Below are 137,384 nucleotides of genomic sequence, written 5' to 3' on the forward strand. Positions count from 1 at the left end.
GAATAAAAGTGAGGCTTTTATTGTTCAATCTAATTCATGCTTATAAAAAAAATCCAAGGCCTAATGGACAAACCCACACACTTTTGATAGACTTAAATCTGTAGTTGCGACATCCATATATCCATTGATTCTTGAAGTATATAAATGCCTCATGAGCTTAGTTCAACTGTCACACTCCATGAGACCCCAAAAGACAAGCTTGTTTTTCTCCAATGTTTGTAAACATTGTCAATGTAAACAAACACGGTATATCCTCTTAACATGGTTAAAACAATCATGGGCTGGGCTTTACAGAAGAGTGACCAGAAAAAAATAAGCAAACATGCATGGCGTTCGCCAAAAGGCATGTGAGAGACTCCCCAAACATATGGAAGAAAGTACTCTGGTCAGATGAGACTAAAATTAAGCTTTTTGGCCATCAAGGAAAACGCTACACCTCTCATCACCCTGAGAACACCATCCCCACAGTAAAGTATGGTGGTGGCAACATCATGCTGTGGGGATGTTTTTCATCGGCAGGGACTGGGAAACTGGTCAGAATTGAAGGAATGATGGATGCTGCTAAATACAGGGAAATTCTTGAGGGAAACCTGTTTCAGTCTTCCAGAGATTTGAGACTGGGACGGAGGTTCATCTTCCAGCAGGACAATAACCATAAGCATAATGCTAAAGCAACACTCAAGTGGTTTCAGGGGAAACATTTAAATGTCTTGGAATGGCCTAGTCAAAGCCCAGACCTCAATCCAATTGAGAATCTGTGGTATGACTTAAAGGTTGCTGTACACCAGAGGAATCCATCCAACTTGAAGGAGCTGGAGAAGTTTTGCCTTGAAGAATGGACAAAAATTAGAGTGTCTAGATGTACCAAGCTTATAGAGACATACCCCAAGAGACTTGCAGCTGTAATTGCAGCAAAGGGTGTCACTACAAAGTATTGACTTTTTTGGGGGGGGGGGGGGGGTGAATAGTTACACACACTCAAGTTTTCAGTTTTTTGTCTAATTTCTTGTTTGTTTCACAATAAAAAATATTTAGCATCTTCAAAGTGGTAGGCATGTTGTGTAAATCAAATGATACAAACCCCACCAAAAAATACTTTTAATTCCAGGTTGTAAGGCAATAAAATAGGAAAAATGCCAGGGGGGGTGAATACTTTCGCAAGCCATTGTAGCTTAAGGTCCAGGGCAGAACGCTGGGACAGGACCGCCCCCACTCCTACATCAGAAGCATCGGCCTCCACCACGAACTGACGGGAATGGTCAGGATGAACCAAGATGGGAGCAGTGGTGAAGCAATGTTTGAGGTCCCAGAACGTACGGTCAGCAGCAGGGGACCACGTGAACGGAACCTTGGGAGAGGTAAGTGCTGACAGGGGAGAAGCCAGGGTGCTGTAACCCCGGATAAAGTGGAGATAAAAGTTGGAGAACCCCAGGAAACATTGCAGCTGCACCCTGGACGTAGGCTGGGGCCAATCCACCACTGCTCCCACCTTCCTGGGATCCATTTGGCCACTCACAGCAGAGATGATGTAACCCAGAAAGGGGATGGTGGAGCGATGGAACTCGCACATCTCTGCTTTTACAAACAGCTGATTCTCCAGGAGGCGTTGAAGAACCTGTCGAAGGTGGAGCACGTGTTCTTGGGGGGAAAGGGAGAAGATGAGGATGTCATCAATGTAGACGAAGATGAACCGGTTCAACATGTCGCAGAGAACATCATTTTCCAGAGCCTGGAACACAACAGGGGCATTGGTAAGGCCAAATGGCATGACCAAATACTCGTAGTGGCCGCTGGTCATGTTGAAAGTGGTCTTCCACTCATCCCTCTCTCCTATCTGCAGCAGGTGTTAGGTGTTCCTTAGATCTAGCTTGGAAAACACGTTGGCCCCCTGGAGCGGCTCGAAGACCAAGGAGATGAGTGGTAGCAGGTAGGAGTTTTCACCGTTATGTCATTGAGTCCCCGGTAGTTGATGCACGGGCGCAGGGTCTTGTCCTTCTTCTCCACAAAAATAACCCTGCACTGGCAGAGAGGAAGAAGGACAGATAAATCCTGCAGCTAGGGAGTACCCAATGTAGGTCTCCATAGCCTTGGTCTCCGGTCCTGACAGAGAGTACAGTCGTCCCCGGGGCGGAGTAGTGCTGGGCAGAAGGTCAATCCCGCAGTCATATGTTCTGTGCGGTGGAAGCGAAGTGGCCCGGGCCTTGTTGAACACCTCCTGAAGGTCCTGGTACTCCACGGGAATGGCGGAGAGGTCCGGGGCAACTTCCAAGCCCCCAGGAAGACGTCCCGGGGTAGGTTTTGTTGACTTCAGGCAATGGGCGTGGCAGAACGGGTTCCAGCCTATGATGGCCCCAGTAGACGAGTTAATGAGAGGATTATGTCGCTGGAGCCAGGGGAATCCCAATACCACAGAAATCTGAGGAGACTTAATGAGCAGAAATTGAATAGTCTTGCTGTGGTTCCCTGACACCCGTAGGTTGATGGGAGTGGAATTGTGGGTGACCCGACCAATAGAGCACCCGTCCAGCGCTCTAACGTCCATGGGTATGGAGAGGGGCTGAGTGGGGATATCCAGCTTGGAAGCCAGGGTAGCGTCCAAAAAGCTCTCATCGGCCCCAGAGTCAATGAGGACCCGGAGAGATTTCGACTGATTTCCCCACAGCAGAATGGAATGAAACAGTGCGAGTAAGGGAAGCAGAAAAGTTCTCCATATGGCCCACCAGAGTACTCGCTCCTAAAGGTAAACCAGGTCTTTTAACCGACAAGAGGACACAAAATGACCACGAGTCCCGCAATACAGGCAACTCTTAGTGTTGAGCCTGTATAACCGTTCTACTGGAGACAACCCAGCTCTGCCTAGTTGCATAGGCTCGGGAAACGGAGACTTGGCCGTCTTTGGCGACTCTCGGGGAACCTCGGGTAGCCTCGGGTTCTCTCGGCAATGGGGCCGTCGGGGACTTCCGGGATGCCTCGGAGGCGAGGTGGAATCCTTGGACGGGTGAGCGAAATCTAATCTCCTCTCCCTCCGTTGTTCCCGTAGTCGCCCACCGATCCTGATGGTCAAGGTGATGAGGGAATTGATATCCATCGGTAATTCCCAGGCTGCAAGCTCGTCCTTGACCTCCTCCGAGACTCCGTGTAGGAACATGTCGAACAGCGCTTCCTGGTTCTAGGCACTATCAGCAGCCAACATACGGAAATCCACCGCATAGTCTGCCACACTGCGGGAGTCCTGCCGAAGCTGGAGTAGCTTCCGGGCAGCCTCTATCCCAGAAAATGGGGCATCAAACACCTTCTTAACCTCTCCCACGAACTCCTCCAGACTGATGCATATGGCCGGCTGTTGCTCCCATACAGCTGTAGCTCAGGCGAGCGTCCTCCCGGACATCAACGTGATAAGGTACGCTATCTTAGAGCGGTCCGAGGGGAAGAAGGAGGGCTGAAGCACGAAGATGAGGGCATTCTGAGTTAGAAATGCCCGACAGGTGCCCGGTTCTCCATTGAAGCATTCTGGGGGAGGTAAGCGGGGCTCTCAGGAAGGCGGAGGGACCGGTGAGGCGGCGCTGCTAACAGCCGTGTTACTGAGGGGCTGTGAGGTTACGTCATAGTAGGCTGCCTCCCAGCCAACCCGCAGAATTTCTCCAGCAAGATGTCCAACACCCGGTCATGGCGTTCAGCGAAGGTGTGGACCCCCTCCAAAAGGCCACGAAGCAATTCCTCATGCCTACCAATGGTGGCTCCTTTGGAGATGGCGTTGCGCAGCTGGTCTGAGTCCGCTGGGTCAGTCATGGCCTGTTCGTACTATCACGCCTCAGGTAAGACCCAGATGCAGACAACATCGAAGGAACAACAGTATATTAATCAAACAGGGGGAGGCAACAAACAGGTCAAGAGCAGGCAGAGGTCAGTAATCCAGATAGGTGGGGCAAAGGTACAGGACGGCAGGCAGGGTCAGGGCAGGCAGAATGGTCAACACCGGGAAAACTAGGAAACTGGAACAATCGAGAGACAGGAGCAGAGGGGAAAACGCTGGTAGGCTTGATGAAACAAAACGAACTGGCAACAGACAAACAGAGAACACAGGTATAAATACACTGGAGATAATGGGGAAGATGAGCGACACCTGGAGGGAGGTGGAGACAATCACAAAGATAGGTGAAAGATCAGGGTGTGACACTGAGAGACACATCGACTCAGCTTTTTACCAAAACAGAGTAACTGGAATTCTGATAGACTTTGGTTTTTAACGTAAATATATAATTTAATCGTATTATTATATGTAGTAGAAACCGATGGGTTAGAAGAAGCCTACATAACCAACCCATAAAGTAAAATGTTGTCACGACTTCCGCCGAAGTCGGTCCCTCTCCTTGTTCGGGCGGCGTTCGGCGGTCGACGTCACTGGCCTTCTAGCCATCACGATCCACTTTTCATTTTCCATTTGTTTTGTCCTTACACGCCTGGTTTCAATCCCCCAATTACTTGTTCATTATTTATCCCTCTGTTCCCCCATGTCCATCCACCATAAGGGACTCGTAGAGTCAGGCGCAGCTGGGAATTTTATTGACCGTTCATTTGCCCATAGTTTAGGGATCCCCCTTGTTCCTGTGGATATGCCCTTCCCTGTGCACGCCCTAGATAGTCGACCATTAGGGTCAGGGCTGAGTAGGGAGGCCACCGCTCCACTAGACATGGTTACGCAGGAGGGTCACAAGGAGAGAATCGGTCTCTTCCTTATCGATTCTCCTGTGTTTCCCATAGTGCTGGGCCTACCCTGGTTGGCCTGTCATGACCTCACTATTTCGTGGCAACAGAGGGCTCTCAAGGGGTGGTCACGAAAGTGCTCAGGGAGGTGTGTAGGGGTTTCCATCGGTGCGACTACGGTGGAAAGTCCAAACCAGGTCTCCACCGTGCGCATCCCCTCAGAATATGCCGATTTGGCTCTCACCTTCTGTAAGAAGAAGGCGGCTCAATTACCACCCCATCGACGGGGGGATTGTGCGATAAATCTCCTGGTAGACGCAGCACTTCCCAGGAGTCACGTGTATCCTCTGTCACAGGAGGAGACGGCGGCTATGGAAAAATATGTCTCCGAATCCCTGGGGCAGGGATACATTCGGCCCTCCACTTCACCTGCCTCCTCGAGTTTCATTTTTGTGAAGAAGAAGGATGGAGGTCTGCACCCATGTATTGACTATCGGGGTATCAATCAGATCATTGTGAGGTACAGCTACCCGCTGCCTCTCATCGCCAGTGCGATCGAGTCAATGCACGGGGCGCGCTTCTTCACAAAATTGGATCTCAGGAGCGCTTACAACCTGGTGCGTATCCGGGAGGGGGACGAGTGGAAGACGGAATTTAGTACCACCTCGGGGCACTATGAGTACGTCGTCATGCCGTACGGGTTGATGAATGCTCCATCAGTCTTCCAGGCCTTTGTTGACGAGATTTTCCGGGACCTGCACGGGCAGGGTGTAGTGGTGTATATCGACTACATTCTGATATACTCCGCTACACGTGCCGAGCATGTGTCCCTGGTGCGCAGGGTGCTTGGTCGACTGTTGGAGCATGACCTGTACGTCAAGGCTGAGAAATGTCTGTTCTTCCAACAGTCCATCTCCTTCCTAGGGTACCGCATTTCCACGTCAGGGGTAGAGATGGAGAGTGACCGCATTTCAGCCGTGCGTAATTGGCCGACTCCCACCACAGTAAAGGAAGTGCAACGGTTCCTAGGGTTTGCCAACTACTATCGGAGGTTTATCCGGGGCTTTGTTCAGGTAGCGGCTCCCATTAACTCACTGCTGAAGGGGGAACCGGTGTGACTGCAGTGGTCGGCTAAGGCGGACAGGGCTTTTGGTCACCTGAGGGCTCTGTTTACCTCGACTCCCGTGCTGGCTCATCCGGATCCCTCTTTGGCGTTCATAGTGGAGGTAGATGCGTCTGAGGCTGGGATAGGAGCCGTGCTCTCTCAGCGCTCGGGTATGCCACCAAAGCTCCGCCCCTGTGACTTATTTTCGAAGAAGCTCAGCCCGGCAGAGCAAAACTATGTGGGGGACCGGGAGCTGTTGGTTGTCGTCAAGGCTCTGAAGGCGTGGAGACATTGGCTTGAGGGGGCGAGACACCCTTTTCTCATCTGGACTGACCACCGCAATCTGGGGTACATCCAGGCGGCGAGGAGACTGAACCCTCGCCAGGCAAGGTGGGCCATGTTTTTTACCCGTTTTGTGTTCACCCTGTCCTACCGACCAGGTTCCCAGAACACTAAGGCAGACGCACTGTCCCGGATGTATGAAACAGAGGAGCGGTCCATGAATCACACTCCCATTCTCCCAGCCTCTTGCCTGGTGGCACCGGTAGTGTGGGAGCTGGACGCGGACATCGAGCGGGCGTTACGTACAGAGCCCACTCCTCTCCAGTGTCTGGCTGGGCGTCTGTATGTTCCGTCTGCTGTCCACGACCGGTTGATCTATTGGGCCCACACTTCACCCTCCTCTGGTCATCCTGTCATCGGTCGGACAGTGCGCTGTCTTAGTGGGAAGTACTGGTGGTCCACCTTGGCCAAGGATGTGAGGGTTTATGTTTCCTCCTGCTCGGTGTGCGCCCAGTGCAAGGCTCCCAGGCACCTGCCCAGAGGGAAGTTACAACCCCTGCCCGTTCCACAACGGCCGTGGTCGCACCTGTCGGTGGACTTCCTGACAGATCTTCCTCCCTCACAGGGCAACACCACGATCCTGGTCATTGTGGATCGGTTTTCGAAGTCCTGCCGTCTCCTCCCTTTGCCTAGTCTCCCTACGGCCCTACAGACTGCGGAGGACCTGTTCACTCACGTCTTCCAGCACTACGGGGTGCCTGAGGACATAGTCTCTGATCGGGGTTCCCAGTTCACGTCCAGGGTCTGGAGGGCGTTCATGGAATGTCTGGGGGTCTCGGTCAGCCTCACCTTAGGTTTTCACCCCGAGAGTAACGGGCAGGTGGAGAGAGTAAACCAGGATGTGGGTAGGTTTCTGCGGTCATATTGCCAGGACCGGCCGGGGGAGTGGGCGGCGTTCATCCCCTGGGCAGAGATGTCCCAAAACTCACTCCACCACTCCTTCACTAACCTCTCCCTCTTCCAGTGCGTACTGGGGTATCATCCGGTTCTGGCACCTTGGCATCAGAGCCAGATCAAGGCTCCTGCGGTGGACGAATGGTTTAAGCGCTCGGAGGAGACCTGGGACGCCGCCCATGTGCACCTGCAACGGGCCGTGAGGCGGCAGAAGGCGAGCGCCGACCGCCACTGCAGTGAGGCCCCAGTGTTTGCACCAGGCGACCGGGTCTGGCTCTCGACCCAAAACCTGCCCCTCCGCCTGCCCTGCCGGAAGCTGGGCCCGCGGTTTGTGGGGCCATTCAAAGTCCTGAGGAGACTGAACGAGGTATGCTACAGGTTACAGCTTCCCCCAGATTACCTTATTAATCCCTTGTTCCATGTGTCTCTCCTCAGGCCGGTGGTGGCTGGTCCACTCCAGGAGTCTGAGGTGCGGGAGGTTCCTTCGCCCCCTCTGCACATCGAGGGGGCCCCGGCGTATGCTGTTCGGGCCATCTTGGACTCGAGGCGTCGGGCGAGGGGCCTTCAGTACCTCATGGAGTGGGAGGGGTACAGTCCGGAGGAGAGATGCTGGGTGCCGGTGGAGGACGTCTTGGACCCTTCGTTGCTGTGGGAGTTCCACCGTCTCCATCCGGATCGCCCTGCGCCTCGTCCTCTGGGTCGTCCCCGAGGTCGGTGTCGGTGCGCTGCTGGAGCCGCGCGTCAAGGGGGGGTACTGTCACGACTTCCGCCAAAGTCGGTCCCTCTCCTTGTTCGGGCGGCGTTCGGCGGTTGACGTCACCGGCCTTCTAGCCATCGCCGATCCACTTTTCATTTTCTATTTGTTTTGTCCTTGTCTTACACACCTGGTTTCAATTCCCCAATTACTTGTTCATTATTTAACCCTCTGTTCCCCCATGTTTGTTTGTGAGTGATTGTTTATTGTATATCGGTCCATTATTGTGTCCTTGGATTTATTTGACGTGTATTGTGATTATTGTTGAGTAAAATTGCGTACATTACTCATATCTGCTGTCCTGCGCCTGACTCATCTACACCAGCTACACACAGACGCATTACAAATGTAATATCCATATATGGCCAGCTATGTAATCTTTAACATTGATTTATCCTGCAATAGATGTCGTTCAATTGGTAATACATTTTGGTCTTCTTCTAATGCTGGTTAAGGAGAAAGTAATCTAAAGTAACTGAATGCAATCAGATTACATTACTGAGTTTGGGTAATCCAAATGTTACATTACTGATAAAACATTTGGACAGGTAACTAGTAACTGTAACGGATTACATTTAGAAAGTAACCTACCCAACCCTGCTCCTGGATAAGGCATTGGTAATGTGCCCATTCATTAATAAATGGGTGGGGTGGGGCAGAGAAAAGGGGAGGCCCTACTTTTCTGTCGTGGGAGGGGTAAGTACTCAACCAAGAGGAGCGTCCTTAAAACCACTGGATATTCAGCCCAGGTATGTACAAGGTGACAATGGACAGTGCTATTCACACTATGTTAAGCCAGTTTTCTCACTCAGGGTTTGTTGTCATTTATTCTTATCTCAAGTGTCTGTGGCCGTTATCCAGATAACTAAATCTTCTTCAACAAGAGGAGGCTCTTTTGCCACATTTTCATCTAGCTTCTCAGAGAGAGGCATGCCACAGAACGTGTCAGGCGTGAGCAGTGGGCATACCAGGCGGCGAGAGGAGTTGAAGGTTGTGATAGTAGGTGATGGTGGATGTGGGAAAACCTCCCTCCTCATGGTTTACACAAAAAAATACTTTCCAGAGGTAAGACAATTGACAAAGCCAGCTCATCATCTGGCTGCTTCTCTTCTCTTTTTACACTTGCTTTGAGTGAAAAATGTCTATGTATTGTTATTCATTTTTCAGCACTATTCTTACTCTGCATGTAAGCAAATTATAGTGAGAAGTAATTGACTGTATGTGACAAAAATTATATTTATATATCCACAGAAAATGACGAAAAGAGCAAAGTTAATTTCAACCTTTTTAGCAATCATATCTGAAAAAAAATAGAGGACTTGAAATATAACTACATTTTTGTCTATACATTTCAGAAATATATTCCCTCTGTGTTTGAAAAATGTGTCGCCAAGGTGAGGTACAGAGGGGCTGAGTTTCGCCTGAACCTCTATGATACTGCAGGTAAGGTCTTGTATACCCATGCTTTTGAAAGCACCAGTGCACTTACACCTGGCTAAACAGGAATCCCAAGTCTTTGGTGGGCGTGTTGTGCTATTATTAAGTAGTCAAAGATATCTTAGAAATGCAATAACAAACACCCTCTGGTTGCTAAATAATCTTAATCATTTACAGGCCTAAGTGAAATTCAGGAGAGAGTTATACACATTTATATTTTAAAGAAAGATAGAGGTATAACAAATTTAGGAATGACAGATAAGGCTGCCATTGATTTAAGTAACCAACGTCTTAAGAGAGTGATTTTTTTCTATACGATTATTTTCATGGCAGACTAATAATGCACAGCCATCTGTTTCTGTGTATTTCTGTGTATTTCAGGTCAAGCGGACTATGACTGATTACGGCCTCTGTCCTATCCGAATGCCAACCTGGTGTTGATCTGCTATGATGTAATTTGCCCCTCAAGTTATGACAATGTCCTAATAAAGGTACTGCACTGTCTTCTCTTCATACTTTACTGCTTGTTTGTCTGTTTAAATCCCCAGAATGAGGAAGAAACCTTATTAACATACTTGCCATATAAAGTTATGACATTTACAACAGAATTAAAGTTGCTGAAGATGTCAGTGTCATATATGAATATGATATATATATATATATATATATATATATATATATATGATATGAAGATATGTCAGTATCAGAAATCTATTTGAATACTTGCTCAAGCAAGTATTTATCATGTTCATGGTGAATTATTTTTGCACAGTAGATGCAGTCACTCTCACAAGAATGCATGACGTAGAATGTTTATAATATCTAACTCTGTTTACATATATTTCAGTGGTATCCCGAGGTTCATCACTTCTGCCATGGCGTGCCTATTATCCTGGTAGGATGCAAAACAGATCTGCGGAAAGACAAGGCCTTGGCAAGGAAACTGTGGTCTTCAGGCCAGAACCCCATCACATACATCCAGGTAGATTTCATACATAGCCATACTGTATGTATGTATGTATGTATAACTTATATACATTGAATGTACATTTGCCATGCCACTTACATAATAATAAGTAATTAGTATTGGGTTTATTGAAAATGCAATACAAGTGGTTGAATTAGGGTTGTGTGATTGGAATGGGAGACTTTGATCAGAAGTGTTTGAATAAAAACATTTTCAAAAGATCAAGAGCGTTGATGATATTATGTTTATGACAGTAATTACAAGGCGAATCCCCACATTTGTGAGTGGTAATCCAATTTCTGAATAACCCTTTTACATGGACTCAATTTATTTATCTGCCATTTTCTTTTTGACAACAGAACTAGTTCATGTCAGAGAGGGAACTTTTGTCATACAATATTTGTCTAATAAACAGCATGAGCGGGCGCACACCCAGAGAAAAGTATTTAGTGTAGAGGTGCTGACTAACAGAGAATAAAATGTAAGCTATAAAAACAAAGAGAGTCACAGACTCCATATATATAACCTCCCAGTTATTTATTGGGTAAAAAAACACCAATGTTTCAGCATCACTGTGCCTTCAGGGTTTTTTCTAAAAACACCAAACAGGAAGAGTCACCTCAGAGTAGTAGGACAAGGTTTATGTTTTTTTGGCCTCTCAATTAGGAATATCACAACTTTTTTAATAATCTGAGCAGGGTGAAGAGACCAAAAGGAAGATCAATGCTGAGCTCTACTTGGAGTGTTCAGCCAAATACAAAGAGAATGTGGAGGACGTATTCAGAGAGGCTACCAAACGAGCCCTTGCAGCAACAAGGAAATCCAGAAAGGCAAAGAGGAGGAACGGATTCTGTGCCCTTCTGTGACCCAAGAGATAATGCTATCCACCACCGTGAGCTCCTGAAACAGACAATACTCTAGCCCTACTCAGGGAAAACACAGATGATGACAGACTACTTCTCCCTACGAGTCCTCTTATAATATTGTTGCTGCATTTTACCCTTCTGCTAACCGACTTCCTTTGTTGTTCCTTCCTGCTAATTCTTGACATATTGTCAAAATGTGTTTCTTTAATAGAAATCAACAACGAAATGAAGGATGCATGAGGAAGAAGTTGAAGGTACCATTGTATAATAATTGAAGGTTCCATTGTATTTTTCATTTTGATGCATCCAAATCTTTTAATTTATACAAAAGAGAAGGTTGACTCAAACAGTAATTTACATAGTACATCTCATAGATGTAAAAAAAAAAAAAAAAAAACATTAATATGATTAAATGAAGCAACATAAATCTGGATTAGCTTGTAGAATTCATTCTTCGGTAAGCCTAGGGTTGTTATGCATAATAACAATTGCACATTGACTCCAGTCCTTCCAATGACAATGAATGTAATCAGATATGACATACAAAATATGTATAATGTATTTCATAAATGTTAATGATTGTCTAATAAAGAGGTTTTCTCAATCCAATTCACTTACCTTTGGGGAGACTCACCACATTGTAACAGATTTACAGTATACGACTATAAAACTATTCAACCTCTTGGATTTGGCAACAGACACAAGGCAGTATAGTCAGAGTAAACATAATTGCGTGGGGCTTAATAAGCCCTCAAACAGAACATCTTAAAAACATCAAATGGCATTTAAAGGGGATGTTTTAAAAAAAGGTGTCAACCATCATCCAATATACTGATGTATAAATAATAAAAACCGCAAATAATCATATGCCATTATTTTATTAAAGTAATATGTGCACTGGATCACATTCAAAGGTTGACGATAAAGATCTGAAGTTTTGCCTCCATTGAAATTAATTTAGAAGTAGCTACTTGTGACTTCACATAAACGCAAAACAATCAGTGCTTTACAGTATTGTTAAAGGATGTACATTATGTTGAGGACAATATTTCAGCCTAATATTTTCGCAACTACAGTATAAGAGTTCATCTATCATGTAACAACAGTATGAGTAGTGTGCTTAAAATGCATTAACTTATCAAAAAACCATCAGAGCATATCTTTAATTATCAATAATGTTGAGTTTAAAAAGATAAAATATAAATATTCCAAACCTGAGGGACAGATTAAGGTCACCTGACTAAAAAATATCTGAATTCTGCACTTCGCTTGCACCATAACTATTACAGCAGTTAATACATGTTATACTCTCCTGAGGAGTTTTACTTTCATGGAAATTGGCCGGTTATCGTTTGTAAATGAACAATTCTAGCTACTTCACAAAATGTTCATCCCACATTTTTGGTGTTCCCCAGCCGCCACAGACAAAATGTAGTTTAGTCATGTGTATGTGATATAAATACAAATATCATCTATGTAATGAAGATATCCAAGAATATTCAACTACAAATTTCACACTCACATTCAGCTATTCAGATGTGTTTCTGAAGACATAAGGAAGACAATAGACATGCAGCAAAGTAAAAACAAAAAGTATCTTGAGTCCAATCGAATGAACAATACAAAGCAAATTCTCCTGACCTCTCCACAACTATTTAAGAAAATAGAAAAAAGCCTAGAGCAGAGTCCAAATCCCAATACAAAACATCTGTAGAAATGATATATTACTATAAAAGTATCCTTTCTCAGGGTGCTCATGCAAATAGATGAATAAAATGCTTCATTATAGATTTCTTACAGCTGTCTAATGCTCTATTCTCTCTACTCATGTGTATGTTCCCGTTAGGGGAAGTGGACAGAGGAGGGCTGCAGACTGGTCGTCTCTGCCCTGTGGTCCAGCTGGTTCTGCAGCCGGGTGATATTGGACAGCTCCTCCAGCTCCTGAAACTGACGGTCAGTTTTGTGACTGACCAGAGAGCGGTAGAAGTGCACAGCGAAGACGATGAACACCAATCCAAATGGCACCATGATGGAGGTGGAGGCAATGGCTGCCGCCTCACCAGAACTGATGGTGCCATTATCAGTGGGGCGCCTGAGGGGCAGGAACTTGACCCAGCACAGCAGAACCACCTCGGTTAGGAAGAGCAGGGTACCGATAACAGTGGAGAAGGCCCAGGCCAGTTCAATATGGCGGTGCATGCGCTCATGGGGTGACTCGTTGACCGAGTTTAAGTTGTGAACGTTGCTGACCGCCTCCAGATTTGGCAGGATACAGGTGCTGATCATCAGGGCGAAGAGGTGCACTGCCACTAGGACAGTGGTGCAGGCGCTGAAGGCTATCAGCAGCCCTGGGGGATACACATGATCTGGCTCCAGCTGCACCTCTACCATAGCCACCTGAAATACAGAGAGGCATTTTAACACGAAACACTGACCGAGAAAGCAACGACCAGGATTTCATTCAGAGACAATTATCTATTTTATAGCTCAACCACTTCAAGTGACAATTCCATGTTTTTCTCTGTTGGTTGCACAGAAAGATGTAGCCTAACCCTGTAACCAGGTAACAACTGTACTGGGTCTAACTGTCTGTTGGGTGAGTGACTGTCAGATTAAATGTTATTGGCTTGTATGGTATAGTAGGATATTCTGCAGTTAATTTGTGGTAGGTTAAGGTTTAGATATGACTGACTCACTAATGGCATCCTTACTTTGCATCTGGCCTTGCATAGAGGTTTAAACATGCAGAGACATTTCAATGCATTCAACTATGCCCCATCCGTGGCCGTGGGGATGCAAATCTATGCGTTACAAATTGCAATGTATCCGGTTTCATACAGATTTTTTTTTAATTGTATCGTTAAATCTGTCCACAGGTTATTTTCAATGAAAAGGTTGTGGTTTATCCAGCATTATAAACCAGGTAGTTTGGGTCCTGGATGATGAAACAACAACATTCCAGCCATGTGTAAATCAGAAAATATACCACAGGTATGAAGCAAAACTAGTTGTTTACTATTATATTTATGATGGTATCCTGTTTATAATAGCAATAGGCACCTCTGGGGTTTGTGGTTTACGGCCAATATGCCACTGTTAAGGGTTGTATCCAGGCACTCCGCTTCGCGGCGTACTTAAGAACAGCCCTTAACCGTGGTATATTGGCTATATACCACAACCCCTCGTGCCTTATTGCTTAAATATACCATGTCTCTTCTTAAGCGTAACGCAACGCTGAGTATCTGGAAACAACACTTAGCCGTGGTATATTGGCCATATATCACAAACCCCCGAGGTGCCTTATTGCTATTATAAACTGGTTACCAACATAATTAGAGCAGTAAAAATAAATGTTTCATCATACCTGTTGTATACGGTCTGATATACCACGGCTGTTAGCCAATCAGCATTCAGCGCTCGAACCACCCAGTTTATAATGGCCATTATAAATCGGGTGGTTCAAGCCCTGAATGCTAAAAACGAGATCAAGTCATTCAGGTATAGAAAGATCCCGGAGTTTCCGACTTGGAATTCCGAGTTGGATGATCCATCAAATTTATTTTTCTTGAATGCACTGTAGTCTGAGATTTCCAAGTTCCCAGTTGATTTGAATGAGACATCATCCCTGAGCTCCGACTTCTCCCACATGCTGACCTCTGACTTCTACTAAGGGAATGACCTCGATAACATTTTCGGCAGATACGTTTAACAAAATATTATTTATAAAAAGCAATCTATTAATTATGGTTTTTGAACACTATAATTTGTTTACAGACATGATAGTTGTGAGCCCACTTTCAGTTAATGGTTGACACGGCTTGTTGGCCATTACATTAGCCAATCGGCGTTTCTCAACGAGTTCAAAGCACTTGAATTGGTATTTACAACTGGTAATTACTACCTTCCCACTCGGTTACGAACGCTACATTTTTAGATAGTCAAATAGGCCGGTAGGTGTCATGTGTCAAGAAATTGTGCGTCATATAACTCAATTTTGGCAAAGTTGCCAGAATCCTCTCCAATCTCTGAGTCCAGTACTCACCATCGCGAAACCCGACAGGAGAGCTGAAGTTCTGCTCGTAGCCTTCAGCTTTGCTCGACTCAAGTAAAGTTTTCTCCATGACAGAGCTTGCAAAGAGTGTTCGTTCAAACTCATTGCTGGCTACCGTTATAACTTTTCAAGCAGTCAACCTGTAGTTCTACACAAGATGCGGCCTCATGCGAATTGACATACAATTGAAATTCTAAACTAAAGGAAAAAAACGTTATTTCTATAAACGTTAACCTTCTGTTACTGTTGCCATAACTAATTCAGGAAACACAAGATATTATTTTACCCACAATCCAATGCTGTTTCTGTGTGCGGCGCAGTTTACTGCTTGCGGTAGTTGTAGTGCGCCTATGAACATTCCTGTAGATTTCATCGGTGGGGTTGTATGTCTAGATCTGTGGGTGCACTTTTGAATAGGTCACATCAACTTCGCCTAAAGAATGCAAACAACGTGTTCAATACCGTGGGATGATTATATTTAAATGTGTGTGTCCATAGCCTATAGAATTGCATAAATGCTACCATTCTTTTTCACTTGCATTTCAGCCATAAAATATTGACAATATTCTAGTACCAGAATACCATCAGTAATAATTCGATGCATCTTTGACATTGGACGTGTTGGTAAACTATCTCTATATGTGCTGTTGGATGGTCGCATTCATTAAGGCAAACTAGCACGTTTTTATGGATTAATTATGCAATTAAAGGATTTGATGGAAAACATGCTATTGAGCAGCCATCTTTGACTGACACCTAGTGGATGCCATAGGCTATTATGACAACTCAATGAAGCCCTGAGAATAAAGGCCTAGAAATCATTTTGTTGGCGAGTGCTTTTTATCAATTATTTTCATGTGTTTAACTTCTTTATTGGTCTCCCTTTTTAGCTATTTGGTTAACATTTTCTACGAGTACAATATGTTTTGCCCTTTTTATTGCTCTGATTTTATGTGCACTGGATCTCAATACTTGTCTCTTCCCTCACTCACAGGTGCTGCTGGCTTTGAGTATCTGCACTGTGAAACTTGTCATTGTTTTTGAGAGCAGTTTACTGCACTGACCAGGTATTAAAGACAAGGTAGGTGAAGACACAATCATGTACTATGTCCCTGATGTTAGAGAACATTTCACTGCATTTCACTGTCTACACTTGTTGTATTTGGCGCATGTGACAAATAACATTTGATTTGATTTTTGATTTGAACAAGGCCCAGCTCGGCATGTAGAACAATCTAATCACAACTGTTAATGCCAGTTGTGACCAGATTATACTGCCCCAAGAAAATCCCGTAAATCTTTCTTACCTAAACACACTCTTCAGAGGTTTGTAGAATTGTTGTCCAGTATAATGCACATTATACAGAGTATACAAAATATTAAGAACATCTTTTCTTTTTATTACATAGACTGACCAGGTGAAACTAAGTATCCGTTATTGAGGTCACTTGTTAAATCCACTTCAATCAGTGTAGATGAAGGGGGAGACAGGTTAAAGAAGGATTTTTAAGCCTTGATACATGGATTGTGTATGTGTGCCATTCAGAGGGTGAATGGGCAGGAAAAAAATGTATGCGCTTTTTGAACTGGGTATGGTGGTAGGTGCCAGGCACACCGGTTTGTGTCAAAAACTGCAACGCTGCTGTGTTTTTCCACGCTCAACAGTTTCCCGTGTGTATCAAGAATGGTCCATCCAGCCAACTTGACACAACTGTGGGAAGCATTGGAGTCAACATGGGCCAGCTTGTAGAGTCCATGCCCCAACAAATTAAGGGTGGGGGTGCGTGCAACGCAGTTTGAGGAACGCAATAAATAGAAACTAGTCAGTGTATTTTCTATTTAGTGGGGTACTTAGTATGATGGGGGGATTTTGGGAAGGAGTGTGCAGCTGACTCTTTGTCCATCATATTTTAATCTAACAATTGTATTAGAATATCCTACTGTGTAATCTGTTCATATGCATAGATGCAAGAATTTCACAAAATGTCAACAAGAATAAATGGGGTTATGGACATAATTAGATCAGACTTAAACAGTATAATGATGGTCATAATGACACTCTTGTTAAATTGGTAATACTTGTGCAGAAATTAGATGTAATTCTGACAATGAAAGCACTCAATAATGTCCTACATGTGTACTTTAGTTACTGGCAATTCATTATTTCTGCTTTGAACTACCAAGAAATCATGAGATGGGTACTTTGTCCTCTATCTGTAGACATTAAGGGCAGAGCAATCAAATCCAGAGCAGCTGATGGCTTCCTGTGTCTGTCGCAGGTTAGCATTTTTCTACATGAATCTTGTTCTGGAGGCAGCTCTGCAGAGTGGTCACTAGCTGGCACAGCCACTGTCATAACATCTGATTTTAAACCTACTCTTAACCACACTGCTAACCCTAACGCCTAACCTTAAATTAAGACCAAAAAGCAAATGTTTTGTTTTCATGAATTCTTACAATAGAGACAATTTTGACTTTGCAGCAGGCCTATCTAAAGGGAAATCACTAAATTCTGCCTCCAGGACAAGACTCATGACAATAAACGTCAACCTGCGTGTCTGTCACTGTAGTAAAGTGAAACATGTCCTCAATCATTATGATTTTTTTTGTGTGTGATAACATGCCACTCCCTTTATTTTCAATGAGCCAGATGTGTTCCCATTGCCCATCTGTACTATTCCTGACCATTCCCTCTCTACCACCTTCCAGTCCCACTCTGACTCTGGGTGCCCTTTGTAAGCAACCCTGTAAGAAAATGCAATCTGCCTTTCCATTGGCTTTGCCTGCCCCCTGTCTCTCCTGACCTTTCCTGTGCATATTCATGAGGCTTCTTGTCGCCTTGTGTGTGCCTGTACAGCTGCTTGGTCCTGAGCTGTGTGGAGAGAGGGAGGGAGGGAGAGAGACGGAGAGAGGGGGACGAGTGAGCAGGGAACAGCAGCAGGGCTGGAGGCTTCAGCCATGTCAGTTTTCTCTACAACGCTGGACAGACGATGAGAAGAGAGGAACCATGGCCTTGTCACTGAGTGCAGACGAAGAGGATTATGATTCAGAATCTGAACAGGTCGGAGAACAGAACATTAGCCACGTTGGGTCTAATCTAATCTGCATGCTGTTTTGTCTTTCTCAAGGGGGGGGGCTTTAGACCAGTAATCCTGTGAGTAGAATGTATTTCCTCTCCCTGCCTTCTCTCTTTCTTTTCTCTATCCCCACTCACTCAGCAACATAAGCAGGAATAGGGTAATAATTTGACTAGGCAATGGATGGAAAAGGGAAACATGGTTTGTTGTTTTGGTAAGAGAACTAATCCACTGGGCAAGAGATAGCTATTTAAGAGGTCATACAGACAGACACCTTCTCCTGTCCCTGGCTCATGTTGTTGTATCCAGATGACCTATCTCAGACCCTAGCAAGAAAAGAATGAGCTGCTCACCAAAGTAGTTAGTTGATCCCAATAATTGCTTGGCTTTAAATGTGATCCAGAATCCTCTCACCTTTGGAACAAACCTTTCTCAACAAAAACCCTGAAGAGGACACAATGAATATACATTGTTGTCTACCAGCTATTTGTCACACACTGACCTGTCAGATTGTGTTCTTGGTCAAGTTACTGTGATCATGGAAAAGGATCGGTCATTGTGACTGGTATTTTTGTGTGAACAGTCAGGGTGTGGGAGAGTAGTGTAGGAGGCAGCATGACTATACATGTGAGGCCTTTCACTACACTTCACCTGAGGCTCAGTGTTGACTTTAAAAAAAAAACGAAAGTAAATAGATTACGCTAAATCAGACCATGCCTGATGTAGCACCATTGTCACATTCAGGTCTAGCTCTCTTGACAGACATACTTATTCCTTCCATGTCTAACTGCTCATACTCACGCCTAACCATGCTCTGTGCCTTTAAGAGGGCTGGAAGCAATGTTATTTCGCAGGAACCGAACTAGGGAGGGGGATGGGGAGAGGGAACAATGAGCTGCTCTTACAGCGGTTGACCGCTCTTGCCTGTTTGGAGACTTTTAGTTGTACGTTACGCTACAATAGTGCTGAACGATTAACCAATATGTCGTTTTTTTCGGTTATTAAACAACAAATTGAGGGACATTGGTTCAGTTACTTGAATTCCATTTAGTTATGTTTATTGTGAGCCCATGGTGTCTTTTCTCAAGGGAAATAAAATAATTTACGAGAGAATTCAAGTCAAGAACTATGCGGGACGCTTGGTTGAAGGGAGTTGTAGTTTTCATGAAGCAAATAATCAATAGTTCAGCGCAGAAACATGGTATTTAACTTCACACAGTAGCTAGGTTTCAATCCAATTTGCGACAGATTTTAATGCGAATATTCTAATATTCAGTATGCACATTTTCCCACCAGAGATGTTTAAATCAAACGAACTTTTTGCGGATAAGAGGCTGGGCGTCATGACGTAGCGCACATACAAATAATTTACCATCAGTCCTATGTACCGAATTAAAAAGTTAAATCGGTTTCCATCGCATTTTCAACTCTGAGGGCTTTTTCACAACTGTTATTATATAGCAAATGTGACCACTCTCGTCTTGGCATATGCGCTCAAGCTAACAGCTCGCAGATACAGTGCGTGTAGGCTACCTACATTGAGATTATTATGGATGAGCGCTATTATTTGTATTTGTCAAACGGCAGCCAAGCATCGATCATCATGTCACCAGAATAAGACCCTCGATATTTATTGTAAAGAAGCATCAAGCTCATCACCTTGCACATTCACACATTGCACATTCACAACAGTAGCTATCACTACCCTGTGAAGTTCATAATGTATTTGCCGTTTGTGGCAGAACAAGGGAGAGTTCTAGAACACCGGCAAAAAAAGCCTTTATTTACATGTTGTTCATGAGTGCATTTCATAATACAATCAAGAACCAAAACTTAATTGGAAGGGTATGAGAAACCAAAAAAAGTTATTTTGTTTAGACGTAATAACGTAAATGAAGGCTATGTTGAATGGGTGCAGATGGCGATGGTTTCTTACTGCCGCCAAGAGTCGCGCGCATCCGTGTACTGGAAACGTGTATATTATTCCAGCTGTAGCCTAATAAACTGCATCCTTTCCCGAGTCGCAATGGGAGGACCACACAACATATCATCGCGTGACTCCAAGTTTATTTCCATGTGATGGTTGTAATATCAATATTTGCGCATAAAGGCGTTTCCACCGACATTTCTCCGTGTCAGATAACTTTAACGCCGGCTACAGGTTAGATACACACAGTCCGCATAGACTTTGAGAGAGGAAAGTACACAATACGATGATGAGAGGGACAGACATTTCGTGAAAGTATGCCTCATCTATTTGATGAACTAGTCAAATGATTTTACTGGAGAGAGCTGGTCCCTCCCCTTGTACTGTAACCCCCCCCCTCAGAATGAACTCAAAATAATATTTATGACCACAAATAACAATATCGACACAGTGTTTATAAACGTGGATATAGACTATGCCACTTCAGCATGCTCTTGTGGCACAGTTGATGCCACACAGGGTTATGGGCCAATGCACCAAACAACCAATACACTAAGTATACTGACTTTGTGTGCTTCAATATCATGGTTTGTGTTGTCAACACCAAAATAAATTATTGATCATAGTCTGCTGATGGAAAAACGTATGTATGGCTTTACACCCCCTGCTGTATGGTGGATAAAGAGTTACCTGTTTAACAGAACACAGAGGGTGTTCTTTAATGGAAGCGCCTCTAACATAATCCAGGTAGAATCAGGTATTCCCCATGGCAGCTGTTTAGGCCCCTTTACTTTTTCAATCTTTACTAACAACATGCAAGTGTGTCTATGTATGCGGATGACTCAACACTATATACGTCAGCTACTACATTGAGTGATATGACTGCAACACTTAACAAAGAGCTGCAGTTTGTTTCAGAATGGATGGCAAGGAATAAGTTAGTCCTAAATATTTAAAAAAAAATAAAATCAATTGTATTTGGGACAAATCATTCACTAAACCTGAACTAAATCTTGTAATGAATAATGTGGAAAATGAGAAAGTTGAGGTGAATAAACTGCTTGGAGTAACCCTGGATTGTAAACCTGCATGGTCAAATCCTATTGATACAACAGTAGCTAAAATGGGGAGAAGTCTGTCCATAATAAAGCACAGCTCTGCCTTCTTAACACTATCAACAAGGCAGGTCCTAAAGGCCTTAGTTTTGTCACACCTGATTATTATTCAGTAGTGTGGTCAGGTGCCGCAAAGAGGGAATTAGGAAATGTACAATTGGCTCAGAACAGGGCAGCACGGCTTGCCCTTAAATGTACACGGGGCGCTAATATCAATGATATGCATATCAGTCTCATGGCTCGAAGTGGAGGAGAGATTGACTTCATCACTACTTGTTTTGTAAGAGGTGTTGACAAGCTGAATGTACCGAGCTGTCTGTTTAAACTACTAGCACACAATTCGGACACCCATGCATATCCCACAAGACATGCCACCAGAGGTCTTTTCACAATCCCCAAGTCCAGAACCGACTATTGGAGGCGCACAGTACTACATAGAGCCATGATTACATTGAACTCTTTTCCACATCAGGTAACTGATGCAAGCAGTATAATCAGATGTAAAAAAAAAAAATACAGGGAAAAATACACCATATGGAACAGCGGGGACTGTGAATGGAGAAAGGTACAGACACGCATACACACACAAGCGCTAGGACACGCCCTCTACACACACGTACATTGTAATGTTGTTGTATGGTGGTATTATACATTTTGTATTGTAGATATGTAGTGGTGTTATAATGTAGTGGTGTTATAATGTACAGTTTATCTTATGTTTTATATGTAATGTAAGTGCCTAAATGTGTTTGGACCCCAGGAAGAATAGGCAGCAGCTAATGGGGATCCCTAATTAATACGAATAAAAAGACTGTCAATCTGGACAAACAGAAAATTCATCCCTCCCTACCTTGAAGGCCTACCCAGTATCGAAGGTTTGGCTTGACAGTCTCTGAATATCATTAAACATTTTGGTGTTTATTAACAGATGTCTATTTCCATTCTTCAAATGACCGTGCTGAACAGTTTGGATTGATTAGATTTTTATTTGCCAGTAAAAATAAAAATACATACATATAGAGTAGATTAGACTATTTTTAAAAGTGACTGGGATTACACCATAAAGTTGGGGCTTATTTCCATTGTGGTCCCTATTTTTCTTGACATAGATACAGACACATTACAGAGATTCTACTGTTCAGACATAAGCCAGCTTTTGACATTCTTTTAAAAAGTGGTTATGGTTGGTATGACTTTGAGTTCCTGTGGTAGTTTGTTCCACTCAACAGTGCCAGTATATACAAATGTGTTCTTACCAGTTAGACTCTTAAATTTAAAACAGTGAATATTAGTGTCTCTGGCTCTGGTATTATGCTGACGGACATCTCTGACAAATTCTGTGGACCAGACCAAGTTGAATTAATACTACTATTTCTTTCTACAGATAGCCAGCCTAGCTGCTTAAAATGCTCGACCTCCAGATGGGGGGAGGGGGAGTTTAAGTACAATTGTTACATGCTTGTTTTGGCTGGTCTGTATCTTATTCTTTAGATGTTTGGGGCTGCTGGTGAAGCATGATGTGCAGGCATAATCAAAGCGACACTGGACAAGCGCACTTGGCAGAGTCTTTAGGGTGTCTATAGCTAGGGTTCCATCCAATTGGCAGCAGATTTTGTTGTTTCCATCAAATTGTTGTTTCCGTCAAATTGACTTGTTGCAGATAAAAGTCTGTGCGTAAATACATAGTGCACATGAAAATTACTTTTGCGGTTACATTCCCATGTACGGTTAAAGTTAAATAGGTTTCCATCGCATTTGTCACAAAAAAATGTGTCGGTATAGCAAATGTGCCCACCATGGTATTGGCACTTTGTATTTGTCAAACAGCAGCCAACCATCGATCATCATGTCACCAGAATAAGACCCTAGATATTTATTGAGCATCAAGCTCATCCCGTGCACTTTCACCACCCTGTGAAGTTCATCATTTATTTAATCTGTAGCCTAATAAATTACAAGCTTTCCCAAGTCTTAGTGGGAGGACCACACAACATACCATCACGTGACTCCAAGTTTACTTGTATAATATGATATAATAATCATGTCTAATCCTGATGGCTGATTGGTTAAAACGTATTACCACCGGCTAAATCTATGACGCTAAAATGCCTGTTTACTCTGTTCCATCTGACTGCGCAATCCACTGTCTCATCAGCCCAGCCAAGCAATTTATAAACTTGATCACTATTAAAATGTATCTAGACATTCTCACATTTCTTTTAGACTATCATTTCGTTTTCAACAGCAGAGATTTGTCTAAACCTTGCTGTCTGTCTCTCCAACATTTTGTAACATTGTTTCAATATTCAAATTCGATCTCCAGCTGTCCAATAGTAATGAACTCAGGAGTCAGGACAAGACAAGGCAGGCAGGTAGCGTTTCTCAGCTAGTCAAATCAAATCAAATGTATTTATATAGCCCTTCTTACATCAGCTGATATATCAAAGTGCTGTACAGAAACCCAGCCTAAAACCCCAAACAGCAAGCAATGCAGGTGTAGAAGCACGGTGGCTAGGAAAAACTCCCTAGAAAGGCCAAAACCTAGGAAGAAACCTAGAGGAACCAGGCTATGAGGGGTGGCCAGTCCTCTTCTGGCTGTGCCGGGTGGAGATTATAACAGAACATGGGCAAGATGTTCGAATGTTCATAAATGACCAGCATGGTCAAATAATAGTAATCACAGTGAACAGGTCAGGGTTCCATAGCCGCAGGCAGAACAGTTGAAACTGGAGCAGCAGCACGGCCAGGTGGACTGGGGACAACAAGGAGTCATCATGCCAGGTAGTCCTGAGGCATGGTCCTAGGGCTCAGGTCCTCCGAGAGAGAGAGAAAGAAAGAGAGAATTAGAGAGAGCATACTTAAATTCACACAGGGCACCGGATAAGACAGGGGAAATACTCCAGATATAACAGACTGACCCTAGCCCCCCCGACACATAAACTACTGCAGCATAAATACTGGAGGCTGAGACAGGAGGGGTCAGGAGACACTGTGGCCCCATCCGATGATATCCCCGGACAGGGCCAAACAGGTAGGATATAACCCCACTCACTTTGCCAATGCACAGCCCCCACACCACTAGAGGGATATCTTCAACCACCAACCTACCATCCTGAGACAAGGCCGAGTATAGCCCACAAAGATCTCCGCCACGGCACAACCCAAGGGGGGGCGCCAACCCAGACAGGAAGACCATGTCAGTGACTCAACCCACTCAAGTGACGCACGCCTCCTAGGGACGGCATGGAAGAGCACCAGTAAGCCAGTGACTCAGCCCCTGTAATAAGGTTAGAGGCAGAGAATCCCAGTGGAGAGAGGGGAACCGGCTAGGCAGAGACAGCAAGGGTGGTTCGTTGCTCCAGTGCCTTTCCGTTCACCTTCACACTCCTGGGCCAGACTACACTCAATCATAGGACCTACTGAAGAAATGAGTCTTCAATAAAGACTTAAAGGTTGAGACCGAGTCTGCGTCTCTCACATGGGTAGGCAGACCATTCCATAAAAATGGAGCTCTATAGGTGAAAGCCCTGCCTCCAGCTGTTTGCTTAGAAATTCTAGGGACAATTAGGAGGCCTGCGTCTTGTGACCGTAGCGTACGTGTAGGTATGTACGGCAGGACCAAATCGGAAAGATAGGAGCAAGCCCATGTAATGCTTTGTAGGTTAGCAGTAAAACCTTGAAATCAGCCCTTGCCTTAACAGGAAGCCAGTGTAGGGAGGCTAGCACTGGAGTAATATGATCAAGTTTTTGGGTTCTAGTCAGGATTCTAGCAGCCGTATTTAGCACTAACTGAAATTTTAGTGCTTTATCCGGGTAGCCGGAAAGGAGAACATTGCAGTAGTCTAACCTAGAAGTAACAAAAGCATGGATACATTTTTCTGCATCAATTTTGGACAGAAAATGTCAGATTTTTGCATTGTTACGTAGATAGAAAAAAGCTGTCCTTGAAACAATCTTGATATGTTCGTCAAAAGAGAGATCAGGGTCCAGAGTAACGCCGAGGTCCTTCAGTTTTATTTGAGACGACTGTACAACCATCAAGATTAATTGTCAGATTCAACAGATCTCTTTGTTTCTTGGGACCTAGAACAAGCATCTCTGTTTTGTCTGAGTTTAAATGTAGAAAGTTTGCAGCCATCCACTTCCTTATGTCTGAAACACAGGCTTCCAGCAAGGGCAATTTTGTGGCTTCACCACTATTCATTGAAATGTACAGCTGTGTGTCATCCGCATAGCAGTGAAAGTTAACATTATGTTTCCGAATGACATCCCCAAGAGGTAAAATATATAGTGAAAACAATAGTGGTCCCAAAACGGAACCTTGAGGAACACCGAAATTTACAATTGATTTGTCAGAGGACAAACCATTCGCAGAGACAAACTGATATCTTTCCGACAGATAAGATCTAAACCAGGCCAGAACTTGTCCATGTAGACCAATTTGGGTTTCCAAATTAGTCGAAATCATGACTCAGCTGGCATAATTTTTATGGATATATACAAATAAATGTAAATTGTAAAAAAGTCAAACGAAATGAAGTGCAGCTAGTTTGCAGTCTTTACAGCTTCCGTTTGGAGTGATTTTGTTGTCTGTGTTGTTGGTTAGCTGTTGTTGGCTAGCTCCTCTGAACAACAGTGTCCTGACGAGCGAGCACATTTTCTTTGCAAGGCAAAATTGTGCCTCATTAGCTCATTGTTATGGATGTATCCATATAAATATTGGCACGGTTAGCAAAATGGCTTGACAAAATGTAATTCTAGCATCCTCAAAATGGCTTCAGATTAACCAGGTTTCCATCCAATCTTTTTATGCGAGTCAAGTAAATGCCGGATAGAAAATGACACAACAGTCCTGATGGAAGCAGCAAATGTCAGTATTTTGTTGACAAAACAAAATACGCTAGACAAGGTGAGATCTGTTTTTGTTGGTAAAATGTGTTATGTGCGAAATAGCGGTTATTTAAGTGATAATGCCCAAGAAGACATGTTTGGAGGATATATTGGCACGGGTGTTGCAAACCGCATGACTACAGGAGACTTTTGAAGTAGCCTAATCAGATTAAAACATTGACTGGTTGTGTGTTTATGCCACACACACACACAAGGTAATACATTTGAAAAGGTAAATGACAAATATTTAGCTTATTTTGAAGCATTAGGTTCTAGGTGTGCTAGGAATAGGTACTCTGATTGGAGGAGGTAGAGTGCACATTATGCTTCCGGCAGGCCCAGTTATTCAGGTAACATGCTGACCACACCGCGTGCGTTGCAAAATAAATGTACACATACATGTTAATCAATCACTGCACCCACACTGCTCGCACATTTCAATAAGCGTCTGCGTAGCCAGGCACTTAAATAGAACTTGGTTCTATTTGTGATGCTTGACGCGCTGCAAGTCCCACCTTTCCCATCTCCTCATTGGTTTTTAGGACCATATACCCACGTGGGTGATTGAAAGATGAACTGAGGTTTACACTCCAGTCCAGTTGGTGGTGGTAATGCACCTTGCCAACCGCCATATAAAGTCAGAAGAAGAAGAAGCCCGGCTGTGTCAGTTGATTGTAAGTTAAACTTAGGCATCACACTACCCATGAAGGAATACCTAAGACACATTTTTACTGTCAGTCATTAGCGGCCGTTTAGAATCTATGTTCCTTTTTCCTTCTTCCTTTTTTGTATATATATTAGTTGAAGTGCACCAGTCCCTCCTGCAGCAAAGCACCCCCACAACATTATGCTGCCACCCCCGTGCTTCACGGTTGGGATGGTGTTCTTTGGCTTGCAAGCCTCCCCCTTTTTCCTCCAAACATAACGATGGTCATTATGGCCAATGAGTTCTATTTTTGTTTCATCAGACCAGAGGACATTTCTCCAAAAAGTACGATCTTTGTCCCCATGTGCAGTTGCAAACCGTAGTCTGTCTTTTTTTATGGCGGTTTTGGAGCAGTGGCTTCTTCCTTGCTGAGTGGCCTTTCAGGTTATGTCGATATAGGACTCGTTTTACTGTGGATATAGATACCTTTGTATCTGTTTCCTCCAGCATCTTCACAAGGTCCTTTGCTGTTGTTCTGGGATTGATTTGCACTTTTCGCACCAGAGTATGTTCATCTGTAGGAGACAGAACGCGTCTCCTTCCTGAGCGGTATGACGGCTGCGTGGTCCATGGTATTTATACTTGCGTACTATTGTTTGTACAGATGAATGTGGTACCTTCAGGTGTTTGGAAATTGCGCCAAAGGATGAACCAGACTTATGGAGGACTGCAATTTTTTTCTGAGGTCTTGGCTGATTTCTTTTGATTTTCACATGATGTCAAGCAAAGAGGCACTGAGTTTGAAGGTAGGCCTTGAAATACATCCACAGGTACACCTCCAATTGACTAAAATGATGTTGATTAGCCTGTCAGAACATTCTAAAGCCGTGACACCATTTTCTGGAATTTTTCAAGCTGTTTAAAGGCACAGTCAACTTAGTGTATGTAAACTTCTGACCCACTGGAGTTGTGATACAGTGAAATAATCTCTGTAAACAATTGTTGGAAAAATTACTTGTGCCATGCACAAAGTAGATGTCCTAACCAACTTGCCAAAACTATAGTTTGTTAACAAGAAATTTGTGAAATGGTTGAAAAACGAGTTTTAATGACTCCAACCTAAGTGTATGTAAACTTCCGACTTCAAGGTCCTAAACGATATCATAACCGCCATCGATTAGAGACATTACTGTGCAGCCGTATTCATCGACCTGGCCAAGGCTTTCGACTCTGTCAATCACCGCATTCTTATCGGCAGACTCAACAGCCTTGTTTTCTCAAATGACTGCCTCGCCAGGTTCACCAACTACTTCTCTGATAGAGTTCAGTGTGTCAAATCGGAGGGCCTGTTTTCCGGACCTCTGGCAGTCTCTATGGGGGTGCCACAGGTTTCAATTCTCGGGCAGACTCTCTTCTCTGTATACATCAATGATGTCGCTCTTGCTGCTGGTGATTCTCTGATCCACCTCTACGCAGACGACACCATTCTGTATACTTCTGGCCCTTCTTTGAACACTGTGTTAACTAACCTCAATACGAGCTTCAATGCCATACAACTCTCCTTCCGTGGCCTCCAACTGCTCTTAAATGCAAGTAAAACTAAATGCATGCTCTTCAACCGATCGCTGCCCGCACCTGCCCGCCCGTCCAGCATCACTACTCTGGACAGTTCTGACTTAGAATATGTGGACAACTACAAATACCTAGGTTTCTGGTTAGACTGTAAACTCTCCTTCCAGTCTCACATTAAGCATCTCCAATCCAAAATTAAATCTAGAATCGGCTTCCTATTTTGCAACAAAGCATCCTTCACTCATGCTGCCACACATACCCTCGTAAAACTGACTATCCTACCGATCCTCGACTTCGGCAATGTCATTTACAAAATAGCCTCCAACACTCTACTCAACAAATTGGATGCAGTCTATCACAGTGCCATCCGTTTTGTCACGAAAGCCCCATATACTACCCACCATTGCGGCCTGTATGCTTTCGTTGGCTGGCCCTCGCTTCATACTCATTGCCAAACGCACTGGCTCCAGGTCATCTACAAGTCTCTGCTAGGTAAAGCCCCGCCTTATCTCAGCTCACTGGTCACCATAGCAGCACCCACCCGTAGCACGCGCTCCAGCAGATATCTCACTATTCACCCCCAAAGCCAATTCCTCCTTTGACCGCCTTTCCTTCCAGTTCTCTGCTGCCAATGACTGGAACGAACTGCAAAAATCACTGAAGCTGGAGACTCATATCTCCCTCACTAGCTTTAAGCACCAGCTGTCAGAGCAGCTCAGAGATCACTGCACCTGTACATAGCTCATCTGTAATATAGCCCATCGAACTACCTCATCCCGATACAGTATTTATTTATTATTGATCTTGCTCCTTTGCACCCCAGTATCTCTACTTGCACATTCATCTTCTGCACATCAATCACTCCAGTGTTTAATTGGTATATTGTAATTACTTCGCCACCATGGACTATTTATTGCCTTACCTCCCTTATCTTACCTCATTTGCACACACTGTATATACATTTTTTTCTACTGTGTTATTGGCTGTATGTTTGTTTATTCCATGTGTAACTCTGTGTTGTTGTATGTGTCGAACTGCTTTACTTTATTCTTGGCCAGTTGTAAATGAGAACTTGTTCTCAACTAGCCTAGCTGGTTAAATAAAGGTGAAATAAAAAAATTAAACCCACACACCCACTCAGTCATTGTTTATGAAGTGGGTTATTTTGATCTTATTCTTTTGGCGCAGTTGTGGAGATGTCATGGACTTCCCTCCCTTTTGTGTGCATTGTTGTGGTGTGCTGTGGTCCACTGAAGCCAGGCAGATGGTGAACCCTGTGACTTCCCCCCACAGCACTGGGATCCACAGTGAAACTGATCAGATAAGGCCCCCATCTCGGCCTAGTGTTTTAGGGCCTCATCAAACAAACCTAACATTCCTAGCACATTAATCAGCCAAGTTACAGTAAGTGTTGGTATTCAGTCTGGAACTATTATAGGTCAAGATGCTTTTGTAAACAATCATCAAATTAGTGTTTCATAGGCCTACTTTTGACTCAGACGACTTTAGTTCTTTTTTTTTAAAGACGATACACGTCTTAAAGATTGGAGTTATGATTTCTTGGAAGAGAGGCATAGGAGGAGGATCACTCCTCATTTTAGCCACCATATTTAGTACTTTCTCCTGTAATTCAGAGGTTTCACATAACATCGCATAGATGGACCATACGCTTGTTGATTAAAACAAATAAAAGATAAACAAACTCATGCCCCCTTGGCAGAACAGATATTCGAAGAACATCACTCTTTTCATAACTCACATACACAGAACACTTTGTCAAGCAGTTTGTCATGCTGTTGCACAATTAACTTGGATATTTGTAACAAGAGGGTATCAGCTACTTTATTCAAGGACTCCTTCAGGGTAAAGAGGAGTTTGTTTGAGAGGAAAATAGGTCATGTAGCACACGTGGGTTTCTAATAGTCCTACGTTGATTGCTTTGGTGATCTGTTGTGTTGGATATAATGTTGTAGAGATTTCTGTTAAAAGGTCTCTAAAAAATCAGTTAGAGGAATTTCAATATTTTAAGACAATGCCAGGAATGTGCCAATCACACTTGAATGTTGTGCAATGCTGATAGTCATATCATTTGCAGCCTCTGCCCTCCTTCTGATGTCTTCCTTGTACATACACTCCTTGGTTGAACAGATTTATTAGGAAAACCATCAGATTGTAGTCTGTTTCCCATTTCCAGTTGGATGTTGCGTCAACAACAACCCCGTATGCTTGAGAATCTGTTTCGGATCTGGAATTATGCTTGAGGATGGCCAAAGATGAGATGAAGGTAAAAGGTTATTATAACAACTCTCTTTCCAAACCTGAAGAAAAGCTTCCCGGTGAAGAATCGTCTTGTGGTATGTATCCCCAGTGACATCTTATTCTAGTATTCATGAAGGAACACTTTGTTCTCATTGACCCTGGTCTAGCGTTTTTCTTCTCTCTCTTTAGCCCTCTGCAAGAATTCCATCTGCTTTTATAAGATGGCGGTTTGGTCCTTATTAGCTATATCTGTTCCAGGAGGATGATTATGTAAGGGCTGTGACGTGACAATGTTGCTCAGTATTTGTTTGGGAGTGGAAGGTTTTCACTGTTGTGTATTAATCCTTAACTGAGGAGCATTGCCAGGTGGTAAGATTTTTTGTGGACCTGTGTGTGTTGCTGTCTTGTGATTTAGTTTCTTTAATGGATGGACCTACTGGCTCATACAGTGGTAGATAATTTTCCAGAAATACACACGCGAACCTCCAGATTAAACCATATTTGACACCATGCAATTGGTTGTACCTTTTATTTAGGGGAGTAGGTTGTGTAAATAGCGTATCAGCTTTATAGATGTCCTTTGCAGGAGATCAGAGGCAGGACATAATGCTCGACTGGAACTGAGTGACAAGCAGCAGATTCTACACTACACTAATCGATCTCACCCCATAAACAGTGTTTTTAGTGCCAGTAAGAACAGCCTCCAGGGGAATGAATGACCCAATCTACAGGAGCACATTCAACTCTGTTTTTCCAGCGTGTCTCCTAGGGCCTGAAGCGATATGTGTACTTTACGAGAAAATAAAGTAACAGTTTTACTTCTGCCAGAGGAGCCATGAAAATGTTCAATTTCAAAACAATCCTAACCTCTCCACAGCCCTCCCATTTAAAGCTAAAGTACAGTATGTCTCTGCTAGTTCTCATCTCCTTTCATTATTCTATTCAAATGGTTAGGAAAAGCAGGGGAACTGTGTTGCCAAGGAAACACTCGCCTCTGCAGCAAAAAATACATTTCTCAGAAATGGCGTAGGGAATATCTAATTTTTATTGTTCTGGTGGCTCTAGGCTCGGGTAAAGAGCATTGAAATGAATTTTTACCTGTGAACCTCTATTTGTGGTGTCACAGGGTGGGAGAGAATCTTTTTATTTTCTTGGACAGAGGCTGATTTTTAGATTTGGCATTTAGAGAGGTTTAGAAAGGTACTGTATGTGGCTCGCAGCCGGTGGCTTCAGTGCAGTACTGTTTCACTAGCTTTATGACTGTCAGGAGTAGACCATACTAGATGTTTTGTGTTCCATAATGAAGCAGAATGTAGGTTACTCTCTTAGGCAATTGTGCCCATTTGAATTGCCTTTCTAAAGTAGTTTCCAAATACTCAAGATTGAATATTGGTTGGAGAGGACCAGGGAGCCAATGACCGGACTCAAAAAGTCTACTTCCAGGGACAAGAGGTAATGGACGTAATAACATAAATTGTATTATTTTTCTCTCTGCAGAAACGGGAAGCCAACCGGCCAAAGCCCAAGATGGGGACTTCAGCAGCGGTCAAGCTGCCGTCCAATCGCAGTGCGTCTGGCGCCAGACGCAGGAGAACACGCTGCCGAAAGTGTGAGGCGTGCCTCCGAACTGAGTGTGGAGAATGTCACTTCTGTAAAGACATGAAGAAGTTTGGAGGACCCGGGCGCATGAAGCAGTCCTGTATCATGAGGCAGTGCATTGCAGTGAGTAAAGCCATAGTAACCACACAGGCTTTTCATCATTCATACTATTTAGCAGATAGTTCAGTTAGCCTATATTGTCTTATCCAGTGCTACAGTGCTGTGCCACAAATACAAAAGACTGTGCATTTGACATGAAAATCATAAGACTCATTCATGTGACAAAGGTCTCTAGATTCTGTTGAGTCCATTCAGTGGATATTTGTCTACGGCTTGGCATAGTCGCCAATGTCTGTTAATGATTTTCCTAAAACAGGAAACAGAATGACCAGTAGCAGCTTATCAACACTATTTGCAAATATTATTGCACACCGGCATAATGGAGACACTGTGTGTGTTACTGTCAATGAGTTTGACAGTTGTCAGTGAATGTGTTTTTGTATTTGTCCTTTGCAGCCTGTCCTGCCCCACACAGCTGTGTGTGTGGTGTGCGGAGAAGCAGGGAAGGAGGACACATTGGAGGAGGAGGACAAGTTCAACGTCATGCTCATGGAGTGCTCCATCTGCAATGAGATTGTCCACCCCAACTGCTTAAAGGTGAGACAGGATGAGCATGTCGAGTCGTGATTGAACACAACCGTGACTGAACACGAGGCCAAGCCTCCACCTGATGAGTTTGATGATTCATTATTTGTGAGTGAGATTCACCTGAATATTTATGATACGGTTGAGTGATTTATATGCTTTGACACACACATGAAGGCAAAATCCTGGAATGTTTGCCTTTGTACTAACGGCAGATGATTCACTGTGTTTGACTGTCAAACAGTTTTACAAGGCAACTTGATGAGTCATTGGTGTGGTGGGGACTTCCTGTTGTTGTTTGACACTGAGTCACCTCATCACTTTCCCTCTTCCAGCCAGACTTGCAGTAGGCTGTGTCCAGTTGAAATCAAATGATGCTAGAATACGACTTTGCAGTGTTGTTGACATTGCTGGGTGGAGCCGGATGCAAATGAAATGCAAAGCTGCTCATGCACTCTTAGGAGCCATTCAGCCAAAGCATAACATGTCATAGCATGTCCTTGCTCGAACCTGTTCTAATGAAGTGAAGTTGTGAACTACATCAGATATTAGGAACACAGCCTTTGTGTTTGTTGTATTCCAGGCACATAACACACTTATGGTAAGGTATTTCTGAATAATATAGATTTTTCATTGTTAGAGGTTGTTGTTTGCTAGAGTTTGTCACTTTTTAAATGTGTCAGAAATAAAGTGTTAAACTGCCTCACACAAAGAGGTGACAACAGTCACTTTCAGTTCCCTGTTCATTCCTCTCTGTGCTGAACACATTGTACATTAGACTGACTCCCCTTCTGCCCTTTTCGTCTTAACTCTCTCTTTTACTTCATGCTTTTCAGGTAAAAGATGCCTCTGGCGTGGTGAACGATGAACTTCCTAACTGTTGGGAATGTCCCAAATGCAACTACGCTGGGAAAACCGGAAAAGTGAGTACCTACAAATGTAGGATCTTAATTTGAGCCAGTTTGCTCCAGCAGGAACTTAATCCTGCAGCAAAAGGATATGTGGATTATAGTTAATTGATATTTTGTAGCGGTTGATACATTTGAAATTATAAACTTCAGAAGACTTATTAAACCTCAAATTCACTTCAAGTTTTAAATGTCCTGCTTTGCAGGACAGTTCTCCTGCAACAGGGTGATCATACATCTGTATATGAATGCATCATTTTAAGTACTTACTGTAGGCAGCCCATCATAGAATACTATCTACTCTGAAGTTCATAAGCATTAATATGAAATTGATATTTTAGTTTCCCCTTTCTCCAAAGATAAAGCACACACCAATTTTGTCATCTGATGTTGGACTAGGAAACAGTGCTGTGAACCATCTTTGGAAAACACTCTCCAAATAATTATTCTTTAAAGTCAGAGGCATTTCATAATGTCTTTACTTTGTGGTTTCTTACTTCCTGTTCATCTACTTACTATATCACATGGTTCAATGCCCTGTGTCTGTTACACGGGAAGGAAACAAACATCTAATTCTCTAGAAGTGGCACAGTCACAGTCTAAGTAGTTTACAATGTCTGACTTGTTTCACCATTGAAACAAGTACAGTATCTCAGTTTGGTGACCCTGTCGTGATAGGCGAAATATATAAAGTTGTCTTCCCTGTTTTTCCACCTTCTGGTCTGCAAGCAAAAAAGGGGACCGGGGTTCAAGTATGCGTCTAACCTCCCTGGCTCCCTGCTGAAGGAGCAGAAGGCAGTCAAGGAGGAGGGTGAGTCCACATCTACGTCTACAGCCAAGAGGAAGCCAGAGGGGGATGATATCTCCAGACACAGACCTGAGGAACGGGAGCCCCTCTACAGACACCCCCCTGTCCTGACCCCCAGCACCCTGCCTCGGCCCAGACCTGAGGACAAACTGAGGAAGAAGAGGAAGCTCTTCGATGATGACGAGGAAGAGGACTTCAGTGTGAGGAAGAAGGTAGACTCCTATTTCATAATGCGGTTTCTGTTTCAGTGTCTGTTAGTATAATGTTACTCATTGACTATGCATGGCAATTTTCATGCTGTGCCAAGCAACTCCTTTTGTAAAATGTTTGGATGTTGATATGTGCTCTGGTATCCATAGTTGCACATGCTCTCTAACTAAACCTCCCTCTCCCCCACAGGGAAAGGCAGATGAATCTCTGTTCCCCAAACTCCTTCATCAGATCAAGACTGAGGAGGAAGACCAGGAGGAGGAAGTGGATAAGGAGGATACAGACTCTCTTTTCTGGCGAGGCCTGGAGAGGAGAGATCGTTTAGGAGATACCGAGGACTGGGCAGAGGACGGGGATGGCAAGGACACAAAGACAAACTTTCCAAGGCCTCCTCTCAAAACTCCTGTTCTAGACAGTGACCAGTCTCACTGCAGCTCTCCACAGGCTGGCCCCAGCAGCGAGGGTGGCAGTGAACCCCAGGAGAAGGGCCCACGCCCCAAAGCGCGCCGCAAACGCCGTTTACCTAATAAGGAGCTGAGCAAAGCACTGAACCAGGAGATCCAAAAGACTGAGGACTGCCTAGCCAATGAGAACCGCCAGCCCCTCAAGGTGGAGCCAGAGAGTGAGAATGAGGAGCCCAAGAGGGGCTTCCGCATCGGCAGTGACCTGGGAGGGGAGCGCCCCCACCTCCGGACCAAGGAAATGAACGGCACCCCCTGGGAGCTGCGCCACTTCTACCCCAGCCAGATCACCCCTCTGGGCTTCAACAGGAGCTCCCCTGGCACCCGGCCCCTGCCCCCACGCTCCCCACCCAAGTGTGTCCAAATGGAGCGCCACGTAATCCGGCCACCCCCCATCAGCCCTCCGCCGGACAGACTGCCCCTGGTGGACGGGAAGACTCATGCGGTGCAGCGAGAGGTCTGGATGAAGCTCTTTGGACACTTCACACACAAGGAGCTGTGTGTCTGCATGCGTGTCTGCAAGACATGGAATAGATGGTGAGAGCTCTTACTATTCCCACTCATATTTTTAGTTTACATTTAAGGGCCTATAAAACATAAAATAAAGATGCGTTATAAAAATTGGGTCCCTGAAAATTGTGCACCATTGTGTACGTCATCCATTTCGTATGATGTGTTACGTCCTGCATAAAAAATTGTTAGGAATTCCAATTCTTAAAATATGTTACTAATTTGTAAGTGCTTAAGATCCCGTTCAATCTCTTTAACACTCACATTCAAATATACTAATTATCTAGAACATTGTGAATTTTAGTCCAAGCCAGATTGTGAGTGTGTATTTCTATTGTCTATCTCTGACAGGTGCTGTGATAAAAGACTGTGGACCAACATCGATCTGAACCGCTGTAAATCTATCACTCCCCTTATGCTGAGTGGCATTATCCGCAGACAGCCTCTCTCACTGGACCTCAGCTGGACCAACATCTCCAAGAAGCAGCTGAGCTGGCTAATAAACCGCTTACCAGGTACATACCAGGACCATGTCAACCTCTGATCTATGGGAGAGGAAAATGTTTTGGCTAGACACCAGAGACTGTCCAAATGTGATTGTGTCTCAGCATTGAAACCCGTCTAACGCTACTCCGCTCTGTGTCCTGCAGGTCTGCGCGTGTTGCTGCTCTCAGGGTGCTCGTGGGTGGCTGTGTCTGCCCTCTGCACCTCTAGCTGCCCTCTGCTGCGCACCCTGGATGTGCAGTGGGTGGAAGGGCTCAAAGATGCCCAGATGAGGGACCTGCTCTCGCCCCCGACCGATAACAGACCAGGTAACCACCTGCAACAAGAGGGGAGAGTTAGGTGAAATTGACATGAGTGTATTATAGCAACCTCTGGTGGTTCTTCTGGGTGTGACAGGACTGGGAGGCTTTTCTTTCTAAAAACCCATTAGGAAGAAAAATGAGTGTATCTTAAGATAGTTCACGTTTAATTGAAGGATGTTAACGAAAATGTATCAGATTACTCGCCATGTTTGACTGCGAGATGAGAAATCACTCCTATTTTGTTCATGCTCTCCACCCTCAGGTCAGTTGGACAACCGCTGTAAACTGAGGAACATCCTGGACTTGCGTCTGGCCGGACTGGACATCACAGACGCCTCCCTGCGTCTGATTATCAGACATATGCCGTTACTTTCCCGACTGGACCTGAGCTACTGCAACCACATCAACGACCATTCGGTCAACCTGCTGACGGCCGCAGGGACCACAACCAGAGATTCCCTCACAGAGATCAACCTGTCAGGTAGGAACCCTGTCAGTCACACCACTCTCACAACCTCAGTATTAGCACCAGGGGCTAGAGTAATACAACAGCACAGAGGCGGTTTTTATTTACTCTGCTATGTCACTTGTTTATTTTTTTGGGGCTACCTTCGGAGGACAAAATGTAACTTTTTACAGCTTTTTCTTTTGTTGTTACATGCACATTCTAAACACATTTTAGAAACATACCACTTATTTTAACTTTTTTTTACAGTAGTTACATTATACAATTTTACATTATACATCGTGTTTTCAGTCATAACTATTATAGAATAAGCTATTTCACTTTTCTCTTAATGTTAAAGAATATCAAAGATGTATTTATTTTCTGTCTTATCTGATTTCACAGTTATTTTTTATTTTTATTATAGTTTGAAAGTCTATGTTGCATTTAGGCTTCATAATATTCAATCCGGTTCTCTACGGGTTTCCTCATGCCTGGCTGTGTTTTTGTCTCCACCTCAAGTTTGTAATAGGGTGACAGACCATTCCCTTACCTTCTTCAAGCGCTGTGGAAGCATCTGTCACATTGACCTGCGCTATTGCAAACAGGTGACCAAGACGGCCTGTGAACAGTTCATAGCAGAGATGTCTGTGAGTGTACAGTTTGGACTCAAAGAGGACAAATTACTGCAGAAACTCAGCTAGACACTGACATTAAGGCCAGAATATCCACAGCAAAAAATAACTACCCTTTGCACTTAATGGAGGAAGACAAGGTTCCCCATCAAGCCTGCACTGGTTGGTTTTCTATGTTTATTTCTTCTTCATTGGAGAATCTACTGTGTTTAGATTTGTGAACGAACAATGTCATATAAGTTGATGAGAGAAGCAGAAGTGTGTAAATTAACAAGGGGGGTGGTCAAAATGTTTGCATCAATGTCTTTCTGGATGTTACAAACCCATTATTGTACTGAAAGTCAAAGATGTACTGGACAGGAGATGGGGAGGGAAAACAAAGCATGCATTAGTTTATTTTTGTGTTAAGATTGTACCTTTTTCAAAGGCTTGTGTTTGTTGCATTTAATTTGTTGGGGGATTTGTTTTCTATTACTTATACATGTTAAATGTTTAACATTTTTTTATACAACAATAATTCACACATTGGGCTAACATTTGAGGTCATAGTGAAGCTTTATGTATGCAGTACCATACACACCCCAGATTTCAACTCTTAGAACTGAATATTTGCCTATAGTACTTTAAATCAGTTTGCCTTGACACCGATGGTAATATGTATTTTTGGATGCTGTTTTTTTTACCTGATATCATGTGCCAAATTCTGAAGGTGACATTACAAGTTAATGGTAGTTACTGACTTGGACTGGATTTAATTTAATACTTTACTTAAAAAAATGAACATAAGACTATTATTATAAAATAATACATGTTTTAAATGTTTAAATAAATAAGAATTAAATAAATGTTGCAAAGATGGTTAGGTTAATGAATATATCTTGAAATGAATCAGTCAATAAATATTGACATAAGGAATGTTAGTCAAATGTATTTTTTCAATCTCTCAGTACCTTCTGCATTTTCCTATGTTTCGTACATATGTCAATCTCATTGTGTTTCACATGTTTTAGCACTCAAGAGCCCATAATGTGAGATTCTGTCAAGTAATTGAGTCATCTGCTTTAAAGGGCCAATCCACATTTAAAACAATAACAAAGCATTCCCCCGCCTCTGTTTTGGTAAAAAGCTGAGGGCTGGGCCTGGAGAAATGTAATCCCTCTCAAATCGAAGACTTACAAGAATGCAAAGACTGACCATCCATGATATCATAATTATAGTTTTAACCATGTTTTGAGGCAATACAGTTTGTTTACATTTGTTTACAAACATTGGAGGAATACAAGCTTATATTTTGAGTTCTGATGGGATACGACAGTTTAACTAAGCTCATGAGGCATTTGTAAGGTATATTCAAGAATCAATGAGTATATATCATTCATTTCTAAGTCCAAAAATGGGTGTAGCAACTGCAGACTGCCCCTTTACTGTTTCCACAACTGCATACAGTAACAGTGGCCTCCACGGACTTGGCATGTAATGAGTTTCTTTGAAAGAGCATTTGATCATCCTATTATTAATTCAAGATTGACTATCTATTCATTTTGTATTTATTTATATTAGTTATCATCCATAATCGTGATGTAATTATAATTTGCCATTATCTGTGAATGATATTGGCCACCTTGAATACAGATGCACATGATGTAGTTGTTTATATTTGTAAATCTAAAATCTAGCGCTATGATTGTCATTAAAAGTATATTTCTATGTATAAAATGTATTTTCATATACTCTAACATTTTTTTTACCCTCAGTTGTGTGGCTTTTTGATAGGGCACAGCAGAGAATTTCCTAAATGCCAGGGTAACTGGTGACCTCGTGTGGCTTAGCTTCCAATGAGCAGGAAAGAACATTGGTATATGGACATTTCTGGAACCTTCTCACCCAACTCGGGTCATGTATTAACCATGTTTTTTTGTTTTACATTCAAGCGTTTGCCACATGGAAGCTGCTATCTGCAGCTGTCCTCTCCTAGACAAAGGCATAATCTGGCACTCTAAACACTAGTTCAACCTACAGCAGGTATTCCCAAACTGGGGCAGGTGCAATGCCGTCGGGGGTACTCCAAATAAAAATGTGATTCACATAACTTTTCATTTTTATTTAAAAAAAAATCTTCACATTTTCAAACAGTCCATTTATATATTCCAACGGGGCTATACATTTGGGTGAGTTTTTTTTCCTCAACTGAGTAGCCTCGTTTCACTGCCAAAAATAAAATTAAACCATCTAGTGTTCAGCGAAATAACAACACAATGTCAAATACAGGCAGCCTAGTCGAATAATTAACATCCAATCACATTAACCGTTACTCTATCGCGGGAATTCCACTAACGGTCCATATGTAGCCAAATGTAGCTGCTGTTCATTCAGTTTGCTCGAAAAATTTATAAATGGTTAAAAAAAGTAAGGCCCTCATCCATAGAGACACATACCAGCTCTACTAGTAGTACTGCTACTACCAGCAGCACTACACCGCACCTGTCAACGACACAAGTTGTTCTGCATCCACGAGCACATCCAATGCTAGCATCAGTAATTCTACATTTGTTGTTAGCCCAGCTAGCATGGACACTGACAGTTGTGAATCTGATGCAGCCGAAGAGCTACTGACCCCTTACCCGAGAAAGCACCGAACAACAGACAGGGATGTTGGACCATCGAAGAGGCTCAAAGATGATGAGAACTACATTGATTTGGGGTTCACTTGTATAGGGAGTAGGGCCTTTCCTCAGCCACTGTGTTATAGTACTTTTGCACATATCTCACAACTCAATGAAACCTTCACTCTTGCGCAGACATTTAGAAACAAAACATGCCAATTTGAGCAAGAATTAAGATGACTTTCGAGTAGTAAGACATGTATAAAACCAACAGATACCATTAATAAGAAGGGGCAAGAAGTGACTTATATGGTGAACTACTGAGTGGCTAGGACAGGCAAGCCCCATACGATTGTGGATTACTTAATTCTTCCTGCTTTCGCGGATATGGCTGGGACAATGCTGGGGGAAAAGGCCCAAAAAACTATACAGACAATGACTTCATCAAACAATACTGTTTCAGGACGCATCAGTGACATGGCAGGAGATGTTTTGAAACAATCACTGCTTCACATACAAGCCAGTGAATTCTGTGCGTTACAGCTGGATGAGTCAACAGACGTGGCGGGCCTGGCACAGCTCCTGGTATATGTCCGTTACATTTATAGGGGGTCAATTAAGGAAGACGCCTCTTCTGCAAACCACTGGAAACCAGGACAACAGGAGAGGATATTTTTTAAGTACTGGACAGCTTTGTGACATCAAATGGACTTTGGTGGTCAAGATGTGTTGGTGTCTGTACTGATGGCGCAAAAGCCATTACAGGGAGACATAGTGGAGTGGTAACGCGTGTGCAAGCAGTTGCTCCTGACACCACTTGGGTACACTGCAACATCCACCAAGAGGCTCTCACTGCCAAGGGAATGCCTGACAGCTTGAAAGATGTTTTGGACACTACAGTGAAAATGGTTAAATTTGTTAAAGCAAGGCCCCTGAACTCTCGTGTATTTTCTGCACTATGTAATGATATGGGCAGCGACCATGTAATGCTTTTACAACATACAGAAAGAAGTGCACTGCTTATCAAGGAGCAAAGTACTGACACGTTTTTTTGAATTGAGAGACGAGCTTAAAGGACAACACACAGGTCTTTCCATCATTGTATGATTTTTTTGTGTACAAATGAACTCAAGCTTACGGACAATGTCAAATGTGATGTAGCGAAGCACCTGAGTGAGTTGGGTGCGCAATTACGCAGGTACTTTCCTGAAACGGATGACCCAAACAACTGGATTCGTTATCTGTTTCATGCCCTACCTCCAGTTCACTTATATCTGAACAAGATAGCCTCATCGAAATTGCAACAAGCGGTTCTCTGAAAATTGAATTTAATCAGAAGCCACTGCCAGATTTCTGGATTGGGCTGCGCTCAGAGTATCCTGCCTTGGCAAATCACACTGTTAAGACACTGATGCCCTTTGCAACCACGTACCTATGTGAGAGTGGATTCTCGGCCCTCACTAGCATGAAAACTAAATACAGGCACAGACTGTGTGGAAAAAGACACACTCTCCAATACAGCCCAGAGTTATGTGCATCCTTTCAAGCACACCCTTCTCATTTACCTGTGGTGAGTTATTCACAAGTTTTGATGAACAAATAAGGTTGTAAGATGGCAAAGTAAAGAGCAAAATTGATTATTATTATATTTTGTACCCTGGTCCTATAAGAGCTCTTTGTCACAACCCGGCTAGGGAGAAGAGACAAACTCACACTCTTTCTTATGTTTAATAAATGTATCGTATAGTGTGTGTGTGTGGCAGGCTTACAATGATGGCAAAAACAACATTTGAGATTGTGCTGAGCGTACCGCAGCTGGAGGTTGAATGTTTGAAGGGGTACAGGACTATAAAATGTTTGGGAACCACTGCCCTACAGGATTTCTTTCATTTTCCTAAAGCATTTCCCCATGAATCAAATTATGTCAATTTAGTTTTTCAAAGGGGTGCCAAGAACAAGTGGTCTGGGCATCACAGCATACTAGACAAGTAAACAGTAATGTATTTTAATAAAAATCTTTAATTACCAAAATAAAAAGTTTAACATTCCCAAAGACCAGACCTTACACACTGTTTAGCATACCCTTCCAAAGTGAAGTGCAACCTGCTCAGCTACTCTATATGCTTGCATGTGACATTTTCTGAAATAGCAGCAACGTTGACTTTGTGTGATACAGTACAGTGCTTAGTATTTTAAAAGGGTAGAAAACAAACAGATCAGTATGCAAATAACATCTCTAACCCTATGTAAGAAATGGCACCCTATTCCCTGGCCTATATAGTGCACTACTTTTGACAAAAGCCCCATAGGTTCTTGTCGAAAGTAGTGCACTTGATCAGGAATAGGGTGCCATTTCAGACGCAACTGTGCATGTCTTTATACTCTGCTTCTCATTTGGGAACACAGCTCAAGCAAACCAATGCAGTAACAACACATTTCAATCCACCTGACAGTGAAACAACTCTTTAATTATAAACTAGCCTAATCTGAGGGACATCTTAAATAATTCAATATTACACGTTCAAATCAAATGGAAAAAAATAGATATGAACATCTCATAGTGACATGAAACATATGCAAATGTACAGCAAGTCACCTCTCTCTCACTCGCACTCTCAGTTTGGACACCTACTCATTCAAGGGTTTCTTTATTTTTACTATTTTCTACATTGTAGAATAAGTGAAGACATCAAAACTATGAAATAACACATATGGAATCATGTAGTAACCAAAAAAGTGTTAAATCAAAATATATTTGAGATTCTTCAAAACAGCCAACCTTTGCACAATCTTGGTATGTGTTATTTGATATATTTGATGTCTTCACTATTATTCTACAAATGTAGAAAATAGTAAAAAAGGTTCCAAGAGTGTGCAAGGCAAAGAGTGGCTACTTTGAAGAATATCACATAAAATATATTGATTTGTTAAATACTTTTTTGGTTACATGATTCCATATGTGTTATTTCGTAGTGTTGATGTCTTCCCTATTATTCTACAATGGTACTAATATTATATATATATATATGACACACTTTATATTCCAGTGTCAGTTAAGTTGCAGCTCTCTTCGATTAGTTAGCTCTGTGTTAACTACAATCATTTATCAATTAAAAACAAACTATTCCTTCCACTTTCAAAAGAAAATGGAAAATATTAATGAAAGAAAATCTAAAATGTTTAAGTTGGAAAAACATTTGAATGTATTTAGCACCTGTTTTTCTTTTCCATCTTAACACTCAGTGCTAAGACATGACAAAAGAGCAAATGACATTGGATATTGCTGTTTTGAATTAAAATCCAAATAGACCTCTAATTTGCTCATCCCCCATCCCGTTGCACAGTACAGTATTTTCTTCAGAATTACTAAGATATGCAGTTATTTGCAGCAAATGCTACAGTTCATAGCAGGCAGATTCGAAAGTGATATGTCATGTTAGACAACAATGCACATGTGATTGAATAGCTCACATTCTTGATAGGAACAAGTCAAGGATGTGTTTAGTAATGGAATGGATTAATACGAAGGTAGACTGCTGCCCTTTTTTTCCTTCAAACACTGATTAGTCTGACTAAATAATACAAGGTAAAAAGAGAACACTGCATTTTTAATATTCACGTTTAAGTGTGCAAAAAATGTAAGCGTTTCAGGAGATGATAACAGAACACCCACAACAAGAAGTACTGGTGGTTGAGAGCATGGAGGCAGTCTCCCTGTATGGACTGTGACGGAACAACAGATCTCCGTTTCTCTGGAGATGAATGTTTTGTTGAAGATGTTCTGAGACGGTGGTGATGGGTTGAGACATTAGGACTTGAAGACGTGCACAGCTCTCACAACGTACTGCCTGCAGATGGGACACTCGCTCATCCGCTTACCACACTTGGTGCAGGTGACCATGTGACCACACTCCAGAAGGACGCAGTCAATCGCAGCGTCCATGCAGATCCTACACAGGCTGTCATCCAGGTTGGTCAGCTGGGCCTTCTCCCCATCTGGAGGAAGACAGAGGGGAGGAATCAGAAAAAAGAAAAAGAACAACATGACATACATATCAGAGTGGAGGAGAGCAATGATGATGTCATGCCCCGAAGAGGTAGAAGAGAGTGACACTGCCTTGAAGAGAGATCACAATATCTCCTCTCTCTCTTATCTAGGGTGCCTTATCTTAGATAGGTAAAAAAAAAAAACAGACATGGAATATCCCTTTGAGCATGGTGAAGTTATTAATTGCACTTTGAATGGTGTATCAATACACCCAGTCACTACAAAGATACAGGCGTCCTTCCTAACTCAGTTACTACAGAGGAAGGAAACCGCTCAGAGATTTCACCATGAGGCCAATGGTGACTTTAAAACAGTTACAGAGTTTAATGGCTGTGATAGGAGAAAACTCAAGATGTATCAACAACATTGTAGTTACTCCAGAATACTAACCTAAATGACAGAGTGAAAAGAAGGAAGCCTGTACAAAATACAAATATAACAAAACATGCATCCTGTTGCAATAAGGCACTAAAGTAAAACTGCCAAAAATGTAGCAAACAAATAAACAAATAAACTGAATACAAAGAGTTATGTTTGGGGCAAATCCAACACAACACATCACTGAGTACCACTTTTCATATTTTGAAGCATGGTGGTGACTGCATCATGTTATGGGTATCATCGGCAAGGACTAAGGAGTTGTTGTTTTTTTAGCATAAACAGAAACAGAATAGAGCTAAGCACAGGCAAAATCCTAAAGGAAAACCTGGTTCAGTCTGCTTCCCAGCAGACATGGAGACAAATGCACCTTTCAGCAGAACAATACCCAAAAACACAAGGCCAAATATACACTGGAGTTGCTTACCAAGACGACATTAAATGTTCCTGAGTGAACTAGTTACAGTTTTGAATCTGCTTCAAAATACACTTAGCAAAAATATAAACGCAACATGTTAAGTCCCATGATCTAAAAAATAATAAATCTCTGTACAGATGAACATGCTCTGCATGGTACTTCACTGCCTCAAACCAGCTATTCCATCTGGAGCTCACTGCTTCAAGAGGAGCCTTGTCCTGCACAAACTCCTTCATAATGAGGAAGCTCACCCATCTTCTCTTTCTGGCAGGCTTCTCGAAGAAGACAGATCTCATCCATGTCACAAGTGATGCAACTTCAGAGAGGTATTTGTAGTGCTGCCAGGTCTCACCCACCAGATTGATGACATGGCAGAGACAGGTTATATGGACACTGTTGGGCATCACTCCTTTCAGAACCTCCTTGTATCTGTGACCACTGCCCAGGCATCATTCAGATGGTTGCTGTGGAGGTAGTCTAGTACAGCTTGGGAAAACGTTGGGTAGTTGGATTTGTCCATGAAAATGACATCCACCAGAAAGTACTGGTTTTCAACACCTGCAATTAAAGATAAGGAAAAACTTTGATTTAACCTAAAATAATATTGTGACAAAATAAAAGTCTTATTTAAATTCCAAGTGTAAACACAATATAGATACAGCGATAGTTAGCTAGATGGAGAGGCAGACAGCTGCTAACATTATGCATCACTATATTTCAACACGATAGCTCGTCGTTTGGAATATCACAATTTGCATGCGGACAATTCACATTGCAAAATGTAAATGTCGCCTATTACAACGGTATATTAATAGGCTGTTAAGTTAACTCACCAATGACGATGTTTAGAACGCTGCAATCCCTTGCATCTGTTGTCTCGTCAACAACCACCGCAAACTTCTTGCCACGGATCTTCTGTAGAACGGCAGTCATATGTTGGTCGAACACACGGGCAGGTGAGTTTGACAGAGGCTGCTCTCATTTTCGGACAACGGTCCTCCCTGTTTGCAATGCTTCACTAGAAAGGGCCGTAGCTTTCTTAGCTTTTCTAACATGCTGACCACACAGCTCGCGTAGCAAAATACATTTATACAAACTTAGCAAAGAAAGAACTGTCCCCTTTTCAGGACCCTGTCTTTCAAAGATAATTCATAAAAATCAAAATAACTTCACAGATCTTCATTGTAAAGGGTTTAAACACTGTTTCCCATTCATGTTCAATGAACCATAAACAATTAATGAACATGCACCTGTGGAATGGTCATTAAGACACTAACAGCTTACAGACAGTAAGCAATTAAGGTCACAGTTATGAAAACTTAGGACACTAAAGAGGCCTTTCTACTGACTCTGAAAAACACCAAAAGAAAAATGCTCAGGGTCCCTGCTCATCTGCGTGAACGTGCCTTAGGCATGCTGCAAGGAGGCATGAGGACTGCAGATGTGGCCAGGGCAATAAATTGCAATGTCCGTAATGTGAGACGCCAAAAACAGAGCTACAGGGAGACAGGACGGACAGCTGATCGTCCTCGCAGTGGCAGACCACGTGTAACAACACCTTCACAGGATCGGTACATCCGAACATCACACCTGCGGGACATATGTGAATTGATTGCCCCCATCTATCTTCAGAGTTCGTTCTGTTAGGTGACCTAAACTGAGATATGCTTAACACCCCGGCCGTCCTACAATCTAAGCTAGATGCCCTCAATCTCACACAAATCATCAAGGAACCCACCAGGATCAACCCTAAATCCATAAACATGGGCACCCTCATAGATATTATCCTGACCAACTTGCCCTCCAAATACAACTCTGCTGTTTTCAATCAGGATCTCAGCGATCACTGCCTCATTGCCTGCATCCGTAATGGGTCCGCGGTTAAACGACCACCCCTCATCACTGTCAAACGCTCCCTAAAACACTTCTGCAAGCAGGCCTTTCTAATCGACCTGGCCCGGGTATCGTGGAAGGATATTGACCTCATCCCGTCAGTAGAGGATACCTGGTTGTTCTTGAAAAGTAATTTCCTCACCATCTTAAATAAGCATGACCCTTTCAAAAAACATAGAACTAAGAACAGATATAGCCCTTGGTTCACTCCAGACCTGACTGCCCTCGACCAGCACAAAAACATCCTGTGGCGTACTGCACTAGCATCGAATAGTCCCCGCGATATGAAACTTTTCAGGGAAGTCAGGAACCAATACACACAGTCAGTTAGGAAAGCAAAGGCTAGCTTTTTCAAACAGAAATTTGCATCCTGTAGCTCTAACTCCAAAAAGTACAGGGACAGTAAAGTCCATGGAGAATAAGAGCACCTTCTCCCAGCTGCCCACTGCACTGAGGCTAGGAAACACTGTCACCACCGATAAATCCACAATAATCGAGAATTTCAATAAGCATTTCTCTACCCCGGCCAACAGCTCCGCACTCCCCGCAGCTACTTGCCCAAGCCTCCCCAGCTTCTCCTTCACCCAAATCCAGATAGCAGATGTTCTGAAAGAGCTGCAAAACCTGGACCCGTACAAATCAGCCGGGCTAGACAATCTGGACCCTCTCTCTCTAAAATTATCTGCAGCCATTGTTGCCACCCCTATTACCAGCCTGTTCAACCTCTCTTTCGTATCGTCAGAGATCCCTAAAGATTGGAACGCTGCCGCGGTCATCCCCCTCTTCAAAGGGGGTGACACTCTAGACCCAAACTGTTATAGACCTATATCCATCCTGCCCTGCCTTTCTAAAGTCTTCGAAAGCCAAGTTAACAAACAGATCACTGACCATTTCGAATCCCACCACACCTTCTCCGCTGTGCAATCCGGTTTCCGAGCTGGTCACTGGTGCACCTCAGCCACGCTCAAGGTACTAAACAATATCATAACCACCATCGATAAAAGACAGTACTGTGCAGCCGTCTTCATCAACCTGGCCAAGGCTTTCGACTCTGTCAATCACCGTATTCTTATCGGCAGACTAAACAGCCTTGGTTTCTCTAATGACTGCCTCGCCTGGCTCACCAACTACTTCTCAGATAGAGTTCAGCATGTCAAATTGGAGGGCCTGTTGTCCGGACCTCTGGCAGTCTCTATGGGGGTACCACAGGGTTCAATTCTTGGGCCAACTCTTTTCTCTGTATATATCAATGATGTCGCGCTTGCTGCGGGTGATTCCTTGATCCACCTCTACGCTCCTCTTCTGTATACATCTGGCCCTTCTTTGGACACTGTGTTAACAAACCTCCATACGAGCAATGCCATACAACACTCCTTCTGTGGCCTCCAACTGCTCTTAAACGAAATGCATGCTCTTCAACCGATCGCTGCTCACACCCGCCCGCCCGACTAGCATCACTACTCTGGACGGTTCTGACTTAGAATATGTGGACAACTATAAATACCTAGGTGTCTGGCTAGACTGTAAACTCTCCTTCTAGACTCATATTAAGCATCTCCAATCCAAAATTAAATCTAGAACTGGCTTCCTATTTCGCAACAAAGCCTCCTTCACTCACGCTGCCAAACATACCCTCGTAACACTGACTATCCTACCGATCCTTGACTTCGGCGATGTCATTTACAAAATAACATCTAACACTCTACTCAGCAAACTGGATGCAGTCTATCACAGTGCCATCCGTTTTCTCACCAAAGCCCCATATACCACCGACCACTGCGACCTGTATGCTCTCGTCGGCTGGCCCTTGCTACATATTCGTCACCAGACCCACTGGCTCCAGGTCATCTATAAGTCTTTGCTAGATAAAGCTCCATCTTATCTCAGCTCACTGGTCACCATAACAACACCCACCCGTAGCACACGCTCCAGCAGGTATATCTCACTGGTCATCCCCAAAGCCAACACTTCCTTTGGCCGCCTTTCCTTCCAGTTCTCTGCTGCCAATGACTGGAACGAATTGCAAAAATGGCTGAAGTTGGAGACTTCTATCTCCCTCACTAACTTTAAGCATCAGTTATCTGAGCAGCTTACTGATCACTGCAGCTGTACATAGCCCATCCGTAAATAGCCCATCCAACTACCTACCTCATCGCCATATTGTTTTTATTTACTTTTTTGCTCTTTTGCATACCAGTATTTTTACTTGCACATCATCATCTGCACATCTATCACTCCAGTGTTAATTGGCTTATTTGTAATTACTTTGCTACTATGGCCTATTTATTGCCTTACCTCCTTACTCCATTTTGCACACACTGTATATAGATTTTTCTATTGTGTCATTGACTGTACTTTTGTTTACCCATGTGTAACTCTGTGTTGTTGTTTTTTGTCGCACTGCTTTGCTTTATCTTGGCCAGGTCGCAGTTGTAAATGAGAACTTGTTCTCAACTGGCCTACCTGGTTAAATAAAGGTGAAATAAAATGTTTAAAGAAAGGTACAGGATGGCAACAACTGCCCGAGTTACATCAGGAATGCACAATCCCTCCACCAGTGCTCAGACTGTCCGCAATAGGCTGAGAGAGGCTGGACTGAGGGCTTGTAGGCCTGTCGTAAGGCAAGTCCTCACCAGATATCACCAGCAACAACGTCGCCTATGGGCACAAACCCACCGTCACTGGACCAGACAGGATTGGCAAAAAGTGCTCTTCTCTGACGAGTCGCGGTTTTGTCTCACCAATGGGTGATGGTCGGATTCGCGTTTATCATCGAAGGAACGAGTGTTACACCGAGGCCTGTACTCTGGAGCGGGATCGATTTGGAGGTGGAGGGTCCATTATGGTCTGGGGCGGTGTGTCACAGCATCATCGGACTGAGATTGTTGTCATTGCAGGCAATCTCAATGCTGTGCGTTACAGGGAAGACATCCTCCTCCCTCATGTGGTACCCTTCCTGCATGCTCATCTTGACATGACCCTCCAGCATGACAATGCCACCAGCAATACTGCTCGTTCTGTGCGTGATTTCCTGCAAGACAGGAATGTCAGTGTTCTGCCATGGCCAGCAAAGAGCCCGGATCTCAATCCCATTGAGCACATCTGGGACCTGTTGGATCGGAGGGTGAGGGCTAGGGCCATTCCCCCCAGAAATGTCCGGGAACTTACAGGTGCCTTGGTGGAAGAGTGGGGTAACATCTCACAGCAAGAACTGGCAAATCTGGTGCAGTCCATGAGTAGATGCACAGCAGTACTTAACGCAGCTGGTGGCCACACCAGATATTGACTGTTACTTTTGATTTTGACCCCCCTTTGTTCAGGGACACATTAGTCCATTTCTGTTAGTCACATGTCTGTGGAACTTGTTCAGTTTATGTATCAGTTGATGAATCTTGTTATGTTCATACAAATATTTACACATGTTAAGTTTGCGGAAAATAAACGCAATTGACAGTGAGAGGACGTTTCTTTTTTTGCTGAGTTTACATGTTATGCAATCATTGCACCCACACTGCTCGTGCAAGCCAACGCGCGTCTGGGTTGCCAAGTGCTAAAATAGAAGTCAGTTCTATTTGTGACGCTGAACACGGTGCAAGTCCTGCCTCTCCCATCTCCTCGTTGGTTTATAGAAGCATATACCCATGTGCCATCTCCTCATTGGTTATACCCAAGTGGGTGATTAAAAGATGAACTGAGGTCGGTCGGTCGTGGTAATACTATGAAAGTTTAGATGCCAATCGCCATATCAAGTCCAAAGAAGAAAAAGCCTGGAAGGAGGAGAGATGACTGGAAACGATTTGGTTGACCGTTTTATGTGTCGATTAATTGTCGGAGTAGAGGACCTTGTGCATTTCACGTAAAATAACAACTCAACATTTATATCCCAGGGCAAATTAGCTAGCAACAGCAAGCTAGCTAACTAAATTGCCATAAATGTTTAATGCTTTTCGACCTGTCCCCAAATTAATATAATTGGGTCAGAGTTTGTTTTAATATTTCAACCTGCGTGTCGTGATCGCGTTTGGTGTGCTGGGAAAATCAATTTGCGCACGATTTCACGCGCACGTCCAGTTTGGGTACGGTGTAAGGGGATGTCAGATTCGGCGCACACAGCCACAAAGTCCTGAATAAATTCTCGTCTTGAATCTGCTGATGCGCTTGCACAAGTAATGGTCGTTTGAAGAGGCATGCTCTGGCTAACACGGTGCTTTTCCTTGTTCTTCATATGAGCTTTACACTTTAAGTGGTCGTCACACATATTTTAACGGGTCCAATCAATAGCATGTTGACCTAATTTTCAAAATAGCTTATCACCTGACTCATAATAGTCCTTTGGGCATTGCTCTGCTCTGAATTTAGGGGTTAGGGTCAAATCTTTCAGTTTTCTTGACGACTTGGCCTCTTCGAAATGTTTCTCAAAGTGACAGCCAAGTTGTGAGGTGACGTAAGGGTCCCACGCACGACCGACCCCCCCCCCCCCCAAAACACCCTAATCGAAAACGGAATTATTTCTCCTGGCCTAATCACCTGTAATTTTACAATTATTAAATAATTTAGGTTACTACAATAATTAGGTCTACTTTATTTTATTTTTTAAAATACTTTTCAGGCAAATTATGGACAATTCTGAAATATTTCACATTTTACATTTGATTCCATTTTTATTAGCAAATTCCGCAATTCCATCCGCATTGTGGAAATCATAGGGCCCTAATACTTTCTGAACCCACTGTATGTGTGTGAAGTTATTAAATACCATCTTGGGCTTTCCAAGAGGTAATACACCTAAGGATTTCACTTGGGTGACCGGTTCTTATACACCAATGGAAAGGGGCAACAATGGCGTCCAATAGCTAGACATGCTCAGAATGCACCCTTGGTATGGATGAGATACAAAAACACCATGATTGATGTGCAGCAGTAGTAGTGGTGGTGGTGGTGGTAGAACCAGACGTAGTAAGTAAGGTGAAACTCCTGCATGCATCACTAAGGGCTGTATATGAGGATGGATGCCTGTGTTACATGCATGCTGAGGGGCCGGGCCATGAGATGGTAAGAGTGACCAGGTCAACAGTAGGAGTGACCAGGGGAACACTTGCCTTTTTCAGATACCTTACCTCCAATCCCTCCAATGCAGATGGGAGGAAGGGGCAAGGCCACCACTTGAAAGGAAGGAGTAAAGCAACTGTCATTAAATACTGATTCTGATTTTTTTAAAACACTACAGAAATCACCTCAGAATCAACCCCTGGTAGAAAGCATTGATGGTATACAGGAACTCTGAAGGTACAATATTAAAGGCAGCTACAGTAATGAACATACTGTACGTCCTGAGCTAGAATATCACTGACGAGACAGAGAATGAAGGGTTACATGTCAAGTAGCTGTACTTTCCATTCCTGTTCCAAACTTTACATATCATCATGTACCATCACAAAAGACAGACAGAGCAGTGATTTCTTACCTGAAGTTATAGCTGTGTTCACGTTTTCCACTAGAGGAAAGTAAGAACAATTTCAATCGGCAAACACGGCGCGGTAATGACCATACGAGTTGACGGGACAGCTTAAACAGATCTGGGACCAGGCTCACTGCTACTCACATGACTTCCTGTTCTTCTCTGTCTCTCTGTACAAGCGGCTGACGCGCTCTACCAGCTCCCACTTCTCGCAGCAGCCTGAATAGTTGACAAAATTCCTGGCCAGGATCTCCTTCAGTTGTCTGACGGACAGGCCCTCGATGTCCCTCAGGCAAGAGATGTCTGAGAGAGAGGCACGCGCTCGCTGCCACGTCTGAGGGATCACCTGCAGGAGGAGAGAGGGGAGCCATTAGCCATTACATACAGTTGAAGTCAGAAGTTTGCATACACCTTAGCCAAATACATTTAAACTCAGTTTTTCCACAATTCCTGACATTTAATCCAAGTAATAATTCCCTGTCTTAGGTCAGTTAGGATTACCACTTTATTTTAAGAATGTGAAATGTCAGAATAATAGCAGAGAGAATGAATTATTTCAGATCTTATTCATTTCATCACATTCCCCAGTGGGTCAGAAGTTTACATACACTCAATTAGTATTTGGTGGCATTGCCTTTAAATTGTTTAACTTGGGTCAAACGTTTCTTGTAGCCTTCCACAAGCTTCCCACCATAAATTGGGTGAATATCGGCCCATTCCTCCTGACAGAGCTGGTGTAAGGCCTCCTTGCTCGCACACGCTTTTTCAGTTCTGCCCACAAACGTTCTACAGGATTGAGGTCAGGGCTTTGTGATGGCCACTCCAATACCTTGACTTTGTTGTCCTTAAGCCATTTTGCCACAACTTTGGAAGTATGCTTGGGGTCATTGTCCATTTGGAAGACCCATTTGCGACCAAGCTTTAACTTCCTGACTGATGTCTTGAGATGTTGCCTCAATATATCCACATCATTTTCCTCCCTCATGATGCCATCTATTTTGTGAAGTGCACCAGTCCCTCCTGCAGCAAAGCACCCCCACAACATGATGCTGCCCCCACCGTGCTTCACAGTTGGGATGGTATTCTTCGGCTTGCAAGCCTCCCCCTTTTTCCTCCAAACATAACAATTTTCATTATGGCCAAACAGTTGTATTTTTGTTTAATCAGACCAGAGGACATTTCTCCAAAAAGTACGATCTTTGTCCCCATGTGCAGTTGCAAAGCATAGTCTGGCTTTTTTTATGGCGGTTTTGAAGCAGTGGCTTCTTCCTTGCTAAGCGGCCATTCAGGTTCTGTCGCTATAGGACTCATTTTACTGTGGCTATAGATACTTTTGTACCTGTTTCCTCCAGCATCTTCACAAGGTCCGTTGCTGTTGTTCTGGGATTGATTTGCACTTTTCGCACGAAAGTACTGTAATGACCCTGGGTTTATATGCACGGACATCGACTCTGCCGCTCGAGAATGCTTTTGGGGCACAGTCGATAGCGCGCTGGACTTTTGGCTAGAAGGGTTCGAGGGTTCGAGACCTGCTCCCTGCCTGTTTCATTACATTGGTGTCAGAAGTGGGATCGGACCTTGCATCCACAACAGTGCGTGTGCTTGGCCGGTGAGCACGTTCCTGTAAGACGTAGAGTCGCAAGCTAGCACGAGGACGCGCTCTTTGAAAGGAGGGAGTAGTGTAACGACCCTGGGTTGATAAGCGCGGATATCGACTCTGCCGCTCGAGCATGCTTTTGGGGCACAGTCGATAGCACGCTGGACTACGGGCTAGAAGGTCGAGGGTTCGAGACCTGCTCCTTGCCTGTTTCACTACAGTATGCTCATCTCTAGGAGACAGAACGTGTCTCCTTCCTGAGCGGTATGACGGCTACGTGGTCCCATGGTGTTTATACTTGCGTACTATTGTTTGTACAGATGAACTTCGTAACTTGAGGCGTTTGGAAATTGCTCCCAAGGATGAACCAGACTTATGGAGGTCTACAATTTCTTTTCTGAGGTCTTGGCTGATTTCTTTTGATTTTCCCATGATGTCAAGCAAAGAGGCACTGAGTTTGAAGGTAGGCCTTGATATAAATCCACAGGTACACCTCCAATTGACTTAAATTATGTCAATTAGCCTATCAGAAGCTTCTAAAGCCATGGCATCATATTCTGGAATTTTCCAAGCTGTTTAAAGGCACAGTCAACTTATGATCCACTGGAGTTGTGATACAATGAATTATAAGTGAAATAATCTGTCTGTAAACAATTGTTGGAAAAATTACTTGTGTCATGCACAAAGTAGATGTCCGAACCAACTTGCCAAAACTATAGTTTATTAACAAAAAAATGTGGGGAGTGGTTGAAAAACGAGTTTTAATGGCACCAACCTAAGTGTATGTAAACTGCCGACTTCAACTGTACATGACACATACTGCATTGGAGAGAAAGTTGCACCCCTCTGAATAAACTCCAGATGCTGTGAGAGGTAGAGCCTACTGGGTGATGTTTATTATTTACCTCTGGTGTGTGTTCACTGGGTTCCAGGTTCAGGATGGAGAGAGACGTGGCATCTCCTATATCCTGTACAGCCAAAACAAACACAAAACACATGACTCAAACGGAAACCTCCACAGAGAACTATAAATACTTACTGTACAGTCCAGGCAGGGATTAGGATTAGTCACCCGCTGCTTAGTCCATAGATACCTTGGGGACTACTATGTTTACCTTCCATTCATAGTAAAGCTTCTACTGCTGTCTGCACCAGCTGAGCTTTTTGTTTACAGGAATAGAAAAACAGGACAAGGCTACTTCCTACATCTTTGAGAGAGGAGGCTAGAGGAGAGTCCAACAGGAGGCCTCATCTCTCTATGGGTGTGGGGGGGGAGTCCAAGAGGAGGCCTCATCTCTCTATGGGGGGGAGGAGGAGTCCAACAGGATGCCTGATCTCTACAAAGGGGGAAACACTCTAGGCCCAAACTGTTACAGACCTATTACCATCCTGCCCTGCCTTTCTAAAGTCTTCGAAAGCCAAGTGAACAAACAGATCACCGACCATTTCGAATCCCACCGTACCTTCTCCGCTATGCAATCCGGTTTCCAAGGTCCTAAATGATATCATAACCACCATCGATAAAAGACAGTACTGTGCAGCCGTCTTCATCGACCTGGCCAAGGCTTTTGACTCTGTCAATCACCACATTCTTATCGGCAGACTCAACAGCCTTGGTTTCTCTAATGACTGCCTCGCCTGGTTCACTAACTACTTCTCAGATAGAGTCCGGACCTCTGGCAGTCTCTATGAGGGTGACACAGGGTTCAATTCTCTGGCCGACTCTTCTCTGTATACATCAATGATGTCGCTCTTGCTGCGGGTGATTCTTTGATCCACCTCTACGCAGACGACACCATTCTGTATACATCTGGCCCTTCTTTGGACACTTTGTTAACAAACCTCCAAACGAGCTTCATTGCCATACATCACTGGTTCCGTGGCCTCCAATGCTAGTAAAACGAAATGCACACTCTTCAACCGATCGCTGCCCGCACCCGCCCGCCCGACTAGCATCACTACTCTGGACGGTTCTGACTTATGTGGACAACTATAAATACCTAGGTGTCTGGCTAGACTGTAAACTCTCCTTCCAGACTCATATTAAGCATCTCCAATCCAAAATTAAATCAGTGTTCACCTGCTCCAAAATTAAATCAGTGTTCACCTGCTCTTTGCTAGTCTGAGTACCAGACATTCCGGATTAATCCATAAGAATCACAACCCTGAAATGTATACCTCAGTCACAGAGTTTGAGAAGTCAATGAGAAAAGTGAAAAGATCTTCCTTAGTTGTTAATTTTCTCGAAATCTAAAGGCACAATTCAATTCGAGCCAATGTCTTAAGTAGTTTAACATCTTATTACTCAAACCTCTTGAAAGTGTCAAACTGACCCGTTCTCATTTTTGTCAAAAAACTACTTTATATTGAAGGAATGCCTTTGATTTACCGGCCTGCACATGCGCAGTTCGGCGTGAGATGACCGTTAGACCCGATTACGTGTTTCTGTGCATAAGCTTTGAAAGCGGACGTCGCCATGACATCGCCTACAAGTGTGATCAGGATTTCTATTGGAGAAGCAGTTTCTGCCTATCTTCATACTGTACTGTCTTTGCCTCAGTCACTTCCAGAGCAGACCCAATACCTTTTACACACTCTCTACCTGCATGACGTGTACTGTACCTGGTTGGTAGTTGGGGAGGGTGTAGAAGAAGTATGTGTACCTGGTTGGTAGTCCCTGAGCTGTCGCTCCTGCTGAGCGCTTCCCCCTGAGAGACGGAGAGCGTAGACAACTCGGAGGCGGACCGTGTGGCGGAAGGGGGCGGGGTGGAGAGGGAGCGGGAGTTGAAGCTAGCCATGTCGGGGTCGCCCTCCCTTTCGGTCCCCTGGTGACACAGCACCAGTTCCACCAGGTCCTCCTTCTCCCTGCATGTGTCTGTGGGGACGTTGCGTAGCAGCAGGTACTGCCGCAGGTCTCTGACCCTCAGCCGCATCAGCTGTGGTCTCTGGAAGGCTGTCCCCTTCAGCAGGTGACATGTGGCACATATACGCAAGTTCTCCTGAAGCATGGAGCACAGCGTGCAGAAGCTCTTCTTACAGTCGCAGCAGATATACTGGGGGAGAGAGCGATAGAGACAGTGTAGGCATTAAGCAAGAGAAGATACAGGAGAAGTGACATTGACAGTAATGTAGGCTCCAGGGCACACTGTGCCTTAATAGGATCTGCAAAGCCTGCCAAATATTCAGCATTTAGAATGCATCTCCATTAAAACATTAGTGCGAAAGGAAGATTCAAAATGATTAAATCTCAGATAAGCAATCACCTCCCTCATCTGGCTCTATATACAGTACCTTGAACGGTCGTTTGTTCTTAACAAAGCTACACTCATGTTTAATCTTCAATAGAACCTTCACAGGCTGTGGTGGACAGATGAGAGGAATGTGGGGTATTGGAGCTCAAACAAGGCATGAGGAAGCAGAATATCAATGTCTTGATACTGTTACTGCATTTTTCAGTCTTGTGCATCTGTTCCACTCCCTCTCTAGACAGTCGGACGGGAGGCAGGCAGTTCATTTCTTTCATGTCACAAACATCAAACAGTAATAACAAGCCTCGGGATTAGACGCTGTATTGGCATGGTGACTCAGAGGGACCAAACATCAGAGGGACCAAACCAGACAAGTAATGGAATTCAACCCTGCAATATGGAGAGGATCTCTCCCTCTGTCAAAACAATAACAGACAGGTGTGTCTCACCAGTGGGAGGGGACCACCACACATTTAATTCAATTCTGGCTAGAAATTTGATGAGGCACAGTGGCACACTGCTTACCTGCCAATTCTTACTTTTTAATTTTATATTTTGTTCTAACAAACTTTATAAAACCATAGCATTAGGGTGTATCATCAACTAAACCCCAGACTGATCTACAGTGCATTCCAAAAGTATTCAGAGACATTTACGTTTTCCACATTTTTTTACTTTACGGCCCAATTCTAAAATGGATTTAAATCTTTTTTTCCTTATTGTAAGAATATTTCCAAGATAAATACACAATGCAGAGGACGAGCGGTCAATAGAGTACTAAAGGTCAAGAGGAATAAAAGTCAATAGAGTACTAACGATCCATGGAAATAGTGGTTTTTCTGTAATAGGGGATTAATGATCAATGGGTCAGAGACATGGGAGGAATTTCAGTCCGGGACACATAGCTACATGGCAAGTTCTCATTGGTCCAAATTGTTTATACATTGAACCTGAAATAGGATACTTGTTATTTGGCCATTGGCCCAGTTTTATTGCAAGGAATTCTAATTGGTCAACCACAGGCTAGGTTATAAAACTACATCCTGTCCCTTTGTTCTGAAGAGAGAATCACAGGAGAAAATGACTGAGGACAGGGGAGAATGAACATCTCCCTCCCCGCATGACTTGTCCTATTTGAATAAACCTATTTTCCTCCCCCTGATTTGCTTTGGGGTCTGTGTTATTGAAAAGTAACATCAATTGCTAACATCATCAATCTACACACAATACCCCATGATGACAATGCAAAAACAGGTTTTTAGACATTTTTGCAAATGTATTGAAAATAAATTACAGCCGCGAGTCTTCTTGGGTATGACGCTACAAGTTTGGCACAGCTGTATTTAGGGAGTTTCTCCCATTCTTCTCTTCAGATCCTCTCAAGCTCTGACAGGTTGGATGGGGAGCATCGCTGCACAGCTAATTTCAGGTCTCTCCAGAGATGTTAGATCGGGTTCAAGTCCGGGCTCTGGCTGGGCCACTCAAGGACATTCAGAGACTTGTCCCAAAGCCACTCCTGTGTTGTATTGGCTGTGTGCTTAGGGTCGTTGTCCTGTTGGAAGGTGAACCTTCACCCCAGTCTGAGGTCCTGAGCACTCTGGAACAGGTTATCATCAAGGATCCCTATGTACTTTGCTCCATTCATCTTTCCCTCGATCCTGACTAGTCTCCCATTCCCTGTGCCAGGTTTCCTCAAGTGACACATGGCATTTAGCCCAAAGAGTTCAATCTTGGTTTCATCAGTCTTTAGGTGCCTTTTGGCAAACTTCAAGCAGGCTGTCATGTGCCTTTTACTGAGGAGTGGTTTCCGTCTGGCCACTCTACCATAAAGGCCTGATTGGTGGAGTGCTGCAGAGATGGTTGTCCTTCTGGAAGGTTCTCCCATCTCCAGAAAGGAACTCTGGAGCTCTGTCAGAGTGACCATAGGGTTCTTGGTCACCTCCCTGACCAAGGCCCTTCTCCCCCGATTGCTGAGTTTGGCCGGGCGGCCAGCTCTAGGAAGAATCTTGGTGGTTCCAAATTTCTTGCATTTAAGAATGATAGAGGCCACTGTGCTCTTGGGGACCTTCAATACTGAAGAAATGTTTTGGTACCCTTCCCCAGATCTGTGCAAAAAAAAATTGAAAACGTTTTTTGCATTGTTATTATGGGGTAGTGCATGTAGAATGATGAGGGGGGAAAAACAATTTAATCAATTTTAGAATAAGGCTGTAACGTAACAAAATGTGGAAAAAGTCAAGGGTTCTGAATACTTTCCGAATGCACTGTAAATCTACACTAAATACATAGCCTAAGTCGTTGTCTATTTTTAGCCCACTTAATTAAAACGTGGTTTTCACAAAATACCTATGGTGGTGGAGAGTAGCATTTACAACTGATGTGCCCTAGGCCTGTAGTAAATGCAGTCTCATGACGTAACTGGCTGCTTTTGGCGTCTCTTATCTTCGCTCTCTGCAAGGACAGTTTATGTATTAGGACGTAACTAATCAATACTGGCCCTCACTTTACAACATGTACTGGAGTAAAGTGTGTCTGTTTGAGAATGAGTGGCAAAATAAACATGGGGGCTACTCAAAAGCCTACTCAAATAAAATATCAAATAATATTGGTGTATTAAATGTAATAGTCTCTCAGTCCATACCAACTATAAACTATTCCTTGGATCAAAAACCCTATCAGGTTCCTTCTTGATCACCCCAAGCCTATCAAACAACCCCTAACCATCACCCCAAAGCCCATCAAACACCCTCTAACCATCTGGGACTGGCCTACAATCATATAGGACATTCACAGTCAGTCTACTAGCTACCCCAATAGTCCCCAAACCAAACACCTACCTTCCTCCTGAAGACAGAGAATGCATGGCCACAGGCCTTACATACAAGGCTGGGGCTCCCTGAGGTTGTGGGCGGGTATGTGGAGTATCCTGCGCTGGGGGCAAACCGGAAGGGTCCAGCACTGGCTCCGAACCCGGGCTGCTGGCCTCTCACTGCCCCTGTGCCCATGACTTCATTCAGCAGACCACAGCATGAAGTCCACATGGACGAGGCCCCCGCCTGGAGAGCACAAAACACAGACAGCAGTTTTCAGACTGCAGAGCTCCACAGATGTGCGAAGGGGTCTCCCCCTCTTCTCCTTGAGCTGAGACCTATCTGTGCAACACCACACAGCCTATAGTCATTTTCACAGTGATACCTACAAACGGATTGGCTAGGTTCTGCAATGTATTGCACAGGTTATTGCAAGTCTGATAACATCTCCTAAAAATAGAGTGGTCATGGAAACACCGACTATTATACTATTATGCAGCCACATGAGAAACTGGGGGCATCACGTTGTTATGGCTGAGGAAATGAAAAGCATAAGTTGAGAATGGCACAATAGAATAGACATGCCCAGGGACCGCATGCAGACCAGCCCTAATAGACCAACATCTAGCACATCCTATCGTTCTTTCTCTAAATTGGATACTTTGTCTGGAGGGGAAAGTTTGTGAGAAAGCAACGGCATGTAGCGGAGATATGATTCATGTATCAGATAAACTAACCTTGATGAGTGGCTGCAAATTATAACTTCATATCTGTTCCCTGGAAATATAACACTAGAGAATGCATTCCCCTGTGTTATCATGGGAAGATAATTCCACATACTCAATTTCAGTTCAGCTCCTATCTCTATCAATGTTTCCGAACTAGGCTCTATCAAATGGCCATTGCATATTATAATGGTCTCTGTTACATGAACAATAGTACAGTCGTGGCCAAAAGTTTTGAGAATGACACAAATGTTCATTTTCAAAGTCTGCTGCCTCAGTTTGTATGATGGCAATCTGCATATACTTCAGAATGTTATGAAGAGTGATCAGACGAATTGCAAATATTTGCAAAGTCCCTCTTTGCCATGCAAATGAACTGAATACCCCCAAAACATTTCCACTGCATTTCAGCCCTGCCACAAAAGGACCAGCTGACATCATGTCAGTGATTCTCTCGTTAACACAGGTGTGAGTGTTGACAAGGACAAGGCTGGAGATCACTCTGTCATGCTGATTGAGTTTGAATAACAGACTGGAAGCTTCAAAAGGAGGGTGGTGCTTGGAATCATTGTTCTTCCTCTGTCAATTATGGTTACCTACAAGGAAACATGTGCCGTCATCATTGCTTTGCACAAAAAGGGCTTCACATGCAAGGATAATGCTGCCACTAAGATTGCACCTAAAGCAACCATTTATCGGATTATCAACAACTTCAAGGAGAGCGGTTCAATTGTTGTGAAGAAGGCTTCAGGGCGCCCAAGTCTAGCAAGCGCCCGGACCGTCTCCTAAAGTTGATTCAGCTGCGGGATCGGGGCACCACCAGTACAGAGCTTGCTCAGGAATGGCAGCAGGCAGGTGTGAGTGCATCTGCACGCACAGTGAGGCAAAGACTTTTGGAGGATGGCCTGGTGTCAAGAAGGGCAGCAAAGAAGCCACTTCTCTCCAGGAAAAACATCAGGGACAGACTGATATTCTGCAAAAGGTACAGGGATTGGACTGCTGAGGACTTGTGTAAAGTCATTTTCTCTGATGAATCCCCTTTCCGATTGTTTGGGGCATCCGGAAAAAAGCTTGTCCGGAGAAGACAAGGTGAGCGCTACCATCAGTCCTGTGTCATGCCAACAGTAAAGCATCGAGACCATTCATGTGTGGGGTTGCTTCTCAGCAAAGGGAGTGGGCTCACTCACAATTTTGCCTAAGAACACAACCATGAATGGTACCAACACATCCTCCGAGAGCAACTTCTCCCAACCATCCAGGAACAGTTTGGTGACGAACAATGCCTTTTCCAGCATGATGGAGCACCTTGCCATAAGGCAAAAGTGATAACTAAGTGGCTCGGGGAACAAAACATCGATATTTTGGGTCCATGGCCAGGAAACTCCCCAGACCTTAATCCCATTGAGAACTTGTGGTCAATCCTCAAGACGCAGGTGGACAAACAAAAACCCACAAATTCTGACAAACTCCAAGCATTGATTATGCAAGAATGGGCTGCCATCAGTCAGGATGTGGCCCAGAAGTTAATTGACAGCATGCCAGGGACGGATTGCAGAGGTCTTGAATAAGAAGGGTCAACACTGCAAATATTGACTCTTTGCATCAACTTCATGTAATTGTCAACAAAGGCTTTTGACACTTATGAAATGTAAATGTAATCTTGTAATTACACGACAGTATTCCATAGTAACATCTGACAAAAATATCTAAAGACACTGAAGCAGCAAACTTTGTGAAAATTAATATTTGTGTAATTCTCAAAACTTTTGGCCACGACTGTACTGTGCGGTAGTAAAAATAAATAAAATTTAAATAAAATAAGGAATATGACCAAAAGTGGACACCTACTCTCATTCCAAAATCATGGGCATGAATATGGAGTTCGTCCCCATTTGCTGCTATAACAGCCTCCACTCTTCTGGGAAGGCTTTCCACTAGATGTTGGAATATTGCTGCGGGGACTTGCCTCCATTCAGCCACAAGAGCATTAGTGAGGTCAGGCACTGATGTTGGGCGATTAGGCCTGGCTCGCAGTCGGCGTTCCAATTCATCCCAAAGGTGTTCGATGGGGTTGAGGTCAGGGCTTTGTGCAAGCCAGTCAAGTTCTTCCACACCGATTTCAACAAACCATTTCTCTATGGACTTCGCTTTGTGCACGGGAGCATTGTCATGCTGAAACAGGAAAGGGCCTTCTCAAACTGTTGCCACAAAGTTGGAAGCACAGAATCGTCTAGAATGTCGTTGTATGCAGTAGCTTGGTGACATCCTATGTCAGTGCCAAGTTGAAAGTTACAGAGCTCTTCAGTAAGGCCATTCTACTGCCAATATTTGTCTATGGAGATTGCATGGCTGTGTGCTTGATTTTATACACCTGTCAGCAATGGGTGTGGCTGAAATAACAGAATCCACTAATTTGAAGGGGTGTCCACATACTTTTGTATACATTAGTGTAGTTACTCAGGCAACAGGTCAATTGCTATATTACGATTGTTACTACTGTTGTAATACCTTTGCATTTTCTGCTCTCAAGTTGTTAGTCTAAATGGGAGTCTGTATTAACTTATTTTTTAATGGATGTGTTGCCGGGGTGTTTCTCTTGAAGATGCAGTTTCTCCTGGTAAACAAGCTTGTGTACATTGACCTGTATCTGCATTGAGTCCCCTGCTGATCTAGTTCTACCAATAATCATTCATTCATATCAGCAAAATGCCTCAGTTGTCTCTCAGTTTGAGATTGTATTATGATGAAATGAAATACAGTACTCGTTCAATAATCTTTACTAATACATATTGATTGAAGAGAGATAGTACAACAATTACAAAATGGCATTAGGTGGGCAACAATGCGATGATTGTCTTTGAACATTATAACTCCCGCTATAAACTTGGCTAAACATAATTTGATAGATGCGCACACACACACACACACACACACACACACACACACACACACACACACACACACACACACACACACACACACACACACACACGTTAATGTTTTTAAATGTATGTAAATTGTGAAGTCTTTTGTCTGTAATTATTTTCAGCATGTGTCGGACCCCAGTAAGACTAGCTGTCGCCATTGGCGTCAGCTAATGGGGATCCTAATAAATCAAATCAAAATTATGCCCAATGAATGAACTTCATGATTTCTACAGATGTGCAACCAAACAGCCTACAGACAACGGTAACATACATTAAAAAAATAGAATCATTCATTGACAGGAAGCGTGCTTCCTAGGGGGGAGGATTTGAACTATGCTATAAATATCCATTCAAATCACAAATATCCGTCACAAGCAAGGAAAGATTTCAATCAATCTGCTGTGCTTTTACAAAGCTGACTACAATTAGCAGTAGGTACAGATGCAAAACATCAAGCTACCCTTGGTCTTGGGGGCAATCTTCAATAGTACTGATATTGCAAATTAAAGCTGGTTAATGAGAATTTCCTGGATGAGTAGATAGTGTAATCTAGCTAGCTCTTACAGTTAGAAAATAAAATCTAGCTAATAGTAGCTAGCTAACCTTATTTCGGCATCATTGTAACTTAGCTAGCTACAGTGCCTTCTGAAAGTATTCATACCCCTTGACTTATTCCACATTTTGTTGTGTTGCAACTTGAATTCAAAATGAATAAAATATATATTTTTAAATCTCACCCATCCTCACACAATACCCATTAATGACAAAGTGAAAAAAAAATGTACACGTTTTTGCAAATGTAATACAGAAATATCTCATTAACATAAGTATTCACACCTCTGAGTCAATACTTTATAGAAACACCTTTGGCAGTGATTACAGCTGTGAGTCTTTCTGGGTAAGTCTCTAAGAGCTTTCCACATCTGGATTGTGCAACACTTGACCATTATTCTTTTCAAAATTCTTTAATCTCTGTTAAATTGGTTGTTGATCATTGCTAGAGAACTATTTTCATGTTTGTCATAGATTTTCAAGTACATATAAATAAAAACTGTAACTAGGACACTCAGAAACATTCAATGTCATCATGGTAAGTAAATGTCGTCATGGTAAGCAATATCTGGCCTTGTGTTTAGGTTATTGTCCTGCTGAAAGGTGCATTTGTCTCCCAGTGTCTGTTAGAAAGGAGATTGAACCAAGTTTTCATCTGGGATTTTGCCTGTGCTTAGCTCTACTCTACTTTTTTTTATCCCAAAAAACTCCCTAGTCCTTGCCGATGACAAGCATACCCATAACATGATGCAGTCACCATGTGGTACTCAGTGATGTGTTGGATTTGCCACAAACATAACACTCTGTATTCAGGACATAAAGTATATGTATTTGCCACATTTTTGCCTTATTGCAACAGGATGCATGTTTTGGAATATTTGTATTTTGTACAGGCTTCCTTCTTTTCACTCTGTCATTTAGGTTAGTATTCTGGAGTAACTACAATGTTGTTAATACATCCTCAGTTTTCTCCTATCACAGCCATTAAACTCTGTTTTAAATTCACCATTGGGCTCATTGTGAAATCCCTGAGCCGGCAACTGAGTTAGGAAGGACGCCTGTATATTTGTAGTGACTGGGTGTATTAATACACCATCTAAAGTGCAAATAATAACTTCAACATACTCAAAGGAATAGGTGCCCTACTTTGCGAGGCTTTGGAAAACTTCCCTGGTCTTTGTGGTTGAATCTGTGTTTGAAATTCACTGCTCGACCTAGGGACCTTTTACAGATAATTGTATGTGTGGGGTACAGAGATGAGGTAGTCATTCAAAAACCATGCTAAACACTATTATTGCACACAGAGTGAGTTCATGCAACTTATTATGTGACTTGTTTAACCTATTTTCACTCCTTAACTTATTTATGCTTACCATAACAAATAGGTTGAATACTTACTGACTTAAGACAGCTTTTAATTTTTGATTAAAAATAATCTAAAATCATAATTCCACTTCGACATTATTGGGTTTTGTGTGTTGGCCAGTGACACAAATTTCAATTTAATACATTTAAAATTCAGGCTGTAACATAAAATGTGTAAAAAGGACAAGTGATGTGATACTTTCTTTAGGCACTGTACATACTGACAGTACAGTAGCTGGCAATAACGTTAACTGCATTAGCTAGCGATGCCAAGCATCTATGCCAAGAGCTAGAGATGATTGAGCTCAGATCATTTAACACAGCTAGCTAGCTACATCTATCTGGGTAGATAGCTAGAGCTAGCTAGCTAGCTAACACATTTGCTGACAGTCAACTAGCTTGACAGCAATCACCTATTGATTATTGAGGAAAGTATAATTTCAACTATAAATAATTGGGAAATAATTGTACCTTCATAGCAACTCCGAGTTGTGGAATGTGTGGCAATAAATGGATAGTCTGACCATTGCAAAAACTCAGGAATCCTCACTTCATGTACATCTTCCTTCTTTCCACCAGCATTTTGAGCGTTAAACTAGACAGCGAGAGTAACATGATGGACATAAATTCCACCAATTGAATCGAAGTCTCGTGCAGCAGTACCCATAATGTCCAATCACAATTGTAAGGGCGTTAACTTTACTGCTGCTGTTCACTGCTATCCACCATTGTACGTTTTAATCATTTAGCAGACGACGTACATGGGCAATTAAGGTTAAGTGCCTTGCTCAAGGGCACATCGATAGCTTTTTAACCTAGTCGGCTCGGGGATTCGAACCATAACCGCTAGGCTACCTAATATTTGTGCTCGTTTAGTAGAGAGCCGTCTTAAGCTTAATTTGTGTCGGTATGTTTTCTTCACTAACTAGGTTTCCATCCAATTGTCGACAGATTTTTATGCGCATATTCTCAAATCCGCATGAAAACAATATGCAAATTATCTCACCAGCGATTGGTCCCATCAAATTTACTTTTGCTGTTACATTTTCATGTACCAAATCAAAATATTTCCACCGTCATTTCTTGCATAACTAATTGTACCACAACAAAAATATCCCGTCATGTCCAATAGTGTCCAACTGCAGCCCGCAATTAGGGGCGTTTCTGCATGTGGGCATCGAGCATGAACAGTGTCCTTCGCTCCCAACTGCCGAGCACCTGCCCTCACTTCGTTTCATCCAACCATACATTAATCCCTCCATCCATTAGGTGTTCCACCCCTGTATCCTTACTTTATTTATCTATCTTTCTTTATCTATCCAGTCATAACTTTGTTTTAACAGCTTTATCGTTTGATTAAGAAATTAATGTATGTTTGAAGTAAAGGATAACGTTTTTTTAACTTAAACTTGACTTAAATTTTATTTTTAGGGGGATGATCAGCTTTAATATTGCATATAAATTGTGGCTTCTATCAATGTAATGTCTGCATCATTTCCAAACGCGCATATATATATATTTTTGTAAATATATCTATATAAAATGTATACTTTTAAAATGTGTTTTCCTTTATTATTTTCCCCTAACTCGACCCTAATTGGAGTAAACTAATGGACAACGACACTTCTACTTCCAGCTTATACATACTATATACATTTTACAGACACAATATATTTTACAGTAGTTCTCTTTTGTTTGTTTTTAGTCCTAGCCTTCAGCTCCACTCAACCCCTCCCATGAATATATCTCTGAACAAATCAAATCAAATGTTATTGGTCACATACACGTGTTTAGCAGATGTTATTGCGTGTGTAGCGAAATGCTTGTGCTTCTAGTTCCTACAGTACAGCAATATCTAACAAGTAATATCGAACAATTTCACAACAAATACCTAATACACACAAATCTAAGTAAATGAATGGAATTAAGAATATGTACATATATGGATGAGCAATGTCAGAGCGGCATAGACTAAGATACAGTAGATAGTTTAGAATACAGTATTAGAGCATTGGACCAGTAACCAAAAGGTTGCTGAATCGAATCCCTGAGCCGACAAGGGAAAAATCTGTCGTTCTGCTCCTGAACAAGGCAGTTAACCCACTGTTCCCTGGTAGGCTGTAATTGTAAATAAGAATTTGTTTTTAGCTGACTTGCCTAGTTAAATAAAGGAAACAAATAAAATAAATAAATAATACAATGAGTAATGCAAGATATGTAAACATTATTAAAGTGACATTATTAAAGTGACATTAATAAAACACCATCCAGTTTTGATTTCTATTTGCCATATATTGTGATGTTTCACAAAAGTTCCGAACCTTTCTTTTCTCATAGTTTCTACAGATTGTAAATTAAAGATAAACATTTCTACTAAGAGTATTATTCGATTTTTGATCCAGGTAAATGTTGCAATTCTTCAGCCGTTGCTGAACCTGCGAACCTTCTAACGTTTTTGAATTTATTTTAAACTTCAACAATGCCTACTTATCTTCTGTACTCTATTATTACAGGTGCATATACTGCGGTATTCTAGTAGGATAGTTTATAAAAGTGTGGTAGGCTAGTCTGAGTGTAGTTATTTGTGATGTGATCTAAGTGCCCCACAATCCAAAGTAATAAGGTTGATAGTGTAGACTATCAAACGAATCAGACCAATTATTTTACTAAATGTAACTTTGACAATATTTAACTGCTTGGTTTAAGTAAAACATTTTAACCTACCACTACCAGAAAAGTACTTAAAATACTTATTACTTTTCTATTATTTCTCTATTTTCTCTCTCTCTGCATTGTTGGGAAGGACCCGTAAGTAAGCGTTTCACTATTATTTGTTCATGAAGCATGTGAGTAACACAATTTCATTTGATTAATCTGTAATCGACTCTACAGTATGTACTGACATGTAGGGGCGTGGCCATATAGCTACGTCACTAGGTAGGGACAGAAAAAGGGCAGGTTGTTGCGTTAGATAGATCAGTAACGTTAGGGTTATTTTTTTTAAATTCAACAACAACAATTAAGCATAATATAAGGGAGTTATAGTCCAATCTAGTAGGTGGCGGCAATGGAACATTTATTGGATGCCAACCGCCGTTCAAACTCATCGAAGAAGTTAACATATTTTCAAATTCAAGTACTACTGTCAATAATGCCATATGTTGCAGACTTCAAAATTGCCCACTACAGTATAAGATAGTTAGCTAGTCTCTCAAGTAGTTAACTAACAAGCAAGGAAATCAGTCTAGTTAGCTGACGTTAGCTAGCTACAGTAGCTTGATAACATGGTTTGCGAACAGTTGCATGTTTTTTCTTGATTATTTGGCTTCATACAACGTTGTTGAAAAGTAACTTTATAATATTTAGAAGCTAACTTAGCTCGTTAACGTTTCAATTTAAACAATGTCAAGCGTACATGAAAGTTTGTATTTCAACCCAATGATGACCAATGGGGTGGTCCATGCCAATGTGTTTGGCATCAAAGATTGGGTGACTCCGTACAACATCTCCGTTCTGGCCTACTGTACGAGATGACCACGTCAAAAACAATTGCTCTTCGGGAAAGAAGGGGCTTGAACAAACTCATCCTGCCTCTACAACAGGTTGGAATAGCTTATTGTTCACCTTTACAGCTTCTACTTTCCACTGTAAATTGCTTGCTTTTCTTTATCAAAGGTTTTGTCTGTGTATTAGGGTCCAGACTTGACTCATGGCCAATTCCTGAAGACTGGACGAATTTTGCCCTCAAACAGCATATGCTGTGAAACTCCAGTATTGATGAGTCCTCGATTCAACTGCATTTACCTAGGCCTGTAATGTAAGAGGTCAGTGCTGCATGTTATCTGCTCTTTCATCACACATCCTTACAGATTACATGAAATTGCTGATGGAGATCTGAAGGACATTGAATGCTTCTTTGCCACCCTCCCCACTCCTTTCAGTGCTATTGATTCTGAGGTGTTTAAGACCAGTGTTGTTGGCAAGTACACATAATTTGATACAAAGGTCAGATCAAACGAACACTGTGTCTAGTTAGAGAGCACTGCTATATGAATTTCCTTTGAATTTATGGGACAGATTGTAGGATTGCTCACTGAATGCTAGTCTCTCATCATGACTGCCTCCTCTATGTTTTTAGGTCTGTTCATGAGACACATGCTCCTGGCCTACATCAAGCTGCCCTTCAAACAGGTATACAAATTGTACAAAGCCCTGCAGCACTACTACCACAGTCACTACGCCCAGCCTGGTGATGGCCAGGTGGGGCTGACTGCAGATGACTCAGATGGACCTCACCAGCACAGAGGACACTGTAGGGGAGAGGATGGAGGAGGAGGAGCTGGACACAGCACCACTGCATGAGTTATTAAAAGTAGAGGTGGTAGTAGCGGGGAGTATCCTTTGCAATTTGCATATTTCTCATTTTCCCTATTTGAGACCTTGAAGTCTCCGCTACACTGCCCTCAACCTGGCAGCCCTGCACTGTCGCTTTGGTCACCAGTGAGTAGTGATGGGCATAGATATGGAAAGTATCAATATCAGTTGCAATTTATGTATGCAATATTGACTCTGTCAACAGGCTGACTTGGCTCTACATGAGGCAATCCGCATCGCCCAGGAGTCCAATGATCACATGTGCCTGCAGCACTGCCTGGTAGGAGCTTTTACGTTTGTGTTATATGCCCAACATACAGTATTTACACAATGTGTAGTCAAGGTTGGTCAGTGTCTATTTCACTTTCTCAGCACCAATACTGTACCTGTGTAGTCATCCATGAATGTATTTATCTCTTTCAGAGTTGGCTTAACACGCTGGAACAGATGAAAGGACCTGACAGCTCTGCGCTAATTGAAGACTGTGGAAATGGCTGTCCACTTCTGTCTACTGGTAAGAATTTCATATGCCTGCAGATGAGACTGGAGCACTCCAGGTTTACTTACCGTTTTATGCAATAGCCTCTCAGTTTCCTGAATCTATGGCGGTTCAGTAGATCCAGGTGATTACTAACCCTCACATTACCACCATCCTCCTTACCAGTGCACCAAATCTGGAACCAACAAGACCCTGAACAGCTTCTACCCCCATGCCATAACACTGCTAAATAGCTAATAAAATGTCTACCCGGATTACCTGCATTGACCCTTTTTTGCACTGACTCTATGCACCCACACACACTGGACTCTACCCACACACTCACACATGCTTATACTGACATCCCAACACACAAATACACACACACTCTACATACGCCAACACGCACACACATGCATACTGATACCTCACACACACATACACTTTCACACTCACCACATACGCTGCTACTACTTCCTATTGTCTATCCTGTTGCCTAGTCATTTTATCCCTACCTATTTCTATATAGCTACCTCAATTATTTTGTACTCGTGCACATTGACTCAGTACTGTTACTCCCTGTATATATCCATGTTATTTTTACTCATTATTGTTATTTGTTGTTCACTGTGTAATAATTCCTCTTAACACTATTTTTCAGTAAAGAAAATATATATATATGTGTGTGTATATATATATATTATATATATATTTTTTTTATTATTATTTTTTTATTTTTTATTATTATTATTAATGTATTTTTTATTTTTTTTAACTCTGCATTGTTGGAAAAGGACCCGTAAATAAGTATTTCACTGTTAAGTCTACACCTGTTGTTTATGAAGCATGTGACAAATAAAATAGTTTTCAGAGGGGCTTTCCTTTCATTTGATTTTCTCTCCTCAGTACCTGGCATATCTGGGCATTCAGTCCCTGGTCCAGCAGGGGGCGAGCCAGGGCAAGACAGCCCATGAGCTCATGGATGCTCTGAAGGACACAGACATCCTGCAAAGTGCTGGAAGCACAGCCTGTCAGAGCTCATAGACATCAGCCTGGCTCAGACTACATCCATATGGATGATGTATGGCAAGAGGTGGTTCTCCTTCACTCATTCTGACATTCCCTGACATAAAGAATCCACACTAAAAGTAAAAGATTCAAACTGCAATGAATTTAATATAAAATAACAACCTGGTTGTCACTCACATATTTGGCAGCAATGTGAACCACAATTCCCTCTGCCACCTGGCTGAGTTGCATGCTGAACAGATACTGTAGTTAGTACACCTCTTCCCACCTCTGTCTCTGGCTCCACTTCTGTCTCTACCTCTTATCTGTCTTCTGTCACATCTCCCTCAGGGCTGTTTCACAAGCATTGATGTGATCCAGATTACATCTCAAGAGATGTGCACTGGTACTGACTGTGAGTGAGACTTGTTTTAGTTCCTGTCCCTCTCCCTCCAGGGCTTGTATGGGGCTGTGTCTGAGGTCCTGAAGCATCTGAAGGAGCAGTTTCCCCCTCACACCCAACATTCCAAGGTGAGGCAATCTGAACTCCTACTCATCTCTATCCATCAACTTTAGACTTGACCTCGATCATGATGTTTGGCACTTTTCTATCGATATTGTATACAGAATCACCATTGCCTCCTTATAGTAGGCAATGGCACCGACATGGCTGGTATGAAGTGAACTTTAGTCAATTGTAAAGATTTGTCTCCTCTATCACCCAGCTGTTGATGCTATGTGACCTCAAGATCCAGTTTGACAGAGCAATGAATGATGGGAAATACCACTTGGCAGAGCCCCATGTCACAGCCATTGCTGCCTTTAACAAAACAGAGGGTCTATAGCTAAGGAAGTGTCTTGACTCAGAACACCTTTACACTTTCTTCCAGTGTTTTAGTTCAGGGGTTGCCAAACCTTTTCACTCAGGCCCCCCTTCCAGCAATTGGAACCCCCCCCCCCCCCCCCCCCTTGCGCACGCGCCTCGTCTATTTCTATAGGCACTGTTCACACCCCTCTTGTTGGTGAAGAGAAGTTTGCCGGTTTAAAGCTTATTTCCTGCAATTCTACACAATTTGTCACGGGGTGCAAAGAAAATGTTAGAAAATTTTCTTGCAATTCTATGCATTTTCCCATGTCGACTGTGTATTCATGTGATGTTTGAGTCACAAAAAAATTACAGCAATATATATGGGCAAAAAAAAAGAATAACATTAGCTGACATGGGCTAGTTGATCTGGACTTTTCTGACATGTTATAAATGTCTCTCTAAGGTATACAATGACTAACATGACAAGAGGAACTGATGATGCACTACCCAATTTTGAAATTGCACCTTGTGCATTCTACTATTACAACTTTCAAGAGTAAGTTTAAAGCCGGGCTGAGCCCCCCCCCCCCCGCCAACCCCTTGGTCCCACAGTTTGGGAACCACTGTTCTAGTTAACTGTATGTACAGGTACTGCCAAAATAAGGGAAACACTTGAGTAAATTAGGGTTCTGGCGGCTCTGTTATGGTGTGGGGTACATTTTTCTGAAATGGTTTTGGTCTACTCAACCCATTAATGGGCAAGTTAAACGGCAATACATTCACAGCCATTCTGAGTGATCATCTTTAACCTATGGTGAATCATTTCTATACTGATTGGAGTGGTCTCTTCCAGGATGACAATGCCCCCATCCACAGGGCACGAGTGGTCAATGAATGGTTTGATGAGCATGAAAACTATGTAAACCATATGCATGGCTGTCTGTCATCACAACCTAGTTGAACACTTATAGGACATTCTGGAGCGGCACCCGAGTTATCCACGACCATCAACAAACACCAAATGATGGAATTTCTTGTCAAAGAATGGTGTCGCATCCCTTCAACAGAGTTCCAGACTCTTGTAGAATCTATGCCAAGGTGCATTGAAGCTGTTCTGGTGGGTCGTGGTGGTCCAACGCCTTATTAAGACACTTTATGTTGGTGTTTGCTTTATTTTGGCAGTTATCTGTATATGTGTTGTGTAAACAGGAAAGCTCAAGTGCTGAAGGCGCTGAACCGGACCACTAAAGCGTACAGTATCCTGCAGAGGCTGCAGCTGTACTGTGAGAAGACCAAGTACTCAGAGATGATCATCAGGTAGGCCAGGACACTAAATGAAAACACCAGACCTCATCTGTCGATGGAGTCCTAGAATGTTGTTTGAATATGTGTTTATCAATTTGTCAAAGCTACAGTATTTGTTTGGCTAAGGGTTGTGTGGCTGTGTTTATATTTGTGTGTGTGCCTTGTGCAGGGTGATGCTGGCCATTGCAGAGTTGCATTGAGAGTCGTCAGGTGTTGCCACAGCCCTTGCTCTCCTGCTGCAGGCCCTGGCCAGACAGCACCATCTACATGCCCTGGTCTCTGACTATCCTGCACCTGGCCTTCACTCAGGTCAACACACGCAATATATAAGCCCGGTATGGCCTACATACCACTGTGTGCTTGGTCTATACACACATATTCTCAGATATACAAATCTTTAATCTCTTGACCTTAGACGGAACTGCATACTGTATGCAAAGCAAACTCCCACATGTAGGCAAAACTAGGAAATTCATACTGGGTTATATTTAAAAACTCCATCAATAGTTTGTGTTGTTTTCTGTCACCCTGTCCAGTTGATGCTGGGAGTGCTGGAACAGACTCTGGGTGTCCTTCATTATCCCATCCTGGCCCATGAGCAGTTATGGACAAGGGCAGCCCGCTGCCAGGTGGCCACTGCTGGGTCCCAGCCCAGTGGTCAGAGGCATGCAGGTACCACACATCCCCAACAGCAAAACTTCATATCACTGTCTCAAAGAAATGTACATGTTTGTTGATGGTTAGGAGGACTTTACCATTTGAGTACACATAGGAGTTTTTCCGCATTGTATTTTGGTTTGAGTCACATAAGCAGTATCAGCAATGAGAATTACACTACAATTCTGGATATTTACACAACTCAAACGTCTGATTCCCTGTTGTCTCCCTCCAGGTCTGGGCATGGCTATGCAGACACTGGTTGAGGATGTAGCCTACTTCTCCATGCTGGACTGTAAGGGGCGTCTGTGGGACGTCCACTACCTGCAGGCCCGACTGCACCACTCCCTGGGCCAAACCCCCCAATGCAACAAATATGCCATGCTGTTCCACCTGCTGGACCAGGAGCTGCAGGCGCCGGGGGCAGCCGTCGCCATGCGACTCTGAACAGTCATCACCACCCTGTCTTCACCACCCTAACACAGACCGGTACATATACTGGTGTACTCTGTCTTTGTCATGGACTTCACATTTCATGCTATCTTTTGTTTTAAATTGCTGCATTAGTAGAGAAACAACTGGTTTAGGCACTCCCGATTTACATTGCAAATGTGTATCATTTTTATACGATATAAAGATCAAACTTCAAGTCTCTATAATCTTATCTCCCAAGTTTGTTGTCCTTTTTTCTTGTGAAACTGCGAACCTGAAAATCACTATAATTTGTTCCGCCTGAAAATGTTTGACTACACTACCACTAGATGGCGATCACAGCTATTGGAGAAAAAGTGCAGCCTGGCTGGGCGTCCCCACAATATTTGTGTATTTTAATTTGCATACATAACACCCACATAGTATTTAAATTTCAGCGTAGGGTACATACCAGTAGTCAACAATGAGTTTAACCTTCTTCAGGAAAGGATATTTTCGAGGTTGTCATTGCTTCTGTTGTAGGATGTCAATAGAATAGATATCATCAACATATTTTTCAAAGTCCCAGTGGTGGGATCTCATCAGAGGTCAAGACAAAGATGTCTAGCATAGAGCATCTAATCATCTATGCTTAGAGAATGAGGAATGCTTACCCGAGCTGTCAGGGACAGTCAGTTTTACCCACCACGATATGATGAATGACCGTAATATCAGAGCCGGGCAGAAGATGAATACGTTTTAGAGAGCAAGGTGATTTTTCTTCAGTTGGAGCATGCCAATGAACAATGTAATTTCAACTATTTTAATGAAGTGAAAATATTTCCTAATTTTAATGGGATAGTTCTGAGATGAACTGAAATTAGATCTCCGTGTGTGTGCCATAACGTAACACATTCTGTGGGATACTGAGCTAAGCAATGACACTGCATATTGTTTTGGTCAGTCTGGTGTAGATTTATGCAACCTCTAAGAGTGGTCATTTTTTAATGTGCCAGTCATGAGCGCCACTACATTCACATTATCTCTTCATAATAACACTGATCCAAGAAAAGGTCTTGTGAAACAATTTGTATATTTTGAATATCCTTAATTGCCCTTTGGTTTGTATACAGAAGAAGCTTAGTCTAATAGCATTTAAAACATTACCTAACGTTGGTTTGCAAACACAGAAGTCTTATTACTGAAAGGAAGCAGTGACATGCTGAAACAGCCCTGAGCCTTCAAATATTTCATTCTGGCTCTTTAATAATTTCAGAGGTACAAACTACAACCAACTTAGGTAAAAGGCAATTGACTATTTAACATTTGAGTGGGTTCGTTTTTGATAAATTCTTCATGTCCCTCTCACATGAAAAATGAATTGTCATCATTACTTGAACTTTTTTGGTTGATTTCAACAGTTTACATTAGACAGGAAATATGTTTTTCTGTTCAATTGCACAATCACTCTTACCATTAACATGTAGGTTTAGTCCAGGTGTTGAAAGTTTTACAATTTAAGTTGTATCTTTCTGAACGTTTGCACAAGAAGCACTCTGTAAGGCACCAGGCGTGTTTAGCTACCTCACTCTATAAACACACAGATGGTGGGCCTCATGGAACAGAAACGGGACAGAGCCTGTGTAAATACACACAGTAAATATACACACGCTGCATAATTCACTCTGCTCTTGTGTGTGTGCGTGTTTATATCTCTGGAGATGGAGAAAGCTGCAGCCGTGGGAGGGCCGGTCTTATCATCAGACAACTCTAGATGGGCTATGTGATCATTGACGCTCGATGTTCTCTGCACCAGTGGCCTCCCCTGTATGTGAGCACTGAGCCTCAACGCTGACACTAGACTCTGTTCAGGCCTGTGCTGTCATGAGGATCACAGTAGTCGGGGGCATGGGATATGTTCTATTAGCCCAGTTAAGATGAGCTGTGTCAATGGATTGAAAAACACTTGCTTTACTATTTATATAATGTACAGCTTCATTAGCCATCCTTTCCCATCTGCCCACAGGCCGAATGCTGTCTGAATGAATATGAATAATTTCACTCTCACAAGGAAGCAGAGAGTAGAGTATACACAGAGTGTCTCAGGCCACATTCCTTTCATTTGTCTCATCCCTTTCATCTACACTGATTTTGAAGTGAATTTAACAAGTGACATCAATAAAGTATCATAGCTTCCACTTGGATTCACCTGGACAGTCTATGACATGGAAAGACCAGGTGTTCCTAATGTTTTGTATATTTAGTGTATATCATTTCTCATGGAGATTTTCACATCTATGTTGTTAAATGTTTGACTCTTTATTCAACTGCCAAGTCACCAACTCTGACACCTATAGTCCTACTGGTGAGGTCTATTAGCATGCTTGTCTTTTCACTTATTGAGAACCTCATAACAGAGAAGAGCAGTTTTTGATAGAGAGGAAGTATTTAGGGTGAGTCCTATATGTGTGATTTGTTGTCTATTTAGCTTCCTATACTTTACTGGTCTATGGAAGCACAGGCAGTTCAATGGCTTCAGTGATTAATCCAATTGGAGGTTTTTGTAAAAGCCACAGCTGGTGCCAAATGCCACATCTTGCCAAGATTTGTCAGAAGGAAACTGCTGGGTATTTTGTTCTTCAAACAGTTAAAGGAAGTTGAGCCAAACGTTTTGGTATGAAATGGTACTTCAGTCAGTTGGTCAGACATAATGTACCTGTTATTAACATATTGTGTACTGTAAAACATTCTGCTAAAACCTTGCTTCAATCATTTGATTTCATACTATAGTAACATTAGTTCAGCAGTTAGGTTACAGTTATCAAAGCAGAGAAGGATGTCCCTAAGAATATGGGGAACAGGCAGAGTAATGTGAAATATGTATTTGTTTAAAATGTTTAATAACAAGCATGGCAACAAGCATGGCATGAGAACAATGCAAGTTTAAAAAAATATATCTGCACATGTATTTTTTTAAATAAACTACATTCACTTACTCGATATTAAACATTAAAAATGTGTCTTTCTTAACAATCCTCATCAGAAAAAATATAAAAATACCATTTGAATAGGTCAATGGCAGCCATATTTGAGCCCTTATTAACAGCAGGCCCCCATGGGCAATGGGCAGAGTTGAGATGAAATCAGTAAAACAGAAATCACCGTTTTAGAGTTACAGATCAGAATTCTCATGAAAATAAAAATGTAGCTACCTGTGACCAACATCTTCATAAGGCAGATGGTAGACCTGTAGCCTGGTTGCCAGATCTGTTTGTGCTTTAGCCAACCCATTAAGCACAAACAGATCTGGCAACCTGACCTGTTAAGACCTGAGGTGGAAGTCGAGGAGTTTTCAGTGACCAACTGTGGTATTTTACATGGTTAAAACATACAGACCATTTTTCCTTGATGGAGAAACAAAACAGTAATTTCTCTATATTTGATTTGTTCAATGGACAGAGACAAACTACTTTGACAACCTTTCATATTGGTGTTCACATTATCCCCTAAAACATGACCTTTCTTAAATCTCAGATAAATGGCTATTTTTCTGTCAAACAGAATGATTGCTCATCATCACAGAGTAATTTGACTAATATGTTGGCTAATATTTCATAAGCAAACTATTTCAGAATGTACATCAGGTGATCTATGGCGTCCATTTCAGTTCTGGCCCATTGGTATTTACATCCAGCAGGAAACGACAGTTACAGTCCAGCGTTCTGCTACCCCACTGCATCGCATAAATAAACTTCTTTCTTCAGGATAATTGACAATGATCTCTTGATACAGCAAGGATTAAAAAAATGCCACTCTCAGAGTTGCAATCGCACTTCTTTTTCAAAACACAAAAATAAATAATGAATAATGCTGAAATAAAAGCAGAAATGTTGCCGATTATTTGGTGTGAAGGGAGGAGGTATTGATGTGGAGTAAAGTCATTTTCCATGTCTTGAAATGAATTTAGGCTGAAGAAAAAGTGGCTGTGCCTCCTTGAGGAGCCATTGTTTGCGTCTCATTGCAGATACATGGCCTCTTTATGGCCCTCTCTCTCAATGGCCCTGTTTCTTTATGGAGACTCAGTAGCCCGCTGGATAACCCCCTTTTCTGGGGTCGGACTCAGCACAGAGCCGCTCCCCCTGTCGCACCACCGCCTGAACCACTGATCCAGGAGTCATCAGCAGCTCTGTTACATGGTTCTTCTGTGCCAGACCATCTAATACACTCTATTACACACACACACACACACACACACACACACACACACACACACACACACACACACACACACACACACACACACACACACACACACACACACACACACACACACACACACACACACACACACACAGATTACATTTCAGTTACCCAAAAGCTTTTTCAAATGAATTTGTATTTTTTCATCGAACAATATGCAATATTGTTCAAAATTACCCACCTTTTCAAAGCCATGCTCCACTACTGTCATATTTGGGTTAAGTTGATTGTGAATTCGAGGTTGTGTCACAGCTTTTTTGAGGTCGTAGTCAAAGAACAAGGAATTCAGAATCACCTATGTAAATGAGAAAAGGAAGCTACTTATACTCTGATTCATCACAATATCACAATGTAAGGATACATGGCTGTCATGTGTAGGATTTATCTGTTTTAGATTATCAATTTATTTGTATGGCTCAAGGCTTACTAGGGCAGTCGCTGTGGTGATCTTTGTTCCACCAGAGGCTCCCACCACCATTTTCACTCTATTGTCTTTGTCCAAGATAATAGTTGGGCACATAGAAGAGAGAGGCCTTTTACCTAAAACAGAGAGACAGCTAAATATTCAGACAAAGTTATTCTCAGAAAACAAACCAGCCAAGGCTCAAACTGGGGCCATGTGTAAATTGAGAACTTTCAGTAGCTTACCGGCAATAAAGATATTAATTTTAGTTCCTATACTATCTCACCAGGCTGGATGAAGTTGTTAGGAGATGGAGAGATTCCAAAGCCGTTGGTGATGTGTGGAGAGCTGAAGTCATCCATCTCATCATTGAAAATGATGCCAGTTGACCGGGACATGACTTTGGAGCCAAAACTGAAGATGGGAAATGATAGGAGTTACGTATCCTATGAATGTTATTTAACGGTTAAATGAAAACAGAAAATTCTCAGTAAGACCATCGGCAAGCAAAGGGTGTTTAGAGTGCACGTATGCTATATTAATGATCTGTCTCTGGATATCTATAATCTACCCTGTGGCATTATGTATTCATCAGTCCTATTGTCTCAGGAGGTCTTGCCTTGTACGACTCTTACTATAGATTGATTGTGCTGGTGGCAGCCACAGCACTTCCATCCTCTGCTATGACGGACAGGTGTGCTGTCCCGTGATTGTCGGGGACAAAATAATCTGGCTCATAGTAGCTGTCGGGATGAGTGGTGTCATCTGTGATCTTACTCCTGATCCCATCAGCAAAGTAGTCTGAGGTCATGTTGTGGATGAGCTGGAGAGAAGATGAAATGATCAGTAAAAAAAAAAAAAAAAAAAGGAATTCAGTTGGTGAACAGCCTATTCTTTAAACAACTACAAGTTGTGACAACTTTCAAAGTTAAATATATATTTGTGAGTGAAACTGTGTATTTGAAAAATGAGAATCAGGGTTCTCACATCAGTGATATTGAGATAGCGCGGGTCCCCTAGTCTGCTTCTCTTGGCATAAGCAAACCGGAATGCTTCCACGATGCGGTGATATGTCAAAGTCTTTTTCTCGGCCGTAGAGACACTTGTGCCAGTAAAATTATACCCTGAAGAAAAAAAAGAAAAAATATTTATGTAATATTTCAGCATAAAAAATAACTATTTGTTCATTTATCAGAGATAAAGTAGTTTTAATGTACAGTACCAGTCAAAAGTTTGGACACACCTACTCATTCCAAGGTTTTTCTTTATTTTTACTATTTTCTACATTGTAGAATAATAGTGAAGACATCAAAACTATGAAATAACACATATGGAATCATGTAGTAGCCAAAAAACTGTTACGCAAATCAAAGTATATTTTGTATTTGAAATCCTTTAAAGTAGCCACCCTTTTCCTTGATGACAGCTTTGCACACTCTTGGCATTCTCTCAACCAGCTTCATGAGGTAGTCACCTGGAATGCATTTCAATTAACAGGTGTGCCTTGTTAATTTGTGGAATTTCATCCTTCTTAACGCATTTGAGCCAAGTGTTGTGAGTGAGTGTTGTGACAAGGTAGTGTTGGTATACAGAAGATAGCCGTATTTGGTAAAAGACCAAGTCCATTTTATGTCAAGAACAGCTCAAATAAGCAAAGGGAAATGATAGTCCATCATTACTTTAAGACATGAAGGTCAGTCAATCCGGAAAATGTCAAGAACTTTATTTTCGCTCTTCTCACTAACAGCAAATTATTGCATCTTTTATTATATTTAGCTACCTGTTTTTTTGTTATGAATAAGTCATAATTTATTCCCCATTTGGACAAGGCTACTAGGCTACTGTTGCCTTCTTGCAATGCAATACTTCAGCCACTGCAAACTGTGCCTTTATATGGTCTAAAGTTTGCGGGAGGATAAGCACATTCTCACAGTCAACTTCAGTTTTTATAAATGTCAACTGGCTCACGCATGTTTTGGGGCATATTTTGTGCATATGCAATGTTCATAAATGAGGCCCCTGGTGAATTAACTGTGGCTGGATTAGTGTAGAGGGTTGGTGGTGGTTACGGGGGGGGGGGCGGAAACAGTGTCCAAGCGGAGTACAGTGGAAGGAAACCTGACAGGGGAAGGAAACCTGAAATCCTCTGGTCTGCATGGCTGAGTTCAGATTCAGCGTTAGCTAGACTGCTGCTCACCGTCCACTATGTTGAGTATGAGTGCCAGGACTGGGCCGCTGGAGGGGGCGTCTGGGACGTGCATGGTGTACTCGCCCACGGTCAGCTTCAGTGGGTTCTCATTCAACACAGGCCGGTACTCCAGCAGGTCCTCCAGGGTTATAATCCCACCTGAGAAGAGGAAATAACTGCTCAAGAAGCACATCGACACACTGCCTATAAGATCTGTCTCGCTTGATCATCCTCATAGTGTACAACAAGAATGATGAGATGTAATAGGATTTTATAATGCACAAATATATATACCTGCTGCCTGGATGTCATCCACAATTGTCTGTGCCATTGTCCCATTGTAAAAAACATTCGGTCCCTCCTCTGCTATCCTCTCGTAGGTGTCTGCTAGTTTGGGAAATTTAACGATGTCATTTTCCTTCAGGATGTTTTTCTGGGAGTCACAGAACACTTCACTGGAGCACAAAAACAAGAACAGAGAACTTATTATCAGGAGTTATTCAAGCAAACCCATAGAATAAAAGGACCAGAATTCCCATGGCTTTGTCATCATAGGTTTTACAGTGGCCAATCAAATAAATCATCAGTGGTCATAATACATCACAGAGGAAGCCATCAATGACATCAAAGTAATCACATTTTATTGGTTGAAATATGTGGTACTCTGTGATAAAATCAACTAATCCTATTACAGCACTTCATAGAGCATTACATTCACGCTGACATTAAAAGGTACATTTGTAGAAGTGGTTGTAGTAGTAATATAGCATTTTCAGATAAAAAACATTTCAGTGTTTGTCCTGTCCTCACCACATATTGGCATCTCCTTGAATAGCGTCCTTGTTCTTGGAGATGGCTTTGGCCAGGGCTTTGCCTATAGGGAAACCAATGCGTGCCAAAGCAATGCTTGGCTCAAACAGCTCCTTCCATGGCAGCCTGCCATGTCTCCTGTGTGCCATCTCGTAACCACGGATCTCCCCAGGAATGGCAATAGACAATCCACCTGTTATGCAGAGAAGACTTTACCACCATTTGCACAAAGTTGAAACCCTGCTCACAAAGGATTTGAAATACTTATCAGTATATTTCCTCATTTTGACAGGTGAAACTAATGCCCCCTTGTTGTAGCCATGCATATGATGCAGACGGTTAGACCTAATGTTCCTTAGAATGATGGAAAACCAGGGAAGAGGATGCCAGAAGGTTCATACTATTCCCACAGTGTTATCTTCTCTCTATCCCCATGTCACTGTGATACACTACAGCTACCGTATTACTGTTCAGCTGTTATCTTAAGCACAGAACTTGCCTAACCTATCCTGTACCTGACGTACATTCCAGAACAGTAGAACTGGTACCTTTCCGAGAAAGCTGGGTGTTATTGCCAAACATGTCTTCTGTTGCGTTCATGGGTGCCGTCTCCCTCGCGTCAATGGTTTCAACCTTCCCTGTCGAGCAGTGATACAAAATGCAGACATGGATGTGTTTATTAGCATTTTTTCATTTGTGGAGGCTTGAGGACACACTGACTCACCTGTGGAAGCGTTATAGATCGTGAAGAAGAGCCCCCCTCCAATGCCCATGCTGTGAGCGTTCAGGAGGCCAACACACAGAAGCGCGGCGATAGATGCATCCACCGCTGAGCCATTCCTCTTCAGAATGTCCCTAGGTACACACACACACACACACACACACACACACACACACACACACACACACACACACACACACACACACACACACACACACACACACACACACACACACACACACACACACACACGTGATGCTCTTTGTAGAGCTTAATCATGTCCTGTCATTTGACTGTGTACCATGAATCATTGTATCTCAGTGGGAATTAGTCGGCTAGCGTAACATTACTTACCTCCCCACCTCAGAGCACGTTCCAGCATCTGCAGCCACGGCAGCTTTGGAGTAGAAATGGTCTGAGGGGGAGATGGGGCTCTTGTTTCCCACCCCCATGAACACCCCCACGAACACTCCCACTGCAGCCACCAGCAAAACTACCAGCCCAGCCACCAGGGATTTTCTAACCATTTTCCTGCCCAGGGGAACCAACACACCAACACATCTTACAGTTAGACAGGAGCCTTACAGGTATATTTATTCTTGATTGATTGAATTTATTAGATCATTAAAAGTAGTAGGCTGTGGGTGGGTGATCTAGCGGTTTAGGTTACAGTACCATTCAAAAGTTTGGACACACCTACTCATTCAAGGGGTTTTCTTAATGTTTTACTATTTTCTACATTGTAGATAATAGTGAAGACATCAAAACTATGAAATAACACATATGGAATCATGATGTAACCAAAAAAGTGTTGAACAAATCAAAATATAAATAGATTCTTCAAAGTAGCCACCCTTTACCTTGATGACAGCTTTGCACACTCTTGGCATTCTCTCAACCAGCTTCATGAGGAAGTCACCTGGAATGCATTACAAATAACAGGTGTGCCTAAAAGTTAATTTGTGGAATTTCTTTCCTTCTTCTTGTGTTTGAGCCAATCAGTTGTGTTGTGACAAGGTATAAGGAGACTGTGTGAATCAGGCCTTCATGGTCGAATTGCTGCAAAGAAACCACTACTAAAGGACACCAATAAGAAGAAGAGACTTGCTTCGGCCAAGAAACATGAGCAATAGACATTAGACCGGTGGAAATCTGTCCTTTGGTCTGATGAGTCCAAATTTGAGATTTTGGGTTCCAACCGCTGTCTTTGTGAGACGCAGAGTAGGTGAACGGATAATCTCCACATGTGTGGTTCCCACGGTGAGGAGGAGGTGTGATGGTGTGGGGGTGCTTTGCTGGTGACACTGTCAGTGATTTATTTAGAAATCAAGGCACACTTACCAGCATGGCTACCACAGCTTTCTGCAGCAATGCGCCATGCCATCTGGTTTGTGCTTAGTAGGAGTATCATTTGTTTTTCAAAAGGACAATGACCCACAACACACCTCCAGGCTGTGTAAGGGCTATTTGACCAAGAAGGAGAGTGATGGTGCTACATCAGATGACTTGGCCTCCACAATCACACGACCTCAACCCAATTGAGATGGTTTGGGATGAGTTGGACTGCAGAGTGAAGGATAAACAGCCAACAAGTGCTCAACATATGTGGGATCTCCTTCAAGACTGTTGGAAAAGCATTCCAGGTGAAGCTGGTTGAGAGAATGCCAAGAATGTGCAAAGCTGTCATCAAGGCAAAGGGTGGCTACTTTGAAGAATCTCAAATATAAAATATATTTTGATTTGTTTAATACTTTTTTGGTTACTGCATGAGTCCATTCGTGTTTTTTCATCGTTTTTGATCTCTTCACATGAGTAGGTGTGTCGAAACGTTTGACGGGCACTGTATATATAAAAAAATGAAGTCTTTGTATGCACCGGAGGCAGCGGCCTAGACCGCTAGACCACCCTATGCCACATATATATATATATATATATAGATGTACACTACCGTTCAAAAGTTTGGGGTCACTTAAAAATGTCCTTGTTTTTGAAAGAAAAGCAAACAAAATGGTCCATTAAAATAACATCAAATTGATCAGAAATAAAGTGTAGATATTGTTAATGTTGTAAATGACTATTGTAGCTGGAAATGGCTGATTTTTCATGGAATATCTACATAGGTGTACAGAGGCCCATTATCAGAAACCATCACTCCTGTGTTCCAATGGCAAGTTGTGTTAGCTAATCCAAGTTTATCATTTTAAAAGGCAAATTAATCATTAGAAAACCCTTTTTCAATTACGTTAGCACAGCTGAAAACTGTTTGACTGATTAAAGAAGCAATAAAACTGGCCTTCATTAGATTAGTTGAGTATCTGGAACATCAGCATTTGTGGGTCGATTACAGGCTCAAAATGGCCAGAAACAAAGAACTCTATTCTTGTTCTGAGAAATGAAGGCTATTCCATGCGAGAAATTGCCAAGAAACTGAAGATCTCATACAACGCTGTCTACTACTCCGTTCACAGAAAAGCGCAAACTGGCTCTAACCAAAATAGAAAGAGTGGGAGGCCCCGGTGCACAACTGAGCAAGAGGACAAGTACATTAGAGTGTCTAGTTTGAGAAACAGATGCCTCACAAGTCCTCAGCTGGCAGCTTCATTAAATAGTACCCGCAAAACACCAGTCTCAACGTCAACAGTGAAGAGGCGCCTCCGGGATGCTGGCCTTCTAGGCAGAGTTCCTCTGTCCAGTGTCTGTGTTCTTTTGCGCATCTTAATCATTTGTTTTTATTTGCCAGTCTGAGATATGGCTTTTTCTTTGCAACACTGCCTAGAAGGCCAGAGTTGAAAATACAAATACAAATCAATCGTCTGAGACCAGCAACCCGGACAGCTGATGAAACTGGGTTTGCACAACCAAAGAACCCGTCTCAGGGAAGCTCATCTGCATGCTCATCATCCTTACCAGTGTCTTGACCTGACTGCAGTTCGGCGTCGTATCCGACTGTGGGCAAATGCTCACCTTCGATGGCCTCTTCAAGGATGAATCCCAGTTACAACTGTACCAGGCATGGCGTCGTGTGGGCAAGCGTTTTGCTGATGTCAACATTGTGACATGAGTGCCCCATGGTGGCGGTGGGGTTATGGTATGGGCAGGCATAATGCACGGCACCATGTCGCAAGGATCTGTACATAATTCCTGGAAGCTGAAAATGTCCCAGTATTTCCATGGCAGCGTGTTACAGTTCCAAGCCAATATCCAGCGTCTTCGCACAGCCATTGAAGAGTTACATTTTCCTAATGCACATTTTTCTGTATGATCCTGCTGCCTGTTTAGAGATATTCTGCCATGCACCTCACAAGCCTGTCAAAAGTACAGTTGCACCGAAGGGCATCAGTAGTATCCACAGTAGCAGCCAGCTTGTGACGTGGTCTGTTTTGATTATTCTGCCTGCGTCCTTAGTGCCATTGAGATCCCTGAGTAGTCACAAAGCAGAGATCTAAACTGGCAGCAGAAGTGACAGGAGTATCTCAACACCCCACCACCACCACCTCTAAATTCAACCTCAGTAGCTATTCCAGCATGCAGTCAGTGCTACTGCTGTGTCTGCCTGATGAACCACTGTCAAAGGAACCTGTGGAGCACCACAGCTATTGTGTCTAATCTCATCACTGTCATCCCAATGCAGAGGTCCCCCATGGAGCACGCTGTGTATTTTTTATCACATATATTTGAGTCAAATGTAAACTGTTGAACAAGACTAGGCTTCATCCTACCTTTCGTGTGGATTTCAGAGGCTATCCCTTGAGTCCAGTGCATGTCATTCACTGTTTTTTTGTGAGTACCACATGGTACTGAGGAGGTGATTTTTATTTGACAAGCTCCATTAAAGTCAACCATTATAAAACAACTTAGATATACTGAGTGTACAAAACATTAGGAACACCAGGTCTTTCCATGACAGACTGACCAGGTGAATCCAGGTGAAAGCTATGATCCCTTATTGATGTCACCTGTTAAATCCACTTCAATCAGTGTAGATGAAGGGGAGGAGACAAGTTAAAGAAGGATTTTTAAGCCTTGAGACAATTGAGACATGGATTTTGTAAAAAAAAAAAAAAAAAAATGTTTGTATGTGTACCAGTCAGAGGGTGAATTGGGCAAGACAAAAGATTTAAGTGCCTTTGATCGGGGTATGGTAGTAGCTGCCAGGTGCACCGGTTTAAGTGTGTTAAGAAAAATACTTACAAGCCCTTAACCAACATTGCAATTTTAATAAAAATTAGTTAAGAAAATATTTACTAAATAAACTAAAGTTAAAAAAAGAAGTAACAATAAAATAACAATAATGAGTTTATATACGGGTACTGGTACCGAGTCAATGTGCGGGTTTGTCTGTACTCAAATCTGAACTGCAACGCTACTGGGTTTTTCAAAAGGACATCCAGCCAAGTTGACACAAGTGTGGAAAGCATTGGAGTCAAGCATGGGCCAGCATCCCTATGGAACGTTTTTGACACCTTGTATAGTCCCTGCTCTGACAAATTCAAGCTGTTTTGAGGACAAAAGTGGGACTCAATATAAGGAAGCTGTTCGTAATTTTTTGTACACTCAGTGTAATAGTGGGATTACCTGGGATTGAGGCTGAGTGAGCAGGGAGCAAAGAGCTAACTATAAATGATAACAGATCAGATCAAGTCTGACTATAAACAACATATTAGAATGTTGAACTTTTGTGTAACAGTGAGCATAGCTGTTTTATAGGATGGCCGATAGTAAGGTTATGCCTTGACCCATAAACTTCCCATAACTATCTCATACATTGAAGATGCAGTAAAATCTTCAACATTCAACATGAATCTGCTCTAGAATATATTAGATGGATGAATGAGGAAAAATGTAAATGTGTGAATTCGTTGTGATTGTAAAATACTGTCAAATAATGATAGTATTAATACACTTCATATCAAGTGATTTTCAGCAACATTGTACATACACTTTTAGATAAAAAGAGTTCCAAAAGGAGAACCCTCTTTGGCTCCAGGTAAAACCCTTTTGGGTTCCATGTGAAACCCTCCATGCAACCAAAAAGGTTTCGTCAAAGGTTTATCCTATGGGGACAGCCGAAGAACACTTTAAGGTTCTAGATGGCACCTTTTTTTCTAAGAGTGAAATAAGCATAAAAGGAAGTGTAAAATACAAGAGACAGAACACAAAAACACATGGCAAACATCAATGTACTTTTCACCATAGAGTACATTGTGTTATAAAAAAACAATCTATTATATTAATCAAACTAAGAGTTAATCTTAAAAAATGGTTTGGAAACACTTATACAATAGATGTAACCCTGATATCTGATATCAGCCTACACAAACCTAGCTGTTCAGAAGAGACAAAAATAAACTTCATTGAGTTATTTACTCAGTAACATTTAGTCCTGTGTCCAGCAGCACAACTGATTTATAAAAAAAACTCCAAAGAATATGATTATCTACTTACTTTCGACCTCAACCACATGTTCTGTTCACTGTAATTGACCGGTAATCAACATAATCAGCATGTGTAATCATTTTTATAACCACATTAAATTGCCAGAACAAGATTTGGCACACAGCAACAGCACATTGCCTCAATCAAATGGCATGTTCAGTGTTCAGTAATGTTGATTTGGCCAGACATACCATATTTGTCCAGACAAACACTGGAGGATGACATAAGAGGTAGTTAGATAGGACTTGCAGGGAATGGGTGTAGCCATCCTATCCTAGACAGAACAGAGGGTTAAACCCCAGATAATGAGTTAACAAGCAGTTACAAATAGTACTTAAAAGGTTTTTGAGACAAAAATATTTTTCACATTGAATTTTAAATATGTAAAGCTACTTTTAATAATTTATTGAATGTACAATAGAATTTCTGAAGGAGTCCACAATGACTAGAATTGAATCACTCAGTGGCTCATTAAACAACGAATTGCACCTTATTTCATCATTGCCAACCATGTCATAACACTTGACACAATTCCAATTCCTAAAAATTAATCTCAATATCGAACAATTTGATAGCATAAATCACACAGCTTATAGTTGATGAACATACTTTCATAGTGTGCTCAAAAGGAGACCTGTTTCAAGAACCTAGGCGTATTTAATGCACAGCAAATTGATTCTGTCTCTATTTTTAATAAATTTTTTATTTCACCTTTATTTAACCAGGTAGGCTAGTTGAGAACAAGTTCTCATTTACAACTGCGACCTGGCCAAGAATAAAGCAAAGCAGTTTGACACATACAACAACACAGAGTTACACATGGAATTGTCACGTCCTGACCAGCATAGAGTATATTTGGTTATTGTAGTTTGGTCAGGACGTGGCAGAGGGTAGTTGATGTATGTTTATGGGGTTTGTCACTGGTCTATGTCTGTGTTTCTATGTTTAGTTGATTGGGGTTGGACTCTCAATTGAAGGCAGGTGTGTTGAGTTGCCTTTGATTGGGAGTCCTATATAGTAGGGTGTGTTTGTCTTTGTGTTTCGTGGATAGTTGTATTTCGCACTGCTAGGGAATGTATAGCCTGTGAAACTGTCACTAGTCGTTCTTTGTTTTCTTGTTTTCACGTGTTCACATTTATTTGATAAATGAAGATGATGAGCACGCAACCCGCTGCGTATTGGTCCACTCTCTCTCATGGCAGTCGTTACAGAACTACCCACCACAACAGGACCAAGCAGCGGAGAAAGGAGCGGGACGCTGAATATATGGATTATTGTGAGAAGTGGACTTGGGAAGAGATACTGGCCGGAGAGGGCCCGTGGAAGAAGGCTGGGGTGGAACAGGAATGCTACCGGGGGACACGTCTGGCTAGGAAGCCGGAGAGGCACCCCCAATAATTTTTTTGGGGGGGGCACACGGGTAGTTTGGCTGGGCGTAGGAAGAGCCATAAGCCAGCTACCCGTGAGTGCAGTAAGGAGCGAAGAAGGTGGAGAGCACCGTGTTTCGCCGAGGTGCGCACTATCTCGCCCATACGCACGCACAGCCCAGTCCGCCCTGTACCAGCACCCCGCTCGTACAGGGCTACTAGTTCCATCCAGCCAGGACAGGTTGTGCAGGCGGTGCGATCACGGCCACCTGTGCGCCTCCATGGCCCAGTCTTTCCGGTTCCTGCCTCTTGGAGTATCCCGGAAGTGAGTACCCCCAGTCTAGCACGACCAGTACCAGCAACCCGGACCAAGCTTCCCAATAGTCAGCCTAGTCCTGTTCAGCCTGTTCCCGCTCCCCGCACTAGCCTTGAGGTGCGGGTGCCCAGGCTGGCACATCCTGTACCAGCCCCACGCATCAGGCTTCTAGTGCGTCAGCCCAGCCTCGCCAGTCAGGAGTAGCCAGAGCCGCCTGCCAGTCAGGAGTCGCCGGAGCCGCCCGCCAGTCAGGAGCCGCCAGAGCCGCCCGCCAGTCAGGAGCAGCCAGAGCCGCCCGCTAGTCAGGAGCAGCCAGAGCCGCCCGCTAGTCAGGAGCAGCCAGAGCCGCCCGCTAGTCAGGAGCAGCCAGAGCCGCCCGCTAGTCAGGAGCAGCCAGAGCCGCCCGCTAGTCAGGAGCTGCCAGAGCCGCCCGCTAGTCAGGAGCTGCCAGAGCGGCCCGTCTGTCCGGAGCTGCCAGAGCGGCCCGTCTGTCCGGAGCTGCCAGAGCGGCCCGTCTGTCCGGAGCTGCCAGAGCGGCCCGTCTGCCCGGAGCTGCCAGAGCGGCCCGTCTGCCCGGAGCTGCCAGAGCGGCCCGTCTGCCCGGAGCTGCCAGAGTGGCCCGCCGTTCCGGATCTGCCAGAGTGGCCCGCCGTTCCGGATCTGCCAGAGTGGCCCGCCGTTCCGGATCTGCCAGAGTGGCCCGCCGTTCCGGATCTGCCAGAGTGGCCCACCGTGCCGGATCTGCAGCATTCGCCGCTCGCCAGCCGGGCGCAGCCAGGGACGCCCGCCAGCCGGGCGCAGCAAGGGTCACTCGCCAGCCGGGCGCAGCCAGAGACACCCGCCAGCCGGGCGCGGCAAGAATCGCCCACCAGCCGGGCGAAGTTAGGGGCGCCACTTAAGTGGACTACGTCAGGGATGGAGCGGAGTCCACGTCCCGCACCTGAGCCGCCTCCCATATAGGTGGGTTGGGGAGGGGGGGTGTAGCACTGTGCCGTCGTTGACGGCAGCCACCCTCCCTTCCCTCCATTTTTGTTTAGGGGAGTTTTCTGGTTGTTTTGGGGTATTTTTCTGTGTTTTGTGTAGGTGCATTCCGGGGTCTGCACCTTTGAGGGGGGGTACTGTCACGTCCTGACCAGTATAGAGTATATTTGGTTATTGTAGTTTGGTCAGGACGTGGCAGAGGGTAGTTGATGTATGTTTATGGGGTTTGTCACTGGTCTATGTCTGTGTTTCTATGTTTAGTTGATTGGGGTTGGACTCTCAATTGAAGGCAGGTGTGTTGAGTTGCCTTTGATTGGGAGTCCTATATAGTAGGGTGTGTTTGTCTTTGTGTTTCGTGGGTAGTTGTATTTCGCACTGCTAGGGAATGTATAGCCTGTGAAACTGTCACTAGTCATTCTTTGTTTTCTTGTGTTCACATTTATTTCATAAATTAAGATGATGAGCACGCAACCCGCTGCATATTGGTCCACTTTCTCTGACATATCGTCAGAAGACGAGAGTCGTGACAGGAATAAACAAACATTCAGTCAATAATACAGTAGAAAAAGTATATTTACAGTGTGTGCAAATGAGGTAAGGCAATAAAAAGGCCATGGTGGTGAAGTAATTACAATATACCAATTAAACACTGGAGTGATTGATGAACAGAAGATGAATGTGTAAGTAGAGATACTGGGATGCAAAGGAGCAAGATAAATAAATAAATACAGTATGGGGATGAGGTAGTTGGATGGGCTATTTACAGATGGGCGTGCAGTGATCTGTGTGCTGGTGCAGGTGCAGTGATCTGTGAGCTGCTCTGACAGCTGGTGCTTAAAGCTAGTGAGGGAGATATGAGTCTCCAGCTTCAGTGATTTTTGCAGTTCGTTCCAGTCATTGGCAGCAGAGAACTGGAAGGAAAGGCGGCCAAAGTAGGAATTGGCTTTGGGGGTGACCAGTGAGATACACCTGCTGGAGCGCATGCTACGGGTGGCTGCTGCTATGGTGACCAGTGAGCTGAGATAAGGTGGGGCTTTACCTAGCAGAGACTTGTAGATGACCTGGAGCCAGTGGGTTTGGCAACGAGTATGAAGCAAGGCCCAGCCAACAAGAGCGTACAGGTCGCAATGGTGGGTAGTATATGGGGCTTTGGTGACAAAACGGATGGCACTGTGATAGACTGCATCCAATTTGTTGAGTAGAGTGTTGGAGGCTATTTTGTAAATGAAGTCGCCGAAGTCGAGGATCGGTAGGATGGTCAGTGTTACGAGGGTATGTTTGGCAGCATGAGTGAAGGAGGCTTTGTTGCAAAATAGGAAGCCGATTCTAGATTTAATTTTGGATTGGAGATGCTTAATGTGAGTCTAGAAGGAGAGTTTACAGTCTAACCAGACACCTAGGTATTTGTAGTTGTCCACATATTCTAAGTCAGAACCGTCCAGAGTAGTGATGCTGGATGGGCGGGTAGGTGCGGGCAGCGATCGGTTGAAGAGCAGGCATTTAGTTTTACTTGCATTTAAGAGCAGTTGGAGGCCGCGGAAGGAAAGTTGTATGGCATTGAAGCTCGTCTAGAGGTTTGTTAACACAGTGTCCAAAGAAGGTCCAGAAGTATACAGAATGGTGTCGTCTGTGTAGAGGTGGATCAGAGAATCCCCAGCAGCAAGAGTGACATCATTGATGTATACAGAGAAGAGAGTCAGCCCGAGAATTGAACCCTGTGGCATCCCCATAGAGACTGCCAGAGGTCCAGACAACAGGCCCTCCGATTTGACACTACTGAACTCTATCAGAGAAGTAGTTGGTGAACCAGGTGAGGCAGTCATTAGAGAAACCAAGGCTGTTTAGTCTGCCGATAAGAATGTGGTGATTGACAGAGTCGAAAGCCTTGGCCAGGTCGATGAAGACGGCTGCACAGTAATGTCTCTTATCGATGGCGGTTATGATATCGTTTAGGACCTTGAGCGTGGCTGAGGTGCACCCATGACCAGCTCTGAAACCAGATTGCATAGCGGAGAAGGTACGGTGGGATTCGAAATGGTCAGTAATCTGTTTGTTAACTTCGCTTTCGAAGACCTTAGAAAGGCAGGGTAGGATAGATATACGTCTGTAGCAGTTTGGGTCTAGAGTGTTTTCCCCTTTGAAGAGGGGGATGATCGCGGAACATTTCCAATCTTTGGGAATCTCAGATACGAATACGAAAGAGAGGTCAAACAGTCTAGTAATAGGGGTCGCAACAATTTCGTCAGATAATTTTAGAAAGAGAGGGTCCAGATTGTCTGGCCCGGCTGATTTTTTAGGGGTTCAGATTTTGCAGGTCTTTCAGAACATCAGCTATCTGAATTTGGGTGAAGGAGAAATGGGGGAAGCTTGTGCGACTTGCTGTGGCGGGTGCTGGGCAGTTGACCGGGGTAGGGGTAACCAGGTGGAAAGCATGGCCAGCCGTAGAAAAATGCTTATTGAAATTCTCAATTATAGTGGATTTATCGCTAGTGACAGTGTTTCCCAGCCTCAGTGCAGTGGGCAGCTGGGAGGAGGTGCTCTTATTCTCCATGGACTTCACAGTGTCCAATAACTTTTTTGAGTTTGTGCTACATGATGCACATTTCTGTTTGAAAAAGCTAGCCTTTGCTTTCCTAACTGACTGTGTATATTGGTTCCTAACTTCCCTGAAATGTTGCATATCACAGGGGCTATTCGATGCTAATGCAGTATGCCACAGGCTGTTTTTGTGCTGGTCAAGGGCAGTCAGGTCTGGAGTGAACCAAGGGCTATATCGGTTCCTGGTTCTACATTTTTTGAATGGAGCATACTTATTTAAGATGGCAAGGAAGGCAGTTTTAAAGAATAACCAGGCATCCTCTACTGGCGGGATGAGGTCAATATCATTCCAGGATATCCCGGCCAGGTCAATTAGAAAGGCCTGCTCGCTGAAGTGTTTTAGGGAGCGTTTGACAGTGATGAGGGGTGGTCGTTTGACCACAGACCCATTACGGATGCAGGCAATGAGTCAGTGATCACTGAGATCTTGGTTGAAAACAGCAGAGGTGTATTTGGAGGTCTAGTTGGTTAGGATGATATCTATTAGGGTGCCTGTGTTTATGGATTTGGGGTTGTACCTGGTAGGTTCATTGATAATGTGTGTGAGATTGAGGGCAGCAAGCGTAGATTGTAGCTATGGCCGGGGTGTTAAGCATGTTCCAGTTTTGCATGCCATTTTGGCATTAATACATCACATATCAGTTTGCAAACAACGTAAAAAAAACAACAGCATTGAGTTAATAAAACTGCATACAAACGTGGTCTCTTTGTTGTTTTCTTGAGTAAGGTAGCTCCAAAACGCAGGTGTTTCAGCCTAGCTCAGTGCTTTCTGTGGTGGTGGGGCAGCCAGTTGAAAATATGGAGCGTAAGGGTCGGTAATGTACTCTAGTTGCGCCATGATTGGCTCAGTGTTCTGTTACTCATGGGGACACTATGTCACTACAAGATCTACGGGGAGTGCTCAAAAATTCAAAACCGCCTGGGTGCTCACATAGAGTTACATTAGAAGTGCCCATCCAAGAAGGCTCAAGGAAATTGGCCACAGATAAAATTACGTCAAATCACATACTGTAGCTTTGATTAGACTGATCACGTCAACATCATACTATCAAAATCTTAGCTAGCAAGCTAGACAAACAATCATCATCATGAATCAAGTCAACAATCTACTGGTAAATAACTTTCAATCCTTGTCATATGAAGAGAAATTATAGATAAAACGTATCAGTGCTCATCGGCCATTGGACATAAACATTACACAACAAGTTGGATATCACAAATTCAACAATGAGTGGTTTGGAAAGAATCAGTGGCTATATGCAAGCGTTGCAAAGTAATCACTATCCTGCTATTCAGTGGAATGGGTGTGTGGTCCAAGTCTGGGTTGAAGGGTCTCTTTTCCAAGCTTAAAAGGATAAACATTCACATGCAACACCATGAGCCAGAAAAGGTTGACTACATTGGCCTTGCTGTCAATCCAGCATGACTTCTGCCGCGCTCAAAACAACTGGAAATTCGGAACTGGGAAATCTCAGACTTCAGTGAGTTCAAGACAACTGGGAACTCTGTAAAAAAAACAAGCTCCGACTGGGAAAATATGTTTTGAACAGTCATTCAACTTGGAATTCCAAGTTGGGAACTCTGACCTCTTTCTAGAGCTCCGACCTGAAGATCATTATTCAGCCTGGTTTTTTTCAGAGTTCCCAGTTGTCTTGAAAGCACTATAAATCCAGAGAATGCCAAACTTTGATGTCAAAGTTTGATGACATAATTTGCCCACAAGAGGAACCGCCACGCAAATTCCTGTTTAAGTGAACACAACACAACAAGGTGAGTCCAAAAGTGCATTGTACTGTATGCTGCTGCATAAATGATGTAATATGCCAGGGAGATATGTATACTGTAGCTAAGAAAGTAACACTAAGTGTATGTTGTGTAGTAAGTTGTTAGTAGGCCATGTGCCTCACCCTAATAATTTGGTCCCTTTCCCCCTCATAACTTAGCCTACTGTTCTAACTTGGTGGTGGACATGTAGCCCATAGCCTGTTTTAGAGAAATGTGATCATCAAATATTGTAAGAGCTTTCATTGTCTGCTTATATGCCCCCTGTATTTATCCTACGGTTCTGACTTGGTGTACAGGGAGAATAATGTAAGAACGGACCATCTTCTGAATTCTGTCACTGTACATTTCAAAAGTGCTGAACAAATATTTATATTGACCAAGTCCGTCCTAGCTCGCTCAAAAACGTCTAAATCAAAACTATGGATTGCCTCTTATCTTCTTGTTGTCCCCTTATGCCATAATATGTAGCTCAATTATTAGTAGAAAGTCCGCCATATCAGCTATGTTTTTTTAAAAGGCAGTAAATGAGGCTGAATAAACTGTTTCGCTGCCAGACAAGGCTCCGCTGATTGCCAGGTGCAGCAGTGGTAAGGTGTTGGGACTCTACTGTTGGGACAGCTTTGTGTAGGCCCTAACAGTTTGTGGGCACCGTTTTGACCATTATAGTTCAATTAATGTATTGTTTAGTGTTGTGTTGTGTAGTGGCTTTGCTGGCATGCATCCCACAATTTTTGTTTGTCCCACCAAGATTTACATGCTAAAATAGCCAACGCAAACAACCATCCATGTGATTGCTGTAAAATGTTGTATGGAAATACAGCTCAGTGTCACAGTAAATGAAGGTTGCAAAGTTATTGACAAATTTATAATAGGTGTGCAATAATAAATGCTGTGTACTCTGCTGCCCTGCAGCTGTAACCCTTTCTAAATTCAATTCGAGAAGGGCGTGTCGTAACTTCGTACAGCGTGCAATGCCACAAGAGGGCTCTGATTGGTTATGCGCGCCACGAGTCTGGTGTCTACTGTGCAACACAGCACAAACCTAAACAACAGCGTAAAAGGACAGGCAGGGGATGACAAGAGCATCCACCGCCTGACCAAGCTGGCACACGTAGACCATCAGAGACCAAACATAAACAGAGCATTCGTCTGTCCTCGTAAATGTGTCATGCGCGCAACAGACAGTTATTAAATATCCGGTAAATCAGGAATATTGTGCTGTTGCTCTCTGTATTGGAGGTTGCCGTCTGACAACAATACAGGCTACATATACTATATGGGCTATTGAACGGAGCAATATTTATATTTCTAGATATTAATGTAGTGCAATTATGCAATTGTAAGATAGGCTACTGTTGATATAAATACTGAAATATGGGTTCTAGATTAAGCAGACAGAGTAGTCTGGACAATGAGAATTTTATGAAAAGGCGTCGCAAGCATCTTGACAGCACAGGAGAAAGCGACAGAGGTGGAAGTCGAAGCGGCGGCGACTTTCTTTTTACAATGATTCTGAAATCAGACAAACTGCCGGGGATGCTGCGAAGGTCCAACCACAGTCCCTACGTGAGGCGAGTGGCATGGATCCGAGACATACAGAAGCTGCTCCGTGATCGCAGGATTGATCAGGCAACCGACGTGCTCAAACTATTGAGGAAGGTAAGGACACACTACAGTATCTACATATATGATTGCATGATTGCGCACAGTAGGCTGACGTCGCCTGCATCGATCTGCTGCCAAGACAAATACCAGCCATCACTAATGTGCGCTGCTGATCATCATCATGTGTTTGGTCAATCCCATTCTAACAATTTTGATTTTAATATTTCAAACAGATACATTGCCCCATATGTAGCGAGCATAATTTAGACTGTCGTGGATGCGTCAGAATATTACACATTTTGTAAGCGCGCTACATTATTTAACCTCCATTTTAAGTACCTGCCAACACAGTGCCACAGGTGTTCCTCCTATTGACCCGTTATGGAAGGAGGCGTTTGTAAACTATTAGGCCCGCCCACCACTCTCACTGCCAGCTCTGGCGTCTGGTAATTTCCTTGGCACCGCTATAGACCATAGTATGCAGGTGCTGCTGCTATTTCAAATAACTATCACAGTTACTATTCACAATATGGTATACATAGCATATTGCACAGATTTGTCTGAGTGCGTGCACTTTTTCAGAGTTTCTAATAATAGCAGAAACAGGATGCCATACCAGTTTAGAGTGACTCTGCCATATATAGAGTGAATCTGGCATATATTCTCATGAATAGGCAAGTGCAATAGCTAAGTGCAATAGCAGTGGTGTCACATGGGACTCTAAGTGTCAACGTCTGTAGGAATATTTTTTTATTAACAAAATGTTCCTATTTCACTACATTATCTTGTGCCATTCCACACATGTAATGATAATGTAATATGCTTGGTATTGACATTTGTAGGAAAACCTGCATTTGACCAATTGAATTGAATCCTATTTTGCCTGTGTTTCGTCCTTAAATGTCTGATAATAAGGTTAGTTCATTTGCCACTGCATCTTGCGTTTGGTTGAAATTAAGCGCAAATGGAGATTCTCAGTTATTAATCAAGTGCAATCGGCATGAGTAAGCCCAGCCCAGACCAATACCCCCACCACGGTCCCCCTAACTCACATCACAGTCTCCTCTACTGACAGGTCACTGGATGACTATTCTTCTGCTGCCAGACCATTCTCCGTAATGGACCTCGGCAGTTATAGCAGGAGATGGTTCCAGAAATACAGAAAATCACACCATTTACATATTGATCAATTCAAGTTCTGCCTCAGCTATACAGGGGATATTTTTATGTCAATTCACATAGCTCAAATATAGTAGGTAGCATTGACATAGTATTTGTATATATTTAATTGGACCACCGAATTGGTAATGATTGCTACACAACATGCTTAGTCATGGTCAGTAGCACACTAAGACACAGGAATGCATGATGGCTTGAAAATTCCCAAGCAGAAACCATTGTGTCAAGTTTGGATTTTGCCCTATTTATTCGCAATCTACGCATCATGTTTCTAAGGAAGGATCAAGATTTCAAAACATGTTATCAGCTGAAAAGAGTCATTTCTATAACAATACCGATGGTATGACAATAAGACTGTTGATGCTCTGTAACACTATCTGTGCTAGTCCTGTTTTCTAGCTCAAGCGTAAGCCCCTCTCTCTATCAGGCGTTGTCCAATCTGTAGTTAATTACACTGAGGACTTGACAGAGGAGAGGGTAGAAGCTCCTTAATCAAGGCAAGGAGATAACCCAGGGTGCCAAAACTGCATGACAGCCACATCACAGGGGACCCTGTTTTGATTGAATATGCCTCACATTATCAGCATTCAGGCTGTTGCAAATGGAGACAGGTCTCAAAAATTACATTCTGGTTTGTAACTTAATTAAAAGAGGTGATCCATCATCCACTGTAGAGTTAATGGGCGTGCTATGGTTAGGTTAGAGTTACTGTAACAACTGAATGAACATGTACGTGTATAGACAACTGAGTTCATAATGTTGCATCGGCAGTAAAGTGGTAAAGTCTATTCTTCACAACATCCCATTTAAAAAGACTCCTCATTGCTTCGGACGTGGTGTGGTTACATCTGTATTGATCATGTTTTAATGCCTCTGAGATGATCAGATGTGGGCCACAAGGACAAACAAAACAGAAGGGAATTATTTTTAGACCTGTCTTCTCGAATAAAGAGAAAGAGATTCTCACTCGTTTTGTGTCTCTATGGTGTTTACTGTTGCTCTTGTTATAAGGGAAGTCAGTAATGTGTGGCTGCTGGCTTCCCACTCAAACTGTCCTTTGCAATCAAGGCCTTTTGTGTGTGTGTGTGTGTGTGTGTCCATCCTCCCTGTCTCTCATATCTTGCTGTATGTGCACGTCCATCTCTACCTCTCACATACACAGGCTAATTAGGCCTTTGTAGAATTGAGGCTCATGACAGCTATCTTATTCAGCCTGTGGAAATTGTCCTTTTCTGTTCCATTTCTTCTCTCCTTACTTAATTCTTAATTCACGTCTTAAAAGGTGTATGCAAATCTTTTAATCCAGTTGGCTCTGATTTGTAGCTTGTTACGGGCAGCATTCTCACTCAAAAGCCTTTAACTTTACCTGTCATGTAGCAACTCTTTCGTGTCTGTCTGCCCTAAAAAAATTGCCTGCACCATTCATGGATAAGTTGTTTTTAGACTAATGTTTAGAATGTATTGCACAATGGCAGGCCTAAACAAAAGGCTTCATCAAACATCAAAAGAAGAAGCAAAAGCTCATCCATCATTGAATGTTTATTGAACTCTCATATACTGCAGGATTTATCAGAAGGACACCAGTTAGTGCTAAAGTTAGAGATACAGGGTGTGCAATACGCTGGTACGCTAAAGCTCTTTGCAACTCCAAATCACTGAGGTGTGGGTGGATATCCCAAAATAAATGCTTCTGCCTGGAGCAAGGCATATTAAGCACATTACAGTATTCAGGTAGAGCTCTCTTCAGATGAAAGCCTTCAATGAATATTTTTTTAACAAAAACAAAAAACTTGCTTATCTGTATCCCATCTACAGTAGCATCACATTATTATCTCAGGAAAGTCTCAATATCCACTTTATACCATATATTGTTTATTGGTAATATTTCCTTTCACAATATAGCCTATGATCAGTCGGGTTTTCATGAAATACAAAAAGCGATAATTGTGGCCTTAAGGCACTTTGAGTTATACTGTCTCCTCTTGTCTGATTTGGCAGGATCTGGGCTTGGAAGGCACATCCCTCAATGACATCTTATATAAGAATGCTGCTTTTCTCAACCTGGTGGACCCCATCTCCCATGAGTTGTTGCTCAGCCTGGCTCGCGAGATGCAGTGTCCCAAGAAGGTAAGCTCTCACCAACACTCATCTCATGGCGTATTGTCTGCTTGGCTTGGAATCAAGCTTCCAGAAATCAAGACGTCAAGAGAACAAGTCGTGAATAGAATGAAATGCTGTTCAAATACAATCATTATGGGGGAAGGTCTTCCACATTGTCTTGCAACTGTTTCTCCTCATGGTTTGGCTTTATAATGATTGGTCCTATAATAATGTCTGTGTATTATTACCATACAGATGAACTGGATGTTGTTTACATAAAAATATTGATAAAACAATGATAGAATAATCTCTCAGTTATGCAACATTTACACATGATGGCAAATTACGTTGAAATGGGATGGGGATGCCGAAAGTAACCGACTTTACATAACAGACAATGAATAGAATTAGCGTCTTTATTTCCTCACTATCCCTCCTGTTTTCCACACTGTTGCACACAGCCTCTGATTACTTTTACTTTGCTCCAGCAAGGCACCTAAATTGTGTTTTGTTCTGGAACAGCTCAAGGCAACAGTCTTAATGTAGCATTCAATAACAGAACCCTGTTCCAGTTGTTTTGAACGGTCTTGAATGACAGAGATTAACAACTGTTTAAGAATAAAGGAACACTGAGCTGAAAATGTCCTTTCAGGATCTAAAGCTGTATTTCAATCAAGAATGCTCTGCTAGAATGTTTCTCAAAAATGTAGCGGTTACATAATGTACTGTATTTTGCTTATACTTGCTGTGTTTTGCTTATACTGTATGTGGTCTCAAAGAGTGACAACCATATTTGGAACTAAACTAAAAACAGGCTATTCTTTTGTTGATGTACTTGACTTCTCATTCTGTGTTTTGGGTGATTTATCTACCCCCAGAAGGATGCTGACACCATCAAGTCATCAGATAAGATCTGCAGACAGCTGATCTACCACCTGACCCCTCACTCCAAGTGGCTCAGACAGAGCATGTCCAGACGGAAGTCCCAGGCCTGGTAAGCCCCTCCATCTAGCCATAAGTCTTTCACACATAGAGCCACTGCTCCATGAACCCTGACTCCCCAAACTGCCCAAATATTAACACCGCCATTTGAAATGGTGCCAGTGCCACACGCATACATACCTCTGACCACCACCCTAGACATCATCAAAGTGGGTTTTGAGTGGGTTTGGCTGACATTCACTAGGGCTGGGACACAGCGGCCTCTGGACTGGCAGGGCAGGACCACAGATGCTACCAAAAGTGTCAGTCATTCCTCTGTGTGGTGCTGTTGTCACCACAGCAATGGATTGTGCAATGGTTTCAGTCCTATTTGACTCAGAACAGGCTGTCTCCATACATACTACAAAAGTGGCCAGTTTGGTTGGGAATAAATAGGGGGGGTTGTATAAAAATAAGATCCATTGGCACCTTAGATGAAAACAGGTTATTTATATCAACCGGTTTTCTTGTCATCATACTGCATTAATATGCAAATAATTCATATGGAAATAGGTGGCAAATGAATTGACAAGTTCTTCTGTATCTAGGTATTTAGTAATTCTATACACGAAAAAAGCAGGATATGATTACGCTTGTTCCAGTAATAGCTCATTTAAATTTTTTACAGATGGATAGACAGTGGAAACAATCAATTTTCTAAATGAATAGAAAATAAGCAGAAGAGAACACGATCTGATGAGCCGTTCTCATTGTGCTTCAGTCTGAGGTAACAGCACGAAAAGACAGAGAATAATGAGTGAGTATCAAAAGGATAGTAACAAAATGATAGCAACACAAGGATCAAGTGAAACAAGACATGGATTCCAATATCTCCTTGTCTTGCTGCTCAACTAATGTACAGTTAAACTCAAGCAAGGCATTGATGCGCCTGCAGACATTGATGCCCCCCTGATTTAGGAGAGACATTAGATTATGTTGAGACTGACTCACTGACAGCATCTTAGAGTGTGTGAGGACGTGTTCCCATGTTGAATGTGTAGATGAGGTGGTTATTTTCACTGAGTCATTCAGCTGGCTCCATAAAACCTGCAGAGTGCGACTGTCTCACACAGTCTGAGACAAACAGCAGGACAAACATTAGTCATCACCTCCCATTGGTTGTTATGTTCCGCTCTAGGGAAACTACACTCACCCGTATTCAACACTCAAATGGCACTTTCTAAGGTGTTCCCCTATTCAAAGTTAGTTGAGTTGTAGCAAATCACAAAAGAAAGGATTTCTGTTTCTGCTAAAATATTCTTGAACCTAGATGTTATCTGTCGAGCTCATTTTACTTGTGTCACGCCCTGACCTGAGAGAGAGGGTTTGTTTCTCTATGTGGTTAGGTCAGGGTGTGGGGTGGGCATTCTATGATGTCTATTTCTTTGTTTTGAGCCGAGTATGGTTCCTAATCAGAGGCAGCTGTCTATCGTTGTCTCTGATTAGGAATCATACTTAGTCAGCCTTTCCCCACCTGTAGTTGTGGGATCTTTATTTTGTACTGCTTGTTAAGCCTACAAGACATTACGGTCGTATTCATTGTTTATTCCTTTTGTTTGTAGTGTTCTGATGTAAATAAAATACGATGAACACTTACCACGCTGCGCTTTGGTCCACTCCTTTTGATGATCGTGACAACTTGAGTAGAACTTTTTACATTTCTCACTACTATACCGGAGTGCAATTCTTCCTTGCTGATTCAATTGTGATAGGAGTTACTGCACAAGCAGTCACAAATCGAATGCTATGCAATGCACACAGATAGGCAGCTATACCACCCTGCTAAACAAATACATAATAACTACCAACTATAAAGTCTCATCATAATACATCTAGCTGCTATAGCTACATCCACAGATCTTTCATGGCATATTCTGTTTAAAACTAGGTTTTTCTCTTCTGGCTAATTTGCAAATTCCTCTTCATAGGTTTAGACATACTCTTTAATTATCATATATGCATAGTCACTTTAACTATATATTAATGTACTGTACATACTACCTCAATTGGCCCAACCAACCAGTGCTCCCGCACATTGGCTAACCGGGCTATCTGCATTGTGTCCTGCCACCCACCACCCGCCAACCCCTCTTTTACGCTACTGCTACTCTCTGTTCATCATATATGCATAGTCACTTTAACCATATCCACATGTACAGTGAGGGAAAAAAGTATTTGATTTTGTACGTTTGCCCACTGACAAAGAAATGATCAGTCTATCATTTTAATGGTAGGTTTATTTGAACAGTGAGAGACAGAATAACAACCAAAAAATCCAGAAAAACGCCTGTCTAAAATGTTATAAATTGATTTGCATTTTAATGAGGGAAATAAGTATTTGACCCCCTCTCAATCAGAAAGATTTCTGGCTCCCAGGTGTCTTTTATACAGGTAACGAGCTGAGATTAGGAGCACACTCTTAAAGGGAGTGCTCCTAATCTCAGCTTGTTACCTGTATAAAAGACACCTGTCCACGGAAGCAATCAATCAATCAGATTCCAAACTCTCCACCATGGCCAAGACCAAAGAGCTCTCCAAGGATGTCAGGGACAAGATTGTAGACCTACACAAGGCTGGAATGGGCTACAAGACCATCGCCAAGCAGCTTGGTGAGAAGGTGACAACAGTTGGTGTGATTATTCGCAAATGGAAGAAACACAAAAGAACTGTCAATCTCCCTCGGCCTGGGGCTCCATGCAAGACCTCACCTTGTGGAGTTGCAATGATCATGAGAACGGTGAGGAATCAGCCCAGAACTACACGGGAGGATCTTGTCAATGATCTCAAGGCAGCTGAGACCATAGTCACCAAGAAAACAATTGGTAACACACTACGCCGTGAAGGACTGAAATCCTGCAGCGCCCGCAAGGTCCCCCTGCTCAAGAAAGCACATATACATGCCCGTCTGAAGTTTGCCAATGAACATCTGAATGATTCAGAGGACAACTGGTGAAAGTGTTGTGATCAGATGAGACCAAAATGGAGCTCTTTGGCATCAACTCGCCGTGTTTGGAGGAGGAGGAATGCTGCCTGTGACCCCAAGAACACCATCCCCACCGTCAAACATGGAGGTGGAAACATTATGCTTTGGGGGTGTTTTTCTGCTAAGGGGACAGGACAACTTCACCGCATCAAAGGGACTATGGACGGGGCCATGTACCATCAAATCTTGGGTGAGAACCTCCTTCCCTCAGCCAGGGCATTGAAAATGGGTCGTGGATGGGTATTCCAGCATGACAATGACCCAAAACACACGGCCAAGGTGTGCAAACCTGGTGGCCAACTACAAGAAACGTCTGACCTCTGTGATTGCCAACAAGGGTTTTGCCACCAAGTACTAAGTCATGTTTTGCAGAGTGGTCAAATATACTGCTCAAAAAAATAAAGGGAACACTAAAATAACACATCCTAGATCTGAATGAATGAAATAATCTTATGAAATACTTATTTCTTTACATAGTTGAATGTGCTGACAACAAAATCACACAAAAAGAATCAATGGAAATCCAATTTATCAACCCATGGAGGTCTGGATGTGGAGTCACCCTCAAAATTAAAGTGGAAAACCACACTACAGGCTGATCCAAGTTTGATGTAATGTCCTTAAAACAAGTAAAAATGAGGCTCAGTAGTGTGTGTGGCATCCACGTGCCTGTATGACATCCCTACAACGCCTGGGCATGCTCCTGATGAGGTGGCGGATGGTCTCCTGAGGGATCTCCACCCAGACCTGGACTAAAGCATCCGCCAACTCCTGGACATTCTGTGGTGCAACGTGGTGAGTGCATCTGAGACATGATGTCCCAGATGCACTCAATTGGATTCAGGTCTGGGGAACGGGCGGGCCAGTCCATAGCATCAATGCCTTCCTCTTGCAGGAACTGCTGACACACTCCAGCCACATGAGGTCTAGCATTGTCTTGCATTAGGAGGAACCCAGGGCCAACCGCACCAGCATATGGTCTCACAAGGTGTCTGAGGATCTCATCTCGGTACCTAATGCCAGTCAGGCTACCTCTGGCGAGCACATGGAGGGCTGTGCGGCCCCCCAAAGAAATGCCACCCCACACCATGACTGACCCAGCGCCAAACCGGTCATGCTGGAGGATGTTGCAGGCAGCAGAACGTTCTCCACGGCGTCTCCAGACTCTGTCATGTCTGTCACATGTGCTCAGTGTGAACCTGCTTCATCTGTGAGGAGCACAGGGCGCCAGTGGCGAATTTGCCAATCTTGGTGTTCTCTGGCATATGCCAAACGTCCTGCACGGTGTTGGGCTGTAAGCACAACCCCCACCTGTGGACGTCGGGCCCTCATACCACCCTCATGGAGTCTGTTTCTGACCGTTTGAGCAGACACATGCACATTTGTGGCCTGCTGGAGGTCATTTTGCAGGGCTCTGGCAGTGCTCCTCCTGCTCCTCCTTGCACAAAGGTGGAGGTAGCGGTCCTGCTGCTGGGTTGTTGCCCCCCTACGGCCTCCTCCACGTCTCCTGATGTACTGGCCTGTCTCCTGGTAGCGACTCCATGCTCTGGAAACTACGCTGACAGACACAGCAAACCTTCTTGCCACAGCTCGCATTGATGTGCCATCCTGGATGAGCTGCACTACCTGAGCCACTTGTGTGGGTTGTAGACTCCGTCTCATGCTACCACTAGAGTGAAAGCACCGCCAGCATTGAAAAGTGACCAAAACATCAGCCAGGAAGCATAGGAACTGAGAAGTGGTCTGTGGTCACCACCTGCAGAACCACTCCTTTATTGGGGGTGTCTTGCTAATTGCCTATAATTTCCACCTGTTGTCTATTCCATTTGCACAACAGCATGTGCAATTTATTGTCAATCAGTGTTGCTTCCTAAGTGGACAGTTTGATTTCACAGAAGTGTGATTGACTTGGAGTTACATTGTGTTGTTTAAGTGTTCCCTTTATTTTTTTGAGCAGTGTACTTATATCCCTCATTAAAATGCAAATCATTTTATAACATTTTTTACATGTGTTTTTCTGCATTTTTTTTGTTGTTATTCTGTCTCTCACTGTTCAAATAAACCTACCATTAAAATTATAGACTGATAATTTCTTTTTCAGTGGGCAAACGTACAAAATCAGCAGGGGATAAAATACTTTTTTCCCTCACTGTACATACTACCTCAATCAGCCTGACTAACCGGTTTCTGTATGTAGCCACGCTACTTTCATAGCCTCGCTTCTATATATAGCCTCGCTACTGTTTTTCACTGTCTTTTTACTGTTGTTTTTATTTCTTTACTTACCTATTGTTCACCTAATACCTTTTTGCACTATTGGTTAGAGCCTGTAAGTAAGCATTTCACTGTAAGGTCTACACCTGTTGTATTCGGCGCATGATAGAAATACACTTTGATTTGATTTGATTTATTTGTATACTACTGTATATGAGATTAATGAGGATACAGGTTTAGTATATCTGAGGCACATCATAACATGGCAGGTCAATCCACAGGGGCCCTGTACACACAGGAGACAGCTGAGGATTATGACAGTTGGCAACCTTGCATGGCCACTTTCTCTCTATCTGTCTGTCACATGTTGAAATTTCAGACCTGCAGCCAGCCAGCAGGAGTGCAGCAGACACCTGGGGTGAAGAGGGGGCAATAAGGGGCGGTAACCTGACTGATCAGTCTGACTCGATATGACATTCTGCTCCTATCCCTCTACTCTGAGTTTTTCTGTGGCTGTGAAGGGAACTTTTACATTTTAGTCATTTAGCAGATGTTCTTATCCGGAGTGACTTACAGTTAGTGCATTCAAGATAGCTAGGTGGGACAACCACATATCTCAGTCATAATAAGTACCTTTTTCCTCAATAAAATAGATATCAGCAAAGTCAGTGCTGGTAGGGGGAAAAGACAAGTGCAAGTGTTAGTTAACGAAAGGCAAGTTGTTTTGGGGGAGGACGGTGTGTGTGTGGGGGGGGGGGGGGGTGCTGTGGGATTATTTAAGATACTCTTTGAAGATGTAGGGTTTCAGATGTTTTTGGAAAATGGGTAGGGACTCTACTGTCCTAGAATTAGGGGGGAGCTCATACAGCAGAGTCCAGGCTGAGCAGGAGCTGCCCTCCCGTAGGGGTGGGAGAGCCCAGAGACCAAAGGTGGCAGAACGGAGTACTCAGGTTGGGGTGTAGGGTTTGAGCAGTGCCTAAAGGTAGGGAGGGGCAGTTCCTTTTGCTTCTCATAGGCAAGTACCATGGTCTTGTAGTGGATGTGAACTTCGACTGGATGCCAGTGGAGTGTGCAGAGGAGCAGGCTTACATGGGAGAACTTGGAAAGGTTGAACACCAGGCGGGGAGCCCAGCCAACAGTGTTTTGCAGTAGTCCAGACAGGAGATGAACAGATGAATAATAGAGAGTGGTGCTTTAAACATTAATGACTTTGCAAAAACAAAATTATGTGAGCTGTGCAGTAGCCCAAGGGAGATATGTGGAGAAAATGGGCTCCTTGAAGAAATTATTCTCAACTATAGTGTATAGCAGGATGACTTTTTCATCGCAATCTGTCTCTGTAAGGACTCTTCATTTTGACAGTCACTATATTTAGCAGATTAACATGCCCAGGTAATTAAAATCAGTACTTTTGTGTTTTTTCAACAATGAGCCTTCTAATTTACAGTGACCCTCAGACCCTTATAACAAATTCCTCTGGATTTGATGGCCACAATATTGATTCCTTGAAAAAGGCCGTAAATGAGAGAGAGAGAGAGAGAGAGAGAGAGAGAGAGAGAGAGAGAGAGAGAGAGAGAGAGAGAGAGAGAGAGAGAGAGAGAGAGAGAGAGAGAGAGAGAGAGAGAGAGAGAGAGAGAGAGAGAGAGAGAGAGGAGAGAGAGAGAGAGAGAGAGAGAGAGAGAGAGAGAGAGAGAGAGAGAGAGAGAGAGAGATTTCTTGTTCCCAGAGCACAGAAATTATGTGTCTGAGGAGAAGGGAATGCACACATTAAGTTTATGTTGCTCATCATCACACATTGCTTCCACAGTACATCATATATACACTATACTGTGCAGTATAAAGCCTGGTGTGAATTTTACGATATAGCATCTCTATATATGAAAAATGCCCCTCTTCCACATTTTGTTAATGATCGGACCCTTTTTTTCAATTTTCGCCTAAAATCTTACTGTCTGTATCTCTGGACCTGAAGAAAGGATATGCATATTCTTGATACCATTTGAAAGGAAACACTTTGAAGTTTTTGGAAATGTGAAATTAATGTAGGCGAATATAACACATTAGATGTGGTAAGAGATAATACAAAGAAAAAATACATTTGTATTTTTTTTGTTCCATCATCTTTGAAATGCAAGTGAACGGCCATAATGTATTATTCCAGCCCAGGTGCAATTTAGATTTTGGCCACTAGATGGCAGCAGTGTATGTGTAAAGTTTTACGCTTCGAACACACCGACAGCGTCGTTGCATTTTGGTACACCAGAATTACATTCATTTCCAATGAAATGCTGCGTTTGCCTTGCAGCATTGCGTTGCATAGGTGTGGTGCGTACGCTGGATTTATTGAACGTATGCGTCAAACTGTATGCGTAGATGGCTTGACAGAAATGGTAGCAGAAAGAGATTTTTTTGTTGCATACTTATCCAGATGATGCTGCGTACTATTTTGCGCAATGACGCTGTCGGTGTGTTCAAAGCATTAGACTGATTCAATGAACCATTGCATTTATGTTGAAAATGTTGTGTCAAGACTGCCCAAATGTGCCTAATTGGTTTATTAATACATTGTCAAGTGTATAACTGTGCACTCTCCTCAAACAATAGCATGGTATTCTTTCACTGTAATAGCTACTGTAAATTGGACAGTGCAGTTAGATTAAGAAGAATTTAAGCTTTCTGCCCATATCAGATATGTCTATGTCCTGGGAAATGTTCTTGTTACTTACAACCTCATGCTAATCATATTAGCCTACCTTAGCTCAACTGTTCCGCAGGGGGACACCGATCCTGTAGAGCACTGGTTCTCACCGCTGGTCCTGGGGACCCAAAGGGGTGCACATTTTTGTTTTTGCCCTAGCACTACACAGCTGATTAAAATGATCAACTCATCAAAAGGCTTTGATGATTTGAATCAGGTGTGTAGTGCTAGGGCAAAAACAAAAATGTGCACCCCTTTGGGTTCCCAGGACCAGGATTGAGAACCACTGCTGTAGAGGTTTTAAGTTACAGCCTTATTCTAAAATTGATTAAATAAAAAAAATGTTATCAATCCACTCACAATAGCCCATAATGACAAAACAAAAACAGTTTTTTGAAATTGTTGCAAATGTATTAAAATAAAAAACAGAAATACTTTATTTACATAAGTATTCAGACCCTTTCCTATAGACCCGAAATTGAGCTCAGGTGCATCCTGTTTCCATTGATCATCCTTGAGATGTTTCTACAACTTGGAGTCCACCTGTGGTAAATTCAATTGATTGGACATGATTTGGAAAGGCACACACCTGTCTAAATAAGGTCCCACATTTGACAGTGCATGTCAGAGCAAAAAACAAGCCATGAGGTTCGCAGGAATTGTCTGTAGAACCTTGAGACAGGATTGTGTCGAGACACAGATCTGGGGAAGGGTACCAAAACATTTTTGCAGAATTGACTGTCCCCAAGAACACAGTGGCCTCCATCATTCTTAAATGGAAGAAGTTTGGAACCACCAAGACTCTTCCTAGAGCTGGCCGCCTAGCCAAACTGAGCAACCGGGGGAGAAGGGCCTTGGTCAGGGAGGTGACCAAGAACCCAATGGTCACTCTGACAGAGCTCCATGGTGGTGACAGCATCATGCTTTGGGGACATTTTGCAGCGGCAGGGACTGAGAGACTAGTAAGGATCGAGGGAAAGATGAACAGAGCAAGGTACAGAGAGATCCTTAATGAAAACCTGCTCCAGAGCATTCAGGACCTCAGACTGGGGCGAAGGTTCACCTTCCAACGGGACAACGACCCTAAGCATACAGCCAAGACAACGCAGGAGTGGCTTCGCGACAAGTCTCTGAATGTCCTTGAGTGGCAGAGCCCAGACTTGAACCCGATTTAACATTTCTGGAGAGAACTGAAAATAGCTGTGCAGTGACGCTCCCCATCCAACCTGACAGAGCTTGAGAGGATCTGCAGAGAAGTTTGGGAGAAACTTCCCAAATACAGGTGTGCCAAGCTTGTAGCGTCATACCCAAGAAGACTTGAGGCTTTAATCGCTACCAAAGGTGCTTCAGCAAAGTACCGAGTAAAGGGTCTGAATACTTATGTAAATATGATATTTCCGTTTTTTTTTTTTTTTTTTTATACATTTGCAAAATTTTCCTAAAATATTTTTTTGCTTTGTAATTATTGGGTATTGTGTGTAGATTGATGAGGGGAGAAAACAATGTAATACATTTTAGAATAAGGCTATAACGCAACAAAATGTGGAAAAAGTCGAGGGGTCTGAATACTTTCCAAATGTAATGTGTTTGTATGAAGCAGAACAGTGCATTAGATCAATGGGCTCTCTTCCTTATTGCTCAGAATGAGCCATTGCATTGCTATTCCAATTTCTGAAAGTCAGCACGAAATCAACATCAAGGTTCATTGCCTTTAATACAAATCTAAGAGTCTGTGGACACCAAGATCACACAAATGTCAAATTTCAAAGGGCATGAGGATTTTTCTCTGATAGGCTCATCCTGTGAGGTCATGCACTGAAACAGATATCCAAGCATAAGAAAAGGTTTTGCTTATCAGTCACATGTTCAGTGTACTCAATTTCCACATCACATCAAATGGAACCCACACCTGCCGTTCACAGAGAAGTAGTTCTATCCACTGAAGCAACACAACTTACATGCTGACCAGACCGGACACGTGGTTTGCGCGAGCGTTGCAAAATACATTTACACATACATGTTATTCAATCATTGCACACACACTGCTCGCAAGTGTCTGTGTGGCCAGGCGCTGAAATAGAATCTGGTTCTATTTGTGACGCTCAACGCGCTGCAAGTCCGTCCTCTCCCATCTTCTCATTGGGTTTTAGTAGCATACACTACCGTTCAAAAATTTTGGGTCACTTAGAAATGTCCTTGTTTTTGAAAGAAAAGCTATTTTTTTGGTCCATTAAAATAAAATAAAATTGATCAATACAGTGTAGACATTGTTAATGTTGTAAAGGACTTATGTAGCTGGAAACGGCTGATTTTTTTATGGAATATCTACATAGGTGTACAGAGGCCCATTATCAGCAACCATCACTCCTGTGTTCCAATGGCATGTTGTGTTAGCTAATCCAAGTTTATCATTTTAAAAGGCAAATTGATCATTAGAAAACCCTTTTTCAATTATGTTAGCACAGCTGAAAACTGTTGTGCTAATTAAAGAAGCAAAAAAACTGGCCTTCTTTAGACTAGTTGAGTATCTGGAGGATCAGCATTTGTGGGTTCGATTACAGGCTCAAAATGGCCAGAAACAAAGAACTTTCTTCTGAAACTCATCAGTCTATTCTTGTTCTGAGAAATGAAGACTGGGGTCACTTAGAAGTTGATTGCCAACCGCCATATAAAGTCCAAAGAAGAAAAGCCATATGAAGTCCAAAGAAGAAAAAGAAGCCTGGAGGAAGGAGAGATGATGAGAAACAAATTCGGTTTACCGTTTCATCTGTGGATTAATTGTCGGAGTAGAGGACCTTGTGCATTTCAGGTAAAATAACAACCCAATGTTGTCATGTGTGCTCCCTCTCCGGCCTCTAGGTCACCAGGCTGCTCATTCTGGCGCACACCTGTCACTATCGTTACACGCATCAGCGCATTATGACACTCACCTGAACTCCATCACCACCTTGATTACCTGCCCTATATATGCCACTCCCTTTGGTTCCTTCCCCAGGCGTCATTGTTTCTGTGTCATGTCTGTGCGTTGTTTGTGTTTTCTTGTTTTGTATTATGTTACGTTTATTTATTAAAACACTAACTCCCTGAACTTGCTTCCCGACTCTCAGCGAGCTCGTTAAAAATGTTTATATACCAGGACAAATTAGCGAGCTAGCTAAATTGCCATAAATGTTTAATGCTTTTTGACCTGTCCCCAAATTAATATAATTGGTTCAGAGTTTGTTTTTATATTTCAACCTGCTTGTCCTGATCGCATCTGGTGTGGGTGGACAAAATCAACGTGCGCACGATGGCGGGCGCACGCGCGTGTCCGGTTTGGTCAGCATGTTACGCTATCAAATGCATTTTCTATGCTGGTAAAATCTGTTAATTCCATGTTTTCTCTTTGATGGCTTAGAAAAGTGTTACATATTTTATCAATCAAATATTTCTGCCACCCTCTCCTGTTGCCACAATCCCAAATAATTTTTCTACCATTTGTCTGTCTCAATATTTTCTTGTTTCAGTCATTAAAACATGTTTGTTTGGCTTTCAAATGAAGTGTCATACAATCAGATGGTGAGTGTTTTTGGCTCTTGGTAATAAGGAAATCAATGCTTTTCATTCTCTGAATGAGGAGCTTGGATGTTTCGGATGTTTTGGCCCTTCACTGTGTACACTGCTAAATCCTCATGCTGCAGAATCAATATCAGCCTTCCGCTCCAAGCGTGCCCAACCCCCCTCCTTTATACAACACAGGAAACACAATATGACACAAGGGCCATGTTCCCAGGTCACACACTTAGATGATACAATTAACACAAAAATATCACTACTCAGCCCCTCTATTTCCCTCATTCATTAAAAAAAGGTGCTATCTAAAACCTAAAAGGGTTCTTCGGCTGTCCCCGTAAGAGAACCCTTTGAACAACCCCTTTTGGTTCCAGATAGAGTCCTTTGGGTTCCATGTAGAACCATTTCCACAGAGGCTTATACCTGGAACCAAAAATGGTTATCCTATGGGGACAGCCAAAGAACCCTTTTGGAACATTTTTTCTAAGAGTGTAAGCTCTGAGATATCTTAACTGAGCTTTTGTACTTTCATATCCAAGAATGTCTCAAATAATGGTCAATATCTAACCCTTTTTTTCTTTACAGTCTCAAGACAACCCTGCAGAGAAAAGTATCCACAGACACAGTTGACTTGTCTGGCATACCTCTCTCCAGTCGAGATGTCCGCCACGTGGCGTTCTACCTTCAGAACAGTGGGGATGCAGTGGTGGCTGTGGATATCAGCTTCACTGAGCTCCAAGATGAGAACCTCCGTGTCCTGCTACCCGTCCTGGGGTCTCTGCCCAAACTCAACACCCTGGCCCTCAACGGCAACCGGCTGACCCTGGCCATAGTCAAAGACCTGACTGAGATCCTGAAAGACCCAAAGAAGTTCTCCAGCCTGGCTTGGATTGATCTGGGCAACAACTTGGACATTTTCACCATGCCCCAGCCCCTGTTAGTGGCCCTGCGACGCCGCTGCAGCCTGAAGAGCAGCTTACCCACCATCTATGAGTACACAGAGGGCCAACCCTACTGCTACCACATGGAAACCTCCATTGAGGAACCCAGCCACTACGAGGAGGAGGAGGAGGCAGGGGAAGAGGAGGGGGAGGAAGATGAAGATGAGCTGGAGCCATGGGGTATAGGGGAGAAAAAGATTTCAAAGGACTTCACCCTACACTACTGTGAGAGGTGATGAGTTAAAGTCCCCCTGGCTCGGTTCAGCAGTGTTTGAAAGGCCTTCCCACAGCTTCAAGTTCCTACCTTTCCCATGTTGCCCTTTACACCATGAGCCCAGTCACCCATTGTGGCACGAGGGATGTTTAGCGCCACACATTCCAGAGACCATCGTTCCAACACAGCCACCAAATAATCTCTCACCATCTATGAGTTAACCCACACAAGACCACTGCAGTAACTGATTATGTTGGTGACTTACTGTGTTGGTGGATGGTGCTCCTAGGAACGAGGTGCGGTTTCATTGGAGGTGGGCTAGAAGAATTTAGGAAAAGGTGCTCTCTCTCTCGCCCTCTTAAAGTAGCAGCTGTGGAGCAAATCCCAAGGACTTGGGATCAGACGGCTTGACGATGGAGCGGCATAACGCTGGTGGTCTAATGAGCTGCTGTTGGTTTGGAAGCAGTAGGTCCCAACCAGGTTCTCTACCAGGACTGTCACTGAGACTATCCCTGGCAGGCAGGGCCTAGCTCCACATTGTGTGTTCTCTGTTAATCTCTCAACAAAGGCTATGAAACAAGTTCAACAGACTATACAGCCGACGAACCGTCACGTGATTCTGGCAAAACTGCTAAGTCAAGACTTTTTGCTTCCCCCCCTTTCGAAATGGCCACTTGTGAATACCTACGTAGATGTAAATGATGACACAAAACAGGGCTCTGTTGTATTTCCACAGGCTATTTTAGTGCACTGCTGGTGAATAAAGCCATCTTAGAAGACAACAGGTAGGACTCAACAATAGACAGTTGTTTTCACTGATTGTTTGTGTTTTCACTGATTGTTTGCTGTTGCCAAAACTCTGAGATTCACCACTCTATTTTGCTGTTTTAGTCATGATCATTTTAGAACACATGTGGGGTGAATGACAGTACAGCCAAGCCCCAAGGGTGGACCCATTCATCTCTTTGTAGTAAGGAATGTACCAAATGGAATCACATACTGACACCCTTTGTACTAATATGTCGTTATTAACATTTATATGTGCTTATATGTTTGTTTATTGTGGGAGGAACATGACTGTTACATATCAGCTGTAGGCTATTACCAGGACTGATAATCAGCGGGGTGGGCTGAGTATAGTGCTGGATAGTGGTGGTCTATGAAATAGCACATAATAGTTAAGTTGGGTTTACCAACTGCAGCTGAGCTCCATGCTGTATTGCACTTTAAGAAATGTGAGAAATGGATTTGACTTCAGATCCATTTCATTCTCTCATTGATGCATAAAGCTGTTTTTGCCAATTCATCCTAATATCAATATTGATTTTTCACAGCGATATTTCAGAAGCTTAACCACACTGACACCATAATATAAATAAAGGTCATTCTGAGAACTGTTATTAATGGAGTCAATGGATTAACAATAATTGAATAACTGGGTGTAATATACTTGTATCATCTGATTGAATATGTGTGAGGGTGTTTAATGTGTGTTTGCTGTTGTATAATGTCTGATTACTGTTGTAACTGTTTGTATTATTTATCATAGTTATTTCATTGTGAAAATGAGCACTCTAACCTCTGCTGGAACAATTAGGGGACACACAAGGGCAAGGTATTAATAAACTAATGACATACCGCTAGCAACAAATGTTCCCCATTTCACTGACATTAAATGTACACTGAAATGTAGCACAGGAAATCGCTTTTCATGTAAAATATGTGTATGTTTAAAAAATATCAAAGGCGTTGTAATGGTTTTATGGGACTATGATAGGAAAATATTTTGCTCACACTGTATATGTTAGCATTGTCTGGCATTGTTATACTATTTGTCAACTCTCAGTCATTGTATCTGTATGTGGTGCCATACTTAGAATGACATTTTACTGCCAATAAAAACAGTGACTCTAAGCAACTGTTTGCAGGATGAAGTGTAACAGAAAGAGAAGAGTAAGATTGGCATAAGGGTCACAAGAGCCCTAGTTAAGTTTAATTTCTATGTTAAAGTCATGATTGAGTGTTTGAGTGGGGGTGCAGGTGATTTAATAATGACACCGCTAGCAACAAATGTGATGAGTTAATTGTTTGTCTCTTTGGGTTGTTTTGACTCGTCTGCCGCTGCTCATTGGCACAAACAACAGGAGGAAGTGTAGAAGTGTCAGTAAACAACAAAGCAGCTATGCAGACTTGAGAGGTGATTGATGTGGGTGGCTAGGCTAGAGTTTTAGGGGTTGGGGTGCCAGGGGAGGGGTTTGTGTGTCTGTGTGCCAGGGGAGGGGTTTGTCTGCGTTGTTGCATCCCATTAGTAAAAACCTTAAGCTCCCATCATGCACCAAGGCGACGCAGGGGCAGGGATAGGGTGGCAGTCACAAGGTCTTGTCCCTGGTCCTCTCCTCCCCAGCCTTTTGTCCCTGCTGCCACAGATGGTAATGTGGCATTTCCACCAGGTGGCTCCCATAAGGTCACAGCACAGTGTGACTGTCACACCTCCCAGGTCGCAAATGCCATGTTCTATCTAGGTCAGACATACACACTGTAATAGTCAAGGATTGCCCACACCACATCTTGTAGATTTGGTCTTGCTTACATAGCAAGTCAAACATCATACATGTGAAAGTCTTAGTTCGCTTGTTGTGAATATTTTAAGACATGAGCAGATTTTCTGTATCTACTATGTTCACACAGCTCATGACTAAAGGCTTCCTGGGTATTCTTTTAAAAGGGAATCACAAAATGTATTTAAATGTCGTAAAATACCATCACAAAATGTATTTAAAGTTCATAAAATACAGTGTGGTCAGCATCATCCTTGCTGTATCCCCTTGCTCATGACTAAAGGCTTCCTGGGTATTTTTTTAAAAGGGAATCACAAAATGTATTTAATGGTCGTATAATACAGTGTGCTGTATTCCCTTCCTTTGTCCAGTGAATAGTTAGCACTGATCTGAAATTCAAAGATTATAGTTACCCATCCTCCTTGTCTGATAGAGCAATAATGTTTGCATAATGAGTTTGGCGGAAGCACACTTGAATAGATTATAGAATTAAGCCTGCTTCTGCTAAATCAAGGGGAGGATAATTTTGTGTGATGCTTTATTTTCTGTATAATAGCTACACTACCTGACCAAAAGTATGTGGACACCGGCTCATCGAACATCTCATTCCAAAATCATGGGCATTAATATGGGGTTGATTCATCTCAAATATGTTTGATGGGGTTGAGGTCAGGGCACTGTGCAGGCCAGTCGAGTTCTTCCACACCATCTCTACAAATCCTTCCTGTATGGACCTCGCTTTAAGCACAGGGGCATTGTCATGCTGAAACAGGAAAGGGCCTTCCCCAAACTGTTACCACAAAGTTGGAAGCACAGAATCATCTAAAATGTCATTGTATGCTGTAGATTTAAGATTTCCCTTCACTGGAACTAAGGGGCCTAGCCGAACCAGGACCGAAGATTTTTGCACGATACACAATTCAGCACTCACCAGTCCTGTTCTGTGAGCTTGTGTGGCCTACCACTTCGCGGCTGAGCCATTGTTGCTCCTAGACATTTTTACTTCACAATAACAGCACTTAGAGTTGACCGGGGCAGCTCTAGCAGGGCAGAAATTTGACAAAATGACTTGTTGGAAAGGTGGCATCCTTTCACTGAGCTCTTCAGTATGGGCCATTCTACTGCCTATGTTTGTCTATGGGGATTGCATGGCTGTGTGCTCAATTTTATACACCTGTCAGCAACTGGTGTGACTGAAATAGCTGAATCCACTAATTTGAAGGGGTGTCCACAGACTATATAGTGTATATTCACAATGATGGTTTCTACAATTGCCATCGAAGTCCCTTCAATCTTACAGCGATGCCATTTATCTATTGTTTACTTCAATTACTACTCTAATGACTTCCGGACCACCAATGATAATCATACCAAAAGATTTATTAGAATGAATTCTGATTAATTTACAGTATTAAAGTAAACATATTTTGCATCAACAGCACTTGCTCTAATCAGACACTCAAAACAGAAACAAAAGAGGAGTCTCATCTTCAGAAAAATTGATACAGGAAAGAGCATTGTATCTGCAATGAGTCATTTACTGATCCCATTATCTTGCTCCATCTCCTGTATACTCCAGCACCCTGAAAAAAAGGAAAACGGCAAGAAGCCAAACAGATAGACAGCTCCTAATACAATCTGGTACAGAGCAGCGGAAATACCCAGCAGATCTCAATACGGATGAGCTATGCTTATGAAACATGCCCAGCTGACTCACTAGCCCTGTTTATACCTGGTTCTAACATGCGTCTTTTGTCCTGATCAATCGGATTGTGCCCACATTTTTAGACAGGTGTAGACGATTAAAAGATGCATTGTGAACTGATTTTGATCAGATATTATAACTGTAACGGGCAAGATCAGGACAAGATCAGGACGAAGGATGCATGTTAGCGGCAGGTATAAACGGGGATACTGATTCCCCACAGAGTGTTTCATTTGTAAAAAAATTAAGGCCCAATAACAACACAACAGCTCTCCGTTTCTAACATCTGGAGCAGACCAGCTCTTCCCTCTGCACCCTCAGGCATACAGAGGACCAGGTCGATGCTTTCGGTACTGTTCTGTTCAGAGCTTCAACAGTAGGATGCTCTTGTAATATGTGACACTTGATATTAACATTCTGTGTAACCTCAACATCTGTCTATCATTTACAACTTGATAGACCACAGCTAATATAATACCCCTCCCATGACAAATCAGATATTACATACAGTATGCCTATCCAACAGTGGGCTGTATTTAAGGGTCAGTGAATGTTTTCATAAGGTGTGAGGAAAATGTTCTGTTAAGCCCTACTAATACTTGTGTACTAAAATATCCTTATTTAAGCCTAGGCATTGGGCTTGAGAGAGTTAAAGAAACTAACTCATATAAGCTAAGTAACAAAGATAAAGATAATTAAGATAATTGAGATGTCTTATCTGCAGAATATGCTTATATGATTGAACTGTTAAAACTCTTGTTATTAGAATGTCTCCTTTCGGGCTCTGGTGTTGGCAGCTGTGCTTCCTCCCTCAAATGGGCCTCAGTCACTTTGGGTCCAGAGAGGGGAGAAATCATGCTTATCTATCACATGTCGCTGTTGCTATGCAGAATATCAGCAGGGAGTATGGCAAAGGTGGTCAGAAGGAAAAATTGTTTCCATATGTGAACTGTGTGTCTTTATTGCAAACCCTGTGAAGGGATGGCGCGAGTAATGGGGAACCAATCACTTGTCTCCACAGTGTTTGTGCGTCAGTCACCTCCTCCTAGGGGGAGATAGTTTCTACCTTGAACTAGGGGAGAGAACAAAGTGACAACAAATGTCCTAAGTTCTTAGTACTGAACAAAACAAGTTATTTGTATTTGGGGCCCAAGGTCTGGCACGGGATGTGTGGGGTTAGTGTTTGGAACCATTGTACATCATATCTGAAGTTGCACCTATCCTGACCTATCCTGAGATCGTATATAACCCAGAAGCTAACTCCACTCAGGGGGCTCTCACTCCACCACCTGCGGGGGTGGGGCGACCAGCCTCCTTGTTATAACAAATGTTTTAATAAAAGTAATACCTTGATTAATTTTGCCTCTCCTCATTATTGACTAAGGGTATAATTTCCACCACAAAGGTGTCACACAGTGTATGAATAAAAGATAAAGACCATGTGGCTATGGGCCTGTTAATAAGTTTGTAACCACCAAATATATGAAACTTTCATTAGGTCAGAACATATGTAAAATAAACAGACCTATGTAATAATACAGATATGAAAAGCAAAACTAAAGTATCAAACTGAAGAAAGCATCAATAGAAATAAATTCAACATCAATTCTAAAATAGAATATAAAGAAAATATATTGCATAGACAACATATTTGAACATTTCAGGTATTAAAAGGCTCCTTCCATATACACTGAACAAAAATATAAATGCAACATGTAAAATGTTGGTCCCATGTTTCATGAGCTGAAATAAAAGATCCTAGAAATGTTCCATACGCACAAAAAGCTTATTTCTCTCAAATGTTGTGCACAAATTTGTTTACATCCCTGTTAGTGAGCATTTCTCCTTGGCAGAATAATCCATCCACGTGACAGGTGTGGCATATCAAAAAGCTGATTAAACAGCATGCTCCTTACAAAGTTGCACCTTGTGCTGGGGACAATAAAAGGCCACTCTAAAATATGCAGTTTTGTCACACAATATAATGCCACAGATGTCTCAAGTTTTTAGGGAGCGTGTAATTGGCATGCTGACTGCAGGAATGTCCACCAGAGCTGTTGCCAGAGAATTTAATGTTAATTTCTCTAACATAAGCTGTTTTACAGAATTTGGCAGTACGTCCAACCGGCCTCACAACCGCAGACCACGTGTAACCATGCCAGCCCAGGACCGCTACACCTGGCTTCTTCCCCTGTCGGATCGTCTGAGACCAGCCATCCGGACAGCTGATGAAAGTGAGTTTGCACAACTGAAGAATTTCTGCACAAATTGGCAGACAGTCTCAGGGAAGCTCGTCATCTTCACCAGGTCTTGGCCTGATTGCAATTCGGTGTCATAACCAACTTCAGTGGGCAAATGCTCACTTTAGATGGCCACTGGCACACTGGAGAAGTGTGCTCTTCACGAATTACACCTGGTTTCAACTTTACCGGGCAGATGGCAAAGGATCTGTATGGTGTCGTGTGGGCGAGTGGTTTGCTGATGTCAACGTTGTGAACAGAGTGCCCCATGATGGTGGGGTTATGGTATGGGCAGGCATAAGCTATGGACAACGAAGACAATTGTATTTTATCGATTGCAATTTGAATGCACAGAGAAACCGTGCCGAGATCCTGAGGCCCATTGTTGTGCCATCAATCCACTGCCATCCCCTCATGTTTCAGCAAGATAATGCACGGCTCCAAGTCGCAAGGATCTGTACACAATTCCAGTAAGTTGAAAATGTCCCAGGTCTTCCATGGCCTGCATACTCACCAGACATGTCACCCACTGAGCACGTTTGGGATGCTCTGGATCGATGTGTACGACAGCATGTTCCAGTTCCTGCCAATATCAAAGCAACTTCGCACAGCCATTGAAGAAGAGTGGGACAACATTCCACAATCAACAGCCTGATCAACTCTATGCAAAGGAAATATGTTGCGCTGGCTGCTTGAGGAAAATGGTGGTCACACCAGATACTGACTGGTTTTCTGCCCTTTCCTTTTTTTTAAGGTATCTGTGACCAACAGATACATATCTGTATTCCCATTCATGTGAAATTCATAGATTAGGGCCTAATTCATTCATTTCAATTTACTGATTTCCTTGTAAGAACTGTAACTCAGTAAAACCTTTGAAATTGTTGTGTTTATATTTTTGGTCAGTGTACATTATTAAGTACATACATTCCAGTACTGGAATAATATCCAGTAAGTTCTAGAAAAAGGGATGGGGAAGAGAAGACAGAACAGATCTAGCATTCAATCATCCTCTACATTACAATGAAATACAGTATGCTCCTATTTGTGACTCAATATCAGAGGTTGCTGTTCTACATGTTGCCTGTTGATACTGTAGTAAATGGGATGAGAAGCATATACTGTCTGCACAATCACATTTTGTCTGAGGCATAATCAGAGCCATGTTTTTGCTATAGCTACAGTAGCTCTATATTGACAGTTGGAAGACTATCTATATCCAGAGTCAGTGACCAACAGTCTGGAAGACTAATAACCAGCTGCCTTGCCCATCTTTCTGGAATCTGAAACGGCTTGGATGCAACCGATGTCCTTCTCTACAGCATTGACCACATTGTAGAAGTACTTTGGAACTTCCACTGTGTGCCCAAAATTCTTCAGATCCTCCACCACAGCCTTAGGGAGAGAGGAAGAAAGTGCCAGGAACAGGAGGACAGACACACTGAAGTATGAGCACAATGTATACGGAAACCTGTGAATACTACCCCTTCAGATGTGTAAATCTGTGAAAGACCAACAATATTCTTCAGAAACATAACTGAATACTTCTTTAATTGTTGAGTGCTCATGATGTGTGGTGTTACCTTGTCAAAGTCAGGTTCAAACTTCAGTGCATTTTTGGAATCCACAAACACAACGGGGGCAGCGATGGCCTCCTCCAGACTCTTCCCAAACCACAGGTGGTTCATGAGGGTCTGGGAGAGAGACAGATATACGAGACCATGAGGAGGAAGACTGCTAATACTGTGCCTGTATGTGGACTGAAAGTGAATGTTAAACACACCACCATGTTAAGGTACAGAGTGTTTTCGAAAACAAACAGTAAAGTATTGGTCACACAGTCGATTTATGAACATTAGGTGAGTGTTGGTGTTATTCAGGTATTTGTTATTTGCTTACACAAAGTGTATGTTGATCAAATATTGTTGTTACCATGGTCACTTACCAAGGCCATCCCTGTGGTGATCATGCTGCCACCTGACCCGCCAATCACCAGTGTCTTATACTTGGACTGCAGGACAACAGGGGACATGGAGGAGGGAGGCTGCTCACCTGCAAGCCAAACCATAAAACAAATCATCAAGGAGAGGCTACAAAAGCAATCGAAATGTCCAAGAAACTATCAGTTTATTTTACAGCCACCCTTACAAACACTCAGGAAATATTTTTGGGGGTCACATTACCTGCAACAATGTGATCTGCCTTCCCACAGAAATCTGCCAACTCATTATTGAGGATGACACCAGTTTTAGGGGAGAACACTCTGGATCCAAACCTGAGTGAAGGGAAAGATATTTGACAAGTCATTGTGTGTATTGTGAATGTTACATGGTTATACATAGCTAATGACAATTATACATTGCTGACAATTATACATTGCTGACATAGCCCTAATGATGATTATTGTTATGATTCTACACAGTGAATAATATTTGACTTACATGTGATTGATAGTGCTGGTAACAGAGACGGCAGTTCCATCCTCAGCCATCACAGACACATGTGTGGTGCCCATGGTGTCCAGGTATGGAGTGATGTTGTAGTACTGAGCATCATGGGTCTCATTACTGCTGATCATGGCCCTGAAGTGGTCAGCAAACTGCTGCTCAGTGAACTTCAATGCTCTCTGGACAAAATAAGTAAATGGACCTTGATTAGGCATGTTGGAGTTACAGTATATATTACATTACAGTAGCAACTCCCTACTTAGCCACTTCCCATTTCACCCTCCTAACTTATCATGCAGAATGCATGTTTTGCTGTTTTGTGTTGTTTTGTGTGTGAGTGATTTGAAAAGCATGTGTTTTGCCCTGGGGCGTGGCTGCAGACGCCTGTGACCCCATGGAGTTAGACACCTATGAGTATACAGCCATGTCTCAGGTCTAGCAGGTTTGCAGAGATGAGACATCTTTTGAACAATTTGTGAAAGAAACCCAGGAATATCTGATCATGGTAGGGATGGAAAGTCATTTCAGACTGGAGCACAGCTAAGCTGGCATCAGTAATAGCTGATGCTGCACCCTCCATAATTATCCCTTGTGGCTCAACATGACCCTGAGAGTACCCTGTTGGGATAAAACAGCACTTAGATCATTAAAGACTTACGACTTACGAGCACCCAGGTCTTGACCTATAATATGTCATGATTTCCTATACGCCTGGAACTTACTGGTTCTGAGTTGAAGTGTGGATCACGGATGTACTTCCTCAGTCCGTTAGAAAATTTGCAAGCTTCGATGTAGCGTTGATAGGTGAGAGTCTTTTGTTTTCCCATCAGAGAAGCTGAGTTTAGGGTGTATTCTATAGACAAAGACATAAGGAAAATGTAATAAGGAGGTGGGTTTCCTGCCAGTTTTCTGGTCTCCAGGATGCTTTCAATCTTAAACGTTTTATAATCAATTTCAGTTAACCCAAATACTGTATCAATAAGCTAACGATTACTTATATGCTCTAAATAAGAGCATGTCAGTGTTATATGGGGTCCATCTTAAAATGAAAAAATTATTATTATTCAAGTCCAACCTTTCATGATGTTGAGGATGAAGCTGAGGATAGCGCCTCCTGATGGGGGTGGGGGGAAGTGCATCTGGTACTCTCCTAGAGGAATGGTCCATGCATCTGTCACAGTCACTTTAAACAATTCCAGGTCCTTCATGGATAGTGTTCCACCTAAAATACAGTTACAAGACAGCAAAAACATTAATTGAAATATATTGATGAGTTAATCAGCACTCCAAATGCCTATACATACCACAGGCACATTATAGTTTGGGTGTGATCAATGTGAATGCATTAGAGACTTACAGCTTCCTTGTAATTAAATATATTTGCTGTAAAGCAATGCCACAATCAGGGAGAGGTGATTATCAATAATGGAACTTGGTGTACCTGCTTCTTTTATGTCGCTGATTAAATCCTCTGCTACTTTTCCAGTGTAAAAAGCATCTGCCCCTTGGTTTGCAATGATCTCCAATGTGTCAGCCAATTTTTCAAACTTCACAGTGTCTCCAACCTTCAGCAGGTTTCCATCCTTATCTAGAAACAACTGACTACAGCTCAAATATTATTTTCTTGCAATGTGGTGACAGAATGATGGCTTGACATTTGATCTCTTGAAAAACTTTTCATATTATACATCCACACATCTGGGACTCATCATACTGTTTTATTGTCTCACTCTAGGGTGGGCTTTATGAGTTGGATTCCTCCAGTTATCTAGGGTCAACGTGGCTCTTACCATAATGGTAAGGTCTTTAAGATCAGGGTGGTTCTTACCGTACTGGTAGGGTCTCATCCGTGTTGATCATTGGGATAAAGCGGCCCAGGACCTGGGGTACAGGGAAACCCTCTCTGGCCAGCTTGATGGTGGGATGGAAGAGGCTGGCCCATGGGAGTTTCCCAAACAACCTGTGGGCCTGCTCATACCCACGGATCTCTCCAGGGACACCAATCCATTGGCTGCCTGGAACCAGGAGTGGGGGTGGGGAAAATCAGACTTTTTTATTTTTTCTCTCTCTCTATCCGAAACTGTCTTTGGTCACAGTCACGGTATCTTTTATATGCCTGAGTTTGCTATCACATACTGATTATAGCTTGTTTGTCCGCTTTCATATGTATAAGTAAATCTGGTGTTGTTTAACTTTTAACAACGTTTCTGAAAAATAAACTTTGAATGGAGTAAACATTGTTTAAGCCTTTCATGAGTTGATTTCCTTTAGGGATTTTGCTAAGCCATTACATTTAGACTGGTATGGTAATACATATAATCTTTTGCGGAAGATTTCTCTTTTTGTGTTTACAAATGAAGATGAACATTTTCAATAAAGTTTATGTTAATTTATAGTATATATAACAACCTGATTTGTGGTATTAAAAACAAAGCCAACTGACTGGCTGTTCACTGTGTGTGCTCTTGGCTTACATCACATAGCAACATGCTGCTTAAAGGTCCACGGGAACCCTTTTGTCTTGTTTAGTGCGTTTATAATCTCATTTTATTGAAAAGGGGAGAAATCAAAAGGAAGCAGCAAAACCATCTGCCTCACAGTGAGAGGAGAACCAGAAGCAGGCTGGCATTAGCAGACAGCCTGTCAGAAGGGAGGCAGACTTCAGGCTTGAAACAGGCCCATGGAGGAGGGTACCAGGGGCATTTCACATGTCTGAACAGGTCTGAACAGGAGTCTGGGGTCTGGATGTGACTGTACTGGCTCTCAATGTCATCATTAAATAAGGACTTTATACCAAGGAATGAAAATCCTTGCTTATAAACCAGCATAGTCGGCTTGTCGCTTGACAGACAGCTTTAATCAGCTAGATCAAGCTGCCCCAGGATTACTGGAGTTCAACAGAATTCCCACCTTGATGCCAACAGGAAAGAAAGCTCGAACAACAAGAAAAACAGCTCGCATCGTAAAGCGGAAGGACATGCTTTTTGACTACAAAAACAAGTCAAGTAAGACAAAGTTCATGTTCACTCATTTTCACTACAAATACCTGTCATCATTTGGAAGGTGTGTGGGCATCCACTCAGTAGATCAGGATTAAACTTCTGAGGGACAGTCTCTCTTGAATTGATGATTTTAACCTTGCCTTTGAAATAAACAAATGTACATGACATGAAAGTGTTTATCCCCTCTCTGTGACTTTAATATTTGGATGTATGTGTGGTATCTCATAGTAGGGGGATGAGGTGTTCTTACCGCTACTGTCCATCACCGTGAATATGGACCCCCCGCCAATGCCCATACTTTGTGGGTTTATGACAGAGGTGCACAGTAATGCAGCAATGGCTCCATCTACTGCTGATCCTCCTCTCTGCAAGATATCTCTGGATGGGGGATTACATAGCATGTAGTGAGCCTGGCTATTTGTCTGTCTCGATGTGGACTGTGCAATAATACTAAGAACCATTAGACTAGCATTAAATTAATCTGATAGCTTCAAACCCCACTGTAGATGTATAACCTCAGTAAAATCAGATAAGTACTGGATATATACTGTAGCTATCAATGCAAATGCATGTTCATTTCATTTCTTAAAGGTCAGACAATACATAGATACACAAAAAGGTAGTTGCATAGCTGGAATTGTGTCAGCGATTATGTAGTTGATAACTGAATTGTTTCAATGAGCACTTTGTATCATCTGGTAGGCTGTTTGATTCAGTGTCCTCTGTCTCTGTCCAACCCTGTGTGGATGAACCAGCGAGAGCTGGTCAAACCTTTAGCTTTTTGCCATTCTCAGTGCAGGTGGTACATAAGGCCCTGAAATCCTTAGATCAGAGAAATCCTGCAGGTCCTGATCTTCTTGATCCCTGCTTTTTAAATCTGGCAGCTGATTTCATAGCTGAACCACTTACATATCTGTTCAATCTAACCCTGGAATGTAATGAAATTCCAAAGATCTGGAAATCAGCATTTGTCCTACCACTTTTAAAAGGGGGAGATCCAACTCTTTTAAATAATTATAGGCCAGTCTCAAAGCTGTCACCCCTGGTGAAAATACTTGAAACACTTGTGAATGAACAGTTAAAATAGTTTTTATATACTAACTCTATTTTATCAATGTACCAATCGGGCTCCAGGAAGAAGCATAGCACAATTACAGCAGCCATGACGGTTTTAAATGATATCACTGAAGCCCTTGACAAAAAAACAGCACTGTGTCTCACTTTTTATTGATCTCTCTAAGGGTTTTGATACAGTTCATCATGCTATACTGAGGCAGAGATTGTCAAGTGTAGGTCTTTCGGAGCATGCAGTTGCATGGTTTGCTAACTATCTGTCTAATAGAACTCAGTGCACTCAATTTGATGAGCTCATGTCTGTTAAATTGTCTGTCTGTAATGATGTGCCCCAGGGCTCTGTACTTGGTCCCCTCTTATTCACGATTTATATAAATAATTTAGACAAAAATGTGCAAAATGCTCAACTTCACTTTTATGCTGATGATACTGTTATTAATTGTTGTGCCTCATCTCTCACAAAAGCTTTCCAGAACTTGCAAACTGCTTTTCAACATACCTTGTGTCAATTGAAGCTTATCCTCAATACTGACAAAACTAATCAAATGGTTTTCTAAAGCAAGAAATATATCTCTGACCCTTTCACCCATTACTACCTGTCAGGGCAATGAGATTGAGACTGTAAGCTCATATAAATATCTTGGAATTTTAATTGATGATGGCCTCTCTTTTAAATTGCATATTCAACAACTTTCAAAAAAATTGAAGCTGAAATTGGGACTTTATTTTAGGAATAAGGCCTGTTTTTCTTTTGAAGCCAGAAGGAGGCTAGTATCAGCTACATTTATGGCTTTACTAGACTATGGGGATATTTTATATATGAATGCTTCCGCTCAGTGTTTGAGATCAATTGACACCCTTTACCATGGCACTTTGAGATTTATTTTAAATTGCAAAACCCTTACGCACCACTGCACTTTATATACCAGGGTTGGCTGGCCTTCTCTAGTCACTCGTAGGCTCAGTCACTGGTATACTTTTATTTACAAAGCCATTTTGGGTTTACTACCTTTTTATTTGGGCATTTTTATTGTTCAGAAATGTGATGGGTACTCTCTTCGTTCGCAGGACTTTATCCTGCTAACTGTTCCAAATGTCAGAACTGAATTTGGTAAAAAAGGGCTTTTATGTACTCTGCTCCATCGGCTTGGAACGCCTTACAAAATACTTTTAAACTGGAAGAACTTGTCCAGATTTGGTGTTTTTAAATCACTGATGAATGATCTTGAGACTGATTCCCTGACCTGTCAATGTTTTTAATTTGCTGTTTTATGATTTTGTTATACTCTTGTGAATTCTATGGTTTTTACTAGATTACTTGTAGTTTTTCATGTTGTCTGTCTGTAATTTTTGTAATGACTTGGCGCTGCCTATCTTGGCCAGGACTCTCTTGAAAAATGAGATTTCAAATCTCAATGAGCCCTTCCTGGTTAAATAAAGGTAAAATAAAATAAAAACTGCCTATTTACATTTCTCAACAATGGGTACTATCTAATAGGCTACATACCAGTGCAGATGAGAGGGTAGAAGGAGGCCACATTTTTCATTAAACTGGTAGGCAAGGTAGGCAGTAAATCCTAACGTATGAATAACCAAAGTTAGTGATTAGGGTTAAACTTTATCTACTCAAGACTAAATGTGGCCCTGCGCGGCTACGCGCGTGACGAACGCACATACATATCCGCACCGGACAGCTCCTTTTCTCGGCTATTTAACAGTGAGTGACATTGCCTGTGTTAGAGACTGAGGAACTGTTTCGACTTTAAGGATTGTCCATTCCTAACATTTGATTAAGTCTAAATTATACGCTCTATGCGACTGTGCCATTTTTGTTTTTGGAAAACTTGACCATAATAAGTTTGTCAAATAAATAAATACCAGTTATACCACCTTTGCAATACTATAATCCACTGTAGCCTACCTAGGGGTAAACGGATAAGCAGTAAGCACTTACCGTCCAATCTTTGAGCATGTTTCCGAGTCTGCGGCTACAGCTGCGCTTCTAAAGACCCCTTCCGTAGAATGTTGCTTGGCGAATGCAGTGCATAAGATAATTATCCCAATCGCGCTCACTAGCGTTAAAGCTATACACGTGTATATTCTTGCTTTAGATCTGGCCATTACTTGTTTTTTTAGTCCACTCTTATAATTGCGGCGGCGTCCAAAACTTTTGTCACCATGTCCTTATTCCGAACGCAGATGGACAGGCAAACTCCTCCTCTTTGACATTGTTCATTGGAGTCACAGGAGAAGATGTTTAGGATAAAACTCGTAGGTTGTTAAGTCATACCCATGTCAGCAATGCTCTGGTCCAATGTAGGTAGTGTCATAGCATAATGCGTGGGCGGAGCCCAAAGGAATTATGGAACAGTGGCTCATGTTATCATACCTGGGGGAACTGTGCACCACCTTGCAATTATGGGCAGTTAGGCTATGTTTAAGACAGTTGCTGTATAGCCTAAATGGCCAACATTACGCGTAGGTATAGTTTAACGACAGTAGGAAAAACAATAACTATGGGTTTATACTGCTAACCACCTCTGCACAGATTACCACCAGCGATTCCTTCAAGTATTAGCCCAGAGCCGGCCCTAGCTTTTTGGTGGCTCTAAGTGAGATTTAGTTGGGGGCCCCGTCATACCCAATATTGTCCCCTGGCCAAATAGTGTCCCCCTCTACTTCACAATGGGATTCGATAAACTATTAGCGTCGTTGCTATATCAACGCTGTGATGACCTAATGATTAGAATTTTGGAGATCATTTTGGCCTAAATGACGTTCGTTTCATCATCGCTATGCAAATAAGGCAGGTTTCCGCGACCATTCCGCTGTTTAAAAAACTCTTAAAGGATCCGACCCTTTTTTTCAAATGTTGCCTAAAACGACATACCCAAATCTAACTGCCTGTAGCTCAGGACCTGAAGCAAGGATATGCATATTCTTGATACCATTTGAAAGGAAACACTTTGAAGTTTGAGGAAATGTGAAATTAATGTAGGAAAATATAACACAGATCTGGTAAAAGATAATAAAAAGAAGAAAACATGCAGTTTTTTTGTACCATCCTCTTTGAAATGCAAGAGAAAGGCCATAATGTATTATTCCAGCCCAGGCACAGTTTAGATTTTGGCCACTAGATGACAGCAGTGTATGTGCACAGTTTTAGACTGATCCAATGAACCATTGCATATCTGTTCAGAATGTTGTATCAAGACGGCCCAAATGTGCCTAATTGGTTTATTAATACATTTTCAAGTTCAGAATTGTGCACTCTCCTCAAACAATAGCATGGTCTTCTTTCACTGAATAGCTACTGTAACTTGGACAGTGCAGTTATGTTAACAAGAATTTAAGCTTTCTTGTAAACTTTCCATGTCTTAAACATTGCTACGTTTCGGAAATGGCAAAGAAAACGTGTAATTTGTTTGACACATTAAAGTTACATACCTTACAGATCACAAACTCAGCTAATTTCCACTCCATTCATATGCAAATCGATTTGATTCATACACTGGTTTGTCTGGCTGTCATGTTTTTATTTTAACCTGCCTTTCACTTATCTACACTGAAATAATATAATTTCAGTAGTCTTCTGTTATGATTAAAAAAAAATCTGTGTCTTGCATAGCTCATTAGTACACCCTTGTGGTTGAATATATATGTATCTATTGTAGGTCCTAGGAAACAACAATGAATAATGTGGAGCAAATAAATACAATCAAAAGATAACTTACAATAATGAACACCTTGTGAAACAGCTGTGAAAACCTACCAGGCAATATTTAAGATTTTAATACCTCAACTTTGATCGTTTTTGGTACAATTGTGTTAATCTGTGTATCTCACATACTATGTGCTCAGTATGATATAGCAAGAAAGCTTTCTTAGCGGATAATGACAACATGTCAACAACTGTAGCTGTAGATGATGCAATGAAAAGTTGGAGGGTGGTTGGTAATGAAGGACATCAGGTAGATCCACGTATGGGTGTTGGGCAGAACCCCTAGGTCCTGGAGAACAGGAGCAGAGTTAAAGGGAACAGGGTAGGAGACAGAGACGTAAACAAGCAAACACACAGGTTACACTTTACTGTGAGAAAATGTTATGGATTAGTGCAGTGTTATAAGTGGGAGATATGTACTTTTCAACACTACCTCATGCTGGTTCCCCTCGACTCAGAGCACAGAGAATCAGACTGATCCGAACTCACTGGTTCTGGTGGACGAGATTCCTCATGGGGGTCAGGTGTTGAAGATGTCCACCATCGCCTTGGAGGTGGCCTCGCAAGTCTCGTCCTTGATGGGTATCACACAAAACGAAATTCATAATATAACAGATATAATAGAATGTGATTGAAAAACAAAAGGTTATTTGACTTGCCCAGCTGTCCACCTCCTTGACAATTCCCCGTCAGAAGAAGCATAGGTTGGTTTTGCCAATCATGCGCTTCACTCTGAAATGGCCAGCATGCATCTCGGTCAGCACGGCCTTCTCAGTAAAAATCACCCTCCTGTGTAGCTTTCCATCCTTCCTCGGTAGGTAGATATGATTGCCTAACAAGTTGGAAGAGAAGAGTTGTTGAAATAAGTCTAAGTATATTTGCACTGCTGTCTTTCTCTCTTTGTTACTCTCTCCCCATCACTCTCTCTGTCTGTCTTCTACGCTCTTCTCAGCTCTCTCTCTTCCCCCCCCCCACCCCTCTAGCAAAGACACCTAGTTAAGGGCATTTGGAATTACCATAATTGCTGACACCTATCCATTTGATTGATCAGGTTTAACTTATAGCTATAAATATAAGAAATATAACTATTACAGTGGAGGCTGCTGAGGGGAGGACGGCTCATAATAATGACTGGAATGGAGTCAATTGAATGGTAACAACCACATGGAAACCACGTGTTTGATACCATTCCATTTACTCCATATTATGAGCCATCCTCCCCTCAGCAGCATCCACTGAACTATATGTATAGCTAGCAACTAGCTAACATTAGATGGAAAATGGTTGTTGAAAAATGGTTGTACATAGGTAAATCCGTCCAGTTATCTGCTTAACGTTAGCCTGAACTGTGAATTTCTCAGAATGTTGCACCTCTTGTCGAGATCAGTGTATCACTTTGCAGGTAAGACCCAGATGCAGTCAATGTCGAAGTAATTAATCGACCAGGGGCAGGAAAAAGGCATGTCAAGGGCAGGCAGAGATCAGTAATCCAGATAGGTGGGGCAAAGGTACAGGACAGCAGGCAGGCTCAGGGTCAGGGCAGGCAAAAGGGTCAGTAATCCAGATAGGTGGGGCAAAGGTACAGGACAGCAGGCAGGCTCAGGGTCAGGGCAGGCAAAAGGGTCAGTAATCCAGATAGGTGGGGCAAAGGTACAGGACAGCAGGCAGGCTCAGGGTCAGGGCAGGCAGAATGGTCAATAATCTAGAAAGGTGGGGCAAAGGTACAGGACGACAGGCAGGCTCAGGGTCAGGGCAGGCAGAATGGTCATCACCGGGAAAACTAGGAAACAGAAACAATGGAGATATGAGCAGAGGGAAAAACGCTGGTAGGGTTGACGAAACAAAACGACCTGGCAACAGACAAACAGAGAACACAGGTATAAATACACAGGGGATAATGGGGAAGATGGGCGACACCTGGAGGGGTGTGGAGACAATCACAAAGACAGGTGAAACAGATCAGGGTGTGACAGTACCCCCACCCCCCCTCTAGGGGCGCCACCTGGCATCCTACCTGGTCGCATACCTGGTTGACTGGGGTGCCGGCGTTGGAAATCCGTGATGAGGCCTGGGTCCAGGATGTCCCTGGCGGGGACCCAGCACCTCTCCTCCCAGTCAACCAGGTACTGGAACCCCCTGCCCTGAGGTCAAACATTCAGGAGACGCCTGACAGTGTACGCCGGTTGGCCGTCGATGAGACAGGGGAGAGGGGTTGGCCTGGAAACAGGAGACAAAGGGCTGTGAGACATGGGTTTAACTCTGGACACACGAAAGGTAGGATGTATACAAAGGGTACAGGGCAACAGAAGACAAACAGCAGAGGGGTTAATGACTTTGGAGATGGGAAATGGGCCAATAAACCGGGGGGAGAGTTTGCAGGATTCCACCCGGAGGGGCAGATCCCAGGTAGACAGTCATACCTTCTGCCCTAGCCGATACCAGGGAGCCGGGGTCCGGTGGCAATCTGCTTGTCGTCGATACCTGGAGGTGGTCTTGAGGAGGGCCGATCGGGCTCTCCTCCAGGTACGATGACAGAGGCGGACAAACATTTGGGCAGAAGGTATGCCGACCTCTTCTTCCTACTCAGGAAAGAGTGGGGGATGATACTCCAGGGAACACTCAAAAGGTGATAGGCCCGTGGCAGAGCAGGGAAGAGTTGCGGGCGTATTCGACCCACACAAGCTGCTGTCTCCAGGTGGTGGGGTTGACAGAGACCAGGCAGTGCAGAGTAGACTCTAGGTCCTGGTTGGCTCGCTCTGACTGGCCGTTGGACTGGGGGTGGAACCCGGAGGACAGGCTGGCTGACGACCCAATGAGGGTGCAGAACGCCTTCCAGACCTGGGACGAGAACTGAGGACCCCGGTCGGAGACCATGTTCTGTGCACAAACCGTTTAAGTGGCGACGAACGCTGGCACGTCAAGGACCATGGTAGGCCACCAAAAGCATTGTCACACAAAAGCCAGGGTCCGACGGGAGCCTGGGTGGCAGGCAAGCCTGAAGGAGTGGGCCACTCCAGGACATCCGGTTATCAGGGCCCCCCCGGGGTTCGGCTGGGAACACTGCGCCTCACGGACCTGCTTCCCTATTCCCCAGCTGAGTGCCGTTGCCAGGCACGAAGTGGGAAGGACGGTCTCGGGTTCTGCGGTAGTAGTCGTGGGGCTATAGCGGTGTGACAGCACATCCGGCTTGACAGTCTTGGATCCCGGCCATTACGAGAGGGAGAAGTTGAAACATGCGAACAGCAGGGCCCATCTAGCTTGCCTGGAATTGAGCCACTTGGTGGTGCGGAGATACTCCAGGTTCTTGTGGTTGGTCCACACGATGAACGGATGTTCCGCCCCCTCCAGACAGTGCTTCCATTCCTCCAATGCCATCCTTACCGTGAGAAGCTCACGATTCCCCACATCGTAGTTCTTCTCCGTGGCGTTGAGGCGATGGAAGAAGAAGGCGCAGGGATGTAGCTTGAGGTCCAGGGCAGAACACTGGGACAGGACAGCCCCCACTCCGACATCCGAAGCATCGGCCTCCACCACGAATTGACGGGATGGGTCAGATGAACCAAGATGGGAGGTGAAGTGATGTTTGAGGTCCCGGAATGTCCGGTCAGCAGCTGGAGACCACATGAACGGAACCTTGGGCGAGGTGAGTGCTGACAGGGGGGAAGCTAGGGTGCTGTAACCCCAAATAAAGCGGCAATAGAAGTTGGCGAACCCCAGGAAACGTTGCAGCTGCACCCTGGAAGTAGGCTGGGGCCAATCCACCACTGCTCTCACCTTCCCGGGATCCATTTGTGCACTCCCTGCAGCGATGATTTAACCCAGAAAAGGGATGGTGGAGCGATGGAACTCGCACTTCTCTGCTTTTACAAACAGCTGGTTCTCCAGGAGGCTATGGAGATCATGTCGGACGTGAAACACATGTGCTTGGGTGGAGTGGGAGAAGACGAGGATGTCATCGAGGTAGACAAAGACAAACCGGTTCAACATGTCGCGGAGAACATCATTAACCAGAGCCTGGAACACAGCAGGGGCATTGGTAAGGCCAAAGGGCATGACCATATGCTCGTAGTGACCGCTGGCCGTGTTGAAGGCTTCCACTCATCCCGTTCTCCTATCTGCACCAGGTGGTAGGCCTTCCGTAGATCCAGCTTGGAAAACACGGTGGCCCCCTGGAACAGCTCGAAGGCTGAGGAGATGAGGGGTAGCGGGTAGCGGTTTTTCACCGTTATGTCATTGAGACCCCGGCAGTCGATGCACGGGCACAGGATCTTGCCCTTCTTCTCCATTGAACCATGCGCCGGTGGGAGAGGAAGAAGGACGGATGAATCCTGCAGCTAGGGAGTCCCCAATGTAAGTCTCCATCGCCTTGGTCTCTGGTCCCGACAGAGATTAGTCATCCCCGGGGTGGAGTAGTGCTAGGGAGAAGGCCAATCCCGCAGTCATATGGTCGGTGCGGGGGAAGCAAAGTGGCCCGGAGGTCCTGGTACTCCGCGGGAATGGCGGAGAGGTCCGGGGCAACTTCCGAGGCCCCAGGAAGACGTCCCGGGGAAAGCTGTGCTGACTTCAGGCAATGGGTGTGGCAGAACAGGCTCCAGCCCATGATGGCACCAGTAGACCAGTTAATGAGGGGATTGTGTCGCTGGAGCCAGGAGAATCCCAATACCACGGGAATCTGAGGAGACTAAATGAGCAGGAACGGGATAGCCTCGCTGTGGTTCCCTGACACACGTAGGTTGATGGGAGTGTTGTTCTGGGTGACCCGGCCTATAGAGCGCCCATCCAGTGCTCTAACGTCCATGGGAATGGAGAGGAGCTGAGTGGGGATGCCCAGCTCAGAAGTCAGTGTAGAGTCCAAAAAGCTCTCATCAGCCCCAGAGTCGATGAGGAACAGGAGAGATTTCGACTGGTTTCCCAACAGCAGAATGGCATGAAATGGAGTGCGAGTAAGGGAAGCAGAAAAGTTCTCCATATGGCCCACCAGAGTACTCGCTCCTACCGGTGAGCCTGGTCTTTTAACGGACAAGAGGACACAAACCGACTACGAGTCCCAAAATACAGGCAACTCTTAGTGTTGAGCCTGTATAGCCGTTCCACTGGAGACAACCCAGCTCTGCCTAGTTGCATAGGCTTGGGAAACGGTAACTCGGCAGTCTTCGGCGACTCTCGGGGAACCTCGGGTAGCCTTGGGTTCTCTCGGCAATGGGACCATCGGGGACTTCCAGGATGCCTCGGAGGCGAGGTGGAATCCTTGGATGGACGAGCAAAATCAAATCTCCTCTCCCTCCGTCGTTCCCGTAGTTGCCCATCAATCTTGATTGTCAAGGCGATGAGGGAATCGAGATCCATTGGTAATTCCAGGGCTGCAAGCTTGTCCTTGACCTCCTCCGAGACTCCGTGTAGGAACATGTCGAACAGCGCTTCCTGGTTCCAGGAACTCTCAGCTGTTGACGTGCGGAAATCCACCGCATAGTCTGCCACACTGCGGGAGTCCTGCCGAAGCTGGAATAGCTTCCGGGCAGCCTCTCTCCCGGAGAATGGGGCATCAAACACCTTCTTGATCTCTCCCACAAACTCCTCCAGACTTACGCATATGGCCGGCTGTTGCTCCCATACAGCTGTAGCCCAGGCGAGCGCCCTCCCGGACATCAGCGTGATAAGGTACACTATCTTAGAGCGGTCCAAGGGGAAGGAGGAGGGCTGAAGCTCGAAGATGAGAGCACACTGAGCTAGAAACGCCCGACAGGTGCCCGGCTCTCCATTGAAGTGTTCCGGGGGAGGTAAGCGAGGCTCCCGGGAAAGTGGAGTGACCGGTGAGGTGGCACTGCTAATAGCCAAGTTACTGAGGGGCTGTGAGGTTACCGTCATAGTAGGCTGCCTCCCAGCCAACCCGCGGAATTGCTCCAGCAAGATGTCCAATGCCCGGTCATGGCGTTCGGCTAAGGTTTGGACCACCTCCATAATGCCACGAAGCAATTCCTTATGCCCACCAATGGTGGCTCTTTGGGAGGAGATGGCATTGCGCAGCTGGTCTGAGTCTACTGGGTCAGTCATGGCCAGTTCGTACTATCACGTTTCAGGTAAGACCCAGATGTAGACAACGTCAAAGTAACAGCAGTTTATTAATCGAACAGGGGCAGGCAAAAGGCAGGTCAAGGGCAGGCAGAGGTCAGTAATCCACATAGGTGGGGCAAATGCACAGGACGGCAGGCAGGCTCAGGGTCGGGGCAGGCAGAATTATCAACACCGGGAAAACTAGGAAACAGGAACAATCGAGAGACAGGAGCAGAGGGAAAAAAGCTGGTAGGCTTGACGAAACAAAATGAACTGGCAACAGACAAACAGAGAACACAGGTATAAATACACGGGATAATGAGGAAGATGGGCGACACCTGGAGGGGGGTGAAGACAATCACAAAGACATGTGAAATAGATCAGGGTGTGACACAGTGGTGTCTTCATAGTAACGTTCCTTCACCTTGTTGGAAAGATAAATTAACATCTCCTCGAGGGATGTCATTGAAGTGCAAGCTAACGTTTCATACAAACAAAAAGCTGCAATAACAATTACAGTAGCTTGCTTGCTAGCTAGCTAACTAACGTTAGCTACTC

General features: G+C 43.2%; 6 protein-coding genes and 2 pseudogenes across 12 annotated transcripts; 4 read left to right on the forward strand and 4 right to left on the reverse strand.

Annotated features, from left to right (window-relative positions):
• Positions 1 to 8,569: 8,569 nt before the first annotated feature.
• On the forward strand, positions 8,570 to 13,706 carry LOC106585508 (rho-related GTP-binding protein RhoF-like; annotated as a pseudogene). Its single transcript, XR_014382533.1, has 5 exons — positions 8,570 to 8,864; positions 9,155 to 9,242; positions 9,618 to 9,727; positions 10,084 to 10,218; positions 10,902 to 13,706. The product of XR_014382533.1 is annotated as a rho-related GTP-binding protein RhoF-like (transcript).
• Positions 11,932 to 15,433, reverse strand: LOC106585507 (calcium release-activated calcium channel protein 1). Its single transcript, XM_014171790.3, has 2 exons — positions 15,112 to 15,433; positions 11,932 to 13,466 (listed from the first exon to the last, which is right to left on the reverse strand). Exons 1-2 carry the CDS (start codon positions 15,223 to 15,225, stop codon positions 12,912 to 12,914), a joined length of 669 nt encoding a protein of 222 aa, XP_014027265.1. The 5' UTR covers positions 15,226 to 15,433; the 3' UTR covers positions 11,932 to 12,911.
• A 2,515-nt stretch (positions 15,434 to 17,948) lies between these two features.
• Positions 17,949 to 39,353, forward strand: LOC106585505 (lysine-specific demethylase 2B). Of its 4 annotated transcripts, none has more exons than XM_014171787.3 (10): positions 17,949 to 18,181; positions 32,104 to 32,328; positions 32,722 to 32,862; positions 33,687 to 33,773; positions 34,479 to 34,778; positions 34,966 to 35,774; positions 36,099 to 36,262; positions 36,398 to 36,559; positions 36,816 to 37,034; positions 37,521 to 39,353. In XM_014171787.3, exons 1-10 carry the CDS (start codon positions 18,128 to 18,130, stop codon positions 37,700 to 37,702), a joined length of 2,343 nt encoding a protein of 780 aa, XP_014027262.1. In that variant the 5' UTR covers positions 17,949 to 18,127; the 3' UTR covers positions 37,703 to 39,353. The 4 variants fall into 4 exon arrangements, with proteins under 4 accessions (XP_014027262.1, XP_014027264.1, XP_045562670.1 ...); XM_014171789.3 differs by having other exon boundaries at positions 34,488 to 34,778; XM_045706714.2 differs by lacking the exons at positions 17,949 to 18,181; positions 32,104 to 32,328; positions 32,722 to 32,862 and adding an exon at positions 33,196 to 33,451 and having other exon boundaries at positions 34,488 to 34,778.
• Positions 39,354 to 42,235: 2,882 nt separating this feature from the next.
• LOC106585504 (E3 ubiquitin-protein ligase RNF34) lies at positions 42,236 to 66,245 on the reverse strand. Of its 2 annotated transcripts, XM_014171782.2 has the most exons (8): positions 66,127 to 66,245; positions 60,114 to 60,332; positions 56,692 to 57,081; positions 54,934 to 54,996; positions 52,576 to 52,777; positions 52,438 to 52,467; positions 52,091 to 52,135; positions 42,236 to 44,232 (listed from the first exon to the last, which is right to left on the reverse strand). In XM_014171782.2, exons 1-8 carry the CDS (start codon positions 66,130 to 66,132, stop codon positions 44,045 to 44,047), a joined length of 1,143 nt encoding a protein of 380 aa, XP_014027257.1. In that variant the 5' UTR covers positions 66,133 to 66,245; the 3' UTR covers positions 42,236 to 44,044. The 2 variants fall into 2 exon arrangements, with proteins under 2 accessions (XP_014027257.1, XP_014027259.1); XM_014171784.2 differs by lacking the exons at positions 52,091 to 52,135; positions 52,438 to 52,467.
• Positions 66,246 to 69,096: 2,851 nt separating this feature from the next.
• Positions 69,097 to 73,962, forward strand: LOC106585503 (anaphase-promoting complex subunit 5-like; annotated as a pseudogene). The gene is made up of 8 exons (XR_014382473.1): positions 69,097 to 69,178; positions 69,794 to 69,967; positions 70,224 to 70,309; positions 70,453 to 70,543; positions 71,414 to 71,600; positions 71,972 to 72,046; positions 73,533 to 73,640; positions 73,798 to 73,962. The product of XR_014382473.1 is annotated as an anaphase-promoting complex subunit 5-like (transcript).
• Positions 73,963 to 77,633: 3,671 nt separating this feature from the next.
• On the reverse strand, positions 77,634 to 83,605 carry LOC106585501 (glutathione hydrolase 1 proenzyme). The gene is made up of 12 exons (XM_014171779.2): positions 83,433 to 83,605; positions 83,082 to 83,212; positions 82,906 to 82,995; positions 82,358 to 82,550; positions 81,842 to 82,002; positions 81,557 to 81,706; positions 80,347 to 80,483; positions 79,995 to 80,182; positions 79,646 to 79,773; positions 79,384 to 79,496; positions 79,138 to 79,251; positions 77,634 to 78,922 (listed from the first exon to the last, which is right to left on the reverse strand). Exons 1-12 carry the CDS (start codon positions 83,603 to 83,605, stop codon positions 78,776 to 78,778), a joined length of 1,725 nt encoding a protein of 574 aa, XP_014027254.1. The 3' UTR covers positions 77,634 to 78,775.
• Positions 83,606 to 96,614: 13,009 nt separating this feature from the next.
• On the forward strand, positions 96,615 to 115,942 carry LOC106585502 (leucine-rich repeat-containing protein 75B). The gene is made up of 4 exons (XM_014171780.3): positions 96,615 to 97,220; positions 100,344 to 100,472; positions 101,324 to 101,439; positions 113,459 to 115,942. The coding sequence occupies exons 1-4, from the start codon at positions 96,936 to 96,938 to the stop codon at positions 114,048 to 114,050; spliced, it is 1,122 nt and encodes a 373-aa protein (XP_014027255.1). The 5' UTR covers positions 96,615 to 96,935; the 3' UTR covers positions 114,051 to 115,942.
• A 5,459-nt stretch (positions 115,943 to 121,401) lies between these two features.
• Positions 121,402 to 129,347, reverse strand: ggt5a (gamma-glutamyltransferase 5a). The gene is made up of 12 exons (XM_014171776.3): positions 129,009 to 129,347; positions 126,231 to 126,358; positions 126,025 to 126,120; positions 124,807 to 124,993; positions 124,420 to 124,580; positions 124,054 to 124,200; positions 123,701 to 123,831; positions 122,973 to 123,157; positions 122,715 to 122,806; positions 122,477 to 122,583; positions 122,115 to 122,225; positions 121,402 to 121,926 (listed from the first exon to the last, which is right to left on the reverse strand). The coding sequence occupies exons 1-12, from the start codon at positions 129,173 to 129,175 to the stop codon at positions 121,780 to 121,782; spliced, it is 1,659 nt and encodes a 552-aa protein (XP_014027251.2). The 5' UTR covers positions 129,176 to 129,347; the 3' UTR covers positions 121,402 to 121,779.
• Positions 129,348 to 137,384: the final 8,037 nt, after the last annotated feature.

The sequence above is a fragment of the Salmo salar genome, chromosome 24 (assembly GCF_965601325.2).
Source record: "Salmo salar chromosome 24, fSalSal1, whole genome shotgun sequence".
Taxonomy (NCBI): domain Eukaryota; kingdom Metazoa; phylum Chordata; class Actinopteri; order Salmoniformes; family Salmonidae; genus Salmo; species Salmo salar.

What these genes read in the sequence shown, in the direction of transcription:
- LOC106585502 (XM_014171780.3), top strand. Translation starts at nt 96,936, where the DNA reads ATGGGTTCTAGATTAAGCAGACAGAGTAGTCTGGACAATGAGAATTTT. An exon ending in TGCTCAAACTATTGAGGAAG is followed by an intron (nt 97,221 to 100,343) that starts GTAAGGACACAC and finishes CTGATTTGGCAG; the next exon opens with GATCTGGGCTTGGAAGGCAC. An exon ending in AGACGGAAGTCCCAGGCCTG is followed by an intron (nt 101,440 to 113,458) that starts GTAAGCCCCTCC and finishes TTTTCTTTACAG; the next exon opens with TCTCAAGACAACCCTGCAGA.
- LOC106585504 (XM_014171782.2), bottom strand. An exon ending in CCAGTGAACACACACCAGAG is followed by an intron (nt 52,778 to 54,933) that starts GTAAATAATAAA and finishes CTCCTCCTGCAG; the next exon opens with GTGATCCCTCAGACGTGGCA. An exon ending in CTGCATTGGAGGGATTGGAG is followed by an intron (nt 44,233 to 52,090) that starts GTAAGGTATCTG and finishes GTCTTCCTCCAG; the next exon opens with ATGGGGAGAAGGCCCAGCTG.
- LOC106585505 (XM_014171787.3), top strand. Translation starts at nt 18,128, where the DNA reads ATGGCCTTGTCACTGAGTGCAGACGAAGAGGATTATGATTCAGAATCT. An exon ending in TGCAAGACATGGAATAGATG is followed by an intron (nt 35,775 to 36,098) that starts GTGAGAGCTCTT and finishes TATCTCTGACAG; the next exon opens with GTGCTGTGATAAAAGACTGT. An exon ending in CACAGAGATCAACCTGTCAG is followed by an intron (nt 37,035 to 37,520) that starts GTAGGAACCCTG and finishes CTCCACCTCAAG; the next exon opens with TTTGTAATAGGGTGACAGAC.
- ggt5a (XM_014171776.3), bottom strand. Translation starts at nt 129,175, where the DNA reads ATGGCCAGATCTAAAGCAAGAATATACACGTGTATAGCTTTAACGCTA. An exon ending in CACGGTGATGGACAGTAGCG is followed by an intron (nt 126,121 to 126,230) that starts GTAAGAACACCT and finishes TTTATTTCAAAG; the next exon opens with GCAAGGTTAAAATCATCAAT. An exon ending in CAGCGACATAAAAGAAGCAG is followed by an intron (nt 124,201 to 124,419) that starts GTACACCAAGTT and finishes ACTGTATTTTAG; the next exon opens with GTGGAACACTATCCATGAAG.
- LOC106585501 (XM_014171779.2), bottom strand. Translation starts at nt 83,605, where the DNA reads ATGGTTAGAAAATCCCTGGTGGCTGGGCTGGTAGTTTTGCTGGTGGCT. An exon ending in ACGTGCTCTGAGGTGGGGAG is followed by an intron (nt 83,213 to 83,432) that starts GTAAGTAATGTT and finishes GTGTGTACCTAG; the next exon opens with GGACATTCTGAAGAGGAATG. An exon ending in GATCTATAACGCTTCCACAG is followed by an intron (nt 82,996 to 83,081) that starts GTGAGTCAGTGT and finishes ACTGCTCGACAG; the next exon opens with GGAAGGTTGAAACCATTGAC.
- LOC106585507 (XM_014171790.3), bottom strand. Translation starts at nt 15,225, where the DNA reads ATGAGTTTGAACGAACACTCTTTGCAAGCTCTGTCATGGAGAAAACTT. An exon ending in TCCTGTCGGGTTTCGCGATG is followed by an intron (nt 13,467 to 15,111) that starts GTGAGTACTGGA and finishes TCTGTATTTCAG; the next exon opens with GTGGCTATGGTAGAGGTGCA.